Source organism: Periophthalmus magnuspinnatus, chromosome 7 (genome assembly GCF_009829125.3).
Source record: "Periophthalmus magnuspinnatus isolate fPerMag1 chromosome 7, fPerMag1.2.pri, whole genome shotgun sequence".
Lineage (NCBI taxonomy): Eukaryota > Metazoa > Chordata > Actinopteri > Gobiiformes > Gobiidae > Periophthalmus > Periophthalmus magnuspinnatus.
This window is the reverse complement of record NC_047132.1, coordinates 25,333,677-25,477,855: the sequence shown is the minus strand read 5'-3', so window position 1 is coordinate 25,477,855 and position 144,179 is coordinate 25,333,677. Positions and strand designations below refer to the sequence as shown.

The window sequence follows — 144,179 nt, the reverse complement described above, 5'->3', positions numbered from 1 at the left end:
GAGTTTATTAATTCTGACAACTACTGACATCTAATTTTGACTTTTGTAGGCTACAATATAGGCAATTAGAGCAGTAATAACGTGCTTTAGCCTCATAACCTATAATTGAACTACTAGTTAACATATGCACATTGCTTCTTTGATTATATAAAAATGTACAAATCTATAATAAAGATCTTTGATCAGACTCAGATGGGGTCGTTTTCCTCAGGTTACAGGATCTGGCGGTTGACCAATAACCAGCTTCTCTGGTAAATACTTCCGGTAGCGTTTCCGGTCTGTGTTTGTAAACTGGAAAGATATTTGGAAGTGCGGCAAGAAACCAAATAACCAAAAGTCGAATAAAAAAAGGTACGTGCAGTCGATCGTTGCTTGATGGAGATCATTTTGCAGATTTGATCAAAGGCTCACTACAGTCCATGTGCGGGGCGTGTGTGTTTTTTTGTGCTCGGAGCTGTGCGCGCACGCCCTGCTGTTGTTGTGCTGTTCATGTGGGGGGTGGGGGTCCAGGCTCAAAAGAGTTGTCTGGGACCCGTTTGGCAGAAATTTGAACAATTCTTTATGCACAGTTTTTCTTCATCACACAATCAGCTATCAAAGATGACACCAGTCAGTGCTAACTATTTATTAATACCCCAGTATCATCAAATTCTTCGTCAATTTGTTGCTTATGATCTATTTTTTCTATCCAAACCTCCTGAATGAAACAGTAGTTCGAGGCTACTCCTTGTTTATTTTAGTAAAGCAGCATAAAACATCTTTTGGAGCTTCCAGAGTGATTGTATCTCGTATCAATAGGGACAAATATCTGAACTACGCACATTAATTAACATTTGTGAAGATTTGTAGAAGATTTTTTATTCATTTATTTACATTAGGGTAATTGGTATAAACTAATACCAAACTGGATTTCTCTGTGGTCGTATGAAGACAAAATACTCTTTAAATGTCATAAAAACTACCTATTTGTTTCCAGACTGGTTTGCTGGGCTGTGAAGTGGTGTAGTCCAGCATGGCACTAATGCAGGCCAACAGTATGCCAGGGCAGAAGATGATGTCACCTTTGGGCCAAGGGCGAAGAGACTGTCCCGAGTCCGACCTGCAGCTCTGTCAAAACCACAGACACCAAGTGCAGCACGGACAGCCTCAGCACAACCATGTTAGCCATCTATCAGCAGGGGTCGGTCCTCCTCTGGTGAGTCTTGTCTGCTTTTACATACAATAGTGGCTTTAAATGGCTATTTATCATAAAACTTTATCATCCTCTGTGCTTTTTCTGTCAAAGCTGGTTGGAAAAGATGGGCGGTATTGTTCTTCTATTTTGAATGAAGACATGTTGGCAAACCAGAATATGCAGCCCAAAAAGAAGCACAGAAAGTCTCCTTCACCCACCAAAATAAAAGCAGAAGAACAGGTAAAAAAAAAAAAAGGATATCAAAGTAGAATTTAAACATTGAGCTCTCACACACTTCTCTTAAATGTATTCCAGCGTTTTATGGCACCACTTGAGGATGATGACTTGTCTCTAAAAGTTCAGAAGAATTTTATCTGTGACCATTGTTACGGAGCCTTCAGGAGCAGCTATCACCTTAAGAGACATATATTGACCCATACAGGTGAATGAGCTCTTTACCATTTTCAGTATAGTACTTTTTTGTTATGTCTTAATGTACCACATTTGAACAACTTGTGCTTTTTGACAGGAGAAAAGCCATTTGCCTGTGATTCGTGTGAAATGCGTTTTATCCAACGTTATCATCTGGATAGACACAAACGCGTTCACAGTGGCGAAAAACCGTACCAATGTGATCGCTGCCGCCAGGTTTGTTGTACAAATTTAGTGTACTGTCTCATATGTCCCATGTGTAATGAAACGTATTACTTCTATAATGTAACTTAGCATTATACAGTTAGTTGACAACATTTATAAACACAGTTTGTGAGAAGAATCAGAAGTGTATGTGAAATTTTACTATTCATTATTTTTCTTTTCAAAACAATGTCCTTTTCTGTCTTTTCAGAACTTCTCACGGACAGATCGGCTGCTGAGGCATAGACGTTTATGTACGGCAGGAATCGTTAAAGAAGAAAACCAGTCTTACTCACAGGCAGCCTCCTCACACACTGCTCCCTGGGGCCCTTTACAGTCAGCCAACAGTCGTCTAACTGTGTGACCTGTTGCCCTCCTCTAACACGGACCCAGTACAACACTGCAGAAAGGCCAAGGTTTGAAAAACTCTCAAACATTGAAATGGCCAATCTAATGCCGCTTACTGATCCTCCAACTTAGAGAGCATTTGATGAGTCATTTGTTTTGTAACATTGATGGCGTGAGAGAATGGCATTCATCAACTTTTACATGGACATCTAAAGACTCTTTTTAACTCTTTTACAAAGAAGTGCTCTCAAGTCCTACAAAGTAAGGTTGTAGAGAGCACTTACAGAAGTAGAGGCTCATTTAAGGATTTTTTTTTTTACGGTTGTTTATTTTAGTAGTTACATTCAACATGCTGTTACATCTTTGTCTATTTGAAGGCTAGTCCAGACCAAATCATCATTTGCTACATATCAAGGTCTCCCGTTGGCACAAAAATCCAACAAACTCAACCATGATCAACCATGCAGCTGAGAGTATGTTCTTTCCAAACACGCAAACTGGTAAGCAAGGGAACACCAGAAGTGACTCCTTCAACACTATGACTACGAAGCATAGAAGCTTCCAGCGAGAGAGAAATTTGTTGTCTCTCCAAACTCCAAGGAAACTCATGTTACTGGAACTTTACACCAGCCTTCAATGGTCACTCATGTCTGGAGTGCCCTTTTACTTCCAAAAAATGTATACATTAATTAATCATAAGCAATATTGATATACAAATCAAATGTTCCACATGAACGTTCTCTAGTTCTAATGCTTATGGTGAATTAGTTTTGTTGTACTGGATAGCAGATTGTATGTGGTTTGATAAACAATGGGCTGCAAATGTGACAGTTGCGCTAGCAGGAAAAATGTATAGCCTGTTAGACATAAATCAGAATTGTGGGAAAGTGTTAGATTATGTCCAGTGTAGTCGTAGAATATAGGCCCTCTTATATATACTCCTTAATATTTTTAATATATTTTAAGTCTTAAGTAGGCATCATTAAGGGGCCTAAACACAGTTTAGTTTTATATTTTGCCAAAGTTTTTGCAGGAATACTTCTTTTATCTCTCTCTTCTCTCTTCTGTCTCTCTCATTCTCTCTCATAGCTGAAGTGAAGCATTTAGACTAATATTTAGTTCATGACAATTAAAAAGTTGTGTAGAGCCACAAGTCTAAATAAACATTCTAATATATTGCTTAGTATTGTTGTGAATTTACACTGGTATAACGCACTGTGGAGTATTTTAAAATGCAGCGAAATAAATGCAATTCTGCAAATGCGTCAGCAGATGGCATCAATGTCTACAGAGTTAAATAAACCTAAAGGCTATAAAATGTGCATTATGTGCCTTGCAATGCTCTCCTTACAATAACTACTTTACAAGAGACTCGCATTTACTGAATAGATCATGTAATGGATCATCGTCAACATCTGACTCAAATATTATTTTCAATTGTTTTTAGATTGTGTAAGACAATACAAGAGGGCATATACATTTTTAAATGTGTGTGTATATATATATATATATATATATATATATATATATATATATATATATATATATATATATATATATATATATATATATAATTTAATAGCATAATTGAAAACAAAAGTAGCTGTATAAATAAGAAACTTCCGTTTTCATTACACGTTCCTTCAGTGCCTCGTTTCAACCACCAGAGGGAGATACAGCATGTTTTTGTATTTGCAAAACAAAAAGATGGGAAACGAATCTAAATCCGTTTATCAAAAGTAGGAAAGGTCATACCACATACTACATAATAATATCTTTGGACATATAAATTACTATTGAGGAGATAATTAGATAATTGATGCCTTGTCACCCCCCTCTTTATAGGTATGCCACAGGAGTTGTACATTTGTCCTATAGGTATGCAACATAAGTTGAGTGTAAGGCAGTGCAGAACATACCCTTTAGAACCTTTCTCTTTGCTATTGACCATTCTTTAATTAAAGCATTAGGTTAGGCAGGATGAGATCAGCCTGAAGGCTGCTGGGAGTGTGCTCTTTCTCCCAAGGGAGACATCCCCTTCCTGTGCCGCCTGATTTACTGCACCCACAGGCCCTCGGCACTTAACAATGGACCTGCTTAAGTGAGGTAGATGGGAGGAGATCAGAGAAGAGAGATAACACTCCATCTTCATACACAAAGTGCTGAAATCATGGAGGTTCGAAATCATCTCTGAGAGACAGTCATGGAGTGGTGCAGAGGTAAAGTGTAAGAGGCAGCCTGCCTCACTTGAACTGGGAGGACTGATAGCCAGGTCTCTCTTCTCACCTCTGCTGTCACACAAGAAAAGAATGGCCCCCTCCAACAAAAAATCTCCCCAGCCATGTGTAAATCTGCCCTGACTGCTCAGACTGCTGCTTGGTCAACATTTGGGCAGTTCAGAGGTTTACAAAAACACGTTCCCTGTGCTAGCAACATTCGACCTCCTGCAAATGTTTGGATGCCCTCTGATCAAATACATCTCGAGCTGGTGGTGCATGATTGAAGCCCTCTGGACAAAAGGTGCTGCTATCTCCTCTCCCCGAGGTGTGCAGGGCCCTTTTCATTTCAGCTCTGATTAATAAAGGAATCACTGGTTGGGTGAAAGTAGTGATGTGCCTGGCCCTACATCCATCACCCCAGTGACAGCCCACCTCTCTGTGTTAATTAGCAGTGATATTTAAGCTGTCCAAGATGTTCTGTGGCCGTCAGCACGTTGCTGCGGCTGCTGCTGATCATTAACATTTTAATTCTGGTTTCTGTGCTGGGCCTGGTTTCATGCAAAGTACCATCAAAAAACTCCCATCAAAGGGGCAACCCAATCAGTTTATTTTGTAGAACTGTTAAAAGACAAAAATATATATGACTAGCATGAATACAGAGACAAAGTCTCATGTTGTGTTTTCAGGGTGATTTGTGTATTTGTGCCATGCCATATTAGTATTTAACCTCCTGAACAGTTGGTATTCTATTAAACATGAAGACTTCAACTACTAATGATTACCAAATATTACAATTCTCTAACATGAGGGCTATTATGCAAATATAAATTATGTATGTGGTTCACTTGATGAGAGTATGGTTATCAGGTACCAGTAACAATTTTATTTTATTGAATAATAAAAATGCATGAGTCTTATATAGAGCTTTAGACACACCAGGCCACTTAACAATTTGGTCTATTATTTATGCACTTTATTCATTGTATGGCTGCCATTCTGCGCCTATGGCCAATGCTCTTGACCATAACAATCAGTCACACTATGATACAAGGGCAATGTGGGTGCCTGCAGGGACATAATGATAGTATATGCTCTGTCAAGGATTTGAACAACCCACCATCTGGTTGGTGGGCAAATGGTTAAGCCCCTACACCACAGAAAGGTGATATTAAGTGACAAATTAATGCTAGAATTATGTACAATGTCACATATTTGTAGTTCAGCTTTAATTTATCTTTGATCTTTAATGCAAATTGTATACATTGGTAAAGTTTTCTATGTTGTGCTGTGGCACCAACATATTAACCACTAAGGGAAATGTAGATGAAAGATGGTCTGTAATTTCTCACTTCAAGGTGTCTCCCATGCAAACGTGTGCCAGCACATTTCTAATTAGTGTCACACAATAAGATAAATTGGCCTGCTGTGCCATTCCCAGGACTCAAGGTTTAACACAGATGAGAAGAGGAGCCAGAACTGTCACCTAGTTGCTGCTAACAAGGGAACAGGTGAAGTTTGGATTTGGCCTACTTTCATGGCAAATCATGAATATTCATAGTTTCAGTGCAGTTCTTCTACAGTGAAGTCACGTTTATGTAAACATTTTAGGTGTCTGGGTTTTGTCAGGCAAAAATAAGAGACAATCAGGTCATTACTCTTTCTGTTAAATATGCAGTATCTTAGTGTATTACAGAACAAGGTCTCTGTTTGTTTGGATAGGTTAATTTAAAGATTTATGTGGCCCAGCAGTGGCCCTCATCCCCCTGACAAAATGAACACTGTGGCAGCCTGCTGCTTGGGTCAGATCAGTAGGTAAAAGTGGTGTTTTGCGTTTAACATGTCAGGGCCTTGCAAGCATGTATTAATCATTGTCCTGTTGGGACATGTTAGAAAGAACTCAATGTATCATTTTTAATTTTGTTTTCTGAATATCTCCAAACTGACTATTCAAATTATCCTAAAAGATAAAAAAAAAAAGAATGAAAAAAGAATATATATATATATATATATATATATATATATATATATATATATATATATATATATATATATATATATATATATATATATTAGTTGTTGTGTAGCTTTCAGGGACTATTTAGCTTGAGGATTTACTTAGACTAGTCCAAATTTTACATTTATGTGGTAAACCCTGCGAACTGAGGAAACTGACTGAGTCAAAAGTGAGGCGCTTGTCACAATGGCATGACCAATTCATATGTGACCATATCACCACTCTATGTAAGTATCATTTTCAGTGACAAGGACTGTGTAAAACCTGTTTTGTCTCTTGCATGGCATGCTGTTAGAGGACACATTGCATGACCTCAAGATATGAAGTTCACCAGAAGGTCTAAGATTACGTAATCTCTCCTGACAAGGCAAATCCAGGTCTTCTGCAGTGCTTATTTTCTGATAAATATCCAGCAAAGCAGATGATCGTATGTGCGACGTGAGAGTGTTATATCAGAAGGAAGACCAGAATGAATGGACTCAGGGTTGAGAGACAGGGCAGGGGCAGATGAGCAATTTACTCTGAAGAGATTTCTATGGGTCAAGGCTGTTGCAGGGTCGCTCTTTTTCATCATGTCAGAATGGACTGATGAGGAGACAGGCTGCAGATAGTAATGGATCACAAACACAGATCTGGCTAGAACACATAGTGCCAGATGTGACAAAGTGACATTGCTGTTTATTAGCTGTCACTATGGAGTAACTAACTCATTAAGACCATTAAGGATCTACTCTAGAGTACTATCAAGAGAAAAGAGAACGGGGAACAGAAAATGAAACACTGCTGTATTTACAGTTGGACACTGTGCAGTTTTAATGACATACAAAGGATTATGTAATCACTTTAATCAACATATTTAAAACTTAAAAAGTAAATGCACTTGAGCAACAAAATCATCATATCTTTCACTGGAAAATAATACAATTTATAAATCTGCATTTATGACATTACTTTTAGTCAGCGTCCTTTTCACGCTTGCCAAAAATGTATTTTCACACTGTAGATATTTGATAATTCCGCACAAGCTCAAGTATTCTATTCCCTCCCAACCTCTTTTTCTCCAAAGATAGTCTCTTCGCTCTCATGACGTCGAACCATTATACTCCAGAGCCACCTCCCTCCCTCCGGGGATAAGATTTTACGATTGCAACCTGACACCGTTTCTGTGTCCTATAAGCGACAGAGCTGTAACTCACTTCAAAGGCAAGAGGCATCAAATCACAGTGCAGCTGTAAATTTGCTTGTCACTGTTCTGGCCAATCAGGAGGCAGCCTTAAATCTGTGCTGTCAGCCTGGCGGCCAATGGAAAGACGGTGGTAGTAAATCTGTCAAGGCGGCTTCTGTTAACGGTGTTGTGGTGCTGGTTGGGGAATCCACGAGGGAGGGGAGAAAGTGAGGAAGAGGAGAGAAGAATGGGGAGGGGGTGGAAGCCAAGGGTTCAAGAGGTATGCCATGCTACACAATATGCTCTTCTTTCCATGCAAAATTTGCCTCTGTGTAGTGTACAAAGGTGTAGTGTGTTTGGAGGTGTAAAAAAAAAACAAGACTAAACATGGAGCACAATTTGCAAAAAAGCAGATGTATGTTCCCCTCTGACAGATGTGGTGGAGAGAGTTAACTATCAGCAAAGAAACACTCATAAAGCTTTATGGCCAACATTGCTGTGTCTGAGGCTGACTGCCTACAGTGAAAGATGACTTATGGGTGCCGTTAATGTTCTTTTGCATCATCACAAAACCTAAACATAGTGCTGACCCTTTGATCATAGTCATAACCCAGTAGCCTTTGCTGTCATGGCACAACAGCAGCAGTAGAGGAGCGGGCGCCCGGCTGCACACTGCCCTCCAGATCACCGTCTGAGGCAAAGGGGAGAAATAGACCTTAGTCCTGCTCAAAACAGATGTGTCCAAGCATATTACTCAAGTGTTATCAACACATACAGCTTTCCTCAATTAACTATGTCCTTGGCATTACACTTTCATTATCCTATTAAAGCTGGGCATTTTCAGCTAATAAATCTTAAAGCAATTGTAAAACAGAAGGCAGTGCAATTCATGCCTCTTCTCATGACAAAGCCACATTTTTTTTCATCAACTTATAGCAGGCCCCAATAAACCAGCCACATCTGTGGTGACATTTTTATATTAAATCAACAAAAAATAAACATTAGCATCAAAATTTACAATCATCTTATATCATTACTATGAAGACTTTTTGCCCCAGAAGCTGCAGCGTGAGTTATGCGCCGCTCTGGCAGAACGAGAGTGGTACAGCAGTTGTTTTTGGCCGACTTCTCCTGGAGTGGCCATGATTCTCTATTCTATGAGAATCCATAAACAGACCCAGAGAGGGCAACTGGGGCTATAAAGCATGTCAACCTGCATGATGCTGCTGCAGCTAAGAGAGCAGGCCTGGGCCCATACCAACCATTCCTGCACTCAGAAACACATGCTCTGAGCGGTCTTTGATTACCCTTTTAACATAGCAATATGACTGTGGAGTAACTATTAAAATACTAACACTGACAGTAAGCAGCTCAGAAGGGCACAACAAAGAGCAATAATTACTTTCTAATGAGCTCATATTTCTAGTAGTTTCTTGTTTGAGTGACCCATTGAATAAAACAGTGAAAGCTGCTGTAAAATACATTGTTCATTATAACACAGCAGGTCATTAAATATCATGAGGGTCTTGGCCTTTGTCCTGCTCTGAGTAATGGCACTCTCTTAATATGTTTACTGTATTGGCTGTAGCTGCTCTCATTGTTTTCCCCACTGTGGTTTCTCTTTAGTAGGGGCATGCCATTGGATGGGTGTTCAAACCCATTGACTATGACATAAAGACTCTGTAAGCTTACAGATGATGATAATTTATAGACTCTAATTCACCCAGGCAAGTCACTAGCACGCACACACACAACACAAGGACTATGGCACTGTATACATCGATCAATTACGAGCCACTAACCTACATGTCTCTGACAACGTTACTGCATGCTGCATCCAGCGTGTCAGGCAAACTGTTCTCAATCCCATATCATTAATATAAATTAGCTTACGGGATTTTATGATGGTGGAATTGTAATTAGTGGATTGAAGCAAGACTGTATTGACGGTGGTATGGCAAAACATAGGGTCCCAACACCAGAGAGATTACCTACGGTAATAATCTACAAACCATATTTTTGTTAAACCTTCATGTTGCTCATCAGGACAGATGCTTGTTTTTTTGCACATGTGGACTTTATCTTTCACTCATGTCATCTGTACACCATGAAGAAACCCACACTGAGGGTCTGAATCAGGCTGGACAAACGCCAGCACCACAGGCCCATAGGTCACAGCCAATAACAGTTTCATTGAGTCGCTCCTCTTTGTTATGTGGCAATATCACGCCACATTCACTCACACATAAAAACACACACACATGCAGTAGATTCTGACCCGCGCTCAGTTCTAGAAACCATAAAATGCCCCAATTTATCTTATTAGTGTTCCATTTAGTCACATGCTTGCTTTTCCCCCTGACAATTATTGTTCTTTTTGTATAATTAAACTTTCACCTTTGAATGATCACCCGTGTATTTACAATGATTGCCAGTGTAAAATATATTGGCAGAATTTCAGTTTGCCTTTGTATTATTTGCTGATACAATGACATCCCTGCTTTCTCTTCCATATGCCAATATTGAGGCATGTGGTTAATTTAAAAGATGCATGGTGTTCTTTTAATACATAACTTACATAGACATTTCCTAAATTATTGATTTTAAAGGCCAAGTCGTTTACTAATGCATGTTAAATAGCTGTATAAGTTCCATCTATATTAATTATCTCTGGAGCAATTTGTTGTTAGATATGATTCATAGAAGTTAACAGTGCCATTTACTATTATCACCATTACCATTATTTGCCAATGAATGAGCAATGAAAAAATGTAATGGCACCACTATAAGCAGTGTGTGAATCATTCCAACTACTTAAATTGACAACGAACCTAACAATTTATATTGCATCAGTGGCCAAGTAAGAAAATAAATACCATTTTAATGAAGTTAAACCAAATTACAAAGTTGCTTGTGTCTGTCTTGCTTTTACATAAAGTATGCTCCTAAATCCTAAATAATTTCTTTTCCAGTGAGATGCATCAGGCATCAACATGATCTAGTGCCCGTTGTCAAACTAATCCACTCTGGGGGCTACTCTTCATTTGCATTGAAATGAGTGGCTGAGGTTAGCGAGTGCAGGAGGGGTGCACACAGAAGCACACAGAAGCACACAATTCACACTGCATAGTGTGGCTTCACCTTAAATGAATCAAGTTAGAGTCCATAAAATGTATCCCAACATCACAGCTCACAGTGGGCGACATGCTGCAGGAGAATAACAGAACGCTACTATTGTGTTTGATGACTTTCGCAGTAAGTTACACACACCACTAGATGGCACCACAAACCCAGTATTTAGAGCTCTTGAGAAGCATAACCCAGCTAAAACTCTATGTAATGTGCAACACAGTACATCAATACAAACCCACTAGGGCTGGCTATGAAAAGTAGACCACGTTTGTTGAGCTTGCATTCAACCTTAGTATTTCACAATCTGCTGATAGCCCTTTATAGTCACCTGGAATCTTTGCCTGCCCAGCCAAAACAGCACACTTTAACAAGAATGTAGAAGGAACTGGCAGGTCAGGCAATTAGACTCCTTCAGTTGAGGAGAAGGGGAGTCTAAGCTAGGCACCCCTGCATTTTTGGTGAAAAAAGTGTCTCCAATCTGTAAATGTGACTAACCTGGCAATTGCAGCGTAACCCTAATCTAATTAACAGGAAAGCTGCAACTTGATACCTAAGAGGAATAACCAGATATCCGTTTTATTTTTCAAAACTACATTTATGATGTTCATAAACATAAAATAATTCAGTGATTTGTGAAAAAATGACATGTTCAACATCTTAAGTTCCCATCATTAGTGGGACAGCTGGTATTTTTTACAGTAGTCAAAACAAAAGGAAAGAGGCACTAAAATGACATAATACTTCTCAAAGACACATTGGGAATGTTCTTACAAGTGTTACACAGTTTACGATTGTTCTTAATCAACATGCATATTGTTCATGAAAAGACCGGCATATGCCACATTCTAGAATGTTTTTTTTGTTTGTTTGTTTTTTTGTTTAATAACACAAACCAGTGTAGAAAGGTCATAGAAGACTTAAGTGAAAGTGATGAAAGTTGTGGTCCACGGAGTGTGGGAGCCAGTGGGGCTCAGGGCTCACCAATCACAGCCCGGATTGACTCTATCGAAGAAGGGACCACTTAATCTGCTCCTTGGCTGACTGGAGTACCTGTGATACCAAACAAAAACATTAAAAGTACTTGTACCTATAAGATTTAAAGAAAAGGTCTAACATACATAGCGCATTTACAGGATCTGATTTAACTTTAAGCAAGCTTTATTAAACAGAGTTTATAAGTCATATATACCAGATGTATTAAATATTTCAATTATAACTGGTGTGATGTGACACAAATCACAAAAAACAATAGGTCTGCAAATAACAATTATCTGAGTGATCTTGTAAGGTTTTTTTTGTACTAGTTGACTAGTCAAACATCCATGTTTTATTCTGTTTTAGCCAAAGTACAAATGCCAAATGAGGACTTCTTAGTTGAATATTTACAAATTCTAATTATTACCCATAAAAAAATAAAAACACACACACACACACACACAAAATTGTTCAAAATTGTTCTGTTCATCTTTTCTTCTTAATAGCTGTGGTAATTTTGTAATAAAAAAAAAATGTTTTTGTTATTCAGTTAGTCACAGTTATAAAATCTGTGATGGGTTTAAAATGGTCTCACAGTCCCTTAGACATTAATACTGTCATGAATAAACAAACTTCTTGAATGTACTATCAATAAATTGTTGTCATTAGAAGATAGCGTGAGAATGTAGCTGATGTGGCTGCAGATTACAACATTTATAGATGTGAACAGCCACAGTTTTATTAACTAATGGAGCCTGTCAACTGAAGGTTAGTTTCTCACCTGGGTGACTGTCTGCTCTGTTAAAGGCACGTCATCTCCCTAAAAAAAAAAAAAACAAATATCGAAAAGTCAACAACTTGTAAACGGTTTAATGGTGAAAAAAAGAGAAGAAAATAATGCATTACTCTAAGAGCCACGCGATGCACAACTTGTTGAGGATCACTCTCCAAAATCACCCTGCAGGGGGCAGCATAGATTGATGTCAATAGAAAGAATACATTTTAATGGCGTTTGGCACATATTCACATTTTTATACACTTACCCGCCATCTACTATTTCATCTACTGCAAGAAAAAGGCCCTCCATGTTTTCAAGCAAAGCTCTTCTTTCAACGTTTTTCCTGCAAAATTATGTGTTTTAGGTTAATAAGAATGAAGTGAATAATTGGATACTGAATGCGAGCACATACCTCAGCATCTGGCTGAGTGAATCAAACAGACAATTGAGAACAGCCATTAGCATGAGCTGTGGTAAAGAAATGAAATCAACAATGAGTTTACATCAGACACAGACAAATAAAATGCAGACACAAATACACTCAGGACTTGGTGCACAGGATATATGCAAAACATAATTTATACCTCATTTTCATGTGAACTTCCAATCACATAAAAGAAGAGATCAATGTTACTCTTGTAAACTACAGTCAGACCCTCTAGCAGAGCAATTTCACCTACGGGGGGTAACAAATAACAATCAATCCATTGCATTTGCTAAATCTCCTGTATATCTCGACTTCTTTTTGGTAAATTACTTACTGTCTGTCCGGTGAGTTTTGTTAAATATATTCTTCTCGAAGGCTTTCTGCTCTTTGACTGTAGGATATGTGTCATCATAATACTGCAAGTAACGAGATGGTAACTATTATTATTTTGAAAACTTTAAAATTCATAGGTGTTATACTGAATATATACCTTAGCATAGAGCCTGTCTCCATCGTTGTCCAGAATGAGAACAGCTTTGACAGTATATAGGGATGGTTCCTGTCAAACGTGAACAGCCCACAGTATGAATTTCTGTGCATATTCGTTGTAGCCATAAAATCGTATCCTCACAAATAAAAAAAACAGATAGCAAACAACAAAACTAATGGACATAAATATCTGTAAATGCGAGGAAATAAGTGGCCTGCGTGATATGAACTCGAGCAATGCCAAAACGAGCCAACTCGAGTCACAAGAAACTTCCACATCATCTACAGATAGAAGAGGCTACAGCTAGCAGTTAGCATTGGTATCAACTTCTAAACAATACATATTATATTATATTTACTTTATATAATGGTAGACTATCATTGGTAGGCTGGTGTATGTAAAAGTATGCAAGAAACGATCTTAAACATTCAAATCCCGCAGACAACAGAAAACAGACTTAATAAATTACCAGTATAGGAGAATCCATCTTTCTTCGTGTTAGCGGTCCAGTTAGCATTCAGGCTAACGATACACTACCACGTAACACGTAGATCTACTGCCCAAAGAGGCGCCTTCCCATTGGCTGTTCATGTTTACGTATGAGGTGCAAAAAACCAAAAGTAAATTATGTACATAACGTTGGCTTTTTTAATGCTTTGTATTTCCAATTTACACTGCTGTTGAATATTTGACCACAGGGCAAGGAAACTTATTTATGTTATGTCGCTTCCCATAGAAAAAATACATTAAATAATAATAATAATAATAATAATAATAATAATAATAATAATAATAATAATAATAATAATAATAATAATAATAATAATAATAATAATAATGATGATACAATAAACAAAAATACAATAAGCAACATTTAATGATGTAAAATGTAAGTAGGGTATACAACAAATAGTCTGTGTATATGTTTAAAATGCCATCCATTCCTCCATATATCACAAACAGCAAACTGTAATGTTCTCTTTTTTTTTTTTTTTTCACATGGAACAAGCATCACTTCTTGCATATTTATTTAATGAGTTTAAGGGTACTCTGTGTGACAAAGCTTTAATAAAATTTCTTAATTTATATATGTGTGTGTGTGTGTGTGCGTGTGTGTGGGGGTGTGTGGGTGTGTGTGTGTGTGCGTGTATATATATATATATATATATATATATATATATATATATATATATATATATATATATATATATATATATATATATATATATATATATATATATATATATATATATATATATATACACACACACACACACACACCCACACACCCACTTTTAGCTTGTGTCGCTATAGCTCCACAAACCCAACTGACATTAACAATCAGCGACGGCAATTCTCATTAATTACACTGTTGTCATAATCAAGCATGTGTTGGCAAGTGGGACATATCTAACTCAATCAATGTCCCGGGCCAAGTCTAATAGCCCCCCACCCCAGACACAAACACCAGTACCCTATTCGCCCTTATTGTTGCCATGTTCGCTAATGCTCTTATGCTCTGTTGGCTGCCTCACATCCTCTGAGTCTACTCTAAATGTCAACAACTGAATATTCATAGCAGCGCCCCTCCTCTGGTCACAGCTCCAAATCTCATCTCATGACTTCTCTCTGGATCCCTCAACACTCTGATTAGCAACACATTTGAAAATTACCAATTACCAATATTAGAAGTAATTTCCTGTTTTTGGATCCCCACCCAGTCTCGTACATTTTTTATGCCATCTTGGGAAATTTGTATTGTGCAGTTTTACCAACACAGACACAGACAACAGACAAATGTCACTCGTTTATCTGTGTCTAACTTTGTGTGTGAACATGTCGTAACGGTGCGGATAGGACCAAAGGATGCAGACCAGAGCAGTTTTAACAGTGTTTATTTACAGCGGTGAAAATGCAGTCTTTAAACAGGTCACAAGAGCAGGTACAGGAACCGGGGAGCGGGAGACGGGTCAGGCGGGTGCGGTGCAGGTAGAGGCGGGCAGGACAGGACCAGGACGGGGATAGAAGCAGGTGCGGTACCAGGGCAGGCGGATCAGACGAAGACCAGAGCGGGGAGCGGGTGACAAACCAGAGACCAGGACCGGACAGGAGACGAGACGAGCAGGAGACGAGACGAGCAGGAGACGAGACGAGCAGGAGACGAGACGAGCAGGAGACAAGACGAGCTGGAAGCGATACCGGGACTGGAGCGTGGCGGCAGGAGCTGGGCGAGTAGAGGCAGGAATCTGGAGGGTGCATAAATCCAAATGAGCATTTGCCGGAAAGTACCATATAACAAAGCTTAGCAAGAAACATTCACGTTTTACACGCGGACGGTCTGGCACCGAGTGTAGACTGCCAAGCCTTCTTGTACTCAGCAGCAGGTGGTGGTGATTAGGCTGATGCACCCCAGGTGTGCACGGGAGGAGTCAGGCACTTCCACCCAGCTCCAGACACAAAGGTAGGGGAGGGGGAGAGAGCACGGGAGGACAGGGAAACTGACATCATGACAGTACCCCCCCCCTAAGGTCCACCTCCTGGTGGACCCCCAGGCTTGTCAGGATGAGCGCGGTGGAAGTCTCTCACCATGTCGGGGTCCAGAATGCGTGCCCTGGGCACCCAGGATCGCTCCTCCGGACCGTAACCCTCCCAATCGACGAGGTACTGGAGGCCCCTACCACGGCGACGAACGTCAATCAGGCGGCGGACGGTGAACGCCGGGTGGCCGTCAATGACTCGGGCGGGCGGTGGGGGATCGGCCGGAGGGCACAGGTCGCTGGTCCGGACTGGTTTAACCTGGGAGACGTGAAAGGTCGGATGAATCCGGAGAGACGGGGGTAACTGGAGGCGCACCGCCGATGGATTTATGATCCTCATGATCTTAAACGGTCCCAGGAATCGGGGGGACAGCTTACGGGAGTCCGTCTTCAGCGGGACCGTCTTGGCGGAGAGCCAAACCATCTGGCCAGGTTGGTATACGGGCGCCGGGACACGGTGGCGATCGGCCGTCGCCTTAGTGCGCGCTCCAGCCCGAAGAAGGGCCGCCCTGGCCTTCTTCCAGATCCGGCGACAGCGCTGGAGATGGCGCTGAACAGACGGGACGGCGAGGTCCCTCTCCTCCGTGGGAAAGAGAGGGGGTTGATATCCCAGCGATGCCTCGAAGGGGGACATACCAGTGGCGGAACTCACGAGGGAGTTGTGAGCGTACTCTATCCAGGGTAGGTGAGTACTCCAGGTCGCGGGGTTGGCGGAGGCTGTGCACCGTAGGGCCGACTCCAGGTCTTGGTTGGCCCGCTCCGTCTGCCCATTAGATTGTGGATGGAACCCGGACGTGAGGCTAACCGTGGCCCCCAAACTGTCGCAGAAAGACCGCCATACCTGAGAGGTGAATTGGGTCCCTCTGTCGGACACGATGTCCACCGGGATGCCGTGGAGTCGGAAGACATGACTGGTCAGCTGGTCGGCAGTTTCTTTGGCTGTGGGGAGCTTAGGCAGGGCAACGAAATGGGCGGCCTTGGAGAAGCGGTCCACAATGGTGAGAACCACCGTGTTCCCCTGGGAAGGGGGAAGGCCCGTCACGAAGTCCAAGGCGATGTGGGACCAAGGGCGACGAGGAACTGGGAGAGGATGCAAGAGACCAGAAGGGGGTGAGTGGGAGGCCTTGGCCCGAGCACATACCTGGCAGGCGGCGACATAAGCCCGGGTGTCTGTGTCCATCGTGGGCCACCAGAAGCGTCTCCTGAGGAGGGAGAGAGAGCGACCGGCACCAGGATGGCAGGCGAAACGGGAGGCATGGACCCACTGGAGCACCTGAGACCGGACAGAATCGGGAACAAACAGTTTATCTGGAGGGCCGTTACCTGGGTCGGGGTCGTTGGTCTGGGCCTCTCGGACGGTGTCCTCGATATCCCAATGGACCGCGGCCACCACACACGAGGAGGGGATAATTGTTTCTGCGGTGACCGGGCTATCCTCCAGGGCGAACTGGCGGGAGAGGGCATCCGGTTTGACGTTCCGAGATCCGGGGCGGTAGGTGAGGAGAAAGTTGAAGCGGCTGAAGAAGAGGGACCAACGAGCTTGACGGGGATTGAGGCGCCTGGCGGACTGGATGTACTCCAAGTTTTTATGGTCGGTCCAGACGATGAATGGTTGCTCCGCCCCTTCGAGCCAGTGGCGCCACTCCTCCAAGGCCAGCTTTACGGCAAGGAGCTCCCGATCCCCCACATCATAATTGACCTCGGCCGAGGACAATCGCCGGGAAAAGAAGGCGCAGGGACAGAGGCGGTTGTGGGGGTCGAACCTCTGCGAAAGCACGGCCCCCACTCCCGAGTCGGAGGCGTCGACCTCCACGATGAATTGCCGTGAAGGGTCGGGCTGGTGCAGGATGGGAGCGGAGGTAAATAGTCTCTTAAGCTTCTCGAAGGCTGTCTGCGCCTCAGGAGACCAGGCAAACGGCAAAGCAGGAGAGGTGAGTTTAGTTAAGGGCGAGATAACCCTACTAAAATCCCGGATGAAACGTCTATAAAAATTGGCAAAGCCGATAAATCTCTGGAGCTGTCTCCGGCTGGTAGGAACGGGCCACTCAGTGACAGCCTGGATCTTTTCAGGGTCAGCTCTTACTTGGCCCCGCCCCACAATGAAGCCCAAAAAGCTGACCTCCTCTGCGTGAAACTCGCATTTCTCAGCTTTCACGAACAGTTTATTCTCGAGGAGGCGCTGGAGAACCTGGCGAACGTGCTGATGATGCTCCTGGGGGGACCGCGAGAAAATCAAGATGTCATCCAAGTAAACAAAGACGAATCGGTTAAGGAAATCACGGAGCACATCGTTGATGAGGGCTTGGAATACGGCAGGGGCGTTGGTGAGACCGAAGGGCATAACCAAGTATTCGAAATGTCCCAGGGGTGTCTTGAAGGCCGTCTTCCATTCGTCTCCCTCCCTGATGCGCACCAGGTGGTACGCATTCCGCAAATCCAACTTTGAGAAGATGGTCGCACCGTGGAGGGGCGTAAATGCCGAGTCCAGTAAGGGAAGCGGGTATTTATTCTTTACGGTTATATTGTTCAGACCCCGGTAATCAATGCAAGGCCGCAGGGATTTGTCCTTCTTAGCCACAAAGAAGAACCCCGCTCCCACGGGTGAAGTGGACGGGCGGATGATTCCGGCAGCCAGGGACCCACGGATATAGTCCTCCATTGACTCGCGTTCAGGTTTAGACAGGTTATATAGCCTGCTAGATGGTAGTGGGGCACCCGGCAGGAGGTCAATGGCGCAGTCATATGGACGGTGGGGCGGTAAAGAGAGGGCCTTGCTCTTGCTAAAAACCTCCCCCAGGTCGTGATATTCAGCAGGCACCGAGGACAGATTGGGGGTGTCTGGGGACGGATCAGCGACAGGAACGGACCTCCCGGCCGGAGGGAGGGCGGACCGAAGGCACTTGGCGTGGCAATCGGGACTCCAGCCCGAAACTCCGCCCCTGGCCCAATCGAAAACAGGGTTGTGGGCGCGTAGCCAGGGGTAACCAAGGACCAGAGGAGAAGCGGAGGAGGACAGGACATGAAACTGACGGTTCTCTTGGTGGTTGCCGGACAGAATCACGGTGACAGGTTCTGTGATGTGAGTGATGTGCCCCAGAAAACGTCCATTGAGCCCCTGGGCATTTAAGGGGCGTTCGAGGGGCTCCAGGTAGACCCCGAGCTGCTCCGCGACTTGGGCATCAATAAAGTCCCTCTCAGCCCCGGAGTCGATAAGGGCGGAAACGCATAAGGTCTCTGTGCGAACGCACAGGGTGGCGCTGAGCCGCAGTCTATTAGAAGAGTCCAGGATGTGTTGCTCGCCCACCAGTACTCCCAGTGCTACTGGTGGGCCCCCCCTTTTGGCCGAACTGGGCAAGTGACCACATAATGTCCGCGCTCACCGCAGTAGAGGCAAGCCCCGGCCAGACGACGCCTCCGTTGACGCTCCTCGGCCGACACAAGGGTCCTGTCGAGTTGCATGGGCTCATCCGGCGGGGGCGGGGCAGCGCGTGGCTCCGGCGGGACCGGTGACCGGCGTCTCTCTCGGCGACGAGCCCGTAGGCGGTTGTCTATACGGTGAGTGAGGGAGATGAGGGTCCGCAGGTCGGGGGGTTCGTCCCGGGAAACCAATTCATCTTTCAAAGTCTCGTTCAGGCCCCGCACAAACACAGCCCGCAGCGCGCTGTCCGTCCAGTCCAGCTCCGCCGCATGTGTCCAGAATTCAATGGAATAATCCGCTACCGTCCTGGAGCCCTGGCTGAGAGTCAATAACCGGGAGGCAGCATTGTCCTGGTAGTGCGGGTGGTCAAACACCAGCTTAAACGTGGACACAAATTCATTAAAATCCAGGCTATCCACAGACGTCTTCATTAGGCGCGCCTCTGCCCACTGGAGAGCTCTGCCCCGGAGTAATCCACATATATATCGGATCTTGGTGGCCCCCGAGCTGAAACGAGAAGGGCATTGCTGGAACATGAACTCGCACTGGAACAGGAACCCGCGACAGAGGTGAGGTTGTCCAGCATACGGCTCCGGATCCGTGCCTCTCGGCTCCGGGAGGCGTGGCGGCGCTCCAGCTGCAGCAGGCGGGGTGACGAGGAGCGCGGCCACCTGGTGGTTAAGCTGTGCCACCTGCTGGGACAATGTCTGATTTAGCTCCAATAGAGTTCGAATGGATTGTTCATGCTGACCCAGCACCGCCTCGGGGTGAGAGTGCGTCAGGCGGCGCGTCTGGTCCGGATCTGAGCCTGCTTGGTCCATAGTGGCCAGACCGTTCTGTCGTAACGGTGCGGATAGGACCAAAGGATGCAGACCAGAGCAGTTTTAACAGTGTTTATTTACAGCGGTGAAAATGCAGTCTTTAAACAGGTCACAAGAGCAGGTACAGGAACCGGGGAGCGGGAGACGGGTCAGGCGGGTGCGGTGCAGGTAGAGGCGGGCAGGACAGGACCAGGACGGGGATAGAAGCAGGTGCGGTACCAGGGCAGGCGGATCAGACGAAGACCAGAGCGGGGAGCGGGTGACAAACCAGAGACCAGGACCGGACAGGAGACGAGACGAGCAGGAGACGAGACGAGCAGGAGACGAGACGAGCAGGAGACGAGACGAGCAGGAGACAAGACGAGCTGGAAGCGATACCGGGACTGGAGCGTGGCGGCAGGAGCTGGGCGAGTAGAGGCAGGAATCTGGAGGGTGCATAAATCCAAATGAGCATTTGCCGGAAAGTACCATATAACAAAGCTTAGCAAGAAACATTCACGTTTTACACGCGGACGGTCTGGCACCGAGTGTAGACTGCCAAGCCTTCTTGTACTCAGCAGCAGGTGGTGGTGATTAGGCTGATGCACCCCAGGTGTGCACGGGAGGAGTCAGGCACTTCCACCCAGCTCCAGACACAAAGGTAGGGGAGGGGGAGAGAGCACGGGAGGACAGGGAAACTGACATCATGACAGAACAATAGTTTAGTTCTGTTTTTGTGTCTCTTGCTGTTTTCTCACTCAATTCTGCGTGTAGGTTTATGTGACTCGTGTTTATTTTGGGACACTTGTGGTTTGGTTTGGTTTTGAGTTATGAGTCCCTTATTTTGTCACTGTTTTTAATAGTTTTTTGAGACACGAAACTTGTTATCTGTTAACCCTGTTATTTTTGGTAGTTTTCTGTTTTTGTTACCTCCCTGATCCTAGCTGAGCTGGGTCATAACAATAAGATCTCTTGGAAGCAGCCAGAATAAATGTCTTGTATTGAAGTTACACACATGATGTCACCACATTCAAACAGCCTCCTGTCAATGAACTAATGTTAATACTGTCCCACTGCTGCAGCCAGTTCCACAATTTGATCAGAAGTTGTAAGCTGTAACTTACAACTTTTCCCCACATATGTTTTACAACATGACCAGCATTGCTATATTAGGGCCACTAACAGTGCTACCATTGTAAGTTATCCAGGGTGCTGACACAGCACTGCCACATGCAGCTGGAGAATCAGTGGTTTATTGCTGAGCTGTCCCAGGGCCTAAGGTGTCCTGTTAGCTTTAGACAGACCCATGAGAAGACAGCGCTCCCCCATGACCTGCAGCCTGTTGGCTCAACAGAGTGGTATTATTGGCTAAATTACAGCTCTTAGATATAAATCGATTCAATCACTTAATGAAAATATAAGTATTAGCATAGAATTCTTAATAATAATAATAATAATAATAATAATAATAATAACAACAACAATGGTGATTATTATTATTATTATTATTAGTATTAGTATTAGTATTATTATTGTTTTTTGTTTTTTTATTCTTGATCCCCTTTAGTTGGGTTGTTAACAAAAGCAAGTCATCTGTAAATGTTTTAAATGGCATGATGTTGAGTTTCCTTTATATTTTTGGTTTCTGTACCAGCTTTTATTATATCATGTGTGTAGCCTTCTTATGTTCTGAAATTTACTTCCTGTTGTGTTGATCGCTTGCCCTGCCTTAAAGTGTCTCACTTGTGTCTTGTTTGTCCAGTGTGCATCTATACCCTGTGTTCTTCTCTGCCTTTTGATGGTCCGTTGTCAGTGTTATGTCTTCCCTTATATTCATGCTTGTGTTTCGCTTTACTATTGGATTTAATGTTTCTCATTGTTTCAAGAATTTTAAACACAGCAGCATTCTGGATCCTCATTCTGTTTAAACTGTGACAAAAATGAAAATGTTGAGACGTTATTGGCTTTTGTCTGGTTTATTAGAGAGTTAAAGACCACATGCAGAGAAGATATTTAGTTGTTGGCAGAAATAATTCGTCTTCTCCAACATGGTGCCACTGAATGTGAGGCATGACTGAATAATGCATAATCTTTTGAGTGTCCTCAAAAATGCTGTGCAGTTTTAACACTAACAAACTGATGTAATTAGTAGTGAAATAAAAGTATCAACAATTAGCAACTTATCCTTGTGGTATCTCAACCTCAGCAACCCACTTCCAGATTCAAAATTAGAACTCATTTTGACAACGAATCCAATAAAGTAGAGCAATGTTTTTTTTCACAAGGCAGAAAATAGCCTCATGTTTGGAGTGCATGCAGACATTGGTATAGCGGGAGACAGTAAACATCTCATTAAAGCGAGCAGGTGTTCACATCCTGTGCCTCTGGAGCCTTCGCTGACCACAAAGACACAGCAAACCTGTGGGCTGGTTTTGAAAGGTTTGTATGCTTACAGGTAAGCATACACATAAGAAAAGATGACACAGACATTTGTAGTTTTAAAGAAACATTTAAAGCTATTCAGTTTGCTTTCAAATGACACAAATTATTTTCTGAAACTAATTATACTGTGGACTGTATTGTTGCTGAGAGAATATGTGAATTCAACTTTAATCCCTAAAACAATAAACTACACAAACATAGCATTTTTACCAGAATCTATAGAAGCTGTTTCTTAATGACAAATTCTTATTTCTTATTCTTATCTTATTTGACTTTCTGCACAGCTCGTGGGGATATAGGAAAAGTAGCTCTCTCTCATAGGCCCACTGACATGGATGTCATGAGTCGAGGTGGGGTTATCGGGCTGGCAATGTGTGTGCATATCAGGACGAGCGTTGGAGGGATAGTGACAGGTTGGGACCGCCATGTAAAGAACCCCTTGGGCCTGTGCTGCTTATCAGGGCCGCACACACTGCCTTTCTGTTTCTTTCTTTCTTGCATGGTATCATCTCATCTGCAGAAAGACACACATACTGGCCTGAAGTATACGCCACATTGATGTGTTGAGTTCATTTATAACCTGCTCTGATGTGTGCTCTCACGACAGGAGTGGTATTATTTTTAGGCCAACCTTTGCACTCATCTCAAAGACTCCCTCCATCTTTCACCCCTCTCCCTCCTTAATATCCTCATTTATGTATGAATTATTTGTGTATGAAGCAAAGAAATGATGTTCTATAATGGATGTATGCTTGGTAAAACATATATTGGTTTATCCACAGACTTCTATTATTTATTATTATCAAGTGGGCTCTAAGCCTGAACCTGATTCACATATTACTTCTGATCGCTTTATTCTTTTTTTTTTTTCTATTCACAAAATATTTTTTTATTTATATATTTTTTTCTGAGTGTTCAAGTACATAATCTGAAACCTGCAAGCCTACTGCTCATTTACCTACACACCATCACCAGACTTGTTCTGAGCAGCTCTGCACTCAAACAGCTTTTTTGAGCACATGGCTTTATTAGCATGCACATTGCTAATGGATCATAATGTAGTATCAGTTTTAGCACTTAGCTGCTGTTGTAGCCACAGCTGCCTTGGGGTAGACTGATGTAATCAAGCCCCCTCTGACCACCACTACATCACATTCATACAAGGCAAACTGTGGTACGATCCCCTCCATGTTCTAACCGGGCCCAGCCAATGAATGTAATTATTTATCTTTTGCATATTCATTCCCACTCCAATGCATAAACAGTGCCTGGGAAATGGAGGTGTTGGTTTTACAGTATGTTTTCCAAATGTAGACATAATTTTAAGTTAAGGTGAAATACCAATGCCAAAGTGGCCAATATCACAATGTAAAAGTCAATAAAGGCCAAGCTACTGCATATGTGTCCACTTTAAGGCAAGCACAAAGAATCCATTAACCTGTACACCCCAAGAGATCTTAATAGTAAAAAAAAGGTCCAACATCTTCAAATTATGAAGTATTTCTAGATCTATTCATCAACTAACTGACCATATATGAAACAATGTCATATTAGAACTTATAAGCCTGAAAAATCTAAACACATACAACATTGCTGTATGGAATATAAAAGAGAAGGTTTGTGTAAAATAACTGTGCCAGTGGAATCATGCCTCACATTAAACAGCAGCTTAATATTCAAAGTTGTCAGCGATGTCAGTTTATGGACACGCCTGTGCCTGTACGCCTGTGCCTTTACTCCAGGCTGCCTCATAAACAAGACCATTCTGTATTCATCATAATATTGTTCATTATTAATGTGATGATTATCAAACATAATTGTAGTCAATTACAGCCTAATTGAACTAGTGAATGTGTGTTTTCTGCATTCTTGAGAGAGCGTGGTGTGAGTGACAACAGCGGAGTCAGTGAAACACACGTATTATAATACCTGTCCTAAACCAATAAGAGGAGATATGCTCCATTACACACCAAAAGGTCATGTTTGTTGTGTGTTATTATGAGCTACTTTCAAATGTAGATATTTTCATTTAGAACCGAACATGGTGAATTTATAATAGGCGCAATCTCTCTTTAGTGTGAATGATCTATTTTGTCTCCTCAGTGCTGCCAAAGAGAGGCTATTTTCTGCCAATATTTTAACCAGGACAGATTTAATACTGATAAATGAATGATGTGCAAAGAATAATCTGTTGAATAAACTACAGCACATAGACAATAGGTGGACTTGTTGGTTCAGAATGCATTACAGTCAGTCCAGTTAACAGTTTGCTAACCATTATCAAAGGACCAGAGCATGGAGGTCTGTGAACGAGCTCCAAATCTGAATGGTGCACCTCCCCCTGATCACCATCCCTGTGATGTATTTACGCATATGTTACCCTAGTGCTGCATCTGCTCTAGCGTCTGTTAGGAGTGACTGGCTCATTCCTCCACTAACCACACAGCATATTTGACTAATCTGAGTGTCGTCTGATTGTATCCGCCTAGTCACAGATGATACGATTAGTATTCAGCATGTAGTACTGGGCAGTTGTTGTAATAAATATTTGTAGTAACATTAGACCCTGCTTTTAAACTGTCCTTGGATTGATATTCTACAAGCCTTTCATAGTTGACTTGCACGCAGCTTTAAAAATCACCTCGCTAACACTACGCTATAGTGAGAGAATTCCAAAACTGAGGCTGTCATATTTTGATGTCAAATCCTTTTTACACATTTTTTCTCCCGCTCTATAATTATGGCAGTCAGGGCGCGCACAGTTCTTCAGTGTGTTTATTCTCTGTAATCTTTTAATGACATGCACTAACCACGCATTGACACGTGCACAAAGACCAGTGTGTTATGGCTCAGTGAAGGCCTTGGCCCCGCAGAGGATCCACTAGCAGATTAACCAAATCAGAAAAGCGTTTGAGGAAGGCAGCTTTAATGCAACACAACACAGATAGTCGTGTATTTGTGTGTACGGCAGAGGGAGGGACAGTTGCCCACGGTCCAAAACCAGGATACATTTTCGCTACTACTCATTTTATCTTCTCCACTATGTTTACTCTTACATCCCACTGAAACGTAAGATGCTGTGCCTGTTTTTGAAACTGTATGGAAGATAATTTGTTTCATCAGATTTTGAATTTTAAATGTCTCTGAAAAAACATGTTTGCAATCGACTGTGTCTGACTAAGTGTAACCACGCTGAACTTGGCTGTGCAAAAGTCCAGTTTGTTTGCAGAAATAACGCATGTATCTGTCTTTAAATTTCATATAGTTTATCTGTGTTTTGTTGTGAATAAATGGCTAGTGCACGGTGGTGTCTTTAGTGGTTTTGATCTGTATGACATCAAATATGCACTGGTCAGAAAACCACGGTTCAACACGGGAAGCAGCACTCTACAAGGATAGCAAGAATCTAAAAGTTAGCTGCCATGACATGTGTAACAGTCCATTACTGTTTAATAACTCATACAGTGTACAAAATAAATGTCCATATCAACATAAATGACATGTACAGTTGTGGAGTGATCATATAATGCATGATTAAACAGAAATCCACATTTTTTTACGACAGAGACTCACCTCATGCTTGTCTATCATCAAATGGCAACGTGCTCACAGTGCAAAGGACACTTATCACTACCGGACACCACTAGAGGGCACTAAAATAAATGAGCCCAGATAAAAGTAATGACAAGTGAAATCAAATACCATGTGATCTCCTTTACATAAGGAAGATGGAAGCAGGCTGTTTCCTATTGGCCTTTCTCTCATAGATAGTTGTTACTGCATGATTCTCATACAACTATGCACCAGACTGGACCAAATCAAGTGTCCCTGGAGTGTTTCTATAGCCTTGTTTCCACTGGTTTGTTTTGGAGCAAATTGGTATGGACTGCAAGTGTCTCCATTGTCTAAGGTGAACGGTACCAGCCCATTTGAGGGGGCCGAAACAGACCCTGAAGGATACTAACTTCCAGCGTGGTCTCTGTCCGGTACAGTACACCTCCAGGCATCGTTAACAACCAAATGAAATGAGAAGGGAAGAGAGAACGCAGAGTCAGGCGAAAACAAGATGGCAAATGCTGACTTGATCTTTTGATAAACTGCTGTATTTCCATTTAATGCAACTTACATGTTGAGCCGACATGTTATGCAAAAAAATAAAGCTAGCAGGAATACAACAGCTGTTTCCTGTTTATGGATGCACGCCACTCACGTATCCCAGTGCATAATGCATCTAACATGAGCCAAACCCAGTGCATTACATAAAAGGGATGCTAAAACACCTTGTAGTGGCTCAGAGAAATGAAATAAATACAGAAAAAGCTGATGATAAACCGGTAGAAGTTTGTGTTTACACTGGCTTTAGTGTTTACGCTAGCTTTCGTTTTGTTTCACAGTGCCACAAACTGGGAATTACTAAACACCTTTTTGTGAATCGCTGAGATCAGCCATACAATTACGAGATATTCAGATATGATTTAGCTTTTATTTATTCAGAGTTATGTTTGGGTGACGTCAGTGGCTCACATAGTAGAGTTCTGCCTCTGGACCTGGAGCTGTGCTTGGAGCATGGAAACGCAACTCAGCTGGAGGGAGCCGCACCAAACAACCAAACAGACTCGCTCCAAGGCGGCCCCAAGCAAACCGTGCTAGTGGAAAAGAGGCTTATATAGTCAACACTCAACTAATTGCCTTTTAAACTACACTGGTGATATCTGTACTTTTTTAAAAGTAAGAATTTGCAAATGATCATAAAATTGTTCTTGATCACATTTTGTTCAACTGTGCTCTTAATGCAATCTGATTTTCAACACAGAATTGTGTCTTTCAAAGTCATTACAAAAATGAAAATATTGTCTGCTCCTGTCCCACTGTTGTGAGCGATAAAGCAAAAGAGTAGCCAATAATCTAACCCCATGAGTAGGGAAATTTATTCCTATTTTTAAACATTTGGATGGACTACATTTTCATATTGTACTATGCACTTCCAACATACTTTTTCTTGTCTTCTTGTTTTTCAAATCTTGAGTCAACTCCAGACTTGCTTTTGAATGTCACTTGCACTCAGCATCATGTTGACTGCTACATCCCAAACATGCTGTATACCATATAATGCCTGCTTTTGAATTCATTTTACTGTCTTCACTGTCTTTTAAAGTGCTATCTTTAGGCTGACTTGAGGGCATCTCACTGCATGACAATGGTTTTACATGGTACTAGCAGTACTTGTCCCCCCAGGGTGCAGCCAAGTAGTTTTTCATGCACTTGCCAAAAGAGATGGCGGCGCAGACAGTGGAGAAGTGGAATAAATCTATAGAGTAAAAAAACATGCATTACCTGTTTGAGGAGTGGAGCTGGAGTGAGTCTAGAGCAGGTCGATGTTCTGGAGATCATGTGACGTTCTACTGTTTCCTCAAAGGATCATTAGGCTCATGAAAAGTGATTCTACTCTTTAATGAAAAGAAATTTATTCTGACAATAGAGCATGTTTATGTGAGTGAACTTGACCAAGTGGAAGACCTCCTTAGAGTACTCAATATAAGTGGATGGAAAACACTGTCTTGGCCATGTCATTTTCTTAATTTAAAATGGACATAAAATGTGTTTAATATTTAGTTATTTAGCTTTCAACTCTCGGGGAAATAATTTGTAAAATCAGACTTGACTATGTATTTTTTTTTAAGTTTTTTGGAGAAAAGGTCAAACTCTTCTCCAAAAAAAAAAAAAAAAAACAAAAAAAACAAACAAACAAAAAAAAAAAACCTCTGCAGTATCAAATCTGGGAGCAAATCATTTGTAAAAACCAGACTTGAAAAGGCATTTATTTTGAAATAGCCTAGATGTAAGAAAAATTGTCAAATGTACAAATGGAACATGGAGTTTTGCCTCTCTCCAAACCAAGTAACCAATGCATTTTGCTCCTATTTTTTACATGTAGAAGTGGGGATAATATTGGGAAAAATTAATAATAACCATGCCACCTTGGTTTGGCTTGGTTAGTGCTTAGTTAGGAGACAACCGGGAATACCAGGTGCCAGCAAGTGGGGCAGCAGTGGCTCTTGTGCACACTCTGGTTGTGTCCATGGGTGAGATACGTCACTCACTTTGTATAGTACAAATGTGGTGTATTATTTTATACAAAAAATTCCTGGAGAAGGATCCTCAGAGCCCTCTTTTCAGTATGTACTTTTGCATACTGAACCATCACCCTTGTTAAAGATTTTTGCAGTTAGTATCAAGTTATACATGACACAAATAATAAAGCTACTGAATGTCTAATTAATTTGGTGAAATATTTTTCTGCTTGTGTGGCATTCAAAATAAATTAGCACTACACAAATGAACGCTGAACACCTTCAACTCTTCAATATTTAATTTGATTTGTATGCACTCACTCATACAAGAAGAAATGTCATAAAATATATACAAGGTCGGCAATGTTGGTGTTCAAAATCTCATCTCTCTAAATTATATATAGAGTTTTAATGATTGTTCTTTTTATCTTTATAAGGTCTTGAATGATATTCCACATAGTCTCTTGTTTTTTGTTTGTTTGTTTTCCATGCATCCATCTAATATTGAAGTGTAAGTTCCACAAGTAAGTCAGTAAGTGCATGTATTCAAGAAGTAATTTATATATGTCTATACAAAATGTGACAAAGGTTTGGTATTGTTTTGATAAAGGTTTTATTCATTTCATATAATACTGACACATGTACTCAATAGCGGTTAACAGGCGTTTAAAAACACAGATAAGAAACCAGAAGAGCAACCGTTTGTATTAGCCCCATTGATTCCATGGACCATTTTTACACGTTTACATGTTTCAATATACCGCAACATCTACGTGGTATTAGTCTAAGATTACCCCTGAAAGGATTTTGTTCCCCAAAAAATGAAAATGAAAGAAATGAAAAACTGTTCCTTCTGTTACAAAAATGGAGGTTGGTCAGCCACAACAAAAAAATAAGGAAACTTTTTTTTATTATATAGTAAATTTGGAAAACAACAAAAGTTTATCTGAGATACGTTTGACAGCGTGTGTCACATGTGGCACAGTTACATAATCATTGTGTCATTCCGGCATTATGAAACAGCCATTTTGTGCACCTTTTTGCAGCGATTATGGTAAGAATTAAAATGCGAATTCCTTATACTTTCCATATGGACACACTTGAAGAAAAGAGCTTTTTTCGCCGGGAGATCTTTTGCCTTCTGATCCAGTTTTGTTTTGAACATCTTTCTAGTTGAAGTAAAGGATTGTGGATAATGCGGTCCTTGATGTGTGTGTAAAGATGGTGGTCAGTGTCAGAGTCCTGTCTCTGTGACCGCATCGTCTTTGATATCTTCAGAAAAATGTAACTATTACTGCATCCATAAAGCAGTTTGTTTGAGTGCATTTTGTCCTGCTAAGGTTGAGTCCATTGTGCTGTGTAAGTAACTCCACTGCTGTTTACTGCGTCTGGTCCAGATGAGTGGAACTATCGGGTCACCTGAAATAGAAGACACAGAAATGGGTCAGCGGTACACCAGAAATATTCCACTAAAAGTTATGAAGCAGTGTGAAAGAGTTGAGTACGGCAAAGGAGTTAAAGGTCAGTGTGGAGAGAGGCGGTTTGTGCTCTGTGGCAGCTCTGGCTTTTCAATAAATAACGTAGTGCAGCTTTTTTTGGAAATGATATGAAACAATTCTTCACCAACAAGATTCCTGTGATTTTTTGGAAGAAGACTCAACCACTGAGTATAAAAGGTGGCATTAGGCCCTATAGTTTCTCTCTTCTTGGCTACTAGCCCTAAACCACAGTGTTTCTTCTACTGGGCTAATCACGTGCGCCCCTTATCGCACACATCAATCTTACTCCATTCTCCCTCTCGCGTATCCGCTCCCTGTTGGTTTATTTCAACATATTAGGAGGCATTTTTCACCAGCCAACAATCGCACAGACACAAATGAGGGTCCGCCTGCCAATACTGCAGAGTGTACTAGCCCAGGCTCTCCAAAAGCATTCTTCTCTTTCAAGCCCTCACTGTTATTGTCATGTTCCTCTCTTGGCTGCACTAGATGCTCTCCCTCCTCTCCTCCTCAGGGTCTGTGTTTTTTTCACAGAGCCCAGGTGGCAGCACACAGAGTGAAGGTTAGCCATTGGTGACAACACACAAAGCGGCCTTGGCTCTGAGCTTCCAGTGGCTTTCTCTCCACTGTATGTAGCTGCAGATGGCTTCGGGCCACCTACTCTGGGCCTGCTCCCACTGCCTTCAGGCATCTACCCCTGCGCTGATCAAACAGTCTGTGCGCGTTTGTTGTCACGCCAGTTCACTGTACACATCACACCAGCTTTACAGGGTCCAAGCTAGCCCTGTCAGGTGCGCACACACTCATTATATATGCCTGTAGGTGCTTCTTTTGGTGTCCAATTAGAAAGCGGATTTAGGCAGTTAAGTCTCCATTTACAAAGCACACCAGTGTCATCTCTGCGGGCCCTGTTAGGACTGTGAGTGCCACACATTTATATTGCTCAGTCCACGAGCTCTAACTGCTTTTGCTGCAGGCTGCTCATTTGGCCACAAGGCACATGTCCGCTCCATTTCCACAGAAAACACACTCTGTCTACAGGCAATGCTAGCTGCAAAGTGTCAATTATGGAAAAGCATTAGCTGAAAAGTGCAGACAGTTTTTCAGTCACAAGTATATAAATTGCAAATATAATTTAGTTAAATAAGTCTATAATAAACTAAATTGTTAATGAGACAACATTAACAGGGCAACATTCTAGTAATGCTTAGACTTGCGATGCTTTCCATATGGACACACTTTAAATAGTGCCATGAAAATAATAGACTTGCTCCTGGGAGAATTGTATAATGTAACAATTATCGTTTTGCGAGCTATAAATCTGTGGCCTGGATCTGAAGTGTTTTGACCTACTGTTGCTACACCAATTGCTACATCTGTTACTACTATTATACAGCTGCTGCACTGCTATCACTGCCTCCTGTACTTCTACTTTCACTACGACCATTTCCTTCTAATACTCATTCTGACACAAAAACATGAGAAATTCAGTTCTTGGATTGTATGAAAGGAACACTAATAATATTCTATTTAATAAAGCATGAATAAAGACTTTTTTCATTTATTTCATTTATCTGTATTTATACAGGGAGAGCCCGATGAGAGCACTCAGAGTCTCTTTTTCATGAGCGTCCTATTAAAATACAGGACATATAAACAAAAACAAATAACTGAATAGGTCCATTTAAAACATTAAACACAGTTACAGGTGTGATTAAACATGTTTAGCGCCAGATTATTAAAGTGCATGAGAGGTACCCGTGTATCCAGTTTTGCTTGTCCTTGAAATGTATTCCATTTGTGGGAAGCAAAATAACCAAAAGCCTTTTTTCCCATCTCAGTTCTAGTGCAGCCATTTTTTTGACGCAGACAATCATGAGATACTGTATTAAAAGTTCCTGTGTCAAAGTTCAACAAGCAAGTGAGATATTGAGGCAGTCTATCAAGTAGTCCCTTTCATACAATGTGATCTCTTCTGACAGATAGCGACGGCCAACCTACTTTTTCACAGAGTGTATAGTGATGGGTTTTAAATTCATCACCTGTTATGAAAGGAACGACTGAGTGAAAGAATGTATCTAAAGGTTTCAAGTATAGGCTGAAGTCTGCATGTATATTATATGTCCATAATCTAGTACAGAAAGAAACGATGATAATATATAACAAATAATTGAATAATAATAATGGTTGAATAATAAAAATGGGTCAGTCTTGGAACCTTCTTAGGATTAAGAGTTTGAGTTTTAATTAAGTAGTTACTAAGTGTTAATCATTCTCATTGTGTTCATCATAAATAAAATCTTTCTTCATGATTTATTATAATGAAGGTGTAGTTATTAATAATATTACCGGATCATAATAATGGCAAGATTTCTCTAATGAATATCCTCTAAATATAGTGATAATGTTTTATCTCTGCAGATTACATAATGCAACAGCACAGATCCATCTGTGTCTTTGTCAACAGCACAAAAGGGTCAGTGAGAATAGCCCACTCCTCTTCAGAGAGTGGAACCTGCAGTGTTCAGTGTTTTGTCACTTCATCTGCTCCTGTGTAAAGCATGTGTCTATGCAAATGTGTGACATCTTGTGGTTTGGCAGGCAGGATGTGCCTGTGCTGTGCTCATCCATATGATTATTTGGCATCGATCGTGCAGTCTCAGGTCCCCTCCCTCGCTCCTCCCTCTGCCCTCCTCCTCTCCTCCTTCCCTCAGCACCAGGCAAAACCTCTTCTGAGGTGAGTGATATAAAATGGATACTATGTATACAGCTATACAAAATTAAAATATGCCTCTACTTCATTGCCTATACTAAAAACTGGTATTTTTGCATTAGTGTGGTTAATTTTGGAGTGCATTAATGTTTTGCAAACCCCAGCCACAACATTACCGGCATGTTTTTAGCACATCATCTGATTATCATAATATTAATTTTAAAAAATCAAATACAAAAATATTAGCAGAAAACCCATACATTTTTGTAAATGATCACAGTTTTATATAGCACTTTTCCACCTTCAAGGCGCCCACAAGGGTGGGTAAAGTGTCTTGACCAAGGACACAACAACAGTATTCATCTGTGGAATCACACCACCAAACCCTGGGTTAGTGGGTCTGGCTGCTTTACCAGTGATGTTAGTGTTGAGAACGGAATTTGAACCTCCAACCTTCGGGTCAGTGGACAAAACTCTTTACCAACTGAGCTACTGTCTCCCTGATTTTCTACTCAAATTTACCCTTATTGCTAAAACTATTGGGTAGACAATGGCCACTTAGTATCAATGCCAACATAATCACGTATCACTGTCACACATTCGATACTTTCAGTCTGCAACTAAAAGAGACTAAAAGAGACAGGCGGAACTTAGAGACTTCTAACTTCCCCGTTAGCCATCGTTCTACAGCCAGTCAATGTGTCGATTACAAGAGTGTGCAAACTTTGGAAACATAACATAATAAAGTCTATGTGTGGAGTCCTTAAAAGTAAAGATTTTCTGAAAAGATTTCTAAGGTCAAATGAGAAAACTATACCATTTTCTTGCAGTCAAACAAACAAACAGATGTGTAAGTATTGAGTTTGTTTCAGTCTTTTCCAAATCCCTCACTCACCTCTTGCGCATTTGCTCTCTCATCCATCACTACTGCTTCATTTTACTTTTAGCGTTCTTCTATGTCTCTCTCATCTCTCCCTCACTCTGTCGTCAATTTCAATTTACGAGCAGGTCTTAATGGGACTATAAGAGAGCGCTCGATGCCATTGATCTAAATGCGTGTGCGTCTTGACCTCAGCGTGCAACAGCAAGGGGAAAAACACCTTCTTTTTATCATCAGACAAACCCATCTGCCCACACATTCCTATATCCTTACGACCAGGCAAACGAAGATCATTGATCAAAGAGATAAATGGAAGAGACAGCAAATATTTGTACACTTTCAAACCGTCACAGCGAATGTTAAGGCTTCTTTGATTCTTTTCCTATTGTTATAATGTTCAAATTGTGCTTGATAAAACCAAAATCCTCCTGATCAAATATGAGGAGTACCTTTTTAACAGCACTCATGTATTTGAAGATGACATCAGCCTCATATTAGCGCTCCTCCACTGCATACTCTACGACCACTTTGTCATTCCCTGTTTATGTCTCTTTGGCGTCTGTGTGGGCGCGGGGTTGGACATGTTCCTCACTCACGCGTATAGTCCACTCCGAGATAAGCCTGAAAAGACTCTTTAATTGGAACAATACTTGAAACTGTTCAACTGGAATTTAAAGGAAACAAAGAAGTCTGGAGGTTATGCAATGTGGCAACAGAATATAATAGGTCTCATTGTTCTGGTTGATTTTTAGTGTCACAAATCTGAACATTTCTTTGTTTTTGGAAACTACTTAGGGTTATTTAAGATTAAAATTTCATGGTCATTTATTGATAGGCACAAGTATGTACATTAGAAGGTATACTGTCAAATCCAGACTTGTGAGACAGGCCTCTACTTTCACTGTTCAATGTTTAAATCTCAAAAAAGGCTCAAAATGTTTTTTTAGCGGTTTTATTTAGCTGTGCAGGTGACTGACAGGTTTTTATTCCGCACTCATCTCTTTTAATGTTAATTTTATAATGATTATTTGTAATTATTTGTGTTTTCATTTGTTTCTATTGTGATTTTAATGTCTTTCTTATTCTGTAAAACACTTTGAATTACTTTGTGTACGAATTGTGGTATACAAATAAACTTGCCTTACCTAGACATTAGACATTTATAGCCAAGGTACATTTGCATGTGACCCACCCCACCCTCCCAAAAAAACAAACAAAAACAAAATAAAATTGCATCCCTGACCTTCGTCGTCACTCCTTAGTCACGCTGGCTAAATATATAAATTAATTTCAAAACTCTCACCCATGAAGATTCACTCTCACCCATCTGACCACTTCTACGTATAAATTATGTAGGTCCAAAACAAAGGTCTGCACCCAGGCATTAATTATACAGGGTGAGGAGGCTGAGTAAGGATACAGGCTAGAAACAGAAGAGGACAATGACAAACTCAATCCTCAGACAGACAGCTGAGAGACTGGCCCGGTCAGGCATAACTGGTGCCAAAGGAGACCAAATAAAACACCTCAAGAACAATGGAAAAAGTCTACTGCGAAATTTACAAGTTGCGAAGGAAAGTTACTACCAAACAAAACTGGTAATAAAGAACTGAACCAGATTTTAACAAAAAAGAGAAAAAAAATTGAAAAAAAAGTATCTATGCCAGGATTATTTAACCAGGACTTAAATTAACCTAAAAAATGAAAACTAACCAAGATTTTTTAACTCAGTGCAGAGTTTGGTGCAGAGTTTAAACTTAGGAAGAAGCAGCTGATAAACTAAAATTGATGATCATGATTTATCCATACAAGGGGGGAAATATTTATGTTTTTTTCATTGCCCATCTCCAGACTGAGCTTAAGTAAATATAGACAATAAATGGTAATATTGAAACTAATTCATGCAGATTTAAACCACAAAAACTATTCTAATTGTTAAAAAAACACGAGAAGAATGAAACACTTCAGTACTTAGTCTGTAATGAGTCATAGAAGTTATTAATTCAACCACCTACAGTTCAAATCTTATATAAACGCCAAAAACAAATCCCAAATTTCCCAGTGATGCAAAGAAAAAGTACCCATGATAAATATTGACCCCCCCAAAAAAAATATTGCTCCATCTAAAACATGTTGAATGATATAGTCATTCATTATGGTAATTATTATTATGACAGGCGTAAAGTTAAGAAAACATATTTACGATTTAACATCAGCTCTACAGACGACTAAAGCTTAAAACTGTTCATGGAATCTACAGTATCAGTTACTATTGGCAGATGGCAGATGCATGTTGGTCAGCTCGGGAAAACTGGAATAACTAGGGATGTTTCTGTTTCTGATTTTGGTCCCGTTCCCCTTCTTTTTCTTTTTCTTGAGAGTCTGTTTGATGTTGTTCCAAAAATCTAAATGGATACAAGGAGGTAGGATGTGGGTCGCACATGGTAGGAGGGTCTATGCTTCTGTGAGCAGTGCACGTTTACTGTATCAACATGATGGACATGAGGAAAATGTGTGTGTGATATTAACCTTGGTGGTCTTGACTTTGTTGCCTGTGCTGCAGCTCCAGCCTGTGAGGTCAGGGAGAACTTTGCACTCCTCTCCCTCCATACACGGCTGCATTTGACACCACCACTTCTGCGCTACAATGGAGGCTGTGGGAACAAGATAAGACAAGATTAAAATGGTGCTATTAAATGAGATCTAAGCCAGGTCTACAAAAGAAAGTTTATCCCAGAGTTTTGAGAGAGTATATCTTTGTCAGATGGAAGACTGCAGTTGTGTTTACTGATAACATTACTCTGCATTACAATGTGCAGTCCTGGAGGAAAGAGGAGCTATACAATCCCTATATCTACATATCTACATCGCAAGTGAAGCGTGCACATTTGATCAATTTTTGCTTTATGTTTGTTGACACCCTTCAACACATTTCACTTAAGCACTTAGAGAGATAGCAGTTGCATAATGCGGCATGTCACTTCCCGTATATTTTGCATAAATTTCCCTGTACCCTGCATAGAAATCATCCTACAGGCATTTCAGCTTGAAAGGTGGGGACATTACGAGTCACAAGCATATGGATTGCACTTGGGAGCTGGAGCTAGATTTTGAACGCATCATTAAATGCTACCTTGGGCTGTTTCATTTCAGCTGTAATGTAACCGCACAAGTGGGCTGTGTAAAGTTGACTACAGTAAGCTCTTAAAAGCTATTTTGTGCAGCACATAAGAGTAGAAAACCTCTTCTTCTTTAGAAACATTACCTTTCTGTTCTATCCAAACTTATATTGTCCCTAAATGTATTGTGTACCTGATATGTGGTTAGAAGTCTGGTCTTTAAGTCTGAACATTCTCCCTGTGCTGCATTAGTTTTAGATCCATTTATTATTGTGAATTAAATTATTACTCTATTCAAATACAAAAAAAATAAATAAATAAATAAAAAACCCAGAAATGATTAATGTTCATTTTTAGAATATAGAAGTAACAGATTGAAATGATGAAATAATGAGCAAAACATTTTAATGATCATTTTTGCCTTAATCGCACAGCCTTAATTAGATTCAAATATTTTTCTCCCGATCAAAGAAAGACACACTGAACTGTCATAATTGCTGTAAATTGTTTGTAGTCCTCAGTAAATATCTCAGACCTGCCACACAGTCCCCGCCTAATGAAATAGTTGTGGGCTTTCCGTGTACTTGCTCCCACTCAACAGATACTCTGCATTCATTTATTTTGTGCATTGATCTATCTGGCTGCCCATAGTGAATGAGTATGTGAGTGAAGTGTCTGTGTGGTTATGTGTAAAATTGTTTCACATTGCACATTTCCAATAAATATCGTGCTCAAGATAAGTGCATGTTGATGATGGTTCCTTTTTTTAAACCCTTTGTTCGGCTTATGAGGTTGTATACTGTATACTGCATATTTTAAGCCTAATAGATAATCATTATGGAGTCCTGAAACCTTTCCAAGCAAGTTCATTGTGTAAATTTGGATGTTGGCCAGGTCAATCGACTGCTGTTGTCGTAAGTGACTCCTGGCACTGTTATCATATGGCCTCTACAAACTCTAAGCAAACAACTCTCAGTGCAGGGCAATAGCGTTACTGTTATTTTAGCGTATTTTAATTTCCCTGAAGCACTGCACTCTCCTAGGCAAACCCTGAAACATCACCTTGAATCCTTTACAATATTCAAAACATGTTCTTTCTATCAATTCAATATTTCCTTCTCCACAGGGTTCCAATCTCCGCATCTCCAGCTTCAATCCCCAAACAAAATGCACAAGCCTGATCCTGTAAAGCTTTTGGCTCTGGACTTTGTAGTAGGCTCATTTCTTTTAATAAAGCATCAGGATATTATAGATAGGCAGGTGGACACATGTAGAGGGAGGGGTAACTGTTATTGTCAACAAGAAGGCAATGACTGCAGTTCGACAGTAAATGCTTAGGTGCAGTGTGGACAGTAAGTTATTACATGTATTTTTGTATCAAGCAACAGAGGCTGCAATAAAAAAAAATGTATTGAAGTAAATGCATTGGAACTACACAATATAATATTGGGCTGAGTGATATAGTCAAAATAAATTTTTGCTCACTCTGGGCGATTGCGATTCGAGCCATAGCAGAAGCTGTTGTCTTTCGAACAGGGGAAGCTCTTTACATATTCATTCAAATCATACCCTATTTTTTAAGAAATTGTAAACTGCCTTCTATTACATTTGTCTAGATATTTTTAAAATCCGTTTTGCATGGTACAGTTGCATGTTATGAACCCAACCCCCAAAATCCATGAAAATGAATCTGGCTAGCTTTTGACTTTGATTTCTAGTAGCACTCCTCTCCTCAGTGGGGGTGTGTGATGCTGATTTTGTGGCCACCAGAACACACGCCAGAGGGATTTTCCGGCTTTATTGGTACATTTTCTGACTGTGTTGTCACAGGCACAGTGGAACAAAGCTCATTTATGTGTAAAAAGCAGATCAAACATTTCGCTCAACAGAATCAACTCTTATTTTTCAGGGTCGTGCATTGTCAACAAAGTAAAACAGATAGAAACGCTTGTTGGCAGAAGATCACTTTTGCCCTCAGGATCCAGGTTCTCATCAAAACGAGTCAAGTGCTCATTTAAATTTGTTGTCAAAATCATTACAGATGCTGTTCACAGCAAGTCACATTTTCTGCCATCACAGTTGATTTGTGTCACATTTAGAGAAGATGTTGATGTTGTAAAACCATTTTGGGATAGAGTAAATAACTAGTATGATTATGATTACGATTATGATTATGATTACATACTAATATTAAACTAAGGAAATGTTGAATAGCACATATTTATTTATTTTTATATATTGTAAGTTCTTCTTGGATACCCTGTACTTGACTATTGCAGGAGAAAGGACTACATTTTCTTTGGCTCTCAGGTGAGGATCACAATGTACAGATCATAAACTGTATAAAGAAGTGGACTAAGTGAGTGTGACATCACCCATAGCTCCAGTAAAATGAAGCTCATCGAGGCTAATGGTTATGGGGCGAATTTGGAGCCAAGTTCCATATTTGGAATTCAGACTGAGTATCATAGCAACCAAAGAGCCAATCCGGAGTGAGGCTGTTGAAGGTAACGCCCCTAGTTTAGCAGGTTTGATTAACAGCATTGCTAAGTTTAGCAGGAGTGACCTTGGGGAAAGATGGCACCTGATTTGTCTGCTTGTAACGTTCATATCTTGAATTATGGACAAAATAGCAAAATAAAAATACCAGAATCATGTAGAGCGAGTTATATTTTAAGACCAAAATGATGAACCTGACAGCAACACTTATGGAGAGAGGGGCGACAGTTAGGGGCAATAGAACGTAAACTGGAACCAGAGTCAATGGGGCCGGAAGTGTGCCCTTGCTCACTTCCTATTTTGAACACTTCAGCTAGATGGTTAGCTATTTAGCTATTTGCATGAAATTTCAGAAAAGCATTTGTTGATTATTAGAACTATATAAAGGCTTGCTCCAAACTTTTTCACAGAACTAGAACAAAGGCGAAGTCCATACCATCAACACAGGAAGGCATGGCATGGGTGGTCCCAGCGACTTGTCCAGGGAAGCAGGAACACTTGACAGTCTGAGATCTCTCCTCAATCTTGTTCTTGTTACAACAGCGATGGGCTGCGATCACCTCACAGGTCCCCGCCTTCACATGCACTGCAAAAACAAACACATGATTCTTTAGGGTTACCATAACAACACAGTGTAGATGAGTAAAGTATTACACCACACACACTCAGAACTTAAGGGCACTACCTGATTTTTACTCAACCAAAAATGAACCAGTTCATTTTAAATTATTTGTAGTGCTCAAAAGTCATTCCTCACTTTCCGAATGCATTCCTAGCATCATAATCATTCATTGCACTGAGCCACAACTTTCAAAAGCCAGAGTTGAGTTTTTCCATCATAACAAAACTAACAATAACTAGCATTCTAACAGTTCACTTCCTGATTCTTGGACGATACAACAAACACATTAAAATTTGATGTAGACAGCAGATAGCGGCCTCGTTTTGACTCTAGAAGCTGCTTTTACAAGTATTTGTACTGAGGCAAGAAAACTTCTCAAAGACACGGACCACTTTAATAATAAATCATGCTGCAGAACCAAAAATGCCCCATTCAATATGCAGTAAATAAACACAAATCCAGTTTCAGGCCACTATATTCAGTTATATTTGTCCAGTTTGTTCCTATTCAGTTGTTTTACAGAAATTCACTTCACTTTGTTAATAAGGAGTAAGGGGAAAAGTATAGGTGAGATTTTTGTGAGATTTTCTGAGAAATCTGGCGAAAGGCAGCACATCCCGAGACCATTTGAAAAGACTAGAATAATGAAATCATTTTTGTGGGAAGATTTGTGATGTCAATACAGTACACAGGGCCGTTTGAACGCATCCTTTCATCACAGGTATGAACATCCCAAGGACAGTCTATTAAAAGAGTGGAGAGTGCGTGAATCCTGTTAGTGATGAACAGTCCTATTTAAAATGGTGAAATGTTTTATTGCATGCATGGAGCTGTGTATGTGTTTTCAGCCTAACAATGTGCTTGTTGTAGGTTCCTGCGATTTCCATTACAAAGACATCCACCCACAATGCAACAAAGAGTGCACGGCGCATAGCAATGAAACTTACGCAGCCGACAATGAGTGTGCAGCGTTGGAAGATTATTTAAAAGTGAAGAGAGCAGAACCGCAGGGCCCTGCATGAATCACGTAAATAGACTAAGAGAGATTTGAAAAGTTGTTAATTTGCTCTGTTAATGAGAAAAAGACAAAGCTCCAGCCTGCAAAGCCCAATCCAATTAATATCTGTGAACAAAGCAAATTTAATACATCTCCCCCTTGTGTTTGCCTCAACTCATTCACTTATGTTTTCCAATTGTTCTTAATGTGTCACAGGTGGAGGCTTTTTAAATACTTTGTAACTATAGAACTACAACTACGTAGTTTACACAGAAAGTAGTAGTTTTGCCCCTATCTCAAAAGTGTAGTAATTTAGTCTGGTGCTACCACAATAATGTTAGCAAAAGGTCAACTAAAAAAGGAACTATTTACACTGCTTTGACATCATTTTCATTTCATTTGGAAAGATTCCTGAACACAAAATATTTCACAATCTGGAATCTTAATAACTTTGATCAGGCACATTTTTAGGTTTTATTTCTGCCATTTCTTTCATTTCTCATCAGCACTTGGCATTACAGGAATTTCTGAATCATGCCAGTGAAAGATTGTTAAAAAGAAATTATCGTTGTAGAATTTTCGTTTTTTTTTATTCCCAACTAAATAGTAGTAGTCGACACACAGAACAACTCTGTGATTGTTTTTATGTAACACACAATAACATTTCTGCTTCGATCTCAGTGATTCAGCAGTGCACTGAGGTCACCCGGCTCTGACCACGCTGGGCTTTATTACATGCGTTAATGTTAATAGATGTGGTTAATATCCTCCATTTGGACACATGGTTAAAGATAGATGAGCTCTGTTAAGAGGATGACTGAGTGATGACTTAATCCGCTTTGATGCTTTCATGCTAATGTGTTTTCATTTAACAGGGTTTGGAAACATATTTGGGTTCAAAACTAAATTATTTTGTCTGACCTTTAACAAAAGTCTCTAAATCTCTCTAAATCTCACAGTAATATATGAAATAAAAGTTGTTTTACATATTCACAGCTCCCACACAGTTAGGGGATTGTCTTGGCAGTAGAGTTTTGCTTAATATCTAATCCTGTTCTGAAATAGTAATTGTACTGAATCACTTTAGCTACATATTTGACAGTGATGTGGGGGATAATTCAAAACGCTGACGATTGATTGGGAAATTATCACTAAGTCTGTCAAAACACATTAGAGGAAGGACTACAACCTTGGACACAGAATTGCACTGAAATAGAAAAAAACAAAAAAAACAAAAAAAAACATAATAGAGATAACGACATAAACATATGGAATAATTGTATTCTTTCTGAGAATTATCAAAGCAGTGACATTTGCATGCTGATTTCGCAGTGGTTTCATAGCAGATTCTCGTCTTGAGGCAACACTGTAATTATTATCCAATCATTCAGTTTTAATGATTGAAAAATTGTTCCCATTGAATTACATGTTACTCTTTGCCACTTACATCTTTTACCTACAACCTTTACTGTATCTCTAAATGCATAAACTACTTTTCTTCTCTCACCTCTCCACAGAACAATGTTACATGCCTGACAGAAAGAGCCACCCATTCACTGACCCTTACAGGCACCTCCTGCTGCGTTCAATGCAAACGCATGTCCAACTGTCGTCCCATCTCTTTTTATTCCACACAAGACTCTGGACTGGATAATGTTGTTCTGCCCCAGCCCCATTTTCTGCACTAGCTCCTCATCATCCTCATGGTCCATCTTAGCTCGTTTTCTACTATTTTATAAATGACCACTTTTGTACCAATTTCTCTTAGCCACTCCAGCAGCCCATTTTCCCCGTGCTTTCTCCTGCACTTACCTCTGCACAGACAAGCCAGCAGGGAACCAAGCTATTATGCTCTATCACAAGCCTATAGCCCAGATTTCTTACACTTTCTATAATGCGTTTCCTCCCATCTCTTCGGTCAGCATGTACACTTGTTATCCGTGTCGTTCTTAACACTGCAGTTGCCTGTTAACCCCATTTAGTAAAAAATGACGTGTTTGTGACAGGCCAACAAATGGATGTGCGTGTGTGTGTGTGTGGGGGTGTGTGTGTGGGGGTGTGTGTGTGTGTGTATATATGTGTCTATGCTGTGGATTTGGCTCATACAGGATACAGAGATGGTCCTCTTGCTCCCAGCAGGGGACTCCTTTCAAATGTCATTTCAACCACGAGGTCCCATCTCTCTCCTCTCTTTCCCAGCCACAAACACACATAAATACAGTGTAAATTAGAGCCCAGTGGAGAAACAAAACTAATGCCATAAACATGAGACCAATCCAATGTTTGTGACTCCTCTTCCTCACATTAAGGGAGGACGGACTGGCTACAGAAGAGAGATACAAGGATATGACCACATACTCCTGACAGATGAAAAATGAGGGCAAATAAATGCAACTCACAATGTAAGACATTAGGGCATGATGGCAAAATTATTGTACTGCTGTACCAGAACATCTAGACTCTGCTTGTGCTTGCAAACAAATGTGTATAGTATACTGGAGGTCACCCTCATATTGATTAGGTACAACTTATTCTGCTTGCACTCTGCATTGTAGCACTGGAATTTTGCCATTGTGGGACAAATAAAGTCTCTCTTAGCTTATCTTACAATGAATTGAGGTATGAGAATCTGAGATGTAACTTTGTCTGCATGTGTAGCGGTCCACACTGTTATGACATCTAACCAAGGAATCATATGGACAAAACTAGTGTGGTCATATCAAGCTGCAGGATATGAGTGGAGCTAATTCAGTTCTTCAGAGTAATCTCTTGGATATGCACTTTGAAAATACCAAGAATTATTATTACAGTGTGACCTTTAAGGAACTACACAGTGCTCAGAGAAATGGTCTATTACAGGGCTGTTGAAAAATCTAAAGATGTTATAAAACCTACACAAGTGGACTAATTCCAGATATGTTTTAAATTCATTCTTGAACAAAACAAACTCAAGGTTGTACATCCAACTTTGACTGACTCAGCAGTTTCTGCCTTCCTCTCTTAGAAGTGTGTGTGATGAATTTCATTTGCTATTTCCTGGTGTGACAGGACCTTAAGCCTGTTATATTGTGCTTCCAGCGCTGCCAGCAGACCACTTTCCTGAGCTCAGTTTTCAAACAGCCAGATGGAAGTTTAGCCAGACCTGCTGAGGGATCCAAAAGCTGTTAGTGTGAAAGGTTCAGAAACACTTTGAGGGGGAAAATGTGATTTTTACATTTATTGATCATATGTGACATTAGAACAGTCTACGATGTTACAATTAGCTTTAACACATCAACTGTCACCTTCACCCATATTCTTTCCTTGGACCACTTGTAGAGCTGGGACACGTTACAGTTACAGATGCTGTTTTGAAGATACTCAGAGGGTAAATTGTGTCATGTGTCTCTAACTCAAGACGATGAAATTCCTCAGCAGACAAAACTGTATATCTGTCATGAGTGTATCATTGTCTGGTGCATAATGAGCTTGTAAGAGTCTATTTTTAAACTGTGGAAGTAAGTTTACTATTGAGCACTAGATGAACTAATGTTTTATCTTGTACCCTAATAAGGTTATATTATTTCCATTGCATTTACATAAGAGACTTGCAGTATTTTACACCGACAATATCAAACTATGAGTGAAAGACTTTTTGTTGGTAGCCCCGCCCACCTAGTCCTTTCTCTTGTCTGAGGTTGAACCATGACTTTCAGAGGAACTTCTTTCAGAATAAGTTTTATTGTCATTGTTAGAGAACAAAATTCTCAAACTAGGAAACAGCTTTCGTGATATCGTGCAACACAAAACAAAGAATAATATGATGAAATAAAAGGCTTGCTTAAAATCAGGTGTTAAAATAAAAAAAAAAATGACTTTGAGTGAAACTTCCACATGATTCTCACCCAACAACATCAACTAAATCAGGTACAGGCTTGAACAAGTCTTATAAATCACAATGCCAAATTTATCCTGAACATTGCAGTTCTTTGTGCTATTGCTTTAAATAAACATGTTACCATGGTGCTCTAACCACATCAGCTCCAAAGAAGGTTAGTTTAAATATGGTGGACAGATATCCCAACAGGACAGTGAACAATAAAGGATCACAGGCCTGTTAGACTCACATTTAAAGTTGGTCTGTGTAAAACAAGTCAATGCAATCAGTTGTTTTTATGGTAACACTTTTCAGATTGATTTAGTGACAAATGACTAATTGCACTGTGGTTTTCCTTTTGAGGCCTGACCTCAGCTGCCCTAGCTTTAATTAAATCTTGTGGAAATGCTTCAAATTACTTCATGCATCTGGGATTAGTAAATTCTGTTCTATAAAGATTGTATTTCGAGTCAATATTAGACCATGCCATTTGGGCCAATCTATCGCTCTCAATTTTTTCTGTGATTTTTCCTGGAGATGGTATTAGTTTTCTTTACACAGACATGTGATGAACATACACACTGATAAAAATGCCCCAAGTGGGGTTGCTCGAATTATAAACACAAATTTGACAACCAGCTGCAAATGTAGTTATTATAAACGCATGTTTGTGTTTGTTTTATTTGAAATGAAGGTTAATGTAAAGCTTGTTTCCAAGTGTACATCTACAGCAGTGGGAGAGTGAGAGTGTGTACTAAGATTTGAATGTGTTGCCTCCACAGAGTCCGCAAACATGAAAGAGTGATATCCACAGCACTGCTGTATCGGCTGGTAAGCTTACCAATATTACAGTTGATGTCTAGTGATTTTGTGCAGCACCATTCGGCAAACAGTATCAGTTAAAATAAAAAGTATGAGTAAAATCCCTCTACCTCTTTTAGAAAAAGGCTGGACTTTGAATGAACCAACGAACAACCCAAACTCAGGCTGAAGATGAACAAAGTAAGTGAACCAATTATTTTAACAGGTCCATTTTTTTTTACAACATATATGAACATACATGAAAAGGTTGATTTTAAGTAACATAAGATAAATAAGTTTCTTCAACATGAAAAAGATCTGTATGTGTTGTGAAAAGTATGTGCAGAGGTTATTGAATATGTTCAAATACCACAACATAATAACTAAATAATAAAATAGTATTGCACCAACCGCTTTCCATATTATTTTCACACAAACCCAGTGGCTTTCGGTGTATGTAATAGTATTAAAGATAATAGGAATATGATGCCGTTCAGTTGATATCAAAAAGAGTGTGAGGGAACAGTAATGTGTTGTTTTGCACGTTTGTATGATAATTAGATTATAGCCTCTGAGAGAGTGCCCTTTGCTATGAATCGTAAACACAGAGGAAATTAAAATTCAGTTTTAGTGCGAGCCAAGAAAATTACTATCAAGAGTATACCAAAGCATGCACATCCAACCAAGTCTGCCTTTTTAGCCTCCTCCTTTTTTCCAGTCACGTCTACATCTAGATAATACTCTTTGTACAGCCGTTAAATAAAGTATGAGTTTAATTAAGAAATCTGCAAATTTATGTATCCACTTTACTGATTTTGTCTGTCTGCGTCAATAAATAGATCAATAAAAGCTTCCCGGAGAGAATTCACCAGACAAATGGCCCCCTTTGCTAATAGTGTCCTAACAGCAGCAGGAGGCAAAGAGGATCAGTAAAAAGACTGGCACCGAGCACACCCTGGGACTGCTACATTCACATTCAAATGAACACAAAGACTTCATTGTAAACAACTACTTCTAAACATTTAAACAGCTGGAGGTTCGTGACTTGCAATTTTAGACAACACAGAGCTATTTTAGGTCCTATTTTTGCACTGAAATGAAACATGCAGGAACTAGAAGAATTAGAACTGTAATTCTCCATCAAAAAATAATACAGTAATAAAGTGGACTTAAAAGGTACATTATGCCACTTTTCTGGTGGAGAATTTGCCATCTGCTTGTCTTCATAAAGATGTTATAGCTTTGGCTGGGATGTCCCAATAATATGACATTAAACTTATCTATATCCAAGGAGACAGGTGACACCACTAGGCGAAGTCACAGGTCAGATCTGCAGAAAATCAAGTCCGCTAATAGTGAGAACCCATTTAATGTGTCAATCCCAAGGAAAGCAATAATACCTTTATGGAGACAAGTAGATGGTGGACTCATCCCCAGCAAAGTTACATAGTAAACCTTTAATTGAAAAGGATCAATAATAGTTGTATTATGTTAATATGATTGTAAATGCTATACTCGATGTCACAAGGATTGAATTAAAAGAATATAATCATAATAAAGTGTGTTGACTTCATTTAATATTGACTTGAAAAGAACCATCCAGGACGAATCAAGCTTATGTTTGCTTTGTACTTGATGACAGGTTTATGAAAAGAGAGACACTCAGGATTCATCAGCTAAGTGTCTGAGTGACCCCGACTGGCACCAGCTCACAGCAGCCAAAGCGTCTGTGAGAAGAGACAGAACACAGAAAAGAAGCTGGCTCCTCCGCATTTAGAAGTGAAAAGGAGAAATGAAAAACCGTAGGCGTCCACACTGAGAGGATCATCCCTGTCAGCCTCAAATCACCCAAGACATTTAGAATACTCAGCCAGTCAACACAGCAGACAAAACAGCTCTATCAATGAACAGAATCATTCTGTCCATGCATTTCCTGTGACAGCCACATTATTCAGGTCCGACTTCAAACTGTACACTGTTAATTTTACCATTTCAGCAGTTTCATTTAGGAAGGGAGTCGGCATACGGCACTTTACATCAAAGGCGGCAGCGCACAGTGCAGCGCACATACTTTTTGTTTTGATAAGCATCCATCCATCTATCCATCCATTTTCTTCTGCTTATTTCAGGCCAAGTCATGGGGGCAGCAGTCTAAGCAGGGACTCCCAGACTTCCTCACCCCAGACACGTCCTCCAGCTTCTCTGGTGTGACCCCAAGGCATTCCCAGGCCAGTCGAGAGACATAGTTCTTCCAGCATGTCCTGGGTCTTCCCCAGGGCCTCCTTCTGGTGGGACATGCCTGGAACACCTCCCTAGGGAGGCATCCAGGGGACATCCAGAACAGACACCCAAGCCACCTCAGCTGGCTTCTCTTGATGTGGAGGAGCAGCAGCTCTACTCTGAATTCCTCCTGTGTGGCCAAGCTCCTCACCTTATCTCTAAGGAAGCACCTAGCCACCCTGCGGAGGAAACCCATTTTGGCTCCTTGTACCCTGAATCTTGTCCTTTCAGTCATTACCCAAAGCTCATGACCACAGGTGATGGTAGGAACATAGATCGACCTGTAAAATCGAGAACTTTTGCCTGTTGACTCAGCTCCTTCTTTACCACAACAGTCTGATAGAGCAACCGCATCACTCCAGATGCTGCACCAACTCACCTGTCATTCTCGCGCTCCATCCTTCCCTTGTGAACAAGTCAAGTATCTATATGCTTTTACTAGACATGGAAGAGCAGGATTATGATGTGCTTTAAGTGGACTTATTTGGCTGCATCTTTATAAGTACACACGCTCCACAAAGGATATATTTAGGCTACTACATGGCATTTATATGTGAATTATGCTTTTACTGGGACTGAAGAAGAGGAGAATTTTGAGGGAGTTTGATTCATATTATCTGTTTGGCTTCAACTTGACATGGACTGTGACTGGATGTGGATTTATTATTATGCTTTTTGACTTTGAGACACTGCAAAGGCTGAGCACTGGAGATGCAATGTGTTTTTGAGTGGATTCTACTTCCAAGCCTGGACACGCTGTTTCTTCATCTCTTCTGTTTTACCTGTAAGAAGATACACTGCACTTTGTTTGGAGACATGTAGGACTATATTAAAAAGTGAATGCAGTTTGTGCCATTTGTTTGTGCATATCACAGTCATGACACAGGAGCACCCGTGTTGTTGTTAAATAAATCAGTGCTGTGTATGTATTGGCTCATTGATGCGGGCATTTAAGGCCAAGGAACAGAAAGTTGGCACCGAACGAACATTAGTTTTCTGGTGCCAGTACTTACTGTTGGTGCCTAACCCTATCCCCAACCCTATTCCCAGATCATCATGAGTTAACTATATCTTGCAATTCAGCCACATCTGATACAGCTCCACATATCTGTATAGATTATTTATGGAAGAAATGATAAATAAACATGAATTTCCTGCCAGATGAAGCGTGCAGTATTTGGTGGCTAGCTCTCATGCCTCACAGCAAGAAGATTGGGTTCATCTCTTTGGCCGACCCGAGCCTCTCCATGTTTCTACCACTGTCTGGGTGGATTTCTTTCTTTCTCCAGTTTCAACCAAAAATGCATGCACCAAATTTCCTGACCAAGCTAAACTCAAGATCTGGGATAGGTCTCCAAGCACTGTACAGCAGCAGCTCAGTGCACCTGACAGGTGGAAGGATGGGTAAAATACAGAGAAGGAATTTCCCTCTCGCAGGACTGATGATCCTACCAAGGAGCAGCAGATTGTTGATAATGTATTAACAAGACACTTATGATCTGATTGTCTTAAATTGGGTCCATATTTTCTCGGATTTATTTACAGTCCTGCTTAATATATTTAACCATCCTGGTCCTTGTTCGTGCATAAACATTGCCCTTCCATTGCCCCAGCATGTGCCATATTGCCTCCATGCATCCCCCCTGTCCCCATGCAGTTTTAATGCCGTCCCCCCACTCCACCCTCCGACATCATACAGGATATTAACTTATGCGACCGGACGGGCCTGTCTTGACATATTTGTAGCCCGGGCCACCAGCAGCCCCTCACCCTCCCCACTGCTGATGATTTGTACTAATTTGTGCTGGAGGCAAGATATTAGAGCGCTGAATTGTGTATAAATTGTTAATATGCTCAGATGTATTACCAGGACATTACCACTATGACTCTAACCTGTGACAGCCTGTGTGTGTGTGTGCATGAGTGTGTGTGTCTACATGTGTGGGTGTGTGTATGTGTGTGTGTGTCTGTGTGTGGGGGAGGGCTTTAGGGGCCCTGCTAATTGTTATCTGCTGAGTGGAGGTGACTTTTCTCCTGCCTCATGGGAACGGCAGAGGGGAGAAAGGTACATGCAAAATGTAATGAAGAAAAAGTATTCAAAATCATTTTCTAAGTACAAGACAACATGATTGGTTATACTAAAGCTAATTCAATAAGTAAAATAAATTATATTTTTAAATACATTTTCAGGTTGCAGTGCATGTGTATTTAAATCTATCAAGCTTGTTCATATTTCAGACCCTAGTGCACATCGCTAATATTCACATGCATGATTTTTTTTTTTGCTCGCTGGCGCAGGTGGACATAATACTATCAAAATAATGCAGCCTTTGCACTTTGCTAATTCTGACCTTTTGAATTATAATTTAAATTCAATTGTCCCCCTCGGAGACTTTGATGCTTCACAAATGCGTCACTGTTGACCCATCAAGGTCAAAGGAAAGTGATTCAAAACTGGGTAAAAATAAGAGGCATTTTCCCAGAAACATTCCTAAAAGACATTTGAAAGCGAGTGAGTAACATTGTTTATCTATCTGTCTAGTTACTTTGCACTTCTAGGTATTGCAGTCTCTGTTCTCTCATCTGTATTTGTGCCTTCTCTCTCTGTGAAGTCACAAACACATCTGCATCTCTCTGCCTCCTGGAGCGGCCCATTGTTGTGAGGCAGCTCAGAGCCATGCCGGTGGTTCTGCTTTATTTTCTCACTATTTCATAGGTGTCTTTTCCTTACCCCTGCTGCTATTCCTCTAATTCCCCCCTTCCTCTCCTCCTTACAATGCATAGACAACATAACACATTCCACCTCCCGCCTCCCTTTCTTTACTGATCCCTTCGTCAGTCAGGGCAGGAGATAGATGTACGTTGCGTCGGCCATGTTGATGGGGAATTCATTCTATCTGTATCCTCACCATGTCAGTGGAATAAAGTCGGACACAACAGAAACTCAGCGTGTGTGTTTGAGTGTGTGTGTGTGCAGTGCGTGCGAGTGAGTTATAGTAGGTGTTATGGTTGTTTATGTCACTTTGTTGTAAAGGTGTCACCTCACGGATCTAGATCGATGGCCCGCGATCAGTCTGTGTAGTGTCTCTGAAGGACCGCACGCTTCCATATGTTACAAGACAACAATGCTGTCACGCTCACACAATGTAACCTCAGCGTGTCACATCGGACCCAGCAACACCTATTTGTGTACCAATGTAGGAAAAACACACACTATATACTTCTCAGATTACAAAGCTTATTAAATAGGGCGCGTATGAATGACTACTGATACTTGTGGAGTGACTATGGAGGTCCGCAGAATAGTCTTACGGTAGAACAGGTATCAAAGGTATTCATCTGGGCATTGTTTTTGAAATTGAGATGTTTCAACTGCCACCCAAAAGTCATTTTCAATCTGGAGATATGGCCTGAGAAGACTTTATATTGACCTGAGCTAGATTAGTCCTTAGCCCAAAGGTAAGAGTTATAACCTGAAACTGCTATGTCATTTCAACTGACACCTACCAATTGAAAATGACTTCTGTATGGTAGTCGAAACTTCTTGATTTAAAAAACAGTGTCCAGGTATAGGCCTGTCACGATAGCACATTTTGTGGATATACTGTCATAAAGCAGAATTATCCCCCAAAAAGTATTTTAAATATACAATACGGTTAAAAGAACATAAGCAGCAATAAATAAATAGCAGAATGCAACATTTTTGTAATTAGTTTGTGTCTCTAATGAGTCATAGAAGTTCATAATTCAAACTTCTGGGATTTCTGTTCAAATCTAATCATACTACAGAAAAATAAAGAAAATATTCACATCATTACAAAGAAAAAGCACCCATGATTAATACTGATCCCCAGAAAAAATGTTTCCATCTGTCATGTATTGAACGATAAGTCGATATAGTACTTACTGTGACAGGCCTATGCAGATGGCTACTGCTGAAGCCATTTCTAACATGAAGGTTCTAATACGGTTCTAAGAAAAAACAAAACAAAAAACAGTAGCACAACACTTGTTATTTTACAGTTTCCCTTTTTAATTATAGAAGTTGCATGTTGAGTTTAATGAGCCACTGTTGTCTAAATGCTGTGTCTTGTCAGGAACACCGTAATGGTGCGTCATGATGTGGAACACTCTGTTTATGTCTGCCATGTTTGCAGCCCATTACCTAGCAGCATGTGACATGATGAGGCCCATGATTGGTGCATTAGGTCCATCTCACTTTAAAGCCTTGTCTTCTGTTGTGTCAGCACTTTTCTCTCTAACTGCATTCATCAGGACAGATCATTACATCCTTCCTCTCCTCCTCCTCCTCCTCCTCCTCCTTCCTTCGTCTCATCCATCCCTCACTCACTAAATGAAAGAGGAACCCATGGTGCATCTAAAGAGTAGCTGCCAGCAGAGCCAGGGGTTCTGAGATGAGAAGAGAGAGGTTTGCACAGACACAGCAGACTCCGAATGGTGTGAAAGAAGAGGAAAGATAGCGTTGATTAGTCTGTGTTGTGACTGTAGGAAGCAGACGTCATACTTGGGCTATTAGTACACAGCAGGATGGAACTGATGCAACTGGCCAAACCGCATGGACATAATGAGCCAGAGAAGCAGTTCCTAAAATGTGGGATTGTCTCACATGGTATTCGGTGAAATCATTTTTTTGACATTTGAATCCACTTTTTTAATTCAGGTGTTCTGACTGCTCTGGATGATTCATGACTTTCATTCTGGTGTCGCTGCTTATTTGACACTCCCCCAAAATATTCTGCTTCTGTCAGCCAAAATTACAAACACACACGAGCTGAAGTGGATTTTTCTCCCTCCATCATAACCCTTTTGGCAATCACAGGGCATCATTTGAAAACATTTTGCTTTTTGCTGAAGAAAGTCAAAGTTGTACGAATATGCTGTAGTAGCTTGAGGCAGCTTGTGTAATTCAATTCACTCTCACCAGGGGAGATATTAAAGAACTCTAAAACAGCCTTTAGTGTAAGAGAGAAAAACATCAAATACATACAGTTTATTTCATGGAACATAGGGTTTGAACAACCACCGCAGCATGAGGTGCTTCACTTTTCAAAGCAAATGTGAGCTACAGTTCTCTAAGCGTTATTTTTGTCTGAAAAATAAATGCCTTTGTGTCTCTGACCATCTCATATTTATATGTAGAGGCTTTAAAAGAAGTCATATTATGTCAAATCAGCTTTATATCAAAAACTTGACTTGATTGAGAGTTGACTGATTCACACCAGTTTGACTGATCTTGTACTGTCCTGCGTTTAAGGCATGCTCAGAAAATTCCTCTTTTCAACTATCTCCATCTACTTCTCTGTATTTACATGCAATAAAAAAAAAACAACAAAACAAAACATATATGTCACATAGCCATTTTTAACAGCTTACAGTGAAGCCCACTATGGAGGTTTCTCATTTTTGCAGTTTTGAACAGGAAGTGAGTGGACCAGGTTATGCCATGTAAGACTAATATTGCAGTTTACAATATCTGAATACTAAATGCTAGAAAGAAAAAAAAATGCATAAGTCAGTCACAGAGGAGGAGCTTGGAGTAGAGCCGCTGCTTCGCCACGTCGAGAGGAACCAGATGAGGTGGCTCGGGCAACTGCGCCAGATGCCTCCTGGATGCCTCCCTAGAGAGATGTTCCGGGCATGTCCCACTGGGAGGAGGCCCCGGGGAAGACCCAGGACACGCTGGAGGGACTATGTCTCTCAGCTGGCATGGGAAAGCCTTGGGGTCCCACCGGAGGAGCTAAAGGACGTGTCTAGGGTGAGGGAAATCTTGGAGTCTCTGCTTAGTCTGCTGTCCCCATAACCTGGCCCCCGGATAAGTGGAAGAAAATGGATGGATGGATGTCTTCTTTAAGATCATTGTTTAATCCTTATGACTGAATTTTTTTCATTATTGTCCTGCAGGCCAGACCACCCTATTCTACGGTGGTCAAAGAAAATGAGTAAATTAAGCAGCAACACTGCCCAAGGATTATTACATTTGATTTAAACAGTCTTTCTAAAACTGAGCAGGTGAACCAAGCAGCTAGAGGGTTAATTCCTGCATGGCTCAATCTGTCTATAACCATGATATTTGAATTCCTTCTCCCGCAGATGGAGAACACACACAAACAAGACCAAAGAACAGTCTCAGTGTTTTGGGGACAGCTTTCTCTTTCATTAAAAGGATTCTGATTAATATGAACCAAAATAAGCATAAAAGAGTGAGTGAGGGATTGAGTGATTTGTGCCTTAATGCAGCCCGCAGAGTATTTACAGTGGTGTTCTGCACGGATTAGTTTTGTGAGCGGATTAGTGAAGCTGCATTACTGCTGTTTTATTTAACACAACAGCAAAAGACTAAAAATAAAAGCCTCTTAACAACATTTAGGCAACACGAAAGGACACAGACCAGATATTTTGTCAACATGCTGTTAGGAGTCACCACTTTGTAGTTACTTAATGCAGTAATCTGGTGAAAGTTGCCCAAGGACACATGCTTGGCTTAAAACACTGTCATATCAGTTAAGGCGATGAGGCTGCGGGTGAACGTGGCATATGCACATACTAGTGGGATCAACGGAGAGAGCAGGATTAATGCAAAAATACTTAGAACAGAGAGCTAGGCAGAGTGAACAAGAGCGAACGAGAGATATTTGCAGAGGCAGCACACCCTCTCTCTCCTGCATCAGCATTGATCACAGAACATCAGTAAAGTAAAGAGCACAGCATCCATCAGTGCAAAGGCTGCGGTACCAATACTAAAGCCAAGAACAAGACTTATCCCCGAAACTACATTCAGTCTGTGGTTGGGTTCACTGAAATGAAACTGCCAGTGTAAATACAACCAGAAAGACTGATTTCTAACCAATCCCAATCTGCCATCTTTACCTCTCATCCAATCAACTTTTTGCATCCTCTCTAAACCTGCATCATCTCCACAGCAGTAATATCGTCAACCTCCTCAGATATTCACTGTCTCCCTGTTTAACACAAGTCCATGCCTCACAGGGAGATATTTTCTTGACAAAGCTTCACTTTTTTTTTCCTTTTAATGATCCACTATGACTCAGTGGGATTTACCCGGTTAAGTAAAAGCAAATAAAAAATAATAGTAATGTTGCTGTGCATCCCCAAAACTCTTACAAAAATATCTACCTGATTCAATTTGATGTGACATACTAAATAGGTACAAATAGAGGTGGGATATTGGCAATATACATGAGAAACCTCTTCTGCTGAATTGTTTAAAAGGTAAAAGTATGGACGCTTACATTTTACCTGCCCACTCATGTTAAGCCTCCATAAAGCATGTATTATTCACCGAGATGGGTGCATGACAGCTCTACAGGGAAATCGATTGGAATAGGGCTTTCTACTTTCAGGCACTCTTCACATCCAAAGCACTACAGTGTATGTAATGGTGCCCTTTACTATCCATACAAACATCAGACCGGCTGATACCAGGGGTGTCAAACACAACCACAGAGTAATGCTGGGTAAAGTTCACATATCTGGATCAGTCTTTGCATTTGTTTTACCCATGTTTGATTCTTTCATTCAATTGGCCAGTGACTTTGATGTAGGTCACATTCATGTCCAACTATCACAAAGCTTTTTCAACTAAAATTTTGAGGGATGTTCAATGAGCCATTTTTCCATTTTAAACATCTGGTCATTTTGAATCCTTTTGAGATTTCAGAATCTGTATGTTGTATAAAAACAGACAAAAGTAGGGCAAAAACACCCCATTGAGACCAGACCAACCACTTTGATGTGCTCAAAGCAGTAAATAATGGATGGTATTGTATACAGTGCAGTGATAAGAACAGTGCCAAAGTGAAATAAAGCAGGTGCTTTCTTTTTTTGTCAGATATTTGCAGGTTAGATATGTTTGTCTATAATCTACACAGCATTCAAGTTTGACTTTGTTTTGTTTTGTTTTGTTTTGTTTTGTTTTTAGAAATATTATGCTTTTTGGGGGTATCTATAAAACTACTTTGCTATGTGTTTTATTTAAAATTCTGATTCAAACTATTGATCCAAAATTACTGATATATAGCTATACTATCCATGTTGGGTTTCTGTGATGCCAAACCCTCAATACTACATTATGAATGGGCTGCATCCATGAATGTGGAATGAGGATTTAGGCAATACACATGGTACTGTGCATCAAAAATGTGTTATTACAGAATGTAAAGTGACCTACACATGCACAAGCCTGAACATCCCTGCAGCTCATGTGGCCAGCTGCACTGAAACAGAATGATGCATACACATTCCACTGTGTGCTTCACTTGAAAGAACTAGTCCCATCTCAGTGGAACTTTCATGTAAAATAAAGCCAGAGGAATCACTGGCACTGGATTGGAAATTCAAATTCATGCATTCGCAGCACACTGTTTCAATGCATACTAAAACTAAGGACACTGTGCAAAAACACAGGTAAAAAAATCTGTTGCACCACCCACCAGCCTAGGCAAATATCTCTTGAGGACAAACTAAAAATTGAATCATAAAGTATAAAGAACCAAGGTTGAGCTCAGTAGTGGAAGAAAGGAGGTACCGGACAGAGGTGGAGAGAGGCCACAAGAAATGAAAGAATGTATTAAATAAAAGTTCTCTCTCTTCTTTCACCTGCCTGTGCTCAAATTCACGCTGTGCCTCTTGATTGAAATTTCCTGCTTTAATAGCTGTGAAATAAAGTCAAAGTTGAAATAGAAAGGAATAGGCACAATATGGAAGACCGGAGAAGAAGAGAGGGAGTCCGAGATAAATCCAATAATGCCATGAGAATGACTTTTAATACATAAGTGCAGGTCTAATTAGGCATTTTAATACATTAACCGTATCCTCTGAATCTCTCGTGCCAAATCGCTAATCCAGTGCACAGTTCTATCAGCCCGGTTGTACTCAGTGGCTTAACCAATCTCACCGTGTCAATAGAGGCTTTGGTTTTGTTGAAGAAATCCTGCAGATGTACAAAGCGGGGTGTGTGCGGAGCTGGCTGGTGGTAACAGGTAACGATTACCACTAATGAACACAATGAGATGGCCCCAATGTGGTAATCTGACTGAGCAGCTAGAGGAAACTCTCCATTTACACCAATTAGCACACAGACACACAGAAGTAGAGGCAGTGGCCTGACAGGCTTACTACTGGGACAACGCTCTTTAAAACAGAATATACTGTTTCATTTCAATGAGAATAGGTCTCAGCTTTGTCAAATCACTCTTAGCAAAATGTTTATATGTTGGTGGTTGGTTATGATTTATTTTAACTTATTTTATACAGGCCTATTAGTTCAAGAAGTCAAATTGTAGAACTGATCACCTCATTACTATTTTTTGTGTGGCAAGCAGCACATTTTCATTTAGATTACTTAGTTTTACTGTGGACCCATAACCCACCTTATTTTTTTAAACAATCACAAGTAAATGCAGAGCTATGGGTGAGGATAACCAGTAGATGGAAACAAAAATACAACTTTGCGTAAACTAAAGATGAGGGACCTCCGTTATAATAAAAGCTGATAGAAGTACATTTTTCACAATATGCCACTTTTACTTGTTGTCAGGTCTTATCAAATGTTACAGATTCTCAATGTTGGCAATGAAGGTTAAACTATCAGACTGGATAGCAGCGTCTGGTGCAATGACCTGGACAAATGCTCCCTTCTACTTAACTTCAGGAGGACATTAAACACAACAGCAACAACTGTTCTTTTAATGAATGGATTATGAAACATTAAGCACTTCCACAGCTGCAGGCATAGTGTTCTCCACTGTTGTTATTAGCTCACCAGTTTAACCGTTCAATGAATTTAATGCATTTTTCATCTTTTATGACTGTCTGCTTATCCATCACACTCTAATTGTACCTTCCAGGCTTCCTTCCAAACTATTTATTTAATTGAAGTACTTCTTGGATGCTAATGAGAGGGTTATTAGATGTAGATGCTTGGAGATGGGGCAGGACGTGTCTCATTTAAACCCCTTGGCCTCTAGCTTTGGAAGGCGAGAGGGACTTAAACATGGCTACGTTTATGCACAGCAGATGGCGGCTGGTTAGTACCCCAGTCACAGCCTCGCCGACCGCTATTGTTTATCTGTCGACCCGGTTCCTCAAGCCGTGGTCATGAATCATACTGCCTGCTAGCAGAGCACATCTCGCTGTCTCGCATCACCTTTCTACTTTCATAGATATTCATTTTCTGCACTCGCCTCAAAATAACAGACACAAACACACTTCCCTCCGGTTGCAAAGACATTTTTTACTGCTTTGCTCAATATTTCCACAGATGGACATGCATTAAAATATATATGTATATATCCAAAGTACGCCGACTGAATATGCAATGGAGTTTTCTTATCACACGTGTCCTTTACTATAAAAAGGGTAAGGTGTCAACAGACGGTTATCAAACACAAGCTCGCAGCACCTTAATAAAACAATGCATCATGGGAAAAACAACATGCGAGTTACCAAGGACACACTGATTGGTCAAGGTTATTTTATGCAAATTTGATTCCTTGGAATTTGTCAACAACATCTATTGGAGTGTGGCGGGAAAAAAGCCAATGAGTCAGACCCATGGCCGTCTACCATAATGATGAACAAATGGACACATTAGCATTAGCAGGTAGCATAGTCGCTGCAAGGCAAAGTCAGACAGACCACTGGAGCGCACAAGCATTTGAAAAGCTCTTTAATTAACGGTCAAAGCATGTCCTTCTTACTGTCTCTCTACATTTTCCATGTGATTTCTTTCCATTTAACAGCACTCTCCTGTCGTTATAAAAAGAGACAAGTGAAGTCAAGTGACAAATGTGAGTTACATTTAATGAACTAAGCCCACATTATAAGAGGCTATCCTCAACCTTTGCGCTTCCTTTGGGCACTTCTAAACAAAAGCTCCCACGCAGCAGTATGGAAAGGAATTGTTTGGTTTGGGCTGTATTATAGCTTAGTTGCTGTGATATTAGGTTTATATTTTACACAGAAATGCATATTCTCTGGGTGCAAATAGATTAAGGTAGAGTGCTTACCCCGTAACAGCCCAGCATGTGTTCTAATCTACACAAAAATCAAGTAACCAATGCACTCAGCCCTAACCACAAGATCCACTGCTTAAGGTCCCTCCGCTGTGTTTGATGTGTTAAATCCTTACATGTGTATTCCTCCCTCAAAGCTCTCCTGTTTCTCTCATGACCTCACCTTTGTGTGGAACTACATAAAAGCAAGTGTTTGAAAGCCATTTTCTTATTATCAAGCTGAATTTTTCACAGGCCATATGTGAGCATTTGTAGCCGTACCATGAGTAGTGCCTAAAGAGGCCAGACAGCCTGTCTCCACACATCACATTAGAGTGGCTCTTTAAGTGAACATGTATGTAGGTGTGGGAAGTGTCTGTGTGATTCTTCCATGCACGCCTGTCCTACTGTTGTACTCAATGTATGTCTTCTGTAGCACTGAGCAAAATTATCTTGGCATCCCAGTATATACAGCAGATACACGTATTTTGTCTTAGTGTTAAATGATCCACAGGCAAACTTATCTTGAGACTGAAATATAACACAGATTTTTATCAGGACCGGTTCTAATCCAGGCAAAAGAAAAGGCAGGATTCTCAAAACCTTCATTTTCATTTCATTTTCATTTTTTTTTTTTATTTATTCCTCTCATGAAAACACACAGTAGTCAAATGAATAACAATACATAATGTAAATACTGTATACTTTCCAAGATTAAAAAGAGAGCAGGTATGAAGCAAAAATGTGAGTGGCCCCTTCATTTACATTTAAATGAAATTATGCTCTAAATATTCTAGTACTTTGATACTAGAATGAATATAATTACAACACCAAATAACAAGTGTTTTTTCAAGGGGTCAAAATTTGTCCTTTGTCCTATTTTCTTGATACTTGTTCAAATGAATTTCAAGTTTGTTTAGTATTGATTCACAGCTCAATCTCATTTTGTTGACAACTCTATTTGGATCCATGGCAAACCTATCATAACCTTCATAGGACAAAGCCAAGACAGGTTCCCGTCCCACAGATTGAGGAATAAAAGAGCAAGGAAACATCCAGACTATGCCGTGAATACATTTGCGCCTCCATATCTTTGTCCTTGCATCGCTCGTCCCCTTCAGTGCCAGGTTGCCTTTCAAAGCAGGTTAACTTCTGTGTAGCCCCTAATCAGTGAGGATATATGGAGATGGCGTCCTATAGACTGAGAATCAATGGCTTGACAGTGGGTGGTGAAGTGATCAGCATAATCGCTCGTTCCACTTTACTTCAGAATCCTAAGGCAAGCTGTTTCTCCAAGTCTATTGGCAAAACCACTGAAACATTTAACCGAGGCCTGGCCGTGCTCTACAATAAGACATCTTCTCAGAAATAGGAGCTCTATGTTCTGGATACAAAGGCTGTAATTTCTGCACAGCTCGGCCATGATGGGTATTATAAAGCATGTGAATGAAAGAAAAAGACAGTAGGATGGATGATGTTACAGTAAGAAATCCACAGAAGGCTAGAGACATATCTTTTTCTGTTTTGGCCTCCCACCTTTCTGACAGATAAGGATCAGTGCTGTAAAGGAAGAGGCAGAAATATGATAGGACGATATATGGGGCTTTTTGCTCAAGGTGCTGGTTTAAACATGCTTCAAGCTACGTATCCAAATCAGAAAACACAGGCTTCTAATCGACAGCTAAAGGTGTGTACTGCATTTAAAACTGAGTGAACATTCCCTCTCCAACAGTTGAACCATGAGAGCCCTGTTGCTAGGAGACACTCCCATTGTGCACAGGAACGGATTAGGTTTTATTGTAAATATTGCGCTATTCTCATGTTTAATAAGATGCATGTTATTAGGTTGAAATTGGGGTTGCAATAGATTTTATGTCATGTTACACTTCTCACTTCTCAATACTAGAGCTCGGGATTGTGGTGTCATAGGCAGATTTTCAGGTAGACTAATGTTGAACCAATGGAGATTTTAACATGCTAAATACAAAACTTTCAATGAACGCTGAAATGATAGTGTTATAAAGACCACTTACTTCTGCACTCTGCACACTTACCTCACCATTCCATCTGGGGTTTAACAGCCCAAAAATAGCATATTCATTCCATCATTTGATATAAGAGGGAAAAAATCTGCATAGGAGTCATACATATACACCCGAAGCATGTGCCTCCTACAGGTTTGACCATATGTCATTGTTCTTCTATTTTACTAATTTCCTCTAAACAATGTGACTCTGGAAATTATTTATTACAATTTACGAATGAGGCAAAAATAAAGTGTTTGTAGCAACAAGTCAGTTTGTGATGTGGCTTTTGAAATGTAGAGGAGGATGAAAGCGTAATCCCATCTGTCAGATCAAACAGCTACGTTTTTAACGAGAACAAACTTAACCTTCAGGAATCACTACTTGGCTCCCACATTTGCATTAGCCTTCATGACTCGGTACAAACTGCTGCGTGTTACATGTGAAGCGGACACCTTGCTCTGACCTTTGCCGTGGTAATCAGCAATTACCTGATTAGCTAGAGTCTGTTTTCCCTCAAACAAGTAATACCTGGATAATGCTGTTACTCCCTGATTACAACCTGTTTTGCAATCAATCAGCCACTAACAAGGCATGCATGAGCACTCACATAAAACTGCACAATGCACACTCCCAGGAGACAATCCAAGTACACTGTAATATGCTACTAAACCCCTCTTGTTTTGCTATTTGCTACTTAAAGATCTTAAAGTGGCTAACATGAGCTTTTAGCCTTGTTACATCCTCAAGAACTTACCGGGGAGTTGTGTTTTGTTTCATTTGGACATATTGGAGCAACCCTTTATTAGTCTGTCTATATCTCCAAAGCTCAAAATGCACTCTTCTACCTTGTGATGTGATGAAGCGGTAGTTTTCATGTTAACGGCTACCTTTTGCCATTAATTCAGTAGAGATTGGCAATTCCAGGGCTAAATTATCCCAATTATTCTGGTGAAAGAGTATAGAGTGGAGCACTTCCTGTATCACCACAGGACATCACAACATGAGAGAAGAACTCAAACAGAAAAGAAGAATATGCAAGGTTTGTGTGTTAAACATGTGAAAATGAAATAAAGCACAACTCCAGGTATGTTTGTGATGAGGAAACAAGATTATAATAGATCAGAAAACAGTGTAATATGGGCCTTTTGAGCATTTTAACAGACTGCGATATGATTCACTTTGATATAAGCCCATCACCTTAGCTTCTTCCTTTTCTATCATGCTTTGCTTTAACCATTTGTCAATTTATATAATAGAAAAATACTTGTCAAGAAATTCTATGATGTCAGAAACTAGTGCACTTACACACTTAGCAGCAACAATACTAAATTAACCTGCAGCTACAACCTTGTACTTTTAAAAACCTGACAACAACACAAGGTTTTTCCATTTCCTCCTGAACAATCAAAAGACTCCTGCAATATCATTTTGAAATATTGTATTTGTTCCAGAAGTTCAAGAAGAAATGACTCTGGCTCGTCAGTCATCATCTCCCTGTCACCCAGCTGCAATGGGGGGAAAAGAGAGGAAAAATGTGCATGGCAGATGTTGGGTAGCACAGCACTACCTCATGTGATACATAAAAAGAAAAGAAATATAGAAAAAATCTTTAGCAAACTGATGTTAGCAAAACAGCGGCAAACAAAGGCATCTGGTTCACAGGAAGGGCAGCTGGTGCATGCTAGTATATCATGGCATAAAGAGCCAAAGGGGAAACTTAGCATTTCCAATCTATCAGAACCGTCAGAACAAAGTATACTCCTCCAACATCACTGCTCACATGTATCCTTGGGTCATTTTTGTCATCGCCCATCACGTCGGCTTTTTGTCAGCTCTGTGTTCACTGTTAGTCACATGTTGGCTTTGATATTTTACGACTAGAGCACTGATGGACATTTGCATAGTCGTGTATTTAAAAAAGTGAATTTTTTCTGTCAATAAAAAAAAATGCATTTTGCCAGCATTAACATTTAAACTGACATAAATCTGGATAAAATATGTAAGTGCTATGGTGAATGCATTAAACTTTAATCTGCTGGAAATGACAGCCGTTTCAATTGCGCTTTATGGGATGTTTTACTAGTGTGAGTATTTAGCATTTAAGAAAGTGTTTTGGCAAGACATAAAATAAAATCCATTCTGCTGTACATAATTCAGATGATACATTTAGTTTTTAATTTGAATGAAAACCAAGATCATAATTGAGTTTGTACTTGCGGTATTGATAGGAAGCATATGAAAATAAAACTATCACTCATGCTTTAAATATACATAACGAGATTACACAGGGTTGGATATTGCATTTTCTCTAAAAATCTAACGTAAGCCACAATTTCATTTTAAGGTCATTTGAGGCAAAATGGTCACTGAAAAATAAATTATTGCTGCTTTAAAAGATAATCATTGCATGGCTTATAGCGTTAATTGGTAATATAATCAAGTTATATGACGGCTTTTAAAGTGTAACGCCAAAGGTCAGCACTGCTCAAAAACACATTCTGGACCGTAAAATCCTCGTTGTAAAATTGGCGAAAGGAGAGATAATTCCTCACTGCCAGCACAGAGACGCCATTCAGTTCGCCATAAAACCCATCTAATGCTTTAATACTTTTTATTGCTCACTATATTCCGAGCCCTGACACAGCAGCTCGGACCTGCACCTTTACAGCTTAGAGCACTAATCTTGAAGCCTAAATAAATATGTTCATTGGGTCATATTGATAGCCCCATTCTCAAAACGAATCTCCTCTGTCATGCTGTTACTAAAACTCAAACTTAAGCTAGCCGGGACAATGTGCTCTCTATTAGCCTTTCTCCCAGAGGTTGGTCATTTTGGGTGTCACGCACAGGTGATCTGTGTGAACCAGGGAGCTTGGATAGCCAACCTCAAGAAAGAAATGAACTGGAAACTGTACTGCAGGACCGCTGGGCTCAATCTGACGCAGTGCTCACAGGAGGTGGATCGTGCAACCAGGGACATCTAATCCACCAGGCTCTCTGCTCACTGTCTGAAGGCATTTTAGACAGGGGACTGGCCACACCTTTTTTCGAATCCCTTGAACTAAGCAGATATATATTTTTGTTGGATTACTTGTCAGGCTCTTCCTTTTATTAGAGAACTTTTGTGTGTGTTCTTTTCCCTTTGTGGTCTCCTATTTCATTGTGAGCGCGACCTTGTTGTTCCCCAGGGTACAGCGGGACCTATTCCCTCCAACATGAGAGTAGAAATGGGCTGTGTGGTTGCAGTGCTGGTAATGTGAGGGAGATAAGGTGCGTGTATGTGTGTGTGAGGACAGGTATTTATAAGATTGTGGGGACTGAAATCTGTATATATAGACGTACATCATGGGGACCTGCCTTCTATATGGGCAAAAATATCAGGTCTGTGTGATATAAATCCTTTATTATTAGATCTAGATAGAATTTTAATTTAGGATATGGGTTAAAACAGGTAAAGATTAGGGCTTAGGTTAAGCTTTGGCAAGTAGTAATTACAGTTAAGTTCATAATCAGTCTTAAGGAAGTAATTGTACGTGAATGTAATTTCTTGCCTGAGATCCATAATACACACTTCTCCAATAGTTTACAAGAAGTAAATCTGGTCACCTACTCAATCTCTCTGAGTTTTGATGGGCATTCTTGACAGAAAAAGAACATTTATCCAAGTGAAGCATTAAACTCAAGCATTAAAAGTTTGATTTTGTTCAAAATTATAGATGACCAATGAGCTCTTTTGTTTCACACGCATCACTCAAACAAACAAATCTCATTGCACAGTACTGTCTGACTCTGGCTCAAGGTTTGACGAAGAGCTTGGTGACCAGACTAACATCTTTCTGTATAAAACATATATCATTCGGGACCTGCCAGGAAATATATTGTCTCCAAAATGCATAGAAACCAAACATGTGTGTGCGTGTGCGGACAGAGGACTCACCCGTGTGGCTTCGGTGAGCATGTGTGAGAGACGCCAGGCACAGGGACAACAGCAGGCTCCACAAACCCACTCCACAAATGCATCGCTCCCGCATTCTGCAAAAGCACAGGGAAGAACACTGGGTTAGAAATGGCACAGACTTACTTTAGCTGTGATGGATGTGACTGGAGACGCTGCAGTGGTTTGAGTACTACACTACACTACTATACTACACACACATCATTTGCCTTCACATGTGAGATGGAGTTAGGCAACTATTCTAGTGAGTGTGGATCTCAAGTGGCTTTTGATTAAACATGGTCCATTAAATCTGTCACAAAGTCATCACTGATTTACTTCTCACTTGATAGATGGATGACTCTTTCAGTTACTCTCGCTATTTTCCATGTAATTGCTCACTTAAGAATTACCTACGTACTCTTTTTTGAATATTATTTTAAAGTGTGCACAACTTAACAAAAAGTACTGTGTAAGTTACATAACACAATAGACTGAGGCATGTTTATGGATGACAAGAGTACCAGCTGTAGCCACCACGCTGTAGAGTTAACTGGTTTACTCCAGTGTCCCAAAACAGCATTTTGCCTAGGACTCCTACAAAGAGAGCCAAGGCTGCATGCTTTAAGAAAAAATTGATTTGTAATTCATGTATAAAATGTAGGATTCTGTTCTATGTAAACAATTCTAAGAGAAAAGACAGCTAAACTAACTTATGTCTGTAGAGGTCTAAAAAGTAAAGCGTTAGCACTTTTTCAATAACATGATATTGCAGTCTTTAAATTTTGATAATGGCACCAACTCAAATTGCCAGTTTGCAATATATATAAAATAAAACTACATTCATCATTCTGGATGTGATTCATATGTAAATCACCACGGCTATAGTGGCCAAAACAGACACTCAAAGCAAGCATAGCAGAGCCTCATTATACACTATGACAATTACACAAGCCAATCTCAAATTCAGAGATTATTGCTTCAGCGCTGAGCAAACCTCTAACATGGTAAATCCGTTCTCCATACATGTGTTTGTGCAGTATGAAGACAGCTGTTAGCGTCAGCACGAGCAGCACTTAGCATTCAGAATGCTCAGTTGAACATAAACAGCAAACAACACAAATGTTTTTCCCCACACGGAGGATTGCTCTGAGCCTCTATATACGGCTATGTACACAACGCACACCTGAAGGACGCCAGCAGCACAAACACATGGATTTCTTCACTTTCAATATTGTGTTATCAACATTTCCTAACCTCCGTTGTTATGAGTGAGATTCAGCTGAAGCAAAGTATGTGCACTTGTGGTTTGTACATTGTGTTCCTGCAATATGAAAAGAGATGATGCTCCGCAGTTGAGGTAGTGAGCTAGTAAAAACTACGCCGTGTTCAGTTCATTATCAGTGTTATAAACAGATTAAGGTATCCCAAGTTTAAGGTGGAACAATTTATGCAAATGAAAAGACAAGCAACATAAAGCACAAAGCCATGGACTCAAAATTAACCTCACTGCCATAGCAATTAACTCTTTAAATGAACTTGTTTGACTGAAAATTACTTGGGTCAATAAACAGGAAGCTGGGACCCATGATTACACAACAGAAAGAAGTAGATAAAATAGACAAACAAACCATCAAATTTTAGCTTCCAAACTAATCATAGCTATTTGTCATCTGAAAATACTGTCGAGATGGCCTTTGTACTGCTGTAACAATTGTCTGCAGGTTTTTATTGTAACTGAGAATTGGTTCCCCATTTTCCTATTCGGATAAAAAAAGGTTAAATTACTAAAATACGTTTTACTACAACAATAAAAAAAAAAAAAACCTGAGAGTTCAATCTGGTGCCAAGGTGACTTTCCTGTGAGTTTGGATTATTCATATGATTCTTGCATCTGCTAGTGAATATTTGAACGTGCTAATGGCGGATCATTGTGCTAGGGTGTTGTGCCACAAATAGTGTGAGAGCTGAACCCAGAGTTTGAAGCTGTGAGCGTGACTCATCCGTGTATCTGTGGTGAACCATTTTGAGAACTGGGGTTAACAGCAGGACCAAATAAGGAGAGCCAATACTGGACATTAACATAATAATACTAACAAGGAGTTACACAAACACATTTGAGGTGGAAATGGTTTTGTTCATCTTTAAATGGCCACATATTGGTAAATGATTGCATATTTTTATATAGCACTTTTCTACCGTCAAGGATCTCAAAATGCTCTACTATACATTTTATTTTGAGATTTTATGACAGCAAATGAGGAATGAAGGCTACATTTGCTTATACTACAAAGTGAATAGAAATTGAAGTCTTATCTGTCTTTGATATACTGCAAGTACTTTCACTCTATCGGATTTATTTCATGTAATAAAGTAAAATTTGTAAATAGCAGCTCTTAGGGTCAATTTAAGACTGCTGTGTGCTGTCTGGGTCTCGTTATAAAGGCTATTGTTAGCAGTGGCATGGAGCCCAAACTCCTCTCTGGTCTCTTATAAACTCACTGTGGTGAATAATTTGAATCCTAGGAATGCATTAGGAAATGTGGAATGGGACTGGACAGATGCAAAAAGTTTTAAATGAACTAATTTGGTTTTTCCCATTTGTAAGACTGTAAAAACCAAGTACGGCCCATCTAAGAAGAACACTAGTATTTAATTTAACTGTTCATCACTATATCATCATCACCTGCTTCATTATGGACACAAAAACACTGCAAGTCATGGGCAAATTTTGTGTTTTGACGATAATGTGTGCACAAACCTAAATGTGTGCGGGTGAATGGGTAAAGAACATTTCCCTACTGTTGGTCCAAGTCTTGTCTCTCCTCATGGCAAGTTATACATAGTTTAGTTAGCATAGCACACAATGTTATTTTGGTGTACTTTCATTGACTTCCTGCTTTCATTACTGAGTCCATATGCTCGAATGCTAGTGAATAATTAGGAAAGGCAGAGCGGAGACAGTGGCTCTTCTGTGTCTCATTTAAACTGGACCTGGTGTTTGTGATGATGCAGTGCACTTCATTATGGTCGCCTGTTTGGTCTGCCTGCTGCTGCACGTCTATGTGGGTGAGATCACTGGAATTAGCACGAGTCGCCAATGAGGAGAGGGGGCGGGAAGGTGACAAACAACAGCTCTCAAACTCTGCGAAAGAGAGGAAGTGACGGGCTGTCAAAGATATGGATGAGATTGACACATATTTCATAATAATTTTTAAATAAAGATGCAGTGTTTGGCTTTAAATTGTTACTTGCAATGTCAGTGGTCCTAATTCTGCATTCTAAAAACCATCGATACCGACTTTTCATGAACTGCAACAGACACATGGCTGTAAAATGTTATCTCTAATAGGCTGGCTCCATTTGTTAACAGTTAAAAGTAAGCAAAGAATATAATGCACCATAACTAAATAACTCGGACAAGTATTTATAAGACTGTGGGACTAAAATCTGTATATACACTTATATCATGGGGATCTGCCTTCTATATGGGCGAAAATATCAGGTCTGCATAATGTAAATACTTTATTATTAGTTAGGATATGGATTAAAACAGGTTAAGATTAGGGTTTAGGCTAAGGTTTGGCAGGTAGTAATTATGGTTAAGGTTATGATCAGTCTTGAGGAAGTAATTGTAAGTGAATGTAATTTGTGGCTTGGGATCCAGAATACACAATTCTCCGATACTTTACAAGAAGTCTGGTCACCTACTGAATCTTCCTAAGTTCTGATGGCCATTCTCGACAGGTGTATTATCCAATCAGCGACACACAAGGTCATAATGCACCATAACTATAGTGCATTTTTATAAAACGCTGGATGAGAAGTACAAAAGCAAAAGGTAAATACGTTACTCGATAAGCCAGACGTATCATATAGAACCTGCTTTATAGACTCTTGTTTTTTTCAGATATAGTTTAGAGATATGTGGGCAGCAGAATGTGAAAAAAAAATCTTTCCATTGATTTATGATTAACAACCCTCGCATACACAAGTTGAGCAGGAAACCCCAATCAAGACATGACTCAGCTTCAGACACTTACACAGGGGCTTTAGAGAAAAAACTCCCTCAGAGCACTCTGGCCAGTGACTAAACGCTGCTCTATTTCACCTTGGGAATAAGAACTCTTTTTTTCTTCATCCTACACTTTTTCTGATCATTTGCACTGGTTTGAATCACTCTTGGATCACAGTGCTGGATGGTGTAACCCCGGATGATGTAGGTTTGGATAACGGACTTGGAGAGAGGAGAGGGTTGGAGGAAGGCTGGTGGTCTCCGATGAGCAGTGCAGTCTGTTCCATCCCTTTAATTAGTCCCATTGGAATGGCCTCCCCGCTCCACACACTGCTGATCAGCTCTGCCGCTATCTCTACTCTGTACTCACTGTATGTGTGTGCGTGTGCGTGTGTGTTGGAGTGAGCTAAAGCTGGATAGACATCTCACGGGCGTTTGAGCCGTGTTGGAGATCCCACTGGTCCAGCAAAAAGAAAAATGTAGAGGAAATACATTAATATTCAAGGAGCCTTCCACTCCCTGAGATTCTATCCTTGGAGTGGAAAATGAGAAGGCTTTACGTTTTACATCACTCATTGGAGCAATTAGCCGCTAAAGATATTGCCTTGGTTGTGTGGAGGGAAATATACTTTATGTTTTGGATGAGAAATGTATCGTTTTGAGGGATATGATCATTTTAAGGGTACATAATAAATCAATATGCCATTTCTTCTACTGGTTGATTTTGTGTGAGTTTCCACTGAACAAAAACATTTATCTATCCACTATGTAAAGTAACTGATGTTCAAACGAAAATTCAAACTATAGTACAACTTAATTAAAGGTGTACTGTGCAACTTTTCTGGTGGGATGTCGGCCATCTGCTTATCTCCCTGGATATGGATTGCTTTGCTTGGAATGTTTCACAGTATGGCATTGTTCCACAGTATGGTGTTAAACTTAGAGGCGCCACAAGGCCAAGTTACAGCTCAGAACTGTGGAGAGGCACCCCACTGATAGTACGAATGCATATTCCTAGTAATAAAAACACCTCTAATTGAATAAATGCAATAAGCTGTATGCCATACTGTGGAACTTTTCAGACTTTGCAGTACCAGCTCCATGAAGAGTGGCAGGTTGCAGACCCGACACCAGAGAAGTTACACAGTGCACAGTTAAGGACATGGCAACAACACATCACAAAGAAGCTGGGCAGGTGCAATGTAATTTGGAAAAAAATCCAGTATTCAGTTTGCAGTATATAATATCAAATGAATAACGGTATTCATTGGAAACTTTAGAAGTGACCAACACAGCAACACACCGCAACTAACAGCCAAAACAATGAACCAGTCTCTGAAATGAGATCAGCTTACTCATATACTCCCGGCCTAAAATGATTTCCATGAATGATCCAGTCTTCTCTCTACTGTAAGTACCTTTGTGTTGCATTGATCGTATGGTGGAGATTAGACAGATGACTATCCTTTTGACGTGTAGTGTTATGAAGGTCACTGGACTGCATACAGTGAGATGTCTTTGCTCTGCTATTCACGATCTCAGCATGAACAGATCCAGAACACAACGTCTGATACAAGGAGAGAAAGGAAAGAACAGACATGAAACAGTAAAAAGAAATATGTGAGAAGTTCAAGGAAAAATGTATCATAACAATGGGAATTAGATCAAGGCAGACCCAACACAAGCTTGGTATCCTTCTGTAACTGACTGATACTGGAGTGATATGAATACTACCATTTTACCACAGTAACTTTGACTTTCCTTTGGCTTTGCACCTCCAGGGATGCCACAAGCACATAACTAATCACATCTAAGAATAAATGCAATTTGCCTCTTTCTTTCTGAAGTTTGGTAAAGTTTTATTAAACTCATCATCTTCCAGGCAGCGTTGTTATCATCCGTAACAAATAAATACAGTCTTATTATTACCATGACTGTGTTGAAGGGAGCCACATTTAACAAAAACATTTTTCTTTTCTGGGATCTATCTGCAGTACGTTTAATTTACTCACTCAAGAGGCACAGAAAGGTTTGTCCTGTGTTTTGATTTAAAGAGGGAAGCAAATTCAAATCATGAAAATACAAAGACAAAAATGGTGGGTTTAAGTTTCTGTCTCCATGGATTGCAGAAATGTGACGCAGTAGGCTGTACCTGTTCACCTGTTCTGTTTAATATGCTATTTCATGAACAGAAATATGAATTTACAATGGAGACAATAATAACAAGCTAAAAGTCAAACTGAGCTTAAAGTACATCGTCTAATAAAACAGGGTTTGTTTAGCTACAATTAGGGTCGTGGCAGTAGTCTAATTGCTCGCCCATGAGACTGCCCCTGAGGCATGTGTGCTCCATGTCTTTCATTAATAAAACAACCACACTTTGGCCTTTATGGTTACATGAATGTGCATGTGCCAGCAGGAAGAGCTGTGGGCTCCAAATTAAACCTCCAATTTAACAATCTCAAGTGGGTGTGTGTCTGTGTGGGGGTGTGTGTGCGTGTGTGTGTGTGTGTGTGTGGGGGGGGGGGGGGGGGGGGGGGTGTCTGTGAGTGTGTGTGCGTGTGTGTGTGCATGTGCTAGGCTCATACAAGTAATACACGTAATTGCCTTTATGCATTAGGAAGGAATGTAGCTGAATATATATTACAGGTTTCACAGTATGTTAAAGGTTTTACATTTAACATACTGTGAAACCTGAATATATATTACAGGTTTCACAGTATGCTAAATGTTTATGTATGTTATAATGTCCATGTAAGGAAGCTCTCCCCTGTTTGTAGAGTCCATATACCTTTATAGGACTCAATTATTTCTGCACTCAAATTCACAACAAAGTATATCGTAGTTAGTATCTTATTTAGTAGCCTATTTCTGCTTATTTTCAGTCTCTCTACTGGCAACAATGAGCAGGCATTTTACCTGCTTTGCATAATAGACCCCTTAGGCATTGTATGACACATTCAGATATGTTTATGAAGGGCGTATATGAATATTCACATACACTTGAGTGACCCAGGGAAAGATAACCATTCAAAATCAGTTCACATTGCAACTTCAACATTGCAGACTGGAAAATCACATCATTCACATTATGCGTACATGCCTACAGCGGGACCTAAGGGTGTCACAGTCCATCCATCTCCTTGTACGACTGCACCTTTGCCCCGTCTCTGTTTTAGCCCTGTCTCTGTTTGTCGCCTGCTGCGCTAACCTGAAGAACCGCCAGCTACAGTCCTGATGTCACTCTAAATCTATGGTCCACACAGCACACAAAGCCCCAAACATCCTGAGGTCAGTACACATAGTACATAGCAATGAGATGTGCTGACAGCGCAGATCTGAGCTAACAACTGGTCTGTTGCAGTTCATTTAAAATATAGGTCTATTACCACAGTTAAGCCATTCAGAAAGTCAACAAAAAATCTCACGTTACTGTTATGCTTCTTTCCTGCAAATGCAAATCCAAAATTAAACACAAAACATTGTTGGGAACTTGAGAAAATGCTGCAGTGAATATGCAGAGCTCATGTTAGTTATTTTAGCTGAAAACATATTGTTTTTAAAGCTATTATACAGTAATACACAGCTCTTGCCCTCAGACTGATATTTTGACACTATCAGTTTTCTGCTGTAGTTCACCTATGGCTAAAGCTGCACCACTGCTCTGACTTTACTCTACAAAAATAACATCAAAGTCCCTCTTCTCATTTTTATCTATCATGTTTTTGACTATACTTCAATTTCCTTCAAGCTTCCTGGGCATTAGCAGAGAAACACTTTGAACTAAAATAAACAAATGCAAAGAAGGGATCCCTCCTTTTTGAAGCGTTTGGAATTTAGGGGAAATATATTCAATGAAAATGCAAATGGGAGGCAGTTTTGGTCGCAGGCGGGGAGGATAGCGTCAGGCATGAGAGAACACAGGCTCGAGAAAATAGACTAATCCAGGTGAAGAGGCTCCTTCTTTAATTCAATTTCCATTCCTTTTTTCTTGTGCGTTGGGCCTTACGGGTGGGATTATTAAAGCGCTCCAAAGAGGCAACCAAAAATCCATCCGAGAGCAAAAGCCGTGTTGACAAATGTAGCAGTGGTTGTATCGCAGACTAATAGTAAGCATTAAGCGCAAAATCATCACGGGAAAATATGTTGCAGATGAAGCATATTCTTAAGTCTAAAAAGCGGCTTCTCCAGCAAGGCACATTTTATTAAAGGAGTGCATTGTGGGTAGTGCAGTGGGTTGAGTGTGGAAGGTTGCTATCCGGTCTGACAGAAGAGAAATGTAGGCTTCCTGCTCACTTAAAGAGGGCTCTAATTTCATCCGTCCATCTTGCAGAAAGACAGGTACAGTAAGAGCACTCAGGCTTTTTTTTACCTCCTCCTCCTCTGTTCTTATCCTCTCTGAGCATCCTACCCTCTGTGGTCTGTGGCCCTCAGCGTGTACATGCATATCTTATATCTGATTACAATGTTATAACTGGTGAACTGTCAATCAAAATCTCTGTGCTTTGGGGTTGAAGACTGGCTTGGTCATAGCTGGGCACAGTTAAACAAAGACAATGGACCAATCACACATTTCCTTTTAGAACATTCAGATTTACCCATGTGCATGCCTTTAGTGATGGTTGGAAGCTGTGTCGTAACATGATGTACCAGCATGTATTGGACTGCTACAGGCAATCCAAATGTCTTGTATGGATGACCATTTGGCAACGTGAAATGCCGTCTGGAAATCAGGGAAGGAGGTGGACAGTTGGACATAGTACACTTGAGCTTCTGGTGAGAGGACCTTCCCTACAATGTGTAACTAAGAGCTGTTCCCGAGGGGAAGGGCTGGCAGGCTGTGGTTGGCTATTTAGAGTGAATTTTGTTGAGTTTTCGACAGACTGCGGGCTCCAAACTGCTCAATCAGCGTGAGAGAAACTACATCAGGATGGGCCTCAGCCATGTGTGTCAGCCAAGCACCGCAAACCCATTTGGACAGAGTTTATGTAGAGACAAGTAATTGAGATGGAGCGAGATGGGGAAGAGATAAGAGAGAGTGTGTTAGGGAAGTGGGCCTTCTTCCCTGTTGTTTTTGTTCCATTTCAGAGTGAAACTGTGGGCAGGGGGGAGACAGCAATCTTCATCAGCCGCGCTAAAGAGGCGGGAGCTTACAATTAGCGGTCCTGCTGCCCAAAAACTTCTGCTTCAGGCTAATGAATACTTAAAGAGTGCAAAAGAAGTCCAGCTGAAACTAAAGGACAGGATTAGATACTTCTGTATAAGTCCTACTTCAACTCTTATGTCCTCTAGTTCAGACATACTATTTCTCTGGCCTAAATGGATAATCGTATATCTGCTATGATCATCCCAGTACACCATGTAATGCTAAGCAACAATACAAAATATGCATACGGTGATAACAAGTATGGACACTGACAAACTGTGTGTTGCAGCAGCTGCAGAGAGGCAGAGGTGGTTTGAGCTGCGTTAACACAAACGTCTGCATTTAGTCTTTTCTAAATTTGGAAACACATTTGTTCTGTTACTGTCAGGTACTGGATTCACAGCAGAAAATCATAATGAATATAAAAACGGAACATAAATGGGTATAGAAAAGCTCAGAACATCTGCAAAGCCTGGAGGAGAGAATATTTGCATGTCTGATTAGTTGACATGGGAAACAACTGACCCTGAAAATGATGTTTTAAGAAGATTTGAAAACCACTAACTAAACTACTCACTGTGATTGTATTTATGGTTGATAGATAAAATGGTGCAGCAGCAGTAAGCTCAAGAGTGTTTGGGGACTTTTTTCTGTTTAGCTGGGCAAGAAGACACTTTATTATTGACATAGGTCCCTGGCTTGCAGTAAATAACACTGCACATTTAACCAACAACCATCAAATAAAAGGGACAGTACAAGTTTGTGGAAAAAGTGGAACAAGACAAATATCATATATAACTTTACCCAAAATCTAATCTTCTGCTCTCACTGCTGTTTTTCTTCACAGACTGTACATGACTTATGCATGCTGCGTCCATTGAGCAGCCATGTTTGCTGGTGTTCAGCGATGTGTACGTGTGGATTTCCTGGAGAGCAGCAGCGGCACTGAAATAATGGCACATAACTCACCCTAATGATGTAACGGTGAAGCAGCAGGTAAGGTCAGAGTCAGGGAGGGGGGTAGAAGGTGAATTGTCTGGCTGCGTCTTACACAAATATAGGCAAACAGAGGTTCCTAAATGAGTCAATTCATATAAAAACACACCTATGGCCCCAGAGGTAGAAAAGGGACAGAAAATGTACGGCAAATAGCGAAGCAAAGTGACTCTAGTCCATTGAGATCTAATATGGGTCTAATAAAAGGCACACATATGCAAAACGTATTCTCTGAAATCGTCTTTTTGTATTAATATATCAGTTTAGTTTATGAGTTCTCCTGCAGCCCCCATGTTCTGTGGCCTGCCCCATGTCCAGGCTGGGCTCATCCCTCTTAGTTGGAGGTCAGCGGACGCCCCGAGGAGGAGGCAGATGAATGGATCCGTGATCACTGGCTGTAATTACAGTGTCAAATGAACTGTTAGCTGTCCGCTGTGTGAGAATGTGTGTGTGCTATTTCCTAATGTGCTAGTCAGCTCCCCACAGATACAGATGCCATATCAGCATACACAACAACAGATGGGCTCTTGTTACATGCAAATACACACACCAAAAAACACAGCGCCACGTATCATTTATCATCGTCCAAAGTAGCAAAAATAAAAGTAGCATGTCCCATTAGAATATTTATAACCGTGGCGGCCTTGATGCCTTTGTCTTCAATATGATTATAGTTTTACCAATGCACACTAAGGTGGGACGCTGTCATAAGCACCAGACTGGTATCTGAATGCTGTAAAACATACAAGCTTTGCGTTTCAAAGGCAGCAATGGAGGAAACACTTTTCTCAGGACCATTGGCTTTGGCACAATATCAGAGGGAGTGCTGTAGTTAAGAAAGGGAATATACTTTGCTTTGTTACATCAAAATGCCCTTACACCCAAAACAGTATTTGATTAGTACATAGCCAAACATAGAAGTTAAAGTTGCAGTTGTTTTTTTGTTTTGTTTTTTGTTTGTTTGTTTCTGCAGCTTTGATGTTTCTAAAGACACAGATGCTTAGTGTATGGCTATCTCCAGTGATAACATGGGGTGATGTCAGTAAATTTTCTGTCTAAACATAATCTCCAGAGCTCGGGGGAGATTCCAGGAGGCAAACAGTATTCTATAGGAGAGCTTACTTTGAGCACAAAGAAACTGCATGAATACTGTCACTATTCCACACAATACTGTCTGACTGTGTCTGACCAAACAGACGTCTTGAGGGTGACCTGAGGACCTCATATCCTCTTCTCTTTGTAAACATGTTTCCAACAAGTTTTTGAAACCAGAGCGAACAACATGTCTATACAGCACTTTCTTTCTCTCTGAAAGTCTATAGATCATGCTTCCAGTGGACATAATAATGGCCAACAAAACCACCAAGGCACAGATCAGCAGCTGTTCTGGCAAGAACTACAGGACAGAAGGACAACCACACAGGCCAGTATTCTGGGATGGTCTGATTTTTTTTTCTTCTTCTTCTTCTTCTTCTTCTTCTTCTTTTTTATAAGCTTGGACTTTTGGGCAGGGATAATAAAGAATATAGAAATGAAAGTGCTCTCTGACCACTCACTGAATTGTTATGGTCGGCTCATTTGCATTTATTAAGGTCTGGTTCAGCATGTGACTTTTAAGCAGTAATGGAGTGGTTTATTAAAGATGGGAAGGGGTGGAGGAAAAGAAAGTTGAATCGGAGAAATCCAGTTGTTTTGATTAGAGATATTTAATCAACCTAACTAGACAAACTGCTAGTCTGTGCTATTGCATTTTATATACTGCCATTGCCCTTTGACAAAATAGCACTTTAACATATCAAGAATTTCTCTACATTCCTTTTCATGGATTCATTGTTGGCACAACAACAGTGATCCATTTGTATGATTGAGATGCTGCACCTAATCTAATCCACAGCTCCACTCAGAGGACAGATACAAAATGCAAGCCCACCACTGTGACGTGTGTATTTGCATGTGTGAGCGTGTGTGAGACAGCTGAGGCAGTGTGCAGCCCTCGTTGGTATTCCAGTGTGGCCTGTTGTTGAGTGCGGTTTCCCACTATTCCTATCAGAGTTGTGATCACAGAAAACTGCTCGCCTCAAATGGAACACATCCTTCCCTCACTCCATCAGCTTCTTCATTCTCTCCCTTCAGCGCAGTCTAATTCAATCTTTAACTTATAACCCAGTGCGGCAACATGCGCCGCAGAGAACATGAATACAATTTGGAACAATCTGAGGTGAGTAGGTCTGTCTTATGAATACATAAGCCTTTTCTTTCCTTCTAAAATCCTGTTTAGAAACAGCAGGAGCCCTCTGCCTGGGGATGTTTAAAACAATCGTTGCCATGTAGAAATGCAAAACTAAAAAGTCTGTAAATACCTGGAACTAGAGACAGCATGTAATATTCAGTAGGTGAAATCAAAACAAGTCAGATTGAGCAGTTGGATGGGAATTTAAAGTTGCACTATGTAATTTATCTGGTGGGTTGTTTGGAATATGGAGCCAGGAATGTTCACAGTACGGTATTAAACGTCATAACATTTTTATCTATTTATCTAATTATAGGTGTTAATATTGCAGAAAAAAAAAAACACATTGAAAATCATGCATTCATCCTGAGAGCTCTGTTGCCTCTACAGATCGCATGGATTTCTGACTCATCTCTGAAAGTCTTGCGTTCTGAATTTTTGAACAGGACCCCTCCTTTTTTGTATAGATCAAAAACGTAATGTGGATCGTTGCAGCAGTTTTGTATGTATGCAATCTAACCCCTGACCTGTCACTTGGTCCCTTTGCATCATCTTCTTGTCTCCATGGTTATAGAAGTTTAATGTCATACAGTGGAGCATTTTAAGAAAAGCTACATAGTACACCATTAAAGGTCCTATATTACGCCAAATGCACTATTGTGAGCTGTAAGACATGTTAGAATGTTGTTACCTCCTCAAAAACATACCCAGAGTTGTGTTTGTTTCATTCACACATGTTTGATTTTTTTTTTTTTTTGTCTTTCTACATCACCAAGGTGCAAAATGCTCTGTTCCACCTTGTGATGTCATGAAGTTGTAGTTTTCAAGTTAACGCGACCTTTTACTTTTTGTTCAAAAGAGTTTAGAAAGGACTTTCTATGACTGAAATTATCCAGATGATTCTACAGAAGGTTTATGGAGTTCTTCTTCTCTACTACCACATAACATCACAAGGTGGAACAGAGTGTTTTCTGTTTGAGAGAAGAACTCAGCCTAAATATGCAGAGTTTGTGCATTAAACATGTGTGAATGAAACAAAACACAACGGTATTTTTGTGAAGAGGAAACCTTATTATAGATCAGAAAATAGCCTAGTACGGGCCCTTTAAGAATAGAAAATGATTAGTTGCTCCGAGCATTATCAGAAAGTGTACCTGTCTTGTTTTCCTATACCTGACGAGCACATGATTCCTTGTGGAAAGCACATAAGCCCAGTCCTGACATTAAAGCGACGTAGCACATCAGTAGCCGTCATGTAGATCCATGTACTGATGTGTAGATTGCTGAGGAAGGCATCGCTGGATAGTTCACACAAAGGTAGCGCTATGACAGGAAAAATACTCAGATAAGAGAATCTGTCATCAAATCCGACTAAGAAGTGTGTCCTAGTTAGTGTCCCGCTGGGGTGTGCACACATTTTGGAGCTGCTAATGAACAGGTGCTTTGCTCACTGGGGAAATCTCTATATCTATATGTAGCTTTTCCTTTACCACTACAGTTATTTTTTTTCTTCCTTTTTTGGTGTTCCCAAGACAGCCTATCCTCTCTACTCTCTGGGGTGTAGACATTTGACAAGCGCCCACTGTGAGGTATATGCAGAAAATATATCAAGAGATGATGCTGCACTAATAAAAAGTACAAAGAGAGTAATACATGTATACCAAAAAGCAGTGTTGCTATGGACAAGAGAAAGAGCTATTCACCAGCATCACAGACCTCCCCACCACCCGGAGACACTAATATGCTCCTTTTATTCATCTTCACGCTTGCCATACCACATCCCTCTTCTTCAAATACTTGTTTTCACATCCTTTTAATCAAATTTGCATGGATTAATTTCCTGAATGTTCAAACCAGCTTAAATATAGCTCGGGATTACATGTGTACACCCGCAGATTGCTTGCCTCATATCTAACGGCACATTGCATCATATACGTGGTAATTAAAGAAAGGTATTATCTAGAGCGTTGTAGCAGGTCATAGCTGTTTTCCGAAGACGAGGGCATCCACGTCAAACGCTCCCACTTTTCAAAGAAGACTTCAAACGGTATTTTCTTGTCGATTTCAGAAGCTGTTTTACCCAGAGGATGAACACGGAGGTTTGTTTGAGCCAGGTCGACAACCTTTCGAAATCAGCAACTGCATGCAGATGTAAGTTACAAAATATACAGGGAAACCATAAGAAAAAACAAAGACTTGCCAGAAAGAAATGGTTGTATTGATCCAGCTGATTTAGCAACTTCTACAGCCTGCTTATTTGGATTTTTTCATACTTTATTCTGTATAGTTCTTGTACAAATTAGACAAGAACTTTTCAACCCTAGAAGCACAAATGGATATTCTTCCAATTCGAACAGCAAGAAGCAAGCATCATACAGTTAAAGAGAATATGTCAACTGCACTACACAGATCTTTCTCTTAATCAGCACAGAAATCAAACCAACAAGCTCCTAGTTATGAGGTAAAACACTGTCTAAGTTCTGGCACTATGACCCTTTCAGTCTAAATGTTGAAGGTATTATGTATAGAGGCCAAAATGTACTTCATTAGCCTACCACAGTTTGTGCTATCAGTGCAGTATCTTATAATGACTAAAAACAGTTTAATTGGTTCATCTTCACCAGAAGGTTCTATACTGGCTTTAGATGCTTTTATTCTCTACCATATGTGTTGTGTTTTGCAGTTTCGCTCGAGGACAACAGTTAGACATCTGACACCAAAGGGACTTCTTCTGGGGTGCCCATAAATGATTGCTTTTGCATTTGCCCCCTCACTGGTTTTATTGTGGAGCAGCTGTACTTTGCTAAAGGCAGTTATGTTCCAAACAAAGCTACATCAGACGCGACGGCGGGCAAAGCACTTTAGCGATCACAGAAAGAGAGTCTGGTATCGAGCTGAAAGTTTGGAGAGCGGAGCGGCACTAATGTAAATGACTGTTATGGACTGTAGAGGGCGCAGGGCAGCGGAGGAGTCACTTCTTACTTATACAGTGTGTGTAGGTGGGTGCTGGAGGTATAATTAAAGATGATTGGTGTTGATCTTGAGAGCACCAAACACTGATTACAGACTGCAGTGGTTGAGTGGTGACAAAGTCTAAAGAATAGGCCATGAATAGTAAATAACTCTCATTTATAGAAACTGTGGAATTTCTCAAAGCCTTCAACTGTCCCTGATGAAAATGTTTTGTTTTTTTTGTTTGTTAGGGTTTTTTTTTGTTTTTTTTTATCCTTTATGCTTCCAATGGTTCAGTGTTTTGTTGTGTATTAATTATAATGTTATTTTGACGCAATGTCCTTTCTCAAGGCTAAATACGTTTTTGTTGCTGTTGCATTTGTAATGATGCAACACAACCTTTTAGTACCTCTGTCTTGATAATACAGACACATTACCCTTGAAGTCCTCTAAAGTTTTCTATTGGTATCTTATATCAAACAGTTTGCACTCCTTTATAAGTCTGAGGCAGCTCAACAATCCTTGACAAAACCAGTACAGTTGTATTATAGTAAGTGAGCTGAACTCATAATTGCCAGACCTTGAACTTCCACACACACGCAGGAGAAATGCAATCTGAATGTGTGAACAAGGTGCATTGAATATTGAATGATGACTACGCTTGGATCCCAGAAGTTCTAGACATCAACAAGAAGGAAGAGAATGATGGATTTGTTAGGGAAAATATTGGTGAAGAAACAAGATGGAGGAGGCTTACGGAAATGGGGCAGAGGAGGATTGGCACATATAACATATAATTGGTTGCAAGGCAAAGGTGGTGATAGCGACAGACAAGTGAAGAGGTAAACTGTTTTATCTTTATACCCACATATTTATAAGTATAATGTCTTTTTTTTTTCTTAGTTCTAGATCCTTGTGCTTGCCCATTCATCCCACTTCTAGCACATACATTTTAAAGACTCAAAATTATGTGTTCCACCCAATAACAAAAGCCATGATGGGACAACCTGTGCTTTTCAGTTATGATTGGCATATTCTTTAAAATATCCCTGAAACCAAATCAGTGAAATCTCCACCTCACCAGATTTTGCTTTATTTTTAGTCAAAATCAAACTTTGTATGGTCCTCGGGATGTTACCCGAGAAAGCACGCACACACGCTGACTGAGTGTCCCAGCGTTCCTGCCAGCATATTGCCAAAATAAACAGCATCATTCCTGTCAACACTGAGATCTCCGAGAGCAGCAGAGGGAGGGATGGAAGCACACACCTGGGCCCGCTCTAGCACTGTACAAACATCTGGCACGGAGCATCGCAGCGGGGAGAAGAGGATCACTGTGTTCCTATTTCACACACACACACACACACACTCACCTGTCACACAGAAACCAAGAGGGCCTCTCCACCAGTCATTTCCTGGCAGCCGTCGTCTCCTGTCTCCTTAATCCGAGCGAGGCGTGTTGACATCTGAGAAGTCTGAATAAGATCCTCTCATATCTGACCTTTAGCACAGCCAGACCAGAGCAGGTAAAGGTCTACAGCTCCCCAGTGATATGCACTCATTTCATACCCAGCACAGAAGCGGAGGGAAGATGAGGGAAGAGGGGGGAAGAGGAGGAGCAAAAAGGTCTTGGAGAAAAATAGTTTTCACCAAGATATTTCTGTTAAGTTGGTAATTATCTCCACTTTATGAAAAGTCCATTCATTTTGCCCAGACTTCTGGTCATTTAATGTGCTACTAAATTTAGCATTATGTGTTCCTGACCTGGGAGTTAGCCCCATGATTTGACCTGGTTATAATATTATAAATGCATGAGTCTTATATAGTGCTTTTCCAGACGTTCAAAGTCACTTTACAATTATGTGCATTATTCATTCATTCCACTCTAGGTGGTGGTAAGCTACTTCTGTAGCCACTGCTGTCCTGGTAGCCTTGTGACTGCCAGCAAGATGAATTATTAAAAGATTAAAAGAATGAAAGATTTTTGTGAGTTCATAAACTCCTGAAAATTCATCTTGAACAGCTCTGGCTGAACCGTTTGCATGTGATAAGACAAGAAAATGACCAATCACAGGGCAGCAATGTGGTTTGGGCCTAAGCCAGCAGCGAACAAACTAAAACAAACATGGTAATGCTGACAGACATGCTTTAGCCAATTTTACTAGAACTAAGGACTATATTGTTTTTGAAAAACGTGCAGAGGGAAGTGCTTTGTACATTTATGGATGGGTAAGATGCCTATTGGCCACATAATTGTCACATTATTGACCATTATTGACCATCATCATATAATATAATTACAATCAAATTCTGCTGTTTAAATTAAGTTTGAAGAAGTGACAAGATTAGTTTTTGCTTTAATGAGCAGTAAAAATGTGCACTTGTCTCATATTAACTTAAAGGCTCTATAGAAATCCACTGGGAGCTCCAGAGAATGTAACATGTTGAATAAGTATTAACCTCCCAGGCTCATTGTACTCTGCTCTGAGCAAACTTACAACGCCTCCACAGTGCTAGCAAATCGAAAATAATACTAGGTCTGCTTTACTTATGTGCCAGCAAATCGAAAATAAAACCAGATCTGCTTTATTTCACTTAATCTGATTTGTTGCTACGAAGAGCCAGAGTTACACTTAACCAGATTTTTTTCATATCAGCAGGTGATAAATAACAGGGCTGGTGCTAAGTCATTTTGCAAGTCTCGTTGATATATATATATATTCTGATACAGATTTTGTTGGGTATGAGATAGGACCACGGGAGTAAATAAAACGTATAAATATAATGTATATTTATATATTATAAATTTATATATTTAGAATATATAAATATACTAAGCCAACTGCTATGTTAGAGCATTCTTGTATTTTCCTGCATTTGAGACACAGACCTCCTGACATTCTGTATTCTTGGGAGATGAGGTTCCTTAGTTTATGTTTTTTGAGTATGAGCTTAATCATTTACCCAAAGTAAAATAAATAAATAAACAACAATAATAATAGCTTACTCTATTAAACTTTAAGTTGACAAACTCCTCAAAGTTTAACACTGACTGTAATCAATAACACTGTAGTGACTTTAGAACACATAAAAAACACATGCATTATGCAGCCCCTCCAACCATCACCAACCACTCACATACCACATTCATACATGGCCCGGGTGGATGAAGCGTCTTGCCAAATGACTTAAAGCACTTTGTCCGGGAGGGCTTAGTCATCCTGTACAACAATATTTTTTATGTTAAAATGTTAAAATATTTCCACTCATACTTAATGGTTCATTGTCCATCAAATACATCTAATAATAGGTTCTGACTTATATAGCTTCAGAGCGTTGGACCACCCGCTGGCGAGACCCAGATGGGAGCTGCGATAAGGCCAGGGCTGACCTCTCCAGGGCTCAGGACTACTAGGTCAGGCAGCCGGGGGAGCAGCGTCTGTCCAGGCTGCAGCGGGTGGAGAACTGGTCAGTGAGCAGTTTAATCTCAGCACTCTCACACCACCTGGAAGCACTGGCCCTCCACCAACACCACAGCCCTCCAGTCTGGCACTGCCACTGTCACTGAGCTGGAAGTGGATAGATGGGGGCTATTGTGTGGTCTGGCCAAATGATAGTCAGGAAAATATGCTGCGTTTAATGTAATGTTTATTGCAGTTCTCACAGATTTTTGTTTTTAGATTATAATAATTGTGTTGAAAGCAGCTCTATAAAACTTTGCAGTAGAGAGACCAGATAGGATGAGATCATTTTTTCTATATAAGTGAATTTTATAGCCACAGTTGCCCTGGGGTATAGACTCATTATAGAATATATTGGTAGTTTTTGTGAAATAAGTAAAAAATAATGTTTTCATTAGTATAGTCATTTGAAGAGAGAAGTACTCTCCACTCTAAGTAAAACAGTAATGATTACACAATCTAATTTCTCAATTAAGTGGTCTTGTGGTACATGGAGGGTGTGGGTCGCTGTAGGCTGCATCGCTTGAATACATGAATATCCGCCTCAAGGGAGGATTTGCTCTTGGGTCTTTGATTACCATTTTGTATTCAGCCTTTAAAATGACACAGAGTTCTTGTGTTTGCCTTTAGCAATGGCATGGAGCTTTTAGTAAAATCCCCTCCAGAGAATGAAGTCTTTACCCTTTGTCTTGGCTGGCCTCGGCTTAGTACTGCGCAACTGTTTTATGCCTAAATGAATTGAGGTTAGCAGTAGCTTAGTTCCAGTGTAAAAGAGCCTTTAAGTGCTCTGAAAAGACATCTACTGTTTTTACTGTACTAAAGCAAAAGAATCATACTGACTAAGGCCAGTGAGTCACAGATGTGTAACTGGATGCACTGGGTTGCATATCACTGGGATGTGTGACAGCATTTGGACACAGCAGCTTAATTTCCCTTCTCTTAACACATGCAGAGACAAAGACATGAGCTGGCCCCATAGCGGACACCCACATGCATATATCCACAGGCAGGGCTTCACCAGAGGCCTGACTTAAGCACGCATTTGTATTCTGCACAAACATGACTGCTTTAGATAGGCTATGTATTCACCATCACACTAGGCAACACCAGACTAGCCCACACTCTTATTGTGACTTTAGACACAAAACATCTGTCCAAAAATAAAGAGGATTTAAATTTAACCTGTGTCAAATGTATACAGAGCAACTATGACAAAATATGTTTAGATTTAGATTATTTATTTGTAATATTTATAAAGTGACGGACCTATCTTGCAATGTTAAATATAGTACCTATCTGGAACACAACATAGACCCAAAACTTAAAAGATATGGCTAGAGGAAGCAGGCCAAGTTCTACTGCATAAGGATTATTTGATGGCGCTATAGCTCGAGATCATAACTCCAAATGTTGAAAATTCTAACTTTATCTTTTCAATATTTCAAAAGCAGTAAAAAACATAAGATTCATGGCCAAAGTAGTCAATTTCTTATTATAACAGGTAAAATCCAACAATCCCCAGCCATACAGCTTAAAAACAAACTATGAATGTTCCCTAACTGTATCCAAGCAGAATACCCTTATGATGAGTGTTCAATCAAGGCAAGCTACGTCGCCCGGACCGGTATTACCGGGGCCCCACCCTGGAGCCAGGCCTGGGGTGGGTGCTCGACAGCGAGTGCCTGGTGGCCGGGTCTTTCCCCACGGGGCCCGGCTGGGCTCAGCCTCCTCATGTGGACCCACCACACGCAAGAGGATCCGTAAGGAGCCGGTGCATGAAGATCTGGGCGGCAGTCGAAGGCGGGGGCCTCGACGACCGGATCTCTGGACATGGAGACTGGCTCTGGGGACATGGAATGTCACCTCGCTGGGGGGGAAGGAGCCAGAGCTTGTGCGGGAGGTTGAGTGTTACCGACTAGATATAGTCAGCCTCGCCTCCACACACAGTTTGGGCTCTGGAACCCAACTTCTTGAGAGGGGCTGGACTCTCCATTTCTCTGGCGTTGCCCGTGGGGAGAGGCGGCGAGCTGGTGTGGGCTTGCTCATTGCCCCACAGCTCAACCGCTTCGTGTTGGGGTTCACTCCGGTGAACGAGAGGATCGCGTCCCTGCGCCTTCGGGTGGTCCCTCTGTATAAGAAGGGGGACCGGAGGGTGTGTTCCAATTACAGGGGAATCACACTCCTCAGCCTTCCCGGTAAGGTCTACTCCAGGGTACTGGAGAGGAGAATCCGACCGATAGTCGAACCTCGGATTCAGGAGGAGCAGTGTGGTTTTCGTCCCGGTCATGGAACACTGGACCAGCTCTATACTCTCCATCGGGTCCTCGAGGGTTCATGGGAGTATGCCCAACCAGTCCACATGTGTTTTGTGGATCTGGAGAAGGCATTCGACCGTGTCCCTCGTGGTGTTCTTTGGGGGGTGCTCTGGGAGTATGGGGTCCGGGGCTCTTTGCTAAGGGCTGTCCGGTTCCTGTATGACCGGAGCAGGAGCTGTGTTTGCATTGCCGGTAGTAAGTCAGACCTGTTCCCGGTGCATGTTGGACTCTGCCAGGGCTGCCCTTTGTCACCGGTTCTGTTCATTATATTTATGGACAGAATTTCTAGGTGCAGCCAGGGGCCGGAGGGGGTCTGGTTCGGGAACCACAGGATTTCATCTCTGCTGTTTGCAGATGATGTTGTCCTGACGGCTTCTTCGAGCCAGGACCTGCAGAAGGCACTGGGGCGGTTTACAGCCGAGTGTGAAGCGGCTGAGATGAGAATCAGCTCCTCCAAATCCGAGGCCATGGTTCTCAATCGGAAAAAGGTGGTTTGCTCTCTCCGGGTGGGTGGTGAGTCTCTGCCCCAAGTGGAGGAGTTCAAGTATCTCGAGGAAGGATGGAGCGTGAGATTGACAGGCGGATCGGTGTAGCGTCTGCAGTGATGTGGTTGCTGTATCGGTCCGTTGTGGTGAAGAAGGAGCTGAGCCGGAAGGCAAAGCTCTCGATTTACCAGTCAATCTACGTTCCTACCCTCACCTATGGTCATGAGCTCTGGGTAATGACCGAAAGGACAAGATCGCGGATACAAGTGGCTGAAATGGGCTTCCTCCGCAGAGTGGCTGGGCGCACCCTTAGGAATAGGGTGAGGAGCTCAGTCACACGGGAGGAGCTCGGAGTAGAGCCGCTGCTCCTACACGTTGAGAGGAACCAGTTGAGGTGGCTCGGGCATCTGCTCAGGATGCCTCCTGGACGCCTCCCTAGGGAGGTGTTCTGGGCATGTCCCACCGGGAGGAGGCCCTGGTGAAGACCCAGGACACGCTGGAGGGACCATGTCTCTCAGCTGGCCTGGGAACGCCTTGGGATCCCACCGGAGGAGCTGGAGGACGTGTCTGGGGTGAGGGAAGTTTGGGAGTCCCTGCTTAGACTGCTGCCCCCGCGACCCGGCCCCGGATAAGCGGAAGAAAATGGATGGATGGATGTATCCAAGCATGAAAGAACAGAGGTCACAGAGTTACACTTTGGTCAAGTTCAAAAGTGCTCAAAATGCTAACCATTTCATTGTTATTATTACAGTACAAAACATAAATCAAATGTGGGGTCAGCAGGCTAATCTTAGCCCTTAAGCAAAACATGAATAAAACTGTATTTGAAGCTCAAAGAAAGAAATCTTTGCTTTTCTGTTTTTGTTAATCGACTCAAATGTTGATTAGATTAACATCTATTTAGCATCACATTTAAAGGCTTTAGAGAAGTGGCTAAGTATTCATATGAAAGAAACAAATACAGAATTAATAAGATTCAGTACGGCTGAAAGTGACATAGAACAAGAAGTCGGATTTAAAGGTCCTATACCGCATGTATTTTAGGCTAATTTATAATTTAACTTCATACCTCCAGGTTTAGTACGTCCTTTAGTAGTGAGGGCTGATAAAATATACATGAAGAAGGTTTGGAAAAAGTAATGGCTGAAGTAGATATTTCCAGACAAAACTAACTCACTCGCAGTCTTGGTTAGAGATCTGCTACCTTCTTGACTCCATGGAGATGTTTCCTTTGCTTTACCAGGACGTTATACCGTATTAGATTAAACATATATATCTTAAATTTATTCACTGACAGGTACTCTTACCTCATTTTTCCATGCAGATAGTTTAATCACATATAGTGTAACATTCTGGGCAAAGCCATATTTAAATGAAGTGGGCTGAACATAAAACCATTTTGCCAAATCGTGTCAGTGCATGCTCGAAGAGTCATATGTATAACCCAGATTATATTGAGAGAATGAACAAACTGGATCTGTATGACTCAACACTATTAGTGAAGTCAGTGAAGGCTTTTGATCCTGCTCCCTGTTTCTGGTCCTTCTTTCATCTAACTTGTGCAATCAGAACATAGACTAAACCAGAAGACAAAGAGCGCAATACAAGAAAAGATGCCAAGAGGCACCTCCTCGCCATGACGACAGAGAGTGGTGGTTTGTAGGTAGGGGGACCTTGGAAAACTTTTGTTCTCTCAATACGCCAGCTAAGTGAGGCAGCACTTGGCAGCTGGTTCAAAGCAACAAACTCTGAATCAATCTTTTATGGCTTGTCCAAACAGACTGCTGCAGAGGCATACACAGAAATACAAGCTCACGAGTACTACGCAAGTACAATCACGTACAAGCGCTAGACAATCCCGGCACTTTGTTGCATGGCTGTGTTGTTTCTCTTCAATAGCTTTTTGTGCATGTTAAAGGCTTGAAACTGGAGCAGGTTTGGCATGATCCCTAAAGAGTGTGTGTGTGTGTGTGTGTGTGTGTGTGTGTGTGTGTGTGTGTGGGGGTGTGTGTGGGGGTGTGTGTGTGTGTGTGCACGTGGACCTTTGTGTGTGTGGATGGCCAATGTGTTTCTTTAATGAGCTCGGTTTACACACTCCGTTAATTGGCTGGCACGGAGAAGGCTGGTTCTACCTCTCTGTCTCTCTCTCTTTCCCTCTCTCTGTCTCTCTCACTCTCTCTCCCTCTCTCCTGCTAACGCACACATCTCCATTTCAGCGTGCTTATTTATTCATGTATTAGTTAGTTTGTTCCACCAGGTTCACTCGCAGGCTGCCCGTAGTAATTGCCACTATATTCTCTGCATTGATTTTCACTCCGAGTGCAGCAACACCAAGGGCCCACGTGCACACAAAAAGTCGCTGCTAAAAGAGCCCACCTTCGAAATGCTGTGCAAAGGCAAAGTCGTGGTAAATTGTGTTGTTGGTCGTGAAAAGTAATCTTTCAAAGGCATAAGGTTGGAGTAAATAGTGGGGTTAAGGCCTAAATTAATCTAAAGCTATTGGTCTAAGGATATGGTGAATATGGTTCAGGTAGACACTTTGTCACCTACCTAAAGGTCCTTTATTACACAAAAATGAAATCTTGAGGGCTTTAATTTATGTTAGAATGCTGTTACCTCCTCCCAGGTGTTACCCAGAGTTGTGTTTTGTTTCATTCACACATCTTTGAGTGTTCCTTCATTATTAATCTGTCAACATCCTTGTGATATCATGTAGTTTTAGTTTTCAAGTTAACAGCTACCATTTACCTTTAGTTTTAGTACAGATTGGCAATTCCAGGTCTGAAATCCTTGTAAGAATTCTAGTGAATGTGTATGGAGTTTAAAAACACTGTGGAGTACTTCCTGTGAGAGACTAATCTAGCCTAAATATGCAGGATTTGTGTGTAAATGATACAAAATAAAACTCCAGATATGTTTTTGATGAGGAAACAACATAACACAGATCAGAAAATAGCATAATATCGGGCATTTAAAGAGCGTTAACACCAAAACTACTCAAACATGCCCACTCCCCTTAATGCAATCCTCTGTAAATTTTTTGTTTGGATATTTTTTTGATCAGTAAAGGGAAAATTGGATCAAGCCTCCAAAATCAGACAAAATCAGCCAGATGCACTTACTATGCTCATTTGGCATATCAAACACTGAAGGCTTATCCATGCAAAAATTTCATCATCAGAATTTTAGAAAACAATATTTTGCCCTGAAATGTTAACTTTTGCCTTGGCCATCTAGTTTGTCAAAATAGCCTCTGCTGTGTTTGCTGCTTGGGGCTTGTTTTTGGTTCTGTATTTCATCATCCAGACTCGGTGTGCACAGGCATGCTTCCTGCTGACGAGTTGCTGCTGTAGTCCAATGTAATGGAGCCACGCTAAACATGATTACAGACGGAGAGTGTGGGTACATGTGTGTGCTTATGTGGGCCAACAGGACAGGAGCTCTGCTGGGAGAGATAACACTCCAAATCTGTTCTCTCCTCTCCACTCAGCTCAGCCTGCTCAGAGCTCACAGGCCCAAAACTGCATCCTCAACTCACCTCCAACTCACACTTTTCCCCAAGTCCACAGTAACTGTAATAGGGACTGTAGAAAGTGGGGTGAACAACAAATGCATTAGCAGCTCTGTCCATCGTGGCTTATCACATATTAATGTGGCCAGAGTCTATGTTGAAGCTCAAATTTGCAACAGCAGAAACAACCTCACTGACAGACAGAGAAGCAGGCTCGATGAAATATTTAGACAGGATGCTTTAAGATAGAGACTGAATCTGGGTAGAACATAGAAAGAGATTAAATAGGGCGAAAATTGTTTTTAAAAAGTATATGGCTATTACTAGTATTTTCATTTCACAATATCTGTAAAAGTGAAGGAACGCAAATGATTAATATTAGTGTGTAATGTATCAAGAACAGTTTAGATCCTGAAGATTTTAATTTAACTTAAAGGTAGAATCTGATATTGTTTTTATAAAGTGTCCAGGGAAATATGATGTGTCTGGGTATGTAGTAAGCCATTCAATTTGATGTGGCAATTGTAGTAAATACATATTCTAGCTCAGCTTCAGGAATAAGATGTCTGAGAGCATTTATCCCCAAACTAGAAGATCTTTAACTTTGAGTCCATGTCTGTTTTACTTTCACATCTATTTCATGGTTTCAGTGCTCAATGTTTCCAGCTCTCATCTCCACTTTCTATTTTCTTTCTTTGGTAACAGTATTTTTTGCAGTGACCCGCTGCCCTTCTCACTCATTGTAGCCCTGAACAAACAAGTCCATGTCAGATGGATTTTCTCTACAGCATGGCCCCTGCACCTCCAGAGGTGAGAGAGGCACATCGGCGTCTCTGGCTGAGGAGACCAGCTCTGAATGAATGTGTCCTCTCTGCTACATGCTGCTGTGTGCTGTGGATGGGGTCAAAGAGCAGCAGTGAGCCACAACACTGTGTAGACACATGGAGCTGGATCATTATGAAGCACAGTTAAATAAAGGCACGGAATCTGCAGTGCATTTGGAAAGTTTTTCTGTATCATTTCCATTTATCGAAAGTAACTAGATGCTTAATAAAGTTCATTTTTTACCTCAAACTATTGTTTGAATAATAGCTGACAGTAAAGGTCTGGCCACATGAAAGTAAAAAGATATAGTAGCAGATTTTTATAAATGTATTAAATCATATTAAACACAATGATTTAAAGACATTAAGTGTGTATTTGAAATAATCTATTTAGTGTATGAACATATTCAAAGTTGTACATTTAGAAGTTGTTATAATGTGTCCTATATGAGGATTAATAGGTGTTAACATATCTGTTGTGAGCCGTACAGGACTCCTTCAGCACCATGGACAGCTCCTCGTTGAATCCCACACAGACAGAAGACATGGGACAGGGTCTATGAGCCCTCAGGGGCCTCATTAGAGTAGTCAGATTTTGGTGAACACCGCCTGTTCAGATCAGGACTAACCCCAGATCTGTCTGACACTGATACACCAGTGTGCTACATACAGCAGTTTCACCTGTGTCTCATCTGAAAACCAAACATCTATTCCCCTGTTCCTGCCCCACTCCTGAGGACAAAGCCTCAGGAAGATAAATGGATTTGCTCCTATTTTCTGTCAATGCCACCAAAGGACAGAGTAATGCTGGGGTTTTACTAATCTATTCTTATATTATTTCTCTTATTTCCTTGGCTTTTCCTTTCAGAAACAAATTTGTCTTCATTCTGATTTACATAGTGATTGGTTTCAGCAGTTTACCCAAGAGCCCTGTCCTGACATACCTCTTGGGTTTGGGGCAGGACAAAATGCAGACTTGCCATGTCCTATAGTGGATGTTTCTAAGGATGCACCGATCTGATACTGGCATCGGATATCAGCGTTGATACCAAAACATTTGCTAGATCAAATATTGGCTTCCAAACATCAGTTCAGCCGATATCCTGGTTGGACATATAAACTGATGTAAAAAGACTATTTACTGGTTGCCAGAAGTCTCAAAATGAATGAATTTTTATTTATACGAGTGAGTAGTTACTTGAGAGATAAATAACAGCTACTTAACATGATTGGATCAGTCTTGTCTTATTTTATATTTATTTAAAAGGAAATGTCTGTTTTCAGTCTCTGCATTATTATTCGCTGATATACTTAAAGCTATAGTATCTAAATTGGTATCAGAACTGGAAATGCTGGATCTGTGCATTCCTAAGTAATTTTAGTCAGGCATTTTTGAATCACAAATAAATAAATGCTTAATAAACACTTTCCAAGTTTATGATGGACTTTTTAAATGGAACTTTTAATGTCAAACTAAAATGAAGATTCAAAATATTCTCACTAAAAAGTCGACCAAAGTTGTCTAGCCCCAAGATGTCACTAGCCACTGTCCTGTGCCAATCCAAAGTGTGGATAAATGATGAGGGTAGCAACACGAAGGGCCTCTGGCTTAAAGACCCATGACAAATGAATATGCAAATAGCTGTACAGTACACTATGAAGCTGCTCTTTTGTTGTGGTAACCTCAGAATAGAGTCAAAAGAGAAAAAGATTCTTATTCAACTAGGTAGTGCTTTTGTCAAAACTCTTCACTTTCACAATTACTTTTTTGGTTTCCTCCTTATTAAAACACAATCAATTTTCAGCATATTGAGCCGAGATAATTGACAATCCCGTTGGTTGTGACCTGCTCCCCCACAGCCCTGGTGCATCACAAATGAGTCTCCTCTTTGTGGCCGCTCACTCGCAGCTGCAGCCCAGGAGAAGACACAAGGCCAGCTCTGCCTCCATCAGCACGCGCTCGCCAGAATGCTAATCACCTCAGATTCACTCCAATTGAAAGCAGTCTTTTGGTAATTCAGGACTTTAAAATTAGAAGTCATGTAGGCATTCAGAGGCCGGGCTCTGCCTCTTCCACTCAGCCAAAAGAATGTTGTTTATCTGCAGAAACCTAGGACATTCTTCTCCTTCACTAATTGTACAAAAACGTTCTTTGAATGGTTTGAAAGTCCTGGCTTCTTGTTGTTGGACACGTTTGATGTGAATTCTTTGCTATAACAATTTTCATTGTTTTGTTTTTCTTGATTCCATTTGTTGATTTAGTCATGCTTTTTGAAGGTTTTGGCACAAATCTTTGTCAATCCCCCTGGGGTTCTCTCAGCTCTAAGCAACAAGTTCCAGTAATGAACAACTGTGGATTACTGTTGCTGCTGCTACTGGTACTGCAGCTCCTGCTGTTGCTGCTGTTGGTAAAATAAAGGAACATTGTTATCAGCTGGCCAAATGGATTTTTACAGAAGTGACCTCAGCAATACCGTAGTTACAGCAAGTGTGAAGCTGCCATATGGTTGTCAGGCTCATAGTACTGTAGACTTTTCAGTTGGAGTTCTGTAACGAGGAAATAGTCTTTAGTAAATCATGTACTTAAATTCAAGTTAAAAAATATGTCATCAAGAATAACATTATGACCACCTACCTACCACATATGCAGCCCCAAAACAACAAGCACCTTTATAGTTATCAGAATAAATATCTTTAGTTACTTTAGAAAATGAAAAATGTCCTTGAGTGCCTTGAAAATTGTTATACAAAACCACATTATCAATTGTATTATTATTATTATTATTATCAATATTATAATTTTGCTTCATACCATCAGCTCTGTTCCTTCCACAGGTCCTTACTGATCAATGCAAACTACCTTAAAAAGAGCTGCTATTTAAGTGATGCTCAAACATTTTACACCAAGTAACACATAAAAATATTAGGACTTCTGAGTGCCACGAGATCTAAACTGAATCTAAAGCAGGACTATTTTGGGCTAAACTAGGGCTAATCCAGGTTTAACATAAGACTACACAATACTATGTAAAAAACAAGGTACCGACGCACAGAGGTACCACAGTTTGAAACCACTGCTCAAATCTATTCATCAAGATATGAAATTTTGCCTGTCCAATGTGTTATTTCTTCACTTCTACTCGATGTCCCTTCTAGCTATAGTAATGATGAGATAGTGACAGACAGAAGTGTGTCATTCACAGGTCAGTGATCAAATGATATCCCTCATCAGACCATGAAATTTAAATAAAAGTGAATAGTTACAGTGTGTTTTAGAAATATAATCACATTTAAACTAGTACTATAACTAAGATGACTGAGTATGACTAAAATGGTACATGAAGTAACTGAAGTACATTTTTAAAGTTGTATTTACCCATTTCATCTTCGCTTTACAAAATATTTTCCTCTGATTAGTTACACCAGGCTAAAATAACATAAATCTTCAAAGTTATGCCGTTTGTAAAAGTGTCAGAAAAGATGAGTGCTGGATTATTGCTTTGGGGCTGCACAAGTTTTGTTCAGAACCACGGACAGCTCCTTCTTGAATCCATTCCCTTTTTCTTATATTGCAGTTCATTTAAGCTGACTGTATATCTGTGGGGGCTAGGCCTGTCACAATAATTACTATATCGACTCATCGCTCAATATATGAAAGCTGGAACAATATATTTCGGGGCTCAATATCTATCGTGTGTACATACTCTTTGCAATAGTGGGGAGATTTTGGCCACTTTTCTGTACAAGGATAAGATTTGAGTTGTAGAAGGTTGAATAAATAACTTCTATGGCTTATTATTGGTTCATTCAGCTATTTATGTTTTGAAGCTCATGCCTTTTAATGATACTGTCTATTAAAAATTGGTTCACGGAGATTATCCTGCTTTATGTCTGTGGCATAAAGTAGTTTCAGTGTTATTGTTTATTGCAGTATTTCTCTGTAGCAGTTGTGACAGGGCTAGCTAGGGCTTCACCTCCACCACACTGCATGCATCTGTCCTCTCCGTTGCCCCTTGCTGTGTAGGGTAATAGCAGTGTCACAATATTACTCATATTAGGAGAGGATTAGTGGAAGTCTTAAGGATGTAGTTCTGTGGAATGGGTTGCCAGCTCCTGCACGCAGCTTATATCACTGTCGTCCTGTTTTTTTTATACACAAGGAGCAGAGCCACCCGCGCCCCTCAATACGATCTATGGAGAACATGACACATAGGAGCACCCCCTTCTACCAGCCCCCCTCCCACATGCTGTTTTCATCTTGTCTATTGAAGTGTCAGGGTGAAGCATATCTCAGAGAAAAACAGCTTTGGGAGGTGACACCTGAGGATTAAGTGCGCTGGTCCAATGCTGCGCAGTGGAGATGCTTCAATGGGTGTTTACTATAAGCTAGCATACATGTACCTCCAAAGGCAATAAGAGTGGTATTCGTGACAGCAAGCAAAATATGGTTGTAATGAGACAAGTAAGAAGCAGTGAGATTTTTAGGGATGAGAGGCAAATAGCAATGTAAAGTTAAAATGGCCAAAAGCAGCATTAGACATACTGGGTAACAACACCACGGGACACTGTTGTTTATAATTGAATAACTTTTTTGTTATAATTAGCAGATGTGCCTCTAGAGCAGTATGTTGCCTTATATCTGACATGTTTTTGAGCAAGACATGCACATTTACCTAAAGCTGCATTTCAATTTTGGGGTCCATGGAAGTACTTTTTTTTTCCTTCTTCTGTCAAATGTGGTCATTACTTTGCCCGTACTTATCTCACTACCACATGTGCATAGTAAGCTACTTCCAATACAAAGATATTTGTCATTTGCAGAATACTGATGTGATGCTATGTTCCATCCCAGCCATAAGCTAATACTTACCATAATAATACAACTAAATGTGTATTTATGAAGTCAGAATATGTGCAGCATAAGTGAGCTTTATCCCCTCATAATCTCCTCACAACCACACCACACACTCTTATTGTTATGGTCCTAAAGTACATAATGCTTCACAGTGAATACATAATAGCACAATTAGATGTAATTACATGTGCTGTAGGCTTTGCCAACATAATTAGGCAGCCATAAAAGAGCTGCTGGTTACACTTATGAGAACATAATCAAAGTCTGAAAGATAAAAGGACAAAAACACACAAACATGAAAATGGAGTAAGGAAAGGCCTGCAGCACAGCCAGGATACGGGACAAGAACAAAAAGTGGGTTACTGTAGAAAAGTATAGCATGAAAATGGGTGGAGCGCTTCATCTTAAAGGTTGCGCTCATTGTCTTTAGTCGATATAAAAGATGAGCCAATACATGCAAAAACAATAGAAGAATAGAATAATTATTATGATGAAATGCAATGACAGATTTGCAGGGTATTTTATTATGTTGTTTCTTTTTTATTTTATTCTCAAGTTTTTAGTGTCCCTATGTTGTGCCTGGCCACTTTTATAGCCCCTGTTTTGCTCCCAGCTCAGAAGTTTAGGAAACACTGCTCTAAAGAAATGCTGTCAACCTCAAGTAAGGAGAAATTTACCAACTTTGATCAAACTATATGATATTTGAACCCTTACAACGATCATGGCTTCAATGGAGTTTCTTAGAACTTTCTTTTTCTCTTTTTTTGGGACTTGTACATTACAATAAAAATAAATACACAAACTGATACTTATCCAAAGAAATGCACCTTCATCATGTCATCGCTCCTATAGGGTAAACTACAGCCTCGGAAACCAAAACTCTTCTATAAAATCACTATGGTCTGGAGTTCTTTGGTCATATCTTGCAATGTTACACAATATTTCAGGCAAGATTCACACCAGAAGGTAAGAATTGCTGGGTTTCCAATGACATTATAACATTTTATAGGCCAATGATATGCGATCTTCTGAGCGTCTTCAGTTCTGGTCAGATTACTGGTGAACACTGCCTTATATCTATCTAAATGGAGGAGCTAACTACACTGAAACTAAAAACACTGTTGTAGGCTCGGTCTATTGAGCTACACTAAATGCGCCTGATTCATACTTAGCATAATCATTCAAGCCCCTAATGGGTGCTTCTACACTTATTAGCATCCTGGTTAGCCCTATTGTTTTCTTTGTTTTGATTTGGATCTGATTTTTGTTGTTACACAGTTAGTTCTAGGGTCTAGTCACTGATAGAAATGATCAGGTTCAACATTTGTGCATGTACTTTTTGGATATTTCATGGCAAAGTACAATGTAATTAATAAGGAGAACTCATCACATACTAGAATCTGAAAGCTGCCAATTCATTTTAGCCCTTTAGTCCAGTAGTTCCTTTATTTTCACCTAATTGGTTCTGTACACAGCAGCACACTAGTTAGATGTGTCTCAAATCTAACACTCACTTTTATTAAAATTAGAAAACATAAAATAAACCACCTATTAAAATTCTAATTAATTAAAAATATGTAGAATACTCCAGTTTGTGGTGTTGTTTTAATATTTATTATGCTTCAAAATTTGCATTAGTGTTATCATTGTGACACAAACCTCTCTCTATCTAAACACAGAAACAGGCTTATCCTCTGGTAAAGTATTTGTTTTACTTGTGTTGTTTTTAACATGTTGTTAGTGGCATCCACCCGCAGCTCCCTGTCCACTGCCTCATCTTTAAATATTTATTCCTTTTAGCATGACTCTGCAAAACGTCATAGAGATACAATTGGACAAGAACTAGTGGCACTAAGAAGTTATTGTGTACTCTGCATTAGTCTATTGAATCTTTCAGGTCATCTGAACACACACAACTTAAATGAACACAACAGCATATGACTTGGACTGGGACACACTGACTCGAACACTCACAAGTCCAGTGCTAATCACAGTTCACTATTGGCCCCGGTTTCTGATTAGTGCTCATTATTGTTGTTGATGGATAAAGCTGCAGGAGCCTGAGGTCTGAGTGCTGTTAACTAGCAATGGACCACTCCTCTTAGCCTTGAGCCGTAGTGAACCGGGAATACTGAGGGACACTTGACAATGAAGCCACGTACAACTCCATACACAACATCACAGTGCAATCAGGTGACTCTGTTCACTTCAAACTGATTAGGAAGGCCAAGTCGGGGTGTTTTTTTTTTTTTTTTTCCTTTTGCTGTCAACTAGTTATGTTATCATTACATCTTAGAATATTATACTATCTTAGTATCTGTTTTATTGTCTAAGCCCAAAGATGTCAAATAGAAAGTATAGAGAAAGTGCAATTGTACATATTCTTTCAAACAATGTTGTTCATACTGGAGATGGACTGATGTGTTTTTTCATGGGTGATGCTGGTGTCAATCATTTATAATACAGAGCAACCGATGGCCAATAAGCTTTGCCGTTATTTTTTGGGCCGATTTTGATTATTTTCCTCAAATTATGTAATTTAAATTAACTACTTAACTACTAACTAATTTTTATTTTAACTACTACTACTAACTAACTAGTAACTACAAACTGACCCACAGCCCTTTTTTACCGCTAGAGGAGTATATCTCTTTTAGTGCAGTAATCTCTTTGTATTAAAGTGTTAAAATAAAGCTTTGTGTGTATGTTCTAGGCAGCAAATCGACCAAAACAAAATATCGGCCAGTGCTGAAATTTCAGGCCAATACACTAAAAAGTGTGTACATGACTTGCACCGCTGAAAGGTTATCCACAGTTTGCACATTTACTGGCAATGACTTTACTGCATAGCACCAGCGTAAGTCAATCATAATTACATAAAGTGACAATGTGTTAGCCTGTTAGCCTGTTAGCCTCTATAGCCTTGTGTTTGGTCTAGTGCTGGTCATTAACAGTGCAAATGAAGAGCAGCGAGTTGACAGGGCCCTGGAGTTACTGATGAGGTGTGATGAATGGCTCTCCACTCCAAAACATGGCACCTCATCACTCAGCTTGGACACAAACACACACTCCTCATTGTACCTTATGTGCTTTATCTTATTCTGTCCCTTATTAACCCACTGCACAACCACTTAGTCTATTTTTCACTGCCGTTCATTAGACAGTATTGTGCTGGCACTGCAGTCACATACAGAAACATGGAGAACAGTGTTAGCACATACAGCTCATTAGATACACAGATGAAGTCTATGGTAAAGCTTCATTCTGTCTTCAGTTTTGAGCTTAGAATTAGCAATTCTTTTTGTCAGATAGCTTTACTTCCTATAGTCGTCATCAGAAGGTGTAGTGGCATGTCTTGTAGGCTGCTTTACATGTAGGGGAAGCTTACGCCCCCTACTGTCTGTCAATTTCTCCAAGACTGTATCCCGTGTGTGATAAAGCGTATGCTCCCATAGAGTGTGAAATAGAAATGGCCAATAGACAAACAAGAGCAATAAAAGAACAAGCAAAGCAGGAAAACCCGACCATTGCAAGAGACAAAACCACATCATGGACTGGAACAATGCCAGGGTCATCCGTGCTGAAAGCAACAAATACCACCGCTGGATCAGAAAGGCCAAGAGCTGCAAACGAGGTCCGAGGAGCCTAACTCGTGATGAGGGAGCGTACACCTTATCACACACATATCATGCAGTCCTGGAGAAGGCGTCAGACAGTAGGGGGCGTAAGCTTCCCCTACAAAACCAAGTAAAGCAGCCTACAACACATGTGACCACACCATCAATGTGTCACTTCTGAGGAAGGCTACAAGAAGCAGCTGAAATGTGTAAAGCATCTAAACAAGCATGTCTGAAAAAAAAAGAATCACTAATTCTACGGACAGGAAGTGCTACGTTTTCATGTTTTTAACACTCACATGATGGTTAATTGTTAATACAGGTTATAACACGTGTTTGTTGGTAACTTGAAATTGAAAATAAGCTTAACATCAAAGGTAACATTCACGACAAATCCTGAGTACGGTAAATTGAACGCAAATAAATCCAAATAATCATTGCAATTACTTTTTACTGCGACATTAAAGCTACCGCTACTCCTGTAAATTATAATCGCTAATCATTTGTGCTTCCACCCATAATGAATTTTACGCAGCCGGCAGCAACTTAATCTTGTGATTGATCATAACCCATTTCATCTATTAGTTCTCATTTACTCATTTAGCATCTGACGAAAAGAAAAGTTATCACCAAAGTACAGAGAAATACCCTGAACTTCAATTTTGTTAGAAGTATTATTACTAGAACTTTATGCTATGTTCCCACAGGAGCAGGTTAAATGGTGTACAGTATGTTTTAGGGTTAACATGTACATGATCTAAACTATTCACACTGTGGCTGCTAATTACTCTGCAAATTGAAGTTTTGTAACTCCAGGCTTTTGACATAGATTTTATTGATAACATAATATTTCACTACATGAGATTTATGGTTAGCTATCCAATTTTTATTCTCATTAACACAAAAACACACTCGTATTTTACGCTTTTCAAAAATGATTACATGAAAGAAAATGAATTACTAAAAAGGCATGATTTAGATATACTCATTTCATCAAAAGAGCTATTTTAATCAAGCAATTCAAATGTGGCGTTTCTCTATGAAGCTTATCATAAACACCTCAAGCTTTGGATGTGTGTTTTTTTTTTTTTTTTTTTATCAGTAAGTGCTAGCATATTGCAGTTATTGGAAATTATTCATGATTAATCGATCGTGTTGTTATTCATCTTTAATAAAATCTGCCACTATTTTCAGTATACCAACCTTCATATCATGTCACCTTCATATCAAAAGCCTGTCACAGTAATTACTATATCTTTGTAGACGCAGGGTTATGTTATTTTTCTGCATTACAATATGATTTGAGCTGTGGAGAGTGGAATACATAACTGCTATGACTCATTATTGATACAAAAGTCAGTGGCATAAATACATTTTAATATTATTGTTTAGCAGATATATTTTCTCCCTCAAAATATCACACTTTTGTTATTTGTTATCAAAACCTCACGACTGGGCTGCATAAGTTCTTCTGCTCGCCTTATACACCAGCTCTGGGGGCGCACAGGGGCTGAGTAAACAGTGGCTTGCCTTCCCAACCTATGTATGACCTATGTAGACTTGTATAACTGAAGCAGTAATGGAGTTTGCTCAGGCTGTACCCCGGCGTTCTACAAGTCCTGATGTCATTAGCTGTCACCACTGCTGTCCCATTTGGGGAAAGAAACATTGTGTGCAAGTGTATGTGCATCTTAGTCTGAAATGCATACACAAATACAGCATGAAAAAGTGGAAAAGTGGAAAAGGAGAGAACGCTGGTTTGGAAACCGTAGCAAAAAAATATATGTGCTTGGATGTTATGGCTCACCTTTGGGAGGAGGGATAAGAACACAGCTGCCGGCAAGGAATGAATTTACGGGGCGCGATCTCCCAGAAACAATTTCTTTATGTGGGTTACACACATTCAGACTGGCTCCTTGTCCCCCCCGAGGCCCCAGAACACCCCGCACTCTGCTGCAAACCGCCAATGAGATCGCCAACACCTTTTATAGGACACCAGATTTTTATTTATTTTATTTATCCCCAGTAGCTTTCCCTTGCATTTGTTCTTCTTACTGCGTGTGTGTGTGTGTGTCTCTGCCTGCGTGTGTGTGTGTGTGCGCGCGCCCGGTTTTTCACTTCTATACCTCATTCTTTTTTCATTTTTATCCTATACAGCTACAGCGGGAGAAATGCAACACGGACTGTACTTTTTATTATATCCGGGTGGCTCTGTCTCATACGATCCACAGGGCACAGTGCGGAATGGAGGGAACACAACAAAAAGAGAAGCCATTTTTGAGAAGATGAAAGACTAAAAATAATGAAGATTTGTCTCTGTCTGTGGTTCTGTCTAGTTTTAAGAGATTAGTTTCTGATGAGTGCACTTGTTTTTAAGTGATGCTTTCAGACTCATTATTGCAAATAGTCTAATGTGTGAAAGATGAGATGTTTTATTTATTGTTTTGTATTAATTTATTATGCAAAGGCCTGTCACCATGAATACTATATTGATTTATTGTTCAATACATGACAGATGGAACAATATTTTTGTTTTTTTTTTTGTTTTTTTTGCAATGTGATAAGACCTGAGCTGTAGAAGGTTGTATATATAACTTTTATAACTCATTATAAATACAAACTAATTACTTAAGTGTTGCATTCTGCTGTTTAGTTATTTCAGCTCATGTCTCTTAATATTGTACATTTAGAATACATTTTGGGGGGATAATTCTGCTTTATGGTTTGGTTTGAATATTATCGTTTATCATGTATAGTTATTTCAGCAATATATATCGAATTTCAAAATGTGTTATCGTGACAGGCCTGATTATTAATTGTATTCGCTGTGCTGCTCTTCGTTTAAGTCTTGCACTACTGACTCTTGACCAGGTCGTTGTTATAAAAAAGACCTACCTGAATGAATAAAGGTTTAGGAGAAATGTGCGTAGACTGGAGAAGGCATACAGAAATGGTTTTAAAGTTATTTGATAGGTTATAAGTCTTGCTCAAACCACATTAGCATAGCAACAAATGGAAAACAAATATCATTACACAGTAGTTTGACAAACACCGTGCAAGTACTTCATAAATTACATTTCATTAGATTATTAGATAATAAAATTAAACTGATAACTAACTTGTGCCATATCTTGGGCAGCCTAACAAAGATGTGGAGTCATATATTGTTACACTTCATCTCTCACAGTGAGACTAGGGTTTGTTCTGTTTTTCATCCAGGTTGTCTTATTTATTTGGGAGTACTGCAAATGTGTACATCATAATTTCATTGCATGCATCATTATTGGACACACTTCCTCCTTAATGTGTCTCCAAATGTCATTTTGATCCTGAGCACAAACCTCCTCCAGATCAGCCCACTCCTCTCTGCCCTCATCCTCTCAGTCATGGCCCAGCCTCTGCAGCTTCAGCACAAGAGCGTGACAGAACACAATCACTGCTATAATCCAACACACTCCAGTGTCCAACCAGCTACACACCACAGTCACCGACAAGACCTTTACAACTACACAAAGCCGTTCATAGAATGCGCTATTTATGTCTTGTATGTTTCCAATAAGTTTTCACCAAGACTGTTAAGAATGAAAGATGAGGTGAGGTGCTGCTGAAGCCCACAAATGTGCACAGACCATGTTCTCCTCATTCATTATACGTGTGTTGAGGGCTCCCCCGCAGCCGCACTGTACTGTATATAGAACGCACAATCTGCTGCAACTATTTTAAATGTGATGACAATGACAAGTAGCTGTGCGTCACACCGTGGCTTAAAGGTGCGTTCAGCAGGAGAGGAATGTGCACGGGATATTTATCACATTGTGTTCGTGAGCTTCTTCAGTGAAGATACAATAGGAAAGAAGGCAAAGACCCTGGGACAGCAGCTTTGCAGTCATAAAAACCGACAAAAGCGAACAGAATCCATGATATGTGCTCAAATATGCAAAGACTATGCGCACCGCGTGCGCGTGTCTTTGGGATGGAGGGAAACTGTGTAACATATAGACAATCGCGCTCATTTTTCTTTTCCATTGAATGCCATTATTATAAGTTAAAGCACACATGCAAATAGTTAGTCTATAGCCTGCTTTGTCAGATAAAAAAAAGTCAGCATAATCGAATCCCTTTGGTGCGTAATGGGCTGTTGGAGTCTTCTTGAGCCTTCCAGGATCTTTGTAATTCACACCTGAGGCTGAGAGGGATTTGAGACGCTGCGGGGGCACCTACCTGTTGGTGCGGTGTGGTGTCGTTCAGCCCAGCCGGTAGAGCTCTCTCCTCATAGCCGCTAAGCTCTCCGACACGGAGGACAGCCTGGCATTCCCGTCTCCAAAAACGTACAACGGTTCTTGTCTCTCGGTCCTCCGCGCGCGCTCGCACTCCGGATTGTTCTATAGAAGCAGGAAAAGTTATTCCATCCCTATCCACCTCGGTGGTCTGGAAACAGACAAATAAACCCGTGGAGAGATGGAAGCTCCACGCGCTGCTTACTCCTTGCTAAGAGCTTGTTCTCTCAAAGTTCCGTGCCTCCCCTTCTCCTCTTGAGCGCACCAGCATGAAACGGAAACTTAGTTATTGACCCACGGCGAAAACCGTAAAAGATCCGGGCCCAGACTAATGCGTTTTTTATGTTTGGGTTTCCTGTTTAAAGTGGAGTTCAAGTGGCGGGACAGAGGTGCGATGCGGACGGAGACTCGGGCTGAGTGGAGTGCGCGCCTGTCTGTTCTCCTGCTGCAGCTAAACGCTCATCTCTGAAGTAGAGTAGCGCACCCTAGCGGTAGGATAAGGATCAGCGCAGAACGAGAGCGTCCTTCATGTAAATGATACAGTAAAGAGAAGAGCCCCCCATATGTTCTGCACCAGGACATTCAGGATACATGATATGAGTGTGTTCTGTCAACACAAGCTTCCACAGACAACACATAATACACTGGTTTTCAAACTGTGGTACGACTATAGCACATTGTGTCATTTGAACTCAAAATGATGTTTTAATAACCAAAAGGTGACATAAGGTGTACTTGATATTTAGATTCATCATAACTATGACATATTGTAATTCCTTATTCTTAAGAGAATTAGAGATAAGGCAAAAGAAACAAACTCATAACTCCTAGAATATCTGCTAGTCAGAATGTCTTACAAAATGAGGATTGGTGAATTTTAAACAGTTGAAATATTCCATCTGCCCTGCTCCGGATGTGTCTGCGTACTCTCTCAGGGGACAGGACAGGAGGAAATAGTCGGAAATGTTTGTCACTTGAAGAAGGACAAAACAATATTGGCTCACCCACACACACCCACACCCCTCCCCCTCCACTGAGCTGTGTGAAGTTCAAATTAAATTGAACTCACTTTAGCTGTATCCATTTCCCCCCAGATTTCTTCGCCACTGAGAGAGTGATAGACACTGTTCTCAGCCAGCCCGACCTGCCACTGTCTGTATGTGTGTGTCTTCAACTTCCTAAAAAAAAATCTCTACAAATGACTTTTTCCATAGCAGTTCATTTGAGGAGGCTATACCCCACTGGCCCTGTGTCTGTGTGCGATACGCTGGGCTAGTTTTCCCCCTAGTGTCCCCGGTAACAGATGGTCAGCAGAAGGTATTAAGGCCATAGAAGTTAGGCAGGGGGTAAACTTTGTTGTGAAGTCTCTTGCTTGGGGAGAAAGTTGTAGAAGTCAGGCTTGCTGCTGCTGTGGTGTGAGGATAGTGTATTTTTACAAAGCTTGTGCGAGATGTAATCGAGGTGATGATGTATGGTTGCGCACATGGCTGACAGGGTAATTGATCCATAGTGGGGGTGTGTGCGTGGAGGCCCGCTGCCACTCGTACATCATTCCAGCCGGTGAGCTAATCCTTTACACTGACAAAGAGTTACCATCACTGAGGTCTCCGCTCCTTCAGCCTCCCTTTCCTCTCTTCTCTTTGCACTTTTTTACCAACCAGCGTGTACTTGAATTCCTCATTGCACCGATCTGTTGACGGAATCTCTGTAGTACGCCAAAGCTTCCTGTTTTTCAGCTTTGTCAGACTCTTTCCAAACACCAGAAATCTCAGTTTGACTAAATATGGCATCATTGTAGCATCATTGGTCAAAATTTTGTGGTGTTCTCATTGAAAAAATGTTGGCTACAGACCCATTTGATAAGCATGACAAGATTGCTGTGATTTTCTGTCATCCCTTCATAGAATTCCTCTAGAGCTGGAGGACAGAATTCTACAGTGGAATTTGTCAGATGGCAGATTTGTGGAGCTGGTTTATGGTTAATAACTTTGTAATGACTGGGCCTATCCACATGAAACAAAAACAGAAAGTGGTGCCATTATTCATAGACCCGATTAGACCTGACAGTTTATAAAGCCAATCCCTAAATGTATGGTTCAACATTTGTAGGTGATAAGAATATATCTTTTAGAAACTGTGAACCTCTCGTAGAAATATATACAACCCCCGGCCATACATCTAAAATCATAACGTCATTCAAATTTAGAACATGAGGCAACCTGTGAAATAATTCTATATGAACTTAGTTATTACTTTCATCTTGATTGATATTTCTTTTTTCTTTTTTCTTTTTTTTAACCTTTTATTTCATTTTATTTCCATTGTGTTGTGTGTGTTATGTGACATTTATCAAATATTTCATCATTTATTTTGTTTCAACACTGTTCATTCCGTATATTTTTCAATCCAATTCTGCTTTTCACGGTTACAACCTACATGCGGGATTGGTCCTCTGCCTCATTTGCTGGCAGCTCTTTCAAACTCTGCATGTGCACTGTTAGATAACAAACAGAAACCCATGCATGAGCCATCCCAGATCTGCTTGGAAGGCATCAAAAATCAGTCTGATTCCAGTGGGATCGATGGCATTTTGCACACGGCCCACACACTCTCAGCCTGGTGGCCTTCCAGTGCCACTGCACATTTGAAATGGTCCAGGCTTAGGCCCCAGTGCATTTCTGTCACGAGAAGATAGAGGGTGTCCCGAGAGAGCAGCTTTGCAACAACATGCCTCCATTTTTGTAGTGAAATACTGACATTTACTCTGCTACACCGTGTCAGTGGTTGAAGAAGTACTCAGTTTTGTTACTTAAGTAAAAGTACAAAAAAATACTCAAGTAAACGTATCAAATGAAAAATCTACTTAAGTAAAAGCATTAAAGTACCTGTTTAAAAATGTCCTTGAAGATAAAAAAAATACAAGTATTTTGCAGATATTTTTAAGTCTTATAAGGTTTCAAATGTATTGATTTTGATAAAGATTTGTATTGAATTTTGTTCAACAGAAACAACTGAATCGATAGTTGTTCTTATTTTTCCTGGCTGTATTTATTTGTATTTTAGTTTGCTTAAATTATGAATGTGTTAAAAATAAACCCTTCAGCTTTTCAGCAGATCTCAGATAAAAATTAAAAATGCATTTTACTTTTCAGCCTGTTCGAAAATGTAGTGGGGTAGAAAGTATAGATACCTGCTCTCAAATGTAGTAAAGTAAAAGTAAAAGGTATCCACTTTAAAATGCACTTAAGTAAAGTACAGATACCTAAAATGTGTACTTACGTATAGTAGTTTTAGTACTATTTTTACTGTGTTCCACCTCTGCACTATGCAAATATAGTAGATTACGTTTACTTTGTACATGTAGGTCAGTGGTATTTACAAGTGCTGTTCCAGGACTATATTTTACACTTTTGACTTCATCTTGAATAATGTTGCAATACAGAGGTCATATTTCATGCAAGACTGCCCTATTTGCTTTTAATGTCCAAGCATCCTTTGATGGACACAAAATAAATGATTGCCTTATATTATGATTCTTTGTACATTTGTACTACAGAAATACTTTTTGACTAGTCAACAATGCTGATCGTCATAAACACTATCATTAGTTTATTGTTAGTCATTGGTTTCAATGGGCTAAATGCAGAGTAAATAATCTGAACAGGACAGATGAGATGGGAATAAATGGGGATCATGAGATAATCCACGCACATGTGGAGATTGACACGTGGCTCTGCAAATCCTCATAATTATCACTGTGACCATCAGACAAGTGGCAGCTGCTCCGGCTTTTGATATGCAGACATGTTTTTGACAATAATTACAATAAATGGAAAACTACCATAGCAAATGTATTCACTTGACTCTTGACAAATCTAATATTCTGGTGCTGCATTATGGAAGTAGAAGATAAATGTGCAATGTCATTTATATATAGCATACTGTATTATAGTCCACCACTATGATACACCATTCTGGAGACACATTTCCAAATCATCATTCAAAAGCATCAAACAGACTCATTATTTCCCCTCTCTGCTTTGTAATGTAATATTTGGCTGACAGCTACCTGTATTTTTCAATGCATCAAGTTTGGCAGACTTTCTCAGCAGTATTAGCACATGAAAAACAGCAGCTGGGATGGACCTGGCTGTGTGTGTGCTTGTTTGTTCCCATATCATTTGTAGCAGGTCTCATAATTCTGTGCGGCCTTGTTTGACTGAATCAAGTGAATGCTCTGATGCACTGTGTATCTATGTTCATATCTCTGAATATAATTTTGTCTACATGGGAAATTTAAAGTTTTGTTCCAACTACAAAAAGCTGAGGATGCCATTTTGTACTTGAAAAGTTCCTAGCAGGACTTGGAATAATGCGGTACAGTAGATCACTTATCAGAGGCTGTAAGTTGAGTTAAAAGACGGCTCTGCTCTGGGCCAAGAACACTTTATCGCAGATAGCAGCAGGGTGCACCCTCCCCACCTCTCTCCCTCTGCCCCTCTGTCGGTACCACACTTCTTTCACTCACAGATGTAAATGTTCAAACGGACTCAATTCTTCAAAGCTGTGATGAGCATAAAAGCACAGTCTCCACCCTCATTGCTAATTGATGGCCTTGCATGGCTGCATGAAAACCCGATGCGGCCGACTTGAGACTGATTAGAGGTAACTACTTCCATTACATTTTACATAAGGGATGTCCCAGACACACTGTACTCCTTTAGTCGGATTCTTCTCTTTAGAAGACACCAAGCACAAGCACGTTTATGAGGCTGCAATAACTAAGCGTTGACTATTTTAATAATCGTTAATTGTTATCTGGAGAATAAACTCTAACACATATCACATGTCAGTGATGTTGTTAAATCAAAATGAGACAGGAAGAACATGTTTTGTGATTTTAAATGATATGAAACATGTGAATATTCTCTATGAACAAGACTTCACTTAGCCTATTTTAAATTTAAATTGGTTCAATCAAACATATTGCTGAATAATCGTCTGCTGCAAGAATTGTTAATTGCAGCCCTAATGTTTCCTGCTGTTAAGACTCTAAGTATCAGATGTAAGGTCATGAGGGTTAAAAAGTGAACAAAGATCTCTACCAAAGCAAGTCCCTCTTCATCATTCTTCAAAAATACTTCAAATATTTGACATAAAAACACTCATAGGTGTGATAAGCCATGCCCTTCTTCAGTGGTCCACTCACGCACCTATAGGCCCAAGGACACAGTGGACAGCTGCTCTCAGTCTCTGATAAACACAGCACTCGTGTCTTTGTACAGGAAATGAAGAAAAATGTGTCAGAACAACGCTCACTGCTGCTCTCTTCTCCAAATGCCAGGCCTTTATGCCTAGTCCCTGCTTGTCAAGCTCCTCACAAGTGCACATACAACAGGATGGCACCCGGGCACCTCTGCTCAAGTCTGCAATATGAAACAACACTATTCTTAGACACAGAGCTGAGCCGGTTACACAAGCATATTCAAATGAACCAGCATGTGTGCACAGAAAAGTAACTCTCTCATTTGGATCAGAGAAAATTAAAACACAAGTGGAAATAGGAATTATTTGGGCAGAACCATCAGGGTAAATTTTAACTTTTATGCTTTCTTAACTGTAATCTTGTAAACAAAAACAAAAAAAGCTTCTATGCGTCTTATAAGGTGCTGGATATGTACATTTTCAGATAGGGATGTCTGTCACTTGCTGGTACTTTCAAGGTACTGTTGTAATTGATTAAAAGTAAGATTTAGTGATTTAATCTTATACTGTGAAACATTCCAGGCAAAGCAATAACATCACCATGGGAACAAGCAGGTGGTGTACCTTCCACTAAAAAGGTTACATCGTGCCCTTTTAAGACAGCAGAAAAAAGAGGTTCAAGTTTGGCCTCTAGCCTATGTTTTCATCAATGTAAGATGTTAGTTTAATCAGCCCCACTCACTGAGATATACAGGGCTATCTATACAACAGCCTGCTGTCATAATCCCAAACCCTTCTCTGAAAACACAAGAGCCATAAAAGTGTGGGATTACACTGTTCCACTCTGCTGCTGCTTCTTCACGATCTGCCTCTGCTCCTGCCCCTCTGTAATCCTCAGACACTTCTGTCTGTCTCCTCACATCCAACATCTTTTGTGTTGGGAAATCTCATAAACAGCTTTAGTTCTTATCAAGATGGGATCAGAAAAGGAAGCTCAATCTGGATGGGAAAGATGGATTCAAAAGCATTGGTGTCAGTTTATTAGTTTCATTTTATATTTTGAGTCCCCCTAATATGAATACAATTCTGATGTAATTAAGTCCAAGTTTCACACATAGATGATTATAAATATTTAGATTTTTTTTCTGTCTTGCAATGTTTTTTGGACCTAAATATTTGTCTCTTCCTCAAGTGGAGCAGTTCAAGTATCTCACGGACTTGGTCATGAGTGAGGGAAGGATGGAGCATGAGGTAGACAGGTGGATTGGTGCAATGTCTGCAGTGATGCAGTCACTGTATCGGACTGTCGTGGTAAAGAAGGAGCTGACCTGGGAACACCTTGGGGTCCCACCGGAGGAGCTGGAGGACAAGTCTGGGGTGAGGGAAGTCTAGGAATCCCTGTTTAGACTGCTGCCCCCGTGGCCCGGCCCCGGATAAGCACAAGAAAATGGATGGACGGATGGATATTTGTCTTTTTGAGCACCACCGGGTTTATAGCCAAAATACATCAGGTCTAAGTAGGACCTAAATAGGAGCATGAGAAAATATCAACTCAAGCTAATTTGTTTCACGGACAAGTGGTTACTAAAATGACACTGAAAGTGGGAGAGTGAACAAAATGTGCTCTTTTTTGTCTCCCCCTTAAGTATTTTAAAGGACTTTTTGCAACTTTGGAGGTATTATTACTTTGCCTGCAATGTTCCACAGTATGCCATTAAGCATATATCTTTCCTTTATACAATGAGAGGCGTTCCTCAAAACACATAGAAAAATCCTCTGGATGGACTCACCTCTCCACATATCTCACCTGTGTGATCTGCTCTGTTTATTACTATGGTGTGGAACACTCCACAGCACCATCACCATTTCTAGAGATAAGCAAGCGTACTCTCCACCAGAAAAGTTACACAGTGCACCTTTATGGAGCGACACAAAAGTCAGGAGATTGAGTGTGGTGAACACTAGCAGCTTACTCTATAGAAAATTCTGCAGTCAGAAGTCACCCATCTATGCACGAACTCCTCTGGCTGAGTACATAAGATGGATTAGCACAAGCTTTACATATTATACAAGAGGCATAAAAGTTTCACTCTCTTGTCAGTCCCTTGTTTCTATGCTAATGCAGCTCTCCATTACCAGAAAGTTCGTAACATAAAACTATTTTGGCCTGAATTCACTTTCATACTGTGCTAAATTGCCTTAAACTCTTTCTCGTACACAGATAACCCATTGAGGGAATGCAGGGTAATGGACTGAAAGCAGTCCACTGTGTGCATATAGTCTGCCAGTGGGACACACTACATTCATTCATTTATCTTTCCCAGCTCCCTTGTGCTTCCCCTATCCACCTGCATCTCATGGCCCCAACTTATCACTTTAACCTCCAAATTCCCCCATGACAACAACTACTCATGATTAATGGAAATACACACTGGCTGGCCATTGGCTAGGATTACTCACTCTTCTGCTCTTTCCCTCTTTTTTCCCAGTGGTGCCTTTAAAAGACACTAGGGGGAGCCAAATATTAAACATTTTGGAGTAACCCACCTGTCTATCACCATAGCACAGTGTTGAAACCGAAGCAGAGCCAAGATCGGGTAGGAGGGGAATATACCAAAATGTCATATTAAAAATTATACAAGGTGCAGCCGACATTTTGAAATCCCAAATCACAACAGACATGCATGCTGGAGGCCGGCTGTGCAGGTAGAAATGTTATGGGGGTTGTGTGTACTACTTGGATTTCAGTTCCCTCTAGTGGCGTATCTCGTCATTCGATGAATATTGTTCCACATGTGGCACTGAACAAATATATTATGAAAATTTGCAATCATAATCTTGGACTAAAATAAAAGCAGGAATGAAACCAGTTTTCACAGGTTTCTCCAACTACACCCCTCCTTATAGTCCTGGACGATATGGCAAAAAAAAAGGAAAAAGAAAAAGAAAAAAAGATATTTTGATCTGATCCTGAGACGGTCTGTTATTTTGATGAGATTGTCATATCCTGTGCTTTTTTGTTTGACGCAGTCCTGTGCTCAAGCTCAAATACTTTTTCTTTTTTTTTTTACTTCTACTTTTTACTTCTTCAATTGGGCAGGCTCTGTCATGCGAGTGACAGCTGGATTTAACCAGTCACAGTGAAGTGTGAACATTGAGAAGCAGCAGATGGCTCCTTCATGGAGGATAAAAGGAATATCACCCCTAACAGCCTCACGCTTTTCACTCTTTCCTACCTTACACTCACTCCACAAGATGTCGTTGTTTGTTTTCTTACAGTAATTCTCAGCCCATGGTCCTGGGTGAGAAGAGGACACAGTGCACCTTTCTCCCATGAGCTAAGTGCTTGTTGGTCATGACAGATGACTCTTCATCGCCTGCTCCCTCCTCTTCTCTGCAATTGCCCCACAGTCACCTGCAAAATGCAAAGTCTGTTTTTGCTCATGTTTTTACAATGATGGTTTGATTGTGTGGCCCGTAGGTGATTATTTTATGAGAGCAGGACCTTTAAAGCGTAATTTTATTTTATAAATGTATTTTTAATGGCTTTATTTTGTATTTGTTCTTAGGCTACATCCATATCATGTACACCCTTCTCTAGGCTATAGTGTAAGTAAACTAGACATTTTGAGGTTAGGTCTGCTTAAATAAGCTAAGATATTAGAGTCCTAGATTATCCATTTAGACTCTTATGGTTCAGTCTACTTTCTGAAAACTATAGTTTGTTTGAGATGAGCTGAAACTGCGCCAAATGCCAATCAGTGTCGATCAACGTTGATCACACGTCACGGGTACGTAGGTATCTGAAAGCTCGTGAGATCCAAATAAGTCTGGTAAAGGCGGAGCAGCGTGTACGTGAGCGTGATGGGCGCGTCCTCGCGGCGTGTCCTCGCGGCGTCCATTCATTCCTATGAAGACGCGCAGAACTACCGGAGCTGTGTCGTCGACCACCTCAACGTGTTTTGTAATAATAACGTTTAATTAAAAAAAATAAAAGAAACTTCTTTGTTCCCACATGTGGCCTGGCGTATGTGGTAACAAATATGTTGCTCATTATCAGCAGCGCATGAAAGCGCTTAACGGCCCGATCTGGCCGCTGCTGCAGACGCTGTGCAACAGGTCCCACAGCTCTCGGTCTTGTATAAGTGCGCTAATAAAAATGGTCAAGCACAAATTGTTGTCAGTGTCTTTACTGTCAAGGATGTAGTGTTTGGGCAGGTATATAGGCCTATATAATATGTATTTCTATAATTAATATTTAACACAATGTACAGCCGCAATAGGGATAGGATGGCAATCGGAAATGTATAGCATTGGATGATAATCATGATAGTAATTGGTTACAGCCGCAGTATTATAATTGAATTTGTATATAGTAATTTCGCTGTTGACGTAAACGGAGCAGAGCGTGAAGGCGGCGCGGGGGCGGGGCCTGTGAGCTCCGCCCTCTTTACAGCTGCTTCAACACTGAACCAAACGACGAGCACAGGAGCCACTAAAGAGAGCTCCTTGGACTTTTCAAAGCACTCTTTATATAAGGTAAGAGCGCAGCTTATATTTTTAAAGTCACTTCAGAAAGACATCTGATTTCGGCTTTAAACTACTTCATCTGAGATATGCGTCAAACACTATGAAAGCCCGACATAGTTGCGAGATTGAACTTTAGTGTAGGCCTACATGTAGGCTATGGCCCACTTTCCGGGAAATAACATCGTGACATCTTACATCTAACATCTTACTTAACTTTGATTTTATTTCATATTGTTTTGTTTTTTTGGGTGGGATTAATAGTTAGGACATTTAGAAGCACAGATTTGCTTGACTCGTGCGGATTTGAGCTCAGTGTCAACAAGAGACGATCTTTCCTCACTGTAAAAGTTGTGTTTCTACTTGTGCCCGTACCTGTTTGTCCAGTCAATGGAAAAACATAGGACTATCCGGCTATATTCAACTATGGAGAGGCATGACCGCCTTTAAAATACTCATCTCACCACTTTGATAACTTGTTTGGCTGATGACCAAAGAAATAGTATTGTAAAAGTGTAAGCTCTGGTCTGCCACGCCCTCTTTCCCTGTGCGGCTCCTGGGACGTTTCTCACAAAATGTTTTTCTCGTCTTGGCAAGTTCCTCACACAACAAACAAACTGTTATGTGGCGTAAACTCACTCTTCTGCCAAAGACGAAACACTACAGGTCAGGCTATTTCCATCTGATACGTACAGAGACATAAAACGGTAGCCTATACTCGGTGTTTGCCAGATAAATTAATTCATTTATTTATTCATTTAAAACCATGAAGCCCAACTTCTCAAGCAGTATACCAGCTCACATGGGAAGTTCTGAATAAGCTCTCAAGAATTGTTCTAAATGAATGCACATCAGGGTTTGTCTAGTCCACCAGGAACAAGTCTCATTCTCTGTTAGGCCTATATGACCGTATGGGTTTGGTATTTGAGTTATTGTTGCTGACAACCTACTGTACTATTGACACAGTTGAATAGAATAGTTAAAACACTACTCAGTGTCCTATGACGTTTTATCGTAGGCCTATTTAACTAGATATAATCCTAATTATTAATCTTTATTTTTATCATTGTATAATGTTCAGAATGTGATTAAACATACTACATTAACTGGAAGAGTAAGTTAAGTAGCCCTTTCCGTCATGATAACCAGAGTCCATTTCACCCTGGTGTTGTCTTCTAAAACCAATGTTTTTCTTGGCGGGGTCTGTCTCTGAGCCTTGTACTTTTTGCTTACATGCCAGTGGGAGTTTCAGGGATGGACAGTCTACTGTAGATGTGGGATGAGGCGTGCATGTGTTCAGTATTTTTCCAGCCCCTGTCTCCAGTAGGACTTGTTGAACACATTTAATTATTGTTCATGTTTAGATCCCCCCCCCCCCTTTGCTTATTGGAAACTTGATCTGTGTTGTTGCCCTGTATCACTGCAAATCCTCTGGGGAGAAAGTCTGGGGTAGCACTTCCTGTTTGAATGTTGTTCCAGGAAGTCCCTATAAGGACACTTTGTGAAGTCTGACATTTTTTCTTGATTACACAAGTAGCGACACCTTGATCCTGACAAACATTGCTGTTCAGCTGGAGCCACAACCAGCTGTGCATCTGCTGTGCTTTTGTCTACGTTTCTTAGGGAGGAGAACTTTCCAATAATTACATTTTACTGTTATATTCTTGAAATTTATGAAACCGCAGCTAGGCCATTCATTTGGTGGGTAACAATGTATCAAAATTAACCTTTCAAAATTAAGTATACATTTTTATATTGTGAAAACATTACTGCCACTACAGCGTAAGTTTCTTATGACATGGTAATAAAACAACTGGATCTTTGTATGGAAATTGCTATTTTAGATTGAGATCCATTAGACAATTAGCAACATAGAACAGAATCAGCTACCTGTATAATATTTTCCCACAGGCTTTAGTTAGAGTCTGGAGTAAAACCCTGATTAGCTTCTTACCTAAGCTGCCTCCATGACTAATTCTTCCATTTATTTGGTAAAGTGATGTAATATAAATCTCGCTCAAACTCCTCCACACCAGTGTAGGAGATTTGCCCACCCAGTTCTCCGAAGCAGGCCAGCTCCTAATGCCACAGAGCTGGGTCAGGGAGGATGTGCGTAGGATCTCCCATATTTTCTGCTCTGGTCCTCTGTCCCTGTGCGCTGCTGTGCTGTGATAAATTGGACCAGGCCAGTCTCTGTGGCTCTGTCCTATTTCAGGATCCTGTTTGGTTCCTGCTGCCCCGGCCTGCATCCGTTGCTCTCAATTCAAGTTGGACTCAACCTTGAAAAATTATGAAATCTATGGGCAAAGGTTCTAGTTTAATGTGCAATGTATAATTCTTGTCCTTTTTATACTATATTAAAGCAGACATTTCAGAGCTTCTAACCATGTTATAGTTGTTCCCCCTCACTATTTATTCACCCGAAGTTGTTTTTGAAGTGATTTGTGCATGTTTGAGCAGCGTTTAATCTCTTATTTTCAAGACGCCATATTGACAGCCAATTTTTTTCACCACCACCAGCATGTAGCCATTGTTCTCTACTTACTTCGTTCTCCAATTTTATTTCCTTAATCTGTAATATGTGCAGGATTCGGCAGCGTTGCATTTTGGTACAAATGAAAAAAAAAATTCCCGTACTCCCTAGCGTGATCTGCAGTATTCATCAGACTTGCCGTCTGTGGAGAGGTGACCCTAGTCCACAGTAAGAATGCATTTTTAGCAGTGAAGAGATTGAATTAATGCAAAGTAGATACGTTTAATGCTATAATGTGGAACATTCCATGCAATGCAATAATATTTACATGGAAACAAATAGGTGGTAGACCCTCAAGCAGAAAAAATACATTTATAGAAATAATAGAAAGTATTGTAATAATCATTGAAGTATAAAATTTGGGATAATCATTTAGTCATTTACGGAATAGATTATAGTGGGTCTGGATATAATTTGTTTCTGCAGTGATAGTAGTGTACATGTGTAGGAGCCTGTGTTTTGAATGGGGCAGTGGGATGGGGAAGGTGGGAGGGCTTCAGAGGGGGGCATGTGGGTGAGACATTCCTCACAGGGCCACAGTGTTGTGTTTGAGCAGCCACTGACCTGTCATTAATCATCATCTGGAATGTCTCTCGGTCCTTACACTCAATCAACTCCATGGGTCAACCATTTATCTGATAATTATTATATAGAAAATATTGTCAATAATCATTTCAAAACTACTAAATATTAAATGTATTAAGATTGTTTGCTCAAGGTTTTGTTTTTAGGACTTTTCAGAGATTTTGAACTTTATAAACTCAAGGCAGGGGGGTGGTTACAATGTAGTTTGTAATCTAGCACAACTTTTTATAAGGAAATTTCAGTAGTTCAAAGGTTCAGTGACTCATCGGCACTGATTTTTTTTTTTTTTTTTTTTTAATGAGTATGCAGACTTTGCATTTAAGTTATTTGATTCAAAAATACATGCTCAAGCATGCCTATTGGTTAGTGACTAGTAAGTGGAAGAGGCATTCTTGACATCTAACACATCTCTTAAATATTGTTGTTTACTGCCATCATAAGACTCTTTATGAAGAAGTATTTCTGTTCTGTGGGAGAACTTTGACTTTAGTACCGTAATCAGAGAAAAATTATGCAATAACTTGCACGTGGACGTGGTGCCTTGTACAGTAACATGCTGTTCAGATCAGGGTGTGAGTATGGGCTCAACACCAACTTTCTTTCGGTTTGATTAAAACATATTTTGTCAAATGATTTGTACTCATTGTATCTTTTGATTATTCAGCATTTCCCAGTGTGCATGACCTACTTTCAGTTAAAATCCAGGACACATTTAATTATTCACTGTTGAATATCCAAGATTCTTACAAAAGAATGCTACAATGGAGTTTTAGCTTTTTGATTGACAGTTCAATTCTATTCAATTGGTTTGTTTTTTGGTAAAAGTGTTAGGTGTAATGTATCCCTGTATACTGGACTGAGGTGCACAACACGAGAGAGTAAAGGACATTGACCTATGGCCCTATTTTAACTTTCACTGACTGCATTTCATTCACAGAGAAGGCGACACACTTTCTTTATTAAAACAATTAAACTTGATTGTGGCACTCTCTCCTAGTTCAGCACTCTCTGCTCTTTCTCTTCCACAACAGCTGTTTTTCTCCTCTCGCAGGACGCAGGAAAGGGAAGAGGGTGCGGCTCCCAAACCTAGCTTTTTCCTTATACTCTATTACCCTTTTGCCGTTAACTATATGTACTGTAAATGATGTTTAACTTCCGCCTGTGTCATGTCTGCAGATGGCTGCAATCAGGAAGAAGCTGGTGATAGTTGGAGATGGTGCGTGTGGGAAAACCTGTCTGCTCATTGTCTTCAGTAAAGACCAGTTCCCTGAGGTCTATGTCCCCACTGTGTTTGAGAACTACATAGCTGACATTGAAGTTGATGGCAAACAGGTAATCATTCTGCCTAATTGGTTACGCTAAATCTGACACAGTTTGAGACACATGGACACGTGTTGTGAAATCTGAGGCCATTTTATTTTGCTACAAAAGCAAAAAGTCAACAACAGGAAAGGGATCCATGGCCACTTCTGGTACAAGTTTAAATCCCCCTCATTGTGCTTCATGAATAATGCCCCACTTCCTGTTTTCTCCACTATAACTGTGGGAATAATTTGTTTCTCTGACCAATTTTAGTTTACATTACATCTAGGATGCTAAATATTCCCCTTTTCCCCTATATGAAATGATCATATTTATATATCAACCTGGCTTGAAATAAAAGGCTTAAAGCCACACCATGTAAAATAAACCCTGGACTTTTCCTTGGCCTGGAGAAGATTTGTCATCTCCAGAGAGTTACATGATGTCACTTTAAATAACTTCTCTACTTTCATGTTCATTCTCCAATGACAATTGCCATAAACCAAAACAGTTTCCCTACACATTCTTACAAAGGGGCCTCTGTAAATACTAGTATATCATGGTCCCATTTCTCACAACTACTAAACAAGTAAACAAAAAATTAACACTTGGGAATGGGACCAGAAATTAGAGTTGAGCTAAGAGCCTCACAATTTGAAAAATAATGGTACTTTTTGGTGTAACTTGATTGATGTGATTTATGTAATAACTCTGATAATTTGAATAATAATGACTTTCATTATGTTTCAGAAGTTTCACTCAGAGAAACAGTGAAAATATAATATTAAAAGTAGAAGAAATGTGTGTGCATAGAACACGCTTTAGTTAGTCATTAAGTTGGTACAACTAAAATTTTAATCTCAAATATGCCATTTTTTGTTCTTTTAAAGTAGAAAAATACCTTCAGCTAATCATGGCAGCTGACTGAGCTTTAGAAGTCTCAAGAGACTGTAGCGCCCTCAAGTGGAGGGAGAGAGTTTACTACTGTTCTTTCATATGTCAGTGTTGGATATTTTCACCATGTCACCTTCATACATTCATTCATTCCATCAATCATTTATTTAATCAGGATAAAACTCCTTAAGATTTTAATTCTTTTACAAGAGTGTCCTGGCAGCACGAGCACCACTATAACCAATTACATTTACAAAAACACTATAAATCCTTATCACATCTGATGCTTTATTCTTCTTGCCTGTGTGTCAGGTGGAGTTAGCACTGTGGGACACTGCAGGTCAGGAAGACTATGACAGACTGAGGCCCCTGTCTTACCCCGACACAGATGTCATCCTCATGTGCTTCTCCATCGACAGTCCTGACAGCTTAGGTTCGTCTGTACTCTTTTACCTATTGGGCTTCATTCATAATAACAATTGTTTTAAGGTCTATATCATAGACTGTTTATATAAATGGACATGGCTAATGTGCAAGCCGCCACATTCCAAATAGGAAGTGATCGTGGGTGCGCTTCCACCTCCACCGACTCTTAAAATGTTTGTCTTAACCCGCTCTATATGATCCTGGTATATTTATTTTGCTATTGCATGCATAAATCAAGATATGAACATTAATAACAGACAAATCGGGTGCCTTCTTATTGGAATTTCAAATGTGGAATGATGAGCTTCATTTGACCGGAGTTGAACGCTATGGGTGTCACACTTCCTTAGTCCAGTTATTTATACAGTCTATTGTCTATATAATGAAAACCATTTTTGAGCTTTTAATTATAATTTTATTATAATGTATGTATCTTCATCAAAAACATATGTGGAGTTTTTGGCAGGAACCTTGTTTGTTTGTATGCACATATTGTATTCTGGTCAGGAAGATCTGTTTATGTCTCTGCAGCCTCAAGGGAAAAGGAAGAACACAAGTCCATGTTAATGTATGGGGCTTGTGTTCATGAGGTGTTTTTGTTTTTATTTTTCAGAGAACATCCCCGAGAAATGGACACCTGAAGTGAAACACTTTTGCCCCAATGTCCCAATTATTCTTGTTGGAAACAAAAAGGACTTGAGGAATGATGAACATACTCGACGAGAGCTGCAGAAGATGAAGCAGGTAGTTTGTGCTCAGAATGTGATTGTCCACTAAAGATTTAAATTGACATCATCCTAAACTTGTTATGATTTCACAGGAGCCTGTTAAGCCAGACGAGGGCAGAGACATGGCCAATCGCATCAATGCCTTTGGGTACCTCGAGTGCTCGGCCAAGACCAAGGATGGAGTGCGGGAAGTGTTTGAGATGGCCACCAGGGCAGCGTTGCAGGTCCGCAAGCGTAGGGCAAAGAACATCTGTGAGCTACTGTGAAGGAGCTCTCCTCTCTTTGGCGCAAGGCACTGTTTGGATTATACTGAGGCTTCCTGAACTTCCATAACCACACGTAAATGCAGATATCCCACAGGAGGATATGGCAGACTGTCTCACCCGTGGCATTAAGCCCTAAATCATGTTTCTGCTTGTTTCACTGTTGTTGTTGTTTTTTGTTTTGACTCACCAGCATTCCTCTGTGCTTATGTGAAGAGTCTGATTGTTGAATGTTTTTGTATTTATGAGTATATTTTATGAGCCCACTGACTGTCACCCCCAATGCTGAGACCTGTCCCTAAAGAAGCTGAAGCTATGCTCATAGTTATTTTTGACAAACATAATTTTTTAAATACTGATGCAGCAGAGCTTTTTTGAGTCTACATTTAAAGGGTCAAATTCAGTCTATTCATACAAATTAATCTACAAAACCCTGGGCAGTCACTTTAGTGCGATAGCCTGTTCTTATACCTTCGATTTCCTTCAGCAGTAGGAGTTTAAACTGGTCCATTGGGGCCACATCTGCACAGACCAGTTGTTAAGGGACTATTCTTGCCTATGCTGCCATGGTGCATCGCTTTATGAGCGAAAAAAAATATATATATATAAATACCTGATCTATCACCATTTAAACTAAATCAAATTAATTTAGTTCCCACCATTTTTCATATTTTGATTGTACAGGGTAAAAAACTTGTCCATGGCAGTGCCTATATTGCTTAACCCAGGTGGCAAAATCTGCGCGGGATGAGTTGAATATTATTGAGACTGAGACAAACATGTAATAAAGTATTTTTGAAATACCCCACAGACTACAGTGTTTGTTGTGAAAAACAGCTTTATGTTAACTTCTGACAGTTTAGAGAACAAAATTGAAAAAAAAAAAAAGGTTTAACATTCTATCCAGCCATACAACAAGACCACAATGTCATTAAAAACACAAAGTATTTGGCAATGACTCAAGGCAGCCAAGGTGTCCAAGGACTTTGATTAAAGACGCCATGAACACAATTTAAACAATGGATTTCCTGTTATCCATTACAGAGACAAAAAAAAAAAAAGACTGAAACACTGATTATATTCAACTGAACTAAACTTGGGTCCCCGACTGGATCTGAATATTCTACTCCTTGATTTTGTTTCTCCATTCTGAATCGAGCTGATGCTGAATCTACAAAGCCTTCTCTGTAATGCAATTTAAAAATGAGATGTTCATCTGTAAAGTGGTACAATTTGAATAAAAAAAAAAAACACATTACCTGTTGAGAATCTTTAATTTCATCACCATTTGTACCCTCCTTTTTCTTTGCAGTAGCTAATGAAACTAGACCGACAAACAGTACATACATTGTAAGGGTAACAGTAAATAAAATGTAATTTTATCAATCTAATCATCAATAGAGACATACCGCGCCCAAGCAGAGTGTGAATTTGACATCCCGGGGTTTCCCACAACAATCAGCAGGGCTTTGGCACGGTTCACAGCCACATTGAACCACTGGTTAAAACAGAAGCATGTTGAGTATGTTAAAACTTTAGATAAATTCTAGTTTCTCTACCTTGTCATTTAGGAAACTTATGCGGACTGTGGACACCAGGATCACTCTTCTCTCCTGACCTTGAAACTCCTCCAGTGTACCAACCTGGAGCAGACACATATTAAGCTCAGACAATCTGGCCACTGGAGGCAGTTTATGAAGTGCAGTGTGTTACTTTTAGGTTACTCATGTTTTTGATTTTGTAGTCCTTCTCTACTTTCTGAAGTGCCATACAGATTTTCTGCACCTGTAAGGGGAAGAATGCATTCATTTTTAAAATTATTTTATTATTTCATGTATTCATAAGTGAGTAATTCTGACCTGTTTCCTATAGGGGGCGATGATTCCTATGTCTTGTGGAGAGATATTGGAGAGACCATTATTTCCCTGTGTTTGCAGCAAATCCTTCACATAATCCATTAGCACATCCACCTCTGCATTGTTGAAGAGTAAGAAACTGCTGCTCGAGTCGGTTACTTTATGGAAGATTATTGGGAAACCCTGATAATTGTAGTCAGCATTAGTGTCTTTGTTTGTGTGTGTGTGTTTTAACATAAATACACTTTGCTTTTTAAGAAAAAAAACAAACATCAACCCACATAAGAAGGCGATGGACCCCCATTTCAAAATGATAATGTAGCCTTACAAAATATTACCTGTAACTTCAAGTCAGATTTTTCTTAAGATATAAAAATATTTTGGTGCAGCCAACATTTCCGATCATTTCAGGAGAATAAAGGTGAAAAACAACACAATATTGTGTCATTTGCCACTGATGAGATCAATCCATATAGTGAAAACAAAGAACTATTTGAAATTAGCAGATTGTTATTTGTTTCCTGTCCTATAATTTGCCAGGATACTTTAAGGCGTGACCAAAAGCAGTGTGGAGTTAGAATTGAGTGTTGCACTTTAAGACAGTGGAGACAGGTATGAACTTGCATATACAGTTGAAACCAGAATTTTTTATACACTATACAAAAAGACCCATACAATGTTTTTTCTCACTGTTTGACATGAAATCAGACTAAATGTTTCTTATTTTAGGTCAATTACGATTACCAACATTATTTCTATTTGATAAATTCCAGAATGTCAGAAGTTTACATACATTTCATTAGCATGTGATACCATTGCCTTTTAAACTGTATGACATTTTGGATATTGTTTCTTTTGCTGTTGTTCTTGTGTTGATCTGCACATTTCGAACCAAAGCACGTTCATCTCTTGGACACAGAACCCGTCTTCTTCCTGAGCAGTATGATGGTGTCATGGTGTCTATACTTGCATATATATAATTGAACAGATGAACATGGCACCTTCAGGCATTTGGAAATTGGACCCAAGGATGAACCAGACTTCTGCAAGTCCACAATTCTCTTCCTGATATCTTGGCTGATTTGTTTTGACTTTCCCATGATGTTAGGCAAAGAAGAAGTGTTTCAGGAGTTCCTTCATTCACAGGTGTGTCTCTAATTAACTCAAATGTTGTCAATAAACCTGTCAGAAGCTTCTAAAGACTTGACATCATCATCTGGATTTTCCCAAATTGTTAAAAGGCATTGTAATCTTACTGTATGTAAACTTATGATTTTTAAGAAAGAAATGAAAAACTGTCTAAAATACTCTTACTCTGCCCAATTCTGGCATTTAGCAAATAGAAATAATTTTAGTAACCCTAACTGACCTAAAACAGGAAAAGTTTAGTCTGATTTCACATCAGACAGTGAGAAAACAAAAAGCATGTGTCTTTTTATATTGTGTATGTAAACGTCTGGCTTCAACTGTATACTGTAGCTGTGGACTCTATGGAGAATTAGAAGTTTCAACTTTACTTAACTTTTAAAATGTGTCCTCAGTAATACGGTAAGTCCCTCCTCCCAAAGTGTTGACTGTAAAATACCCTTTAAGAATATTCTAAAATACATACATAATGACTGAAATGATTTGGTTAAGAAAATCTGTCTCTCAGTCAGATATATCCGGAAATACTATACCTGTTTAAATAGCCTCTCCTTGCCTTATTAGTTATAAATGCCTTTTGGTGATATGACTTTTATTAAATACTAACTGAATTAGAAAGAGTTTTTTTAGCTTTTGGTTTTTTTGGGGGGGATAAAACTTTAGTCACCTTTTGAGGGAGAGGTCCGAACGAGCAGCAGGAGTTGCGTTGCTCATCAGCATAAGCCTGAAGTTCTCCATCATAGAAGAGCTCATTGGGAATTTGTAAAATGGCAGGATGAGACCTAAAACAGCAGATGAGTCAGTTTGCAATGAATGTATTTGTTCATTTATTGTTCCTTTTTTCCACAGTCGTGACCTGTAGTTGCGGAGAAGTTTAGTCACAAAGCGGTTGTCAAACACGCCGATGTTTTTCTGATAAAGAGGGAAGTCTGTCATCAAACGCTCCAACAGAGACAGCCCTGCACACAGAACATTTATGTGAAGTCAAAACAAAACAGGGCACTACTGTAGATAAACATGGTTACTGTCTCACCCATGCTAAATCTTTGAGCAAATCGAGATCTGACAATGGGCCCAAGTTGTTTAGGGTCTCCAGCCAAAACAACCTGACCAGTATTTGGATCGAGTAGTCCTGTGTATTTAATTATTAAACAAACTGAAATTAGTATAACACAAGATATTAAAGAGAGAGAAATGTGATTTTATTTCCACACCTGCTAGTGGCAGTATACACTCTGGCTCCCGAGCACATTCCGCCCCATCCACAAACACATGAGTGAAATGGCCTTCGGGAAAATTGTCTGTCACAAATCTGTAGAAAACCCTATGTTACTGGATGATATTATCATTTAAAGATGATAGTACAAGTGCAAGGCTCCTTTAACCTCGAAGACGTTAACAGTGTTGTGATGTTGACTGACTTCAGATCTTTAGTACCCTTGGGAAACTCAAAATAGTCTCCAACCAGGTTACAGCAGGCCTAGAAACACAGTTTAAGTTTACATGAAAGTAAAATAAGTTTTTAGGAAAATAACTTTTAACACCTTGAGACTGTCTGGGACATCCTGAGGGTTGTAGCTCTTAGCATATATCCTGAGCACTTGAGTCTCCCCATCCGTCAGTAGACTCTCACAGAGGAAATCAGCAGCTTTGTTGGTGAAGGCACAGACCAGGATGCAACTTTGAGGTTTGCATTTGGCTATCTGTTTGATGGCCTCAACCACGGTCACAGTTTTACCTGAAATTTTCACAGTAACCTCACTGTACAATCACTACAATGAATGAGTCACATAAGCTGTTGATGATCTTTGTTGAGTATCTCAATTATCAAAACCAATGTTTATACAGATCTGATCTGATGTAAAAAAAAAAAAATTAAAAAAAAAACTAATTTAACCTCTCATACCTCTTTGATTGGATTTAGAGCATGTATTTCTTTGTGTCTATGTACCTGTCCCAGGTGGACCAAACAGTAGGTATGGGGCAGGCTTAGATGAACCTGCAACAATGTGCTGTACAGCTCGATATTGCTCTGGGTTTTTCCCCAGCTTCCTGTCAAAAAGTCTGTAAAGTAAAGTTTTTTTAAAAAAAAAAATAACAATTGAGCTGTGAAATAATTTACTCAAAGAAATGTATTGGGAGCTACCCACTTGAGATCAGGAAGAGTCTGTTGTGGAGCAGGTGAAGTGGGGGCCAAAGGAAACAATACTGCAGCCAGTCCACTTCTCACAGCAAATTCTGTGGCTCTGTGCTGGGTTCTTAGATTCAGACGATTTACTGTGAACTCAATGTGAAACGTCATGCCTTTTACAAAGATATCCAGCAGCCTGAAAAATCACACAAATGAAACATCACGATTACAATCATTTCCAGGAAAACATAACTATATGTCCTTACTCTTTGCTAAAGCCCAGTTTAACACTGTCCAGTTGCACAGAGTGTACATAACCACGATATTTCTTCTTTATCTCTCCAACAGGATAGACCAGCAGCTGGTCACCTCTCTGCAGAGTGGGCCGGTTTTCAGCAGTAATCTGAAAAACATTACATTAAAAAAATAAAACAAAAACAACCATCACTGTGCATAATCATTATAATGTCCACTGTAATCAAAATCTGTTAATAATAATATGGTTGTAGCTTAATTTCCGTGTACCTTCAGAACCAGGAGCTCCTCGTTAAAAGAGTCCCTCTGCATTGTCACCTCCTGCAGGTTATCATTGGGAACGTTGTATCTCCTGATGTCCCTCTCCATTTGATACTCTTCCAAATGCAACAGGAGCTGTAACTTCTCTTTATAGTTGTTGATGCTCAGAGGAGCTTGTAATGTCTTTTGTCTGAAACACATTATTAATATATATCTAGTACTGTTTATAGTATTTACCGATGTTAACAGAATTTTCTCAATGACAGTTAAAATCACATGAATGGAGCTTTAAATTGGCCAAATCTCTATAGGTAAGGCATGGTACTTGCTGTTTAAATTGCTTTATTTCAATATGACATGTTTACCTTTGATCCCAGAAGGTGTCTGGCTTTTTGAGGGCCAAGATGAGATGGTTCATATCTTTAGGTAGTTTATATTCATACAGCGGCACTAGATTAGTTCGCTTCTTCTCAGACATACTAAATAGATGACAAAATTAATGAGGATGAAGCATGTGCATGTATTCAAACTTGTATGTGTACTACGGCCAACTACCTTTCAGGAAGTTGGCCGTCAACAATGGTGACCTTAGTTGGAGGGGTCCATGTCGGAGGGGCAAGAGGCCGACAGAGGGCCTTTCTCCCTGCTGTGGTCTTACACACAGCTTCAATAAAGCGCACAATGTAAAAAGAAGTAGAGGATCTCTCAAGTTTGAACTCAAGTGCAAGCATCACTGACTCGACTCCATCTCCACAAGCGCTGTACTTTACCTCAACTTCATAAATGTCTTCTGCAACAGAGATTATTAATTATTACGATTTTTAAAATGTCAGCTCAAGGTAAATAGCTGTTTAACCAATACACAACCATATGAGACCAACAAAAACTAAATGATCTGTAATATTTACTGGAAGGAAACAAGAAATTTTTCTATGGCCAGAGCAGCAGACTGAAAGGCAATCCTAGAACTGTTTGCAATGAAACACAACTCTCACAGCTCTTTTAGTTGTATATTCTATATTTTAGGGAAATAGTTTGCTTTTAATTAACATATATTATTAGAGGCTTTGCAACTGCTCTTACCATTGCTTTACAAACATATGGTTTTATGCCTTATTGAAGTTTAAGTGTGACTTTAGATCTTTTCAATTCTCTACACTGGATCAGCTCTTTCTGCAGCCTTTGAAGAGTAGTTTTTAGTATGCTAGACAATATTCTCAATGCAAATTTTAATTTAGCATATCTCCACAACAACATTTTTGATGTTTCTGCCAATTCTACATCCCAACCTTTTTATATTTGTTGAATAAAAATGCCATACCTGGAGGGAGATCCAGTGGGCATTTCTTGTGCACTACATCCTCAACCTTCAGTGAGAAGTTTGCAAACCCACGCAGAACAGCATAATCAATGAACTGCACCGTTTCATGACCAGTGTTCTCAATGTACAGAGGCACAGTGTGCTGTATGAAACACAAAGAAATTGTTTGTCTCTTGTTTAATACCATGTAACAGTATTGTTAAACTATACTATACCTCGCTGTTGTTGTGTACTTCAAAGGAAATCTTCCCATCCTTGAACTCATGGTCAGAAGAGTAGATCTCAATCCCATTTTTATCAGTGATATCAGCCCTGAAGAATATTTAACATTTGTATATTAAACACAACACTTAAGAGACAAAACAATTGTCTCTATGCCTTTTATTTTTCATCAGAATGTGTGTCCTCAAATCAACCTGAAACACTAAAATAACTACAGATATGTGTATATTTGGTCAATCTTAAACATTTTACAATTGTTTGTTGTTTTTGATTGTTTAAATATTTACCATGGTATCTATATCTGAGTCATGTCTGTCACAGGGTAACCATAGTTATTTAAAAGAATAAGAAATTAGGTGAAAATGCAGTATTGTCAATTTATTTTATGTCAGAATCAGAATCAGAATCAGAATCAGAAGACTTTTATTGCCATAGTCTGTGAACACAGTTCACAAACTAGGAACTTGATACGGTGAACTTGATATGTCACTTGTAAACCAAGACTATGTCAGGTGGTTCTTTGTTATTGTAATGTCTTGATAACAGCATTCCTTCAGGCTCTCCCATGGAAAACTGTTCAAGGTTATGAAGCACTAGCAGATGGTACAATTTCAGCAACTTTGTTCAAACTGATTTTTTTAATAGTTTAAAAGCTGTAGACACTAGAGAATTGCCATTTTTATAATTGAAAGAAATGTATGGAAAAACATGTAAGCATTCTTCTGTAAGTATTCTATTATGTTCTAATTGTAACCACTGGTAGAGTCTCACTTCAGTAATTCGTAGGTTGTGGTGTCACTGAGCAGGGTATTCACCTTAGGCTTGTAATCAAATGAGTTCAACATCACAGTGCCTCCCTTTGTCAGCTGGCAAAATGTCGATAGCCTTCCTTTACTCTGATATTACACTTGAGGGAAGAAGTTTGGCGTTGCTCAGTGCAGCTGTTACTTTGTGTAACAACTGAAACAACTACATGTGGCGTGTAGATCATTTAAGCACCGTAAGGGCTTTAAAGACACGGAATATCACTCCCTCGATTAGCGGTGACAGCATTCAATCAGACGAAGCATTTGTGTATTAAGTGTTTCAAGGACAAGAAGTGTCTTTTCAATATTTGTACATAATTTTTTACATGTATATCTGTGGGTCTGATGAAACATAAACCTTATCTAGGACTGCATGATTTGTGACTTACCAACAGCAGAAACAGGGAATGGCATTATTATTCATATCACTGTTTCATATAATAGCTTACTAATATTTCTATCCTCATTTTGACCATCCTTCAATGCCACTGGGGAAGACTGTCTGGACCAGGGGGAACCTTAGTGCAAAGAGATCATGGTTCTAACTGTAGAATAGCCAATAGGGACAACATGAAAGCCTAAAGGACCCCACACGGTCCCTTCTTCTTAGCTTTTGCCATTGTTAATATCTTTTTATTCATTATTTTTATTTCAGTTACCTTGAAGGCTGACTCCACTTCATGTTGTGTATCTGAAACAATGTACAAATAAATACGTTTTTAGAATTTTTTTTTTTTTTTAATCATATGGGTTATTATTATTATTACTAAACACTGAGATGTTAAAAATCCGCACTTACTGAGCTTAAATAATTATACTTTGTGTGCATACCTTTGGCAAAAAAAATATGTTGATGCCATGCTTCACTTTCACTTTCCCAAAACAAGACAGTCCGTAGAGGATTGAGCCAAATGGAAACCCAGGCCTTCTGCAAAAGACCAAAATATGCAATATACGCAGTTGCAGTTGAAATGGTGATAAGTTCATATTATATTACGCTATTGTATTAATATTCTTCACTTTAAGGAACCCCATATTGTTTTATTTGTACAGTACACACGTTTAAATCAGAAGTATAGACACAGTTACGCCGATTGGCTTTTGGAGCTGTTTTTAGCATGTTTGCATTGATTGTTCTGGATAACCTACAATTTAAGTACATTTGTTATTTATTTATTTTTCATAGATTGACTTACTCGTTTCTGAACTCTTCCTTGTAAATGCTCTGGAGTAAATGCCTTTCTGTGATGTGCGTGCGCCCCGTCTCCTCTAAATACACGTAAAACTCCAGTCCGAAATCACGACAGTCTCTGATAGACTTTTTACCCATGATGGAGCCGAGAGTAGCGCTGATATCAATAAAAACAATAACTTTTCTGCGAAGGTATGACGCTCTGACGGTCGATGAAGAGAATGAGCGCGATGAGGACCCGGAAAGTACCAATGTTCTTCTCTCTTCCGGAGGTAAAGCGCGCTCGAAATGTGCCCCAAATAACCCATCGCATTATCTAATTGTCAGGGGCCCTGCGTTGTTCAAACTGGACACAAAGATTAGTCCAGTTACAGGGGTAGGATAATTAATACATTTTCTTCTTTCCACTCCTTTTCGAGCTTAAAATCTATGAAATGTGCATTAACTGTGCAGGACATTAATAAATAGCCTAAATGAATGAAAATGAAATGAACTCTAATGGACCCGGTGATTTACCAGTGCAAAAAGGGCACACTTCTCAAACTAAATTGCGCTAACATGTTATCAGTCTCATCCACAGTTTATCTGGTGATGTTGGAGGGGTCCTCGGGTTGTAGGTCTACGTTTTTTACACAATAGAGGACTTAAAAGTTTCCAGAGAGCACATTTTATTAAAGAGTACAGAAGATGAGATCAAAGGTGGTTAATAGACAGTTGCATGTTAGTTACATTTACTTGAGTAGCTCACATTTTTGAAGAAGTTCTTGATATGGTGATAGACAAATGTGATTTAATAACAGTATTTATTATTATTATGTTTGAAAAAAGTACTTTTTTAATTAAAGGCAGCAACATCAGATTGTACAATAGTGATTTTTTAACCTTCACAAATCTTTCTGACATGATAATATTTGTTTAGGGACTATTTCTTTTCATTTTATTCCTACTGACTTCCCATCTAAAAAGGCACCTCCTTTGCCAATTTAGTTAGCAATAAATAAGCATTTAATTAAAAATAAGTTGAGGTAGAGCCATAGACTGGGCAGAGCTGAAAAAGTTGAACACATGTCCTCGTAAATCGTGCTTTTTGGTCCTCACATTTCATGTCTCCATTCTGGGTTCAGCTGTTGTTGTACAACACTCTCTTCAGTGTTCACTGTCAAAAAACAAAATAATATTTATATAGTAGACATTCAATTTTAGTTTATATATGTTTGTAGAGTTAGCCAAAGTCAAAGTCAAATCTCGCATCACATGACTTAGACACAAAGGCGGGTCAAAAGCCTAATTAATACCTTCCACTTCCATGCTGAGGTACAAAGATGCGCATCTTTCCACAATGTCCTGATCTTCCTCAGTTTGGACATAACCTCTGTAGCCACCTTGGTCTTGGCAATACTGGAGAAAACTGGAATTACAATAGAAGAAATCGGGTGAAAAAAATGTATATCTCAATAACATATGTTCACAGTCCATTTGAAATGTGCTAAAATTTGCATGTGAATGTCTTGGTTGAGGTTTAAATATTGTAGAAAATGTGTGCCCTTACTTGAAAGATTATGTTTCAGGTATTCTAATTTTGCATATCCCCAAGACAATTTTTTTTTAAATCTCTCACCCCTAGAATCACAAGTGCACCTACCGTGCCCAAGTAGGATCTGATCTCAGCACTAAGGGGTTTCCCACGATGATCAGCAGGGCTTTGGCGCGAGTTATAGCCACATTGAATCTCTGGTTAAAACAAACGCATGTCAGGGCATTCTTTAACAAAAAACTTTCACTACAGTAAAATTTAAATATCTACTTTTTCGTTCTTGACAAATCCCAGTTTGAACTTCTTGTCAATCTCAACATAATCAGGGCTGCTGCGCACAGTAGACACCAGGATCACTCTTCTCTCCTGACCCTGAAACTCCTCCACTGAACCCACCTGGCAGACACATATTAAATAGCCACGCTCTGACCAGTTTATTTTAAGCATTATATGTTTTAATACTCACTTTTAGACCACCCAAGTCCTTGGATGGCTTTAATTTCTTCTCAACTATATGAAGTGCCTTACGGATTTTCTGCACCTGTGATGGGAACAGTTTCTTTTGCTAATGCTTCAAAAATGTATTTCATGTTCAAATGTGAGTTATTCTTACCTGTTTCCTATAGGGGGCGATGATGCCTATGTCTTTTGGAGAGAGAGTAGAGAGGCCTTTCTTTCCCTGTGTTTGCAGAAGCTTCATCACATAATCCATGAGCACCTCTACCTCTGCGATGTTGAAGAACGACGGACTGCTGGACTCACGTGTATCTAAACCAGTCACTCCATGGAATATTACTGGAAAATTCTAAAAGGCAAAGGTCAACACAAACATTATCAGGTAACATGAACAGCTAACCAGGGATAGTCTTTGAGTTTTATTGACGATAGTGTATCACACACATTAATAAAATGTAATATAATGAAAAGAGATAGAGAACACTAATATGAAAATGCAACAGAAGATGGTCAAATTTGGAAAGTGAGATTGACAAAAGTTTGAATAACAGGGGTTTCAGAAACACTTCACTGGGTCAAGTATATCATTTTGGGGAAATTTACCATTTTTGGAAGGTATTCCCAGTTGCAATAAAAGTTGCGTTGCTCATCAGCACATGCCTGAAGTTCTCCGTCATAGAAGAGCTCATTGGGAATTTCTAAAATGGCAGGATGAGACCTAAAACAGCAGATGATTTAGTTTGTAATCAATTAATTTGTTTATTTTAGTATTTCTGTAATAGTTACCTGTAGTTGCGGAGAAGTTTAGTCACAAAGCGGTTGTCAAACACGCCATTGGTTTTCTGATAAAGAGGTAAGTCTGTCATCAAACGCTCCAACAGAGACAGCCCTGCACACAGAACATTTATATGAAGTCAATACAAAGCAGGGCACTACTGTAGATAAACTCATGGTTACTGTCTCACCCATGCCAAACTTCAGAGCCAATGGAGATCTGATAATGGGCCCGAGTTGTTTAGGGTCTCCAGCCAGAACAACCTGCCCTGTCTCTGGATGGAGTAGTCCTGCATTGTCAATGATCACAAAATCATATGTGGAATTAATTACTTACATTAAACATTAACATTAAAATGTTAACAAAAAATGTATTGTTTTCAAGCTTTACCCGCTAATGGCACAATACACTCAGTTTCAACAGCATGTCCTGATTCGTCCACAAACACATGAGTGAAGTGACCCATGGGGATGTCTCCTGAGACCAGTCTGCAGAATATTCTTAATGTTATTCAAAATTTTAAGTCCAAGCCAACTGTGAAAGATGTTGATGTACCTTCCAGCAGTTATCAGCGTTGTAACCACTATTTTATACTCCATGAGCTTTTCTTTTTCAGGATATTCATAACAGTTTCCAATCAGATTAGAGCAAGCCTTGGTAGGAAAAAAACACACAAATGTAATGTAAATATTTTGTACAATATACAATATATGACATTTTAAAGAAATCAAATGCAGATGACCAAACTCACCTTGATCTCTTCTGGTACCAGCATTGGGTCGTGGCTGCTGGCGTACATCCTGAACACCGAAGACACATCGACATGATCTCGTATCTTTTTGCAGAGGAGATCGGCAGCACTGTTGGAAGGGGCACAGGCCAGGATGTGACAGTTGGCCTTGCATTTCTCTATCTGTTTGATGGCCTCCACCACTGTTACAGTTTTGCCTAGAAAAGTATTGCATTTACATAAGAAATCTGGAAGATGGCGGTCAAATGTTTCTTTTTTTTTTTTTTTTTTAGCTTTTTTCTGTATTGTGAAGGTCGATCAAATTTGCTTGCAAAAGGTCATAATGTCAAAAAAACATGAGATACTGTCATTAGCCCTGTGATGTGACTGTTGTTGTAATATTGGGATATGCAAAAATGAATTCAGCCTTTCCCTTAATTGAGAACCATTGTTGTGGAAAGTGAAATTTGTCAAGCTCACACCTTGGCATTGTGTGGCTGTGTAGGAAAGACACTTTCTGCATCTTACTTCCAGAGTGTATCCCCTGTGCATGAACATGTGAATGATATTATGTGTTATAGATTGAGGCAAGGGGCTGCCTTGAATCTGTCTTCCCAAATGCAGCTGTGACTACAGTTTATCAAGGGAAAACTAGGAGTGGATGCTTTGGATTGAAATGCAAAGCATTCTGGACTTTTGTGGCCAATCCTCTGGGATGCTGGACACATGACCCACTGTAAATAACATTAGATATGAATGAAGCATTCAGTAGTACCTGTCCCAGGTGGACCAAACACTAGGTATGGGGCAGGCTTAGATGAACCTGCAACTATATGCTGCACAGCACGATACTGCTCTGGGTTTTTCTCCAGCTTTCTGTCGAAAAGCCTGAAGTGATAGAAAGTAAAGGTTAATGGATCAACATTCAAGATATGGCTATATATTCTGACTGTGCAGGATGATATCACATGCCTTTGATTAAGTTTTATTTTTATAAATCTCACTTTAATTGGACAGAACAGTTTTTCATAGCTACCCACTTGAGATCAGGAAGAGTCTGTTGTGAAGCAGGTGAAGGGGGTGCCACTGGGAACAGCACTGGGGCCAGTGCACTTCTCTCAGCAAACTCTGCTGCTCTGTGCTGGATTCTCAGAGTAAGACGATTTATGATGAACTCAATGTTAAACTTCATTCCTTCTATAAAGATATCCAGAAGCCTGCAATGCATTTTAATGATATAATCATAAAAGAGTAAGTTAAAACCTTACTAATAAAAGCATTTATTTCTTACTCTGAGCTAAAGCCCAGTTTGACACTGTCCAGTTGCACACAGTGGACATAACCACGATATTTCTTATTTGTCTCTCCAATGGGATAGGCCAGCAGCTGGTCGCCTCTAAGCACAGACGGGCGATTCTCAGCAACGCCTGGAACCTAACAAACAAATGGTAAATAAATAACTTTTATTCTTTGTAAGGATTGCAAATTAATGTCTGAGATCGGGACAACCAAGTTACAAAAGGAAATGTTTGTTATTTGGAATCCCATTAGCAGTACTTGACAGTCGGATACAGTAAATCCTACAGATAGTACCTCGAGGACCAGAAGTTTTTTTTCTTTTTTCATTGTTGCCTCCGGTTGGTTGTCATTGGGTATATTGTATCTCTGGATATCCACCTCCATCTGAAGCTCTTCCAGAAACAGCATGAGCTTAAACTTTTCTGCATAGTTTTCCCAGCTCAGAGCGGCTTCTAATATGTCTTTCCTTAAATTGACATTAAACCATTTATTAAATATAGTGTTGTTTAATTATGCATTGGCATGTGGTTACCTTCTGTCACTGTAGTATGTTTGCTGTTTGAGTGCAATAATGAGAGCGTTCATGAAGTCTGGGATGGGGTATGGCTTCAGCTGCACTTTATGTTTCAGCTTCATAACAGACATGCTGAGAGGTGAAAAGTGACAATGAGAATCATGACAATCAATAATAACATATTTATTGGGTGGATGTATACCCTTCAGGAGGCTGCCCATCCACAATAGTGAAGTTAGCTGCACGGGTCCTTACAGCAAGTGCTTGAGGCCTATAGGTGACCACAGGGGCCAACTCTTTGCCCATTGTTGTCATACAGTGTGCTTCAATAAAGCGCACAATGTGAAAAGAAGTGGAAGATTTCAGGTCAGATTTGAACTCAAAGGCGAGTGTCACAGGGTGGAATCCAATTGCGTTGCCATTGAACTTAACCTTGATGTCATAATGCTCTCCTGCAACAATAGAAATTCATAGTAAGCCCACAGGCATAAGTATAACTCCTGTCTGTGGAGCAATATCATAGATAGGGCCCAGATATGCGGTGCTGGACTGGTAGCACCCTGACATTTAAAATGAATGAGCAATGGATTAAACAGTAATAAATGAATAAATACAAAAGAATAGACAAATACGGTAACAATGTTTCACAATGCACTGTTACATTATGAGAGACTGAATATGCCCTTCAAACACATTAACTAAAATAAAAACTAAGTGGACATAGTTTTGCTAAAAGACATGAATGGTACAACCACTCATGGATACTAGTATCAGAGTTACCGGGATTTAGTGCCAGGGGTGTCTTCTTGGTCACTTTGTGCTCATCCTCCAGAGAGAAGCATTGGAGCCAGTGCAGAGCAGTGTAGTAGATAAAATTAACTGTTTGGTTGCTGGTGTTTTCAATGTTCAGATACACAGTATACTGCAAACAAACCAATAGGCTGTTTTACATTTTTTTATAAGGCACTCGTCATTATAGTCATAGGTTAAGCCTATGTTCATGCATTTGATACCTCACACAGACTTTCCAGGTGCAGAGTCATTTTTCCATCTGTAAACAGCGCCTCAGACGTGATCTTAATGCCATGTTTGTCAGAGGTGACCTCAGCCCTGCATGTAACACACCATACGATTTGGATTTAGTAAAAATGCATTGTTTAAGGTTTAAAATAGTCAGTGATATTATTGTTAGTTATTTTACCATGCATTAGTAGTGACATCACCAACTTTAACAATAATTATGATGCTTTATCAATTGTGTATTTTAGAAGATAATATTAATGATGAATTTTAAGCTTCTTTATTTCATTGGTTTGTTAACGATGAATCAGATAATTGTATTTCCAGGAGGTATTGCTATTGACTAATTGCTGATTAATTTAGTGTACATCCAAAATTTGCTATTGTGTAAACAGGGGTATTTAATGTGTTCACGGGCATCGAGTTTTCTGTTCATCTGTCTGTACAGTTGAAACCAGAAGTTTACATACTCTATCTGGAAAGGCATAGTCTGATTTTTCTCATTGTTTGACATGAAATCAGACTAAACTTTTCCTGTTTTAGATCAATTAGGATTACCACAATTATTTCTGTTTGCTAATTGCCAGAATAATGACATTATGGACATTTACATATATTTCATTAGTATTTGGTAACATTGCCTTTAAATTGTATGACTTCACTCAAATATTTTTAATATCCTTCTACAAGCTTCTTACAATAGTTGGCAGGAATTTGGGCCCATTCCTCCTGAAAGATCTGGTGTAACTGAGTCAAGTCAAGGATTTGTGATGGCCACTCCATAAATTAAGTTTTTTGTCCCTGTGTGCATTTGCAAACTGCAATCTGCCTTTTTTATGTTTCTTTTGGAGTAATGGCTTCTTCCTGCAGAGTGGCCTTTTAGCCCATCTCAGTACAGTCCTCGTTTCACTGTGGATAATGACACACTCTTCCCAGCTTCAGCCAGCATCTTCACAAGGTCTTTTGCTTTTGTTCTTGGGTTGATATTCACATTTCAGAGCAAAGCACGGTCATCTCTGGGACACTGAGCCCGTGTCCTTGCTGAGTGGTATGATGGCTGGACATTCCCATGGTGTTTATACTTGCGTGTAATTGCACCCATCAATGAACCAGACTTGGCCAAGTCAGCAATTTCCTTCCTGATTTGTTTTGACTTCCCCATGATGTTAGACAAAGAAGCAGTGTGTTTCAGGTGTGCCTTCAAATACATTCACAGGTGTGACTCTAATGAACTCAAATGTCAATAAGTCTGTCAGAAGCTTCCAAAGACATGACATCATCTGTTGGACATTCACAAATTGTTTAAATGCATAGTAATCTTCCTCAGCGAGAAAAAAGCATATGTACTTTTATACACCATGTATGTAAACTTTTGATTTCAACTGTGCCTGCGACTACAGATGGAAAATAGCATATAGCTAAATAAGGGTGAATCCACATTACTTGTACAATGAAAGACATTTTTACTTTCCAGACTTTGTTATGTTTCTGAAATGCTTATACCTTATACAAATTATTGATGTTATTATTCAATTAATATGATTAGTGAAGTTAAAAAAAAAAAAGTTTACTTGTATGGCAACTGCAAAAATGTATGTGAAGCAAGTTAAGTGACTGGTGATAAATTACAACAAACGGTGAAAAATACAATTGACTAATGTTACCTCTGTATCTTGAGTTTTTTCAGTAGTTCACAGGCCAGTACCCTGCGGGCTCGAACCCCAGTCTCTGCCTGGTCAGGAGAACAGTATTCCGCCACAGAAGGGGTTCTGACCACAGGTGCAGCCCCCTCTCTTTGGTCCAGGGGATTCTGTCTTCTGCCTGAACTCCATTGGTCCACATACAAAGCCTGTACCTGTAATTGAGATCACAGGATTTTCCTTAACCACTTTAGCAAAAAAGACAATTATTTATAATAATGTATGTTTTTTTTTTTTTTTTTTTTTTTTGTAATTGATACAGGCAAAGCATAGCCTGATTATATAAAGTTTTGGTAGCATATGTACAATCAATTTCATTACATATACTTACTTCTGGATGGAAATGAAGACTTCCTCTTTTTGACTTCTGCAGCAGATTAGATGTTTTTAAGGCAAACAGCACTCTGCCAAAGTTTGGATCCCTTGCATCAGCAGTCCTAAAATGAGTCTTCGGTTAGTCAACAGTTCAGTTTTGTCTGACTCAGAATTTAAACTTACCTGTTTCTAAACTCGGTGTTGTAAATTTCTTTGAGTTTTTCCTTTTGCGTAACTGAAGTTTGATTTGTCTCTTGTAAATATTCATAGAAGTCTAGTCCAATCTGGCGTAGCTGTTTTATTGATTTCTTCACCATAATGAGAGACTAACTGGGAGCCTTTGCAGCCTTCAGTCCGGTTTGCTGAATGTCATGTCTGACTAGGAAATGAAAAGTGTCTTTCGTTTTCCGTTCAGGAGTCTGATTAAAGATACAGTGTATGGCATGATGTTGACGAAAACAGCTCAGCAGGGTGCGACTGACGCGTCTCGCTTTTGGAGAATCGAAACTTAAGTGTCCATGACTCTGAGTCACCAAGCGGGCACACCTATCAGGTTCACTTCTGTAGAAACATTAAGCCCCATTAAGAGATAAGTACTGATAGCCCGGACCATATAATTTATATTAAGCCTTTTGCTACAGCTGTAAAATGTCCAAAGGTGAATCTGCACATAATGCGTTTACCACCTCTTGCCAGAAGGTGGCAGCAATGGATCATTTAATGACTATCTTCTTATTATTCATTTATTATACGTTAGTAGAAATACATTGTTCTGTATAATCCAATCCAATAGTTTGATTGGATGTAAGGTTTGTAAAGGGGGTTGATGTAGGCGACTGACACTGTTCATCTTGGAACGTGGCCCCCGTTGATGTGAAGATCACACAGGGCCCCTCTAATGATCATTTTTAACAGTACATGTTAAAAAAAAATTCTCCTTAGATTTTTTTTTTTTTTTTGTTAAAACAAAACATCCCTGTGAGCTTAATTCTAATATAAGGAAATATAACTAAATCTAAATTGATTTAAAACTCATTTTTCTTTATTGCTTGTTGTATGGGACAACACTTGTGGGGGGCCTGCAATATTTCTGAGGCTCCCCTAGGGGACCCCACTGTGGGAACTACTGTAATAGAAATTTACCAAATGAAAGAGCAACATCTCAGCTATTACTGTTTGGTGTTTTTGTTTGTTACAGAAGTGTGGTGCTGCCAAATCAGCTGTACCCTGTGGTCTATACAGACAATGATCTAGTTATTACTTATTGTAATATTTGTAATTATCCAGTCATTATATGAGATAAAATGATCATGTTATGATTTGGTAGTATATTATCTTGTTATTCAAAGATAGAAATTGTATTCATGTTAAACTGTATCGGAAACTCATTTATTATAACATGGTACACACTATCACAGAAAAGCATGCTCTTATCAAGTAGTAACGTGATACCTTTGCATAATATTTTATCAAGAAAACTGAAATAACAGGATACACAATTAAGACATTTCATGATAAATTTGCTTGTACTATAAGCTATAGTAATACAAGTAAAATAATGAAAAACAGTGTCACAAACATGTATAAATATGAATCCAAATAAGGGAGTCCTTGACTTGTTTTAACACTGTCTGTGTAATACCTCAGTCATCCAGGTCTGATCCGTGGTCAGAACTGAAGAAGCGGCTTGGAAGAGCAGCGAAACATCTTCACTCCTACAAAGGTTTGTCCAGTTGACAGATTCAACTTTGGCTTTCATTATTGTTTTAACACTTCTTTAGATCAGGGCAGATTATACATTTTATTTTGTTTAGTTAGGACTAAACATGGGGGATCAGCATTTAAGTTTTATGCTGCTAAAACCTGGAACAATCTTCCTAAAGATCCAGGCTAAAAAAAAAATCTTTTTAGCTGTGCATATGACTGAAAGGTTTTTATTCTGCACTCTTCTATTTTAATGGTAATTTTATGATGATTATTTGTGATTATTTATGTTTTGATTTGTGTGATTTTAATGTCTTTCTAATTCTGTAAAGCACTTTGAATTACCTTGTGACCTTGTGAACGAATAGTCCTATACAAATAAACTTGCCTTGCCTATATGTATATACCAATGATGAATGAGTGATGTCCAGCATAATTCATCATTAACTGGTCTAAAGCCCAATGGCCCAGTGTGAGTGTGTCCACCTGCATCTCAGGGAATCTGGCATGACGTTTGGTCCAATTTGTTTTTATCTTGAGTATAAAGAGTCAGTTAAAATCCATTATATGAGCTCTCTGGGGGGCTGTTACATAGTGGTACTTGTCCAGCCTGAGTAGTGCCCACTGAGGGGAATAGATGGCTATCAGAGGCCACAGGGGCAATACTTTAGGATTTTTGGCAACTGCAAATGTTGTAATGGGGTCTTCCTGTTGGTCTGACGCAGTAAGGCATTAACAACATGTGGGTATGTTTCTCCTTATGAGTTCAATTTACAGTGACCTTTTAATTGTCTTTTAGATTATTTTGAACTTGTACAGATAACCATTGACATAATCAGCAGAGCAAACATTAAACTATACAGTGATATATTGCTTAAGTACTGTTGAAGAGCATATTAATGAACAGTAACATTCGTAAACATGATTTAAAGTTTAAATTTGTCTCATAATCTGATTGGTTTGTGCTTTACAGTTCAAGACGCTTACTGGTTCCATGCTTGTGACAGGCTTAAATAAATGATCCTCTTATTAGAATTGACACAAATATTATATCACCACCAAAATGCACTGTGGGTAAATTTAAAGTTTGCTTGACATATCCATAAAGGTTTTACAGCTGTGTTTAGGAGGAACCATGTCTTAAGTTTTAGCATTCGTACATGAGCAGTGCATCACCTGCTCCACGTTAACTGTGTCCAGGTTGCAGTACTCCTCAAATGTGTGTTGGCCAGTCCAAATCAAAGTCATTGAAAAAGCTGGAACAGTGGAGAGCCTTTTGGCGCTGCTGGCTGAGGAAGAAAAAGTGTTGTCAGGATACAGAGAGCAGCTGATTTATATAGCACTGAGGCCTGGATCAGAGGCAGAAAGGGAGAGGGCCTAATTCGGACCAGTCCTGGGCCGAGTAGTGAGTGAGAGGTTGGTGGTCTGTGCCAGTGCCCTGTGTGGATGTGTGTGTGCCGGAGGACAGGGTATGTCATGTGGCTTTGAAATTCGTCAATCTTAAAACATTATTAGTCCAGCTCATAATCCAAATAAGACTAGGCCAACAAAGACTTTCTGCACATTGAAGTTTATTGAAATGACTAAAAGGTGCATGACCCTTAGTAACATCATGCTACAACCTAAAGCTACATGAGAAATCCAGGATGCAGACTCTTTGTCCACTTCTCTACATTCCAGAGAATAACCCAACTACTTGCAGCATTAGTCTTTATTATTGATCCTGCCCAAACTCAACATCATCATCTCTCCCCCCTGGTCCACTGGCAGTTTATCTGAAGAGCCAGAAGGTCTGCCGTCAGCCTGGCCTTCCACTTCATCCTGCAGCAGCTGGGTTCCTCAAGAACCGACATCGCACCATCCTCCCTTCTCTGCTCCAGGACAAGCTCAAAGTGCCTGACTCCACTTACAGGTAGATCAGTGACATCCTGATGGACCAGAGGCAGCAGGTGCAGCTGAGGTAGAATGTCTCAGACCGTCAGTGCAGGATCTCCATAGGGCTGTGTACTTTATCTACTGCTCTTCTCCCTATACACCAAATGCTACATCTCCAGCCACAAATCTGTGAAAACATTGTTGGTCAAGTTTGTGGGTGCCAGACGATGAATCTGCCTACAGGAGGAAGATGGACCGACTGGTGTTCTGGTGCATCCTGGAGGTCAATCCCCAGAAGACAGTGGAGAGATGGTGGTAGACTTCCACTTGTTCTGCAACACCATCATCCAGTATCTCATGGGAGTCGACAATAAGCTAAGAAGGCCCGGCAAGGGTGGTACTTGATGAGGCAGCAGAGGAAAGTATATCTCTCTAAGTAGAATCTGCACATTTCAGGTGCATGTAGAATCAGCTGACCCTTCTCACCTCTTGGTTATGACGCTAAGGTCCATTTGGATGAGAACGTCTCATCACAAAAACTGTTTTTCTCCTCTACTGTTGGACTCCTTTAATAATATTCTGAATTCTTTGCACTGCCATCTTTTATACTTTGTATTTTGATCTAGTATATTATCTATTATATTTTACTCTTGATACTTTTACTATTGCTTTACACAAAATCACCAAAGCATAAGTTTATACATTTCAGTGAAAATGGTAATAAAGCTTATTCTGATTCTGATACATGCCGTGACCCCTATACAGAAGATGACCCGGTAGAGCTCCCGGACACAGCAGCAGCAGCCCACCCAGAGGAGCCAACATGCGGAGGGCAGATGTACCCGCCACACAAAGTTGGTCTAAATAAGTCCCATCTGATAGCCCTGTACTGTGCCTGGACACGCCCCTCGCTCATCTTTGCGAGGCTCTTTTTACTAATCCGCTCAAACTGCTTGACCCTTGACCCTGCGCACCATACTTTTTCACATCTCTTGCCTTTTTCTTTTGTTCTATTGTATGTGTGGCAGATCTCAAGGGAGCAGGTAAAGTATAAATCCATTGCACTTCTGACATCTCACAGTCTCTGGTTCACATTTGGTCCAATGCCCTGCAATCAGTCACCAATCCGTGCTCCTCTCTTCTCCTTTCTTTACCCCATTTCAAATGCCTGTGAAGTTCTCGTGTTGAAAACTATATTAATAATGTGTTCCCATATAAGTAATGATAGCAATTGTAATAATGGCCCATGCTGTCACATTTTTCCATGTTAGAGTTAGTTTTAATAATAACATGGTAATATTACAGCTGACAGCTCAGAGCTACTCACCAAACAGCTGTGGACATATCACAGAAAGATCACCAAAGAATTGTGGACATATCACAAAGGGATCACCAAAGAATTTTGGACATGTCACAGAGAGATCATCAAACAGCTGTCACCACATGTTTCCTCTTTATATTGCTCGATATAAGTATATTGCATATCAATAGCCCAACAGTGTTTTTGTTTTTTGTTTAAATCCAATCCAGCAATATTTACTGTGTGTAAGCAAACTCAGAGACATATGCACCAAAAGTAATTCAAATGGGATCAAAGTGAAAGAACCTGAACTCTGTGGACTGAAGCTGGCAGCAGCTTTGAGCCTCAGAGTGTGAAATTACTCCACACCACCAGGGGGCTGTCCATCACACTCACTGAGAGCTCACATTTCACCCTGACAGGTAAATGCCAGGTGCCCTGTTCTTTTCTTGCAGCTTTTGACAATGGGCTGTGAGGATTATGGGTATAATCCATATATTCTCAGTTCAGTTAAAACATGGTTTGCATTGTCACTACAATATGAAGAAAGTTGATGCACTAGAATCAACTAGTACGTTTATACAATATTATTTCTCTTCCCAAAGTCAGGAGGACTGTGATCCCAGGCTTACTGCAACAGGAAATTGAAGACCTCTGGATAAGAGACTGAATGAACACAAATGAAGGCGACTGACAACAGTAAGTTTACACACACAAAAAAATATATATATATATAGTACAGTAGGGCTGTCCACTGAATAAATTCTTACTCGACTAAAGACATGTCCTGTGCAGCATTGTTCTCGCAAGAGCTCACAAAAGGATCTTGTCCAAAAATGTATTACGTTTAAAGAGAAATGTTAATAATAACCATCTGCATGTAGTGAAAAGGAGGATTAAACTGTCCCGTCTCTCCCAAAATTCCTATAATTTTAATAAAATAATGATTTGTCAATAGACACTTGACTAAAGGATTACAGCCCTACAGTAGTGCATGAATGATGACACGCTCTGTAAGTTATAATTCCTGTGTGTTGGTGTCAGCTATTACAGTGACACATGCAACCCAATTACACAGTGATTACATGCTGGCTGCATGTAGACAACATACTTCAGTCTTAACACTCCTCTTTAGCAGCTGTTATAAGCTGCATAAGATCAATGACCTACTTTGCATTTTCCCCTGTTTTTGTTGTCTGAATCTAGCCCAGTAAAAGAATTTATTGGGGAAACATATGAATAAAATCATGTCTCAGTGGCAGAAATCTAGTCTCCAGTAAATGGCTGTTTTTACATGCACTCTCAAAAATCTGGTTAATGTCAGATTTTTAGAGTAATCATCATCATCATCATCATCATCATCATCATCATCGTCATCGTCATCATCATCATCATCATCATCATCACCATTGTTATTATTATTATTATTATTATTATTATTATTATTATTAATAATAATAATAATAATAATAATAATAATAATAATAATAATAATAATAATAATAATAATAACATATTTCATTTTATAAAAAGCTAAATCATCTTTTCTTTGTGATCATAGTCCCTCTAATTGCTCACGTCAGATTTTGCAGGTTTTCATGTCATTTACTTCATTTTATAGGTCCAGACATCAGATTATAATCAGATTTTTTAGTGCATGTGAACAAGACCAACGATTTAAACCAGGTATGAACTAGTTTAGGGTATTTCCTGCTTACACATAATGTATCAAAA

At 40.0% G+C, this 144,179-nt stretch overlaps 7 protein-coding genes across 8 annotated transcripts in view; 3 read left to right on the top strand and 4 right to left on the bottom strand.

Moving 5' to 3' along the window:
* Nucleotides 1-159, top strand: part of LOC117373997 (cysteine sulfinic acid decarboxylase-like) — a 3,262-nt gene extending 3,103 nt beyond the window's left edge. The window contains exon 14 of the mRNA XM_033970131.2: nucleotides 1-159. This exon is cut by the window's left edge and continues 277 nt beyond it. The gene's annotated coding sequence lies outside the window, so the exon portion shown is untranslated.
* Nucleotides 160-277: 118 nt separating this feature from the next.
* On the top strand, nucleotides 278-3,045 carry LOC117373566 (zinc finger protein 281-like). Its single transcript, XM_033969622.2, has 6 exons — nucleotides 278-351; nucleotides 977-1,195; nucleotides 1,286-1,414; nucleotides 1,490-1,616; nucleotides 1,704-1,822; nucleotides 2,022-3,045. The coding sequence occupies exons 2-6, from the start codon at nucleotides 1,013-1,015 to the stop codon at nucleotides 2,172-2,174; spliced, it is 711 nt and encodes a 236-aa protein (XP_033825513.1). The 5' UTR covers nucleotides 278-351; nucleotides 977-1,012; the 3' UTR covers nucleotides 2,175-3,045.
* Nucleotides 3,046-11,262: 8,217 nt separating this feature from the next.
* Nucleotides 11,263-13,928, bottom strand: LOC117373441 (coatomer subunit zeta-1). The gene is made up of 9 exons (XM_033969469.2): nucleotides 13,828-13,928; nucleotides 13,359-13,427; nucleotides 13,203-13,284; nucleotides 13,026-13,117; nucleotides 12,854-12,909; nucleotides 12,707-12,784; nucleotides 12,570-12,621; nucleotides 12,445-12,483; nucleotides 11,263-11,738 (listed from the first exon to the last, which is right to left on the bottom strand). The coding sequence occupies exons 1-9, from the start codon at nucleotides 13,873-13,875 to the stop codon at nucleotides 11,691-11,693; spliced, it is 564 nt and encodes a 187-aa protein (XP_033825360.1). The 5' UTR covers nucleotides 13,876-13,928; the 3' UTR covers nucleotides 11,263-11,690.
* Nucleotides 13,929-29,270: 15,342 nt separating this feature from the next.
* LOC117374184 (chemokine-like protein TAFA-2) lies at nucleotides 29,271-113,798 on the bottom strand. 2 transcript variants are annotated; one of them, XM_055223138.1, is made up of 6 exons: nucleotides 103,776-103,976; nucleotides 103,515-103,675; nucleotides 64,890-64,984; nucleotides 39,773-39,922; nucleotides 36,248-36,372; nucleotides 29,271-30,045 (listed from the first exon to the last, which is right to left on the bottom strand). In XM_055223138.1, the coding sequence occupies exons 3-6, from the start codon at nucleotides 64,981-64,983 to the stop codon at nucleotides 30,034-30,036; spliced, it is 381 nt and encodes a 126-aa protein (XP_055079113.1). In that variant the 5' UTR covers nucleotide 64,984; nucleotides 103,515-103,675; nucleotides 103,776-103,976; the 3' UTR covers nucleotides 29,271-30,033. The 2 variants fall into 2 exon arrangements, with proteins under 2 accessions (XP_055079113.1, XP_055079114.1); XM_055223139.1 differs by lacking the exons at nucleotides 103,515-103,675; nucleotides 103,776-103,976 and adding an exon at nucleotides 113,678-113,798.
* On the top strand, nucleotides 113,180-120,838 carry LOC117373347 (rho-related GTP-binding protein RhoA-A). Its single transcript, XM_033969334.2, has 5 exons — nucleotides 113,180-113,314; nucleotides 117,597-117,752; nucleotides 118,929-119,049; nucleotides 119,656-119,786; nucleotides 119,863-120,838. The coding sequence occupies exons 2-5, from the start codon at nucleotides 117,597-117,599 to the stop codon at nucleotides 120,034-120,036; spliced, it is 582 nt and encodes a 193-aa protein (XP_033825225.1). The 5' UTR covers nucleotides 113,180-113,314; the 3' UTR covers nucleotides 120,037-120,838.
* Nucleotides 120,839-120,921: 83 nt separating this feature from the next.
* Nucleotides 120,922-129,475, bottom strand: LOC117373325 (putative helicase mov-10-B.1). Its single transcript, XM_033969299.2, has 23 exons — nucleotides 129,228-129,475; nucleotides 128,863-128,959; nucleotides 128,691-128,722; nucleotides 127,219-127,315; nucleotides 127,004-127,145; nucleotides 126,238-126,472; nucleotides 126,048-126,161; nucleotides 125,692-125,872; nucleotides 125,433-125,569; nucleotides 125,186-125,362; nucleotides 124,987-125,099; nucleotides 124,580-124,773; nucleotides 124,421-124,515; nucleotides 124,250-124,347; nucleotides 124,069-124,167; nucleotides 123,892-123,994; nucleotides 123,703-123,817; nucleotides 121,893-122,072; nucleotides 121,747-121,818; nucleotides 121,593-121,676; nucleotides 121,443-121,531; nucleotides 121,293-121,357; nucleotides 120,922-121,218 (listed from the first exon to the last, which is right to left on the bottom strand). The coding sequence occupies exons 1-22, from the start codon at nucleotides 129,359-129,361 to the stop codon at nucleotides 121,315-121,317; spliced, it is 2,631 nt and encodes an 876-aa protein (XP_033825190.1). The 5' UTR covers nucleotides 129,362-129,475; the 3' UTR covers nucleotides 120,922-121,218; nucleotides 121,293-121,314.
* Nucleotides 129,476-129,882: 407 nt separating this feature from the next.
* Nucleotides 129,883-138,034, bottom strand: LOC117373323 (putative helicase mov-10-B.1). The gene is made up of 23 exons (XM_033969297.2): nucleotides 137,750-138,034; nucleotides 137,583-137,688; nucleotides 137,216-137,406; nucleotides 135,545-135,641; nucleotides 135,312-135,453; nucleotides 134,734-134,983; nucleotides 134,550-134,663; nucleotides 134,312-134,483; nucleotides 134,010-134,152; nucleotides 133,759-133,935; nucleotides 133,494-133,606; nucleotides 132,740-132,936; nucleotides 132,544-132,641; nucleotides 132,379-132,476; nucleotides 132,179-132,277; nucleotides 132,000-132,102; nucleotides 131,817-131,931; nucleotides 131,371-131,562; nucleotides 131,224-131,298; nucleotides 131,028-131,153; nucleotides 130,866-130,954; nucleotides 130,519-130,631; nucleotides 129,883-130,379 (listed from the first exon to the last, which is right to left on the bottom strand). Exons 1-23 carry the CDS (start codon nucleotides 137,881-137,883, stop codon nucleotides 130,318-130,320), a joined length of 3,006 nt encoding a protein of 1,001 aa, XP_033825188.1. The 5' UTR covers nucleotides 137,884-138,034; the 3' UTR covers nucleotides 129,883-130,317.
* Nucleotides 138,035-144,179: the final 6,145 nt, after the last annotated feature.

Excerpts from the sequence above, each read along its gene's own strand:
- LOC117373323 (XM_033969297.2), bottom strand. The coding sequence starts at position 137,883 with ATGGTGAAGAAATCAATAAAACAGCTACGCCAGATTGGACTAGACTTC. Across the intron at positions 132,642-132,739 it reads TGGTACCAGAAGAGATCAAG|GCTTGCTCTAATCTGATTGG; the intron begins GTGAGTTTGGTC and ends TTTCCTACCAAG. Across the intron at positions 130,632-130,865 it reads TCAGATCCTACTTGGGCACG|TTTTCTCCAGTATTGCCAAG; the intron begins GTAGGTGCACTT and ends TTGTAATTCCAG.
- LOC117374184 (XM_055223139.1), bottom strand. The coding sequence starts at position 64,983 with ATGCGGGAGCGATGCATTTGTGGAGTGGGTTTGTGGAGCCTGCTGTTG. Across the intron at positions 39,923-64,889 it reads TGCTCACCGAAGCCACACGG|TGCATGTGAAGGCGGGGACC; the intron begins GTGAGTCCTCTG and ends TTGTTTTTGCAG. Across the intron at positions 36,373-39,772 it reads CATGCCTTCCTGTGTTGATG|CCTCCATTGTAGCGCAGAAG; the intron begins GTATGGACTTCG and ends TTGTTCCCACAG.
- LOC117373566 (XM_033969622.2), top strand. The coding sequence starts at position 1,013 with ATGGCACTAATGCAGGCCAACAGTATGCCAGGGCAGAAGATGATGTCA. Across the intron at positions 1,196-1,285 it reads CAGGGGTCGGTCCTCCTCTG|CTGGTTGGAAAAGATGGGCG; the intron begins GTGAGTCTTGTC and ends TTTCTGTCAAAG. Across the intron at positions 1,415-1,489 it reads AAATAAAAGCAGAAGAACAG|CGTTTTATGGCACCACTTGA; the intron begins GTAAAAAAAAAA and ends AATGTATTCCAG.
- LOC117373441 (XM_033969469.2), bottom strand. The coding sequence starts at position 13,875 with ATGCTAACTGGACCGCTAACACGAAGAAAGATGGATTCTCCTATACTG. Across the intron at positions 13,428-13,827 it reads AGATGGATTCTCCTATACTG|GAACCATCCCTATATACTGT; the intron begins GTAATTTATTAA and ends CACGTTTGACAG. Across the intron at positions 12,910-13,025 it reads GAAGTTCACATGAAAATGAG|CTCATGCTAATGGCTGTTCT; the intron begins GTATAAATTATG and ends TCTTTACCACAG.
- LOC117373347 (XM_033969334.2), top strand. The coding sequence starts at position 117,597 with ATGGCTGCAATCAGGAAGAAGCTGGTGATAGTTGGAGATGGTGCGTGT. Across the intron at positions 117,753-118,928 it reads TTGAAGTTGATGGCAAACAG|GTGGAGTTAGCACTGTGGGA; the intron begins GTAATCATTCTG and ends CCTGTGTGTCAG. Across the intron at positions 119,787-119,862 it reads AGCTGCAGAAGATGAAGCAG|GAGCCTGTTAAGCCAGACGA; the intron begins GTAGTTTGTGCT and ends ATGATTTCACAG.
- LOC117373325 (XM_033969299.2), bottom strand. The coding sequence starts at position 129,361 with ATGGGTAAAAAGTCTATCAGAGACTGTCGTGATTTCGGACTGGAGTTT. Across the intron at positions 126,162-126,237 it reads GACGGCCAACTTCCTGAAAG|TATGTCTGAGAAGAAGCGAA; the intron begins GTAGTTGGCCGT and ends TCATCTATTTAG. Across the intron at positions 121,358-121,442 it reads TCACACTCTGCTTGGGCGCG|TTTCATTAGCTACTGCAAAG; the intron begins GTATGTCTCTAT and ends TTGTCGGTCTAG.